The sequence below is a fragment of the Dryobates pubescens genome, chromosome 30, assembly GCF_014839835.1.
Source record: "Dryobates pubescens isolate bDryPub1 chromosome 30, bDryPub1.pri, whole genome shotgun sequence".
In the NCBI taxonomy this organism is placed as follows: Eukaryota; Metazoa; Chordata; class Aves; order Piciformes; family Picidae; genus Dryobates; species Dryobates pubescens.
Window position 1 is genome coordinate 9,745,778 of NC_071641.1, and position 120,586 is coordinate 9,866,363.

Sequence of the window (120,586 nt, forward strand, 5' to 3'; positions counted from 1 at the left end):
GAGGACCTCTCTAGTCGTGAAAACTGTTAACTTTATCAATCCCACAAAGCCTGCACCTCAAGAAATTTGGCTGCAAAGTTTTTGTCTTTCTCTTTCTTCCCTTTCTCCTCCCTGGATGCAGTGAGCTACCTTATCTGGTGGGGGGCCAGGATGCCACTGGCATCCTGGCTGGGAGCAGCAATGCTGTGCCCAGCAGGAGCAGGCAGGGCACTGTCCCCCTGTGCTGGGCACTGCTGAGGCCACAGCTCCAGTGCTGTGCCCAGAGTTGGGCTCCTCAAGACAAGAGAGAGGTGGAGGTGCTGGAGCCAGGGCAGAGCAGGGCAAGGAAGCTGGGAAGGGCCTGCAGCAGAAATCTGCTGAGGAGAGGCTGAAGGAGCTGGGGATGGTTAGTGTGGAGAAGAGGAGGCTAAGGGGAGAGCTGCCTGCTCTCTGCAGCTCCCTGAGAGGAGGTGGTGGAGAGGTTGCTGCTGCTCTCTTCTCACAGGTGATGAACAAGAGGCAATGGCCTCAGGCTGCAGCAGGGCAGGCTCAGACTGGGCACCAGGCAAAGGCTTTTCCCAGCAAGAGTGGTCAGAGCCTGGCAGAGGCTGCCCAGGGAGGTGGTGGAGTCCCCAAGCCTGGAGGTGTTTCAGGGTGCTTTGGCTGTGGTGCTTGGGGCTGTGGGTTAGGGGTGACCCTTGCAGGGTAGGGTCAGTGGTTGGGGTTGGTGACCCTGAGGGGCTTTGCCTCCCTGGATGGCTCTGGGGTTCTGTGAATTATGTTCCAGTTCTATCTGTGGACATGAAGGCAAACATAATTTTTCCTGCACCCTCTTAGTCTGGTTCCAGCTCAGCATGAGGAGGAACTTCTTGCCTGGGAGGCTCCCAGAGGCCTGGAGCAGGCTGCCCAGAGAGGTTGTGGAGCCTCCTTCTGTGGAGCCTTTGCAGCCCTGTCTGGATGTGTTCCTGTGTGCCCTGTGCTGGATTCTCTGCTCCTGCTCTGGCAGGGGCTTGAGCTGGAAGCTCTCCAGAGGTGCCTCCCAACCCCTCCCATCCTGTGAGGATGTGACACAAGGACAGGAGCAGGGTAATGAAAGAGGGAAGGCAGTGCCCCCACGCCGCCTCCCGCGCTGCCAGCTGCCTGCAGTGCTGATAGGCAATTCCAGCCTGGAGGATGGAGCAACAGCTCCCTGCTTTGGGCTGTGTTTCACAACCCACATGCTGCTGGTAGGCTATGGCAGGCATGAATGTTAGACCCCAGCCTGATCCATCCCCAGGTGTCTTGGTTTAAAGAGCAGACAGAAAATCTTCCACTCCCAGAGGAAGCAAAATCAGGAGGCTCTGATTGACTTGGAGGGAAGGACAGAAATTGTACTCAGAAATAACACAGGAGAACAGAGGATAGGTGAACCCTCTGCACCTAACTTAGGAGGAGCAGAGGGCTGGAGCTGCTCTGCTCTGCAGACAGCCTGAGAGAGTTGGGCTTGTGCAGGCTGGAGAGGAGAAGGCTCCCAGGAGAGCTTCTGGTGGCCTGCCAGGAGCTGCAGGGGGCTGCAAGCAAGCTGGGGAGGGACTTGGGAGGGGGTGAGGGAGGGATAGGACTGGGGGGGCTGGAGCAAAAGGAGAAGTGGGGAGCTTGAGATTGGCTGTGAGGAAGAAGTTGTTGGCCAGGAGGGTGGTGAGAGCCTGGCCCAGGTTGCCCAGGGAGGTGGTGGAAGCCTCCTGCCTGGAGGTGTTTGCAGCCAGGCTGGAGGTGGCTGTGAGCAACCTGCTGCAGTGTGAGGTGTCCCTGCCCATGGCAGGGGGTTGGCACTGCCTGAGCCTTGGGGTCCCTTCCAGCCCTGCCAGCTCTGGGAGTCTGTGATTCTAAGTACCAAAACCACAGTCACAGGAAACATCCACTTGGAAGGGACCCAGGCTCCCCCAGCCCCAACCCTCCAGCCAGCACTGCAGGCTCAGCACCAAACCCTGTCCCTAAGCACCAGCTCCACACACTGCTGGAACACCCCCAGGGATGGGGACTGCAGCACTGCCCTGGGCAGCCTAATCCAAAGTTTGGGAACCCTCTCTGTGAAGAAATATTTCATAACATCCACCCTGGGGCAGCTTGGAGCCATTGCCTCTGCTCCTGTCTCTTGTCCCCAAGGAGCAGAGGCTGCCCCCTCCTCACTTGGCATCCTGAGCTGGGAAGGGACATTATCCTGATGGGAGCAGTAAGGGAGCATCAGCTCTTAATTCCTGCTGGAGGACCTTGGAGAACTCAAGTAAAGAGCTTGAGAGGGACAGCAGTGGTATCTGGTTGTACCTCTCCTAATCTAAAGCCCCTCAGCTAGGCTGGGATATCACCAGCATGGAATCAGATTTACAGAGCTGGCAGGGCTGGAAGGGAGCTCAAGGCTCAGCCAGTGCCAACCCCCTGCCATGGGCAGGGACACCTCACACTGCAGCAGGTTGCTCACAGCCACCTCCAGCCTGGCTGCAAACACCTCCAGGCAGGAGGCTTCCACCACCTCCCTGGGCAACCTGGGCCAGGCTCTCACCACCCTCCTGGCCAACAACTTCTTCCTCACAGCCAATCTCAAGCTCCCCACTTCTCCTTTTGCTCCATCCCCTCCAGTCCTGTCCCTCCCTCACCCCCTCCCAAGTCCCTCCCCAGCTTGCTTGCAGCCCCCTGCAGCTCCTGGCAGGCCACCAGAAGCTCTCCTGGGAGCCTTCTCCTCTCCAGCCTGCACAAGCCCAACTCTCTCAGGCTGTCTGCAGAGCAGAGCAGCTCCAGCCCTCTGCTCCTCCTCCTGGCCCTTCTCTGGACCCCTTCCAGCCCCTCCAGAGCCTTCCTGTGCTGGGGGCTCCAGACCTGGCCCCAGAGCTCCAGCTGTGGGGTCTTGTTCCCTGACACCCTAAAATATCCCACAGCCCCCCCCAGTGCCATGGACACCAGAGCCCAGGGCTCTCTTCCAAGCATTCATTGAGCAATCACTCAAGAAACTGTGGAAACAAGATGGGAAACAGCACAGGAATTGCTCCTTGCTCCTGGAGGAAGAAAGAGCTGGTGGGCCAAGTTCAGAGGAGCCTACAAAGATGCTCCAAGGGCTGGAGCAGCTCTGCTGTGAGCACAGGCTGAGGGGGCTGGGGCTGTGCAGCCTGCAGAGGAGAAGGCTCCAGGGGGACCTCAGAGCTGCCTGCCAGGACCTGAAGGGATCCTGCAGGGAGGCTGCAGAGAGACTTTGCCTGAGGGTGTCTGAGACAGGGCAAGGGAGAAGGCTTTGAAGCTAAGGCAGAGCAGGGTCAGAGTGGAGCTGGGGAAGAAGCTCTTCAGTACAAGGGTGCTGAGACTCTGGCACAGGCTGCCCAGGGAGGCTGTGGCTGCCTTCTTCTTGGAGGTGTTGAAGGCCAGGCTGGCTGAGGCCTTGAGTCACCAAGTGTAATTCAGAGGCATCCCTGCTCATGGCAGTGGGCTGGAGCAGATGATCCAGGGCTCTGAGCACCCTGATCTAGTTAAGGATGTCCCTGATTCCTGCAGGGAGTGGTGGACTAGATGACCTTTAGAGGTCTCTTCCACCCCAAACCATTCTGTGCTGATCTCTGAGGTCCCTTCCCCCCCCCAACCATTCTGTGATGATCTCTGAGGTCCCTTCCCCCCCCAACCATTCTGTGCTGATCTCTGAGGTCCCTTCCCCCCCAAACCATTCTGTGATGATCTCTGAGGTCCCTTCCCCCCCCAAACCATTCTGTGATGATCTCTGAGGTCCCTTCCCCCCCCAACCATTCTGTGCTGATCTCTGAGGTCCCTTCCCCCCCAAACCATTCTGTGATGATCTCTGAGGTCCCTTCCCCCCCCAACCATTCTGTGATGATCTCTGAGGTCCCTTCCACCCCCAACCATTCTGTGATGATCTCTGAGGTCCCTTCCCCCCCAAACCATTCTGTGATGATCTCTGAGGTCCCATCCACCCCAAACCATTCTGTGATGATCTCTGAGGTCCCATCCACCCCAAACCATTCTGTGATGATCTCTGAGGTCCCTTCCACCCCAAACCATTCTGTGATGATCTCTGAGGTCCCTTCCCCCCCAAACCATTCTGTGATGATCTCTGAGGTCCCTTCCCCCCGCAAACCATTCTGTGCTGATCTCTGAGGTCCCTTCCCCCCCCAAACCATTCTGTGATGATCTCTGAGGTCCCTTCCCCCCCCAACCATTCTGTGATGATCTCTGAGGTCCCTTCCACCCCAAACCATTCTGTGCTGATCTCTGAGGTCCCATCCACCCCAAACCATTCTGTGCTGATCTCTGAGGTCCCTTCCCCCCCAAACCATTCTGTGATGATCTCTGAGGTCCCATCCACCCCAAACCATTCTGTGCTGATCTCTGAGGTCCCTTCCCCCCCAAACCATTCTGTGCTGATCTCTGAGGTCCCTTCCCCCCCAAACCATTCTGTGATGATCTCTGAGGTCCCTTCCCCCCCAAACCATTCTGTGATGATCTCTGAGGTCCCTTCCCCCCCCAACCATTCTGTGATGATCTCTGAGGTCCCTTCCCCCCCAAACCATTCTGTGCTGATCTCTGAGGTCCCTTCCCCCCCCAACCATTCTGTGCTGATCTCTGAGGTCCCTTCCCCCCCCAACCATTCTGTGATGATCTCTGAGGTCCCTTCCCCCCCAAACCATTCTGTGATGATCTCTGAGGTCCCTTCCCCCCCAAACCATTCTGTGATGATCTCTGAGGTCCCCTTCCAACCTGAGGCATTCTATGATTCTAGGACATGTCCTCAGCAGAATAACCTCTGCATGTCCCCAGCTGTGCCAGTGACTGCTGGAAGCTGTGGTCAGGCTTGCTGTCACAGGCCAAACCCACCAGGAACTGGCAGAACCTCATCTGGCATAGCATGATGAAACCTAATCCTGGATTAGTCCTGGTGCAAAGCAGCTTGCAGAGCACAGGGCAGGCCAGCAGCATGGTGCTTAAAGCAGACAGCAAGGCAACATCAAGGCTTGCTTACAAAAGGCACAGCTCCACTTTAAGGAGGAAGGATGCCATAGTAGACCTGCTCACTGCTTCTCCAGTGTGAACACAGCTCCCTATGTGCTTCTTGTTCATCACTGACATGGATGAGAGGACTGACAGACAGAGTGTGCTCAGCAGGGTTGCTGATGGTACCAAACTGAGAGGCTTGGCTGAGACAGCTGAAGGCTGTGAGGCCATTCAGAGCCTTGGACAGGCTGAGAGCTGGGCAGGGAGGAACCTCCTGAGGCTCAGCAAGGATGAGAGCAGAGCCCTGCAGCTGGGCAGGAAGAATAACCTGCAGCAGCACAGGCTGGGAGGGGATCTGCTGGAGAGCAGCCCCAAGGAGAAGCACCTGGGAGTGCTGGGGGGCAGCAAGTTCTGCAGGGCACAGCAATGTGCCCTGGGGGCCAAGAAGGCCAAGGGGCTCCTGGGCTGCACTCAGCAGAGTGTGGCCAGCAGAGCCAGGGAGCTTCTCCTCCCCCTCTGCTCTGCCCTGCTGAGGCCCCAGCTGCAATCTTGCAGCCAGCTCTGGGCTCCCCAGCTCAGGAGGGACAGGGATCTGCTGGGGAGAGGCCAAGGGAGGGCTGCAAGGATGCTGAAGGGCCTGGAGCACTGCTGCTGAGCAGAGGCTGAGAGCCCTGGGGCTGCTGAGTGTGGAGAGGAGAAGGCTGAGAGGGATCTGAGCAATGTCTCTCAAGAGCTGAGGGCTGGGGGTCAGGCAGGAAGGGCCAGGGCCAGGCTCTGCTCACTGTGCCCTGCCATAGGCCAAGGGGCAAGGGATGGAAAGTGCAGGCCAGGAGGTTGCAGCTCAGCATGAGGAGGAACTTCTTGCCTGGGAGGCTCCCAGAGGCCTGGAGCAGGCTGCCCAGAGAGGTTGTGGAGTCTCCTTCTGTGGAGCCTTTGCAGCCCTGTCTGGCTGTGTTCCTGTGTGCCCTGTGCTGGGTTCTCTGCTCCTGCTCTGGCAGGGGCTTGGGCTGGAAGCTCTGCAGAGCTGCCTCCCAACCCCTCCCATGCTGGGAGCCTGTGGCATGCCTCAGGAGCTGGTGGAGCTGGCCACAGGCTCCAGGGTTCAGGCACACCTCCTTGCATTGCTGGGGGTGAGGACAGCAAGTTCTAGGTCAGCACCACATGGTGCAACTCCTGTGCCTTGCAGGGGGTGTGCCATGGCTGGAAACCCTCCTGTGCTGCTCCTAAGCAGGTCACAGGTGGCTCTCCATGACCACATCTGGGAGAAGGTGAAGCAAGTGGCTGGGAGCCACAGCCTCCCCACGTGCAGCTGGCTGGCTGAGGCTGCTGTGCTCACACACAGAGCAGGGAAAGGCAGCATGGCTGTGCCAGGAGCACAGTCACCAGGAGGCTGAAGGCCTCTGGCTGCGCTGCAGAGGCTGAGGGCAGGAGGTGGAGTTGACCTGGAGCCTGACAACAGGGGCTGAGCTCCCAGGGCTCACCTAGAATAGAATAGAATAGAATAGAGTAGAGTAGAATAGAATAGAATAGAATAGAGTAGAGTAGAATAGAGTAGAGTAGAATAGAGTAGAGTAGAGCAGAATAGAGCAGAATAGAGTAGAATAGAATAGAGTAGAGTAGAATAGAATAGAAGAGAAGAGAGTAGAATAGAATAGAATAGAGTAGAATAGAGTAGAATAGAATAGAATAGAATAGAGTAGAGTAGAATAGAATAGAGTAGAATAGAGCAGAATAGAGTAGAATAGAATAGAGTAGAATAGAATAGAATAGAATAGAATAGAATAGAATAGAATAGAATAGAATAGAATAGAATAGAATAGAATAGAATGAACCATGTTGGAAGAGACCTTCAAGCTCATGGTGTCCAACCTATCATCCAACACCACCCAAACAACTAACCCATGGCACCAAGCACCCCATCAAGTCTCCTCCTGAACACCTCCAGGGATGGTGACTCCACCACCTCCCTGGGCAGCACATCCCAATGGGCAATCACTCTCTCTGGGTAGAACTTCTTCCTAACCTCCAGCCTGAACCTCCACTGGCACAGCTTGAGACTGTGTCCTCTTGTTCTGGGGCTGGGTGCCTGGGAGAAGAGACCAACCCCCACCTGGCTACAGCCTCCCTTCAGGGAGTTGCAGAGAGCAAGAAGGTCTCCCCTGAGCCTCCTCTTCTGCAGGCTAAGCAACCCCAGCTCCCTCAGCCTCTCCTCACAGGGCTGTGCCCCAGACCCCTCCCCAGCTTTGTTGCCCTTCTCTGGACACCTTCCAGCAGCTCAACCTCTTTCCTAACCTGAGGGGCCCAGAACTGGACACAGGACTCAAGGTGTGGCCTAACCAGTGCAGTGTACAGGGGCAGAATGACCTCCCTGCTCCTGCTGGCCACACTCTTCCTGATGCAGGCCAGGATGCCCTTGGCCTTCTTGGCCCCCTGGGCACACTGCTGGCTCCTGTTCAGCTGCTGTCCACCACCACCCCCAGGTCCCTCTCTGCCTGGCTGCTCTCAGCCACTCTGTCCCCAGCCTGTAGCTCTGCCTGGGGTTGCTGTGGCCAAAGTGCAGCACCTGGCACTTGGATGTGTTCAATCTCCTGCCCTTGGCCTCTGCCCATCTGCCCAGCCTGTCCAGGTCCCTCTGCAGAGCCTCTCTGCCCTCCAGCAGCTCAGCTCCTGCCCCCAGCTTGGTGTCATCTGCAAACTTGCAGATGCCATTGGCCTTCTTGGCCCCCTGGGCACACTGCTGGCTCCTGTTCAGCTGCTGTCCACCACCACCCCCAGGTCCCTCTCTGTTTGGCAGCTCTCAGCCACTCTGCCCCCAGCCTGTAGCACTGCCTGGGGTTGCTGTGGCCAAAGTGCAGCCCCTGGCACTGGGACTTGTTCAGTGCCATCCTGTTGGCCTCTGCCCATCTGCCCAGCCTGGCAAGGTCCCTCTGCAGAGCTCTCCTACCCTCTGACAGCTCAGCTCCTGCCCCCAGCTGGGTGTCAGCTGCAAACTTGCTGCTGATGGCCTCCATCCCCTCCTGCAGATCATCAATAAAGAGATTGAGCAGGCTGGGGCCCAGCACTGATCCCTGGGGCACAGCACCTCATACTCCTGCAGAGGCTTAAGGCAGTACAGCCACACAGAGCCCAGGGAGCCTCTCTCAATTCATTTGCATAATGATTCTTGGTACATCTTTGTGGACAGGAGAGTCTTATCCTTTGCCCTGCTTGCTCCTAGGTGTGGTTGAGGAGCATAGGTACACAGCCAGGCAAATTCACAGTGCCTTCCCCAATCAATATGTGATCCAGGAGCTTGAAAACTGAACTGGGATCATGACTGCCTCCCAAAAGACTCCAGGAAATGGTTTGGCTTCTGGTGCTCTTCTCCATCAGGTCAGAGCTGGCCCTGAAGTCAAAGGGTAAACCAATGATGGCCAGAGATGGTTTGGCTCCAGATGCTCTTCTCTGTCAGATCAGAGCTGTCCCAGAAGTCAAAGGAGGAACCAATGATGGCCAGAGATGGTTTGGCTCCAGGTGCTCTTCTCTGTCAGATCAGAGCTGTCCCAGAAGTCAAAGGAGGAACCAATGATGGCCAGAGATGGTTTGGCTCCAGGTGCTCTTCTCTGTCAGATCAGAGCTGGCCCTGAAGTCAAAGGAGGAACCAATGATGGCCAGAGATGGTTTGGCTCCAGGTGCTCTCCTCCATCAGCTCCAGCATTTCTCTGTACCCCTCCTGGTAGCCTGCATTCCCCAAGGCAAGTCAAAGTGGGCAAAGTCTGGGATGTACTTCCTGTAGGCCAGGTTGGTGATGTGAGGCAGTCTGGTGTCTACATCCTCAGGAGTGGAGATCCAGTCCTGGCCCCCATACCCTGCAGCCACAGGGGCTCTCATCTTCCCCAGCTGCTAGAAGGGCAGTGTGGTCTGCAAGACAAACAGTGTGGGGGGAAGCCCAGGAGGACATGGGCAGCTTTCCTCACTGGGGGTTGGAATTTCTCCCTTATCCTGAGAGGCAGTGCAGAAACTCTTCAGCATTGATCCTCCCTGTGCCTTGGGCTCCTTTCCTTATCACCAGAGGGGCAAAAAGGTCCTCACTGAGTGACACAGAATCATAGAAACCCAGAATGGGCTGGGCTGGAGAGCTCAGCCAGGCCAACCCCCTGCACTCAGCAGGGACATCCTCCACTGGATCAGGTTGCCCAGAGCCCTGGCCAGCCTCCCCTGGAACAGCTCCAGGCATGGAGCCTCAACCACCTCCCTGGGCAGCCTGCTGCAGTGTTCCAGCAGCCTGCTGGGGCACAACTTGTTCCTCACATCCAATCTCAATCTGCTCTGCTCTGCTTTGAAGCCATTGCCCCTGCTCCTGTCCCTGCAGGCCTTTGGGAACAGTGTCTCTGCAGCCTTCTTGCAGCCTCTTCAGGTCCTGGAAGGTCTCTACTAGGTAGCTTCATCCCCAGCTTCTCTCCCTGGGGCTGGATCTCTTCTCTGCTTCCTAAGCAGCCCCCAGCAGTCACTGTAGGGTCTGGGACATTTCCTGCTTCCAGGCAGTGGGAAAAAAGAAACACCAGAAAGTGGAAGGCTGCTCTGAGGTCTGCCTGGAGCCTTCTCTTCTGCAGGCTGAACACCCCCAGCTCCCTCAGCCTCTCCTCACAGCAGAGCTGCTCCAACCCCCTGAGCATTTCCATGGCCTCCTCTGGAGCCTCTCCATCAGCTCCAGGCCCTTCCTGTGCTGAGGGCTCCAGAGCTGCACACAGCCCTGCAGGTGAGGTCTCCCCAGAGCAGAGCACAGTGTCACAATCACCTCTCTGCATCTCTGGCAGTGCTGCTTTGGCTGCAGCCCAGGCTGCCCTTGGCCTTCTGTGCTGCAGTCTCCCCCTGCCTGCTCCTGGCCAGCTTGTGATGCAGCTCCTGCTGGTGGCACCACCAGACCCCTTCCAGCCACGAATGCTTTGAGACCTGCTGATGCCTTCCAGCCAGTGATGCTCTGAGACCTCCTTTCTGGTCCCCCAGAGTGGAGCAGAGGGGCAGAATCCCCTCCCTGGCCCTGCTGGCATCTTCATGGCCTCCTCTGGAGCCTCTCCATCAGCTCCAGGTCCATCCTGTGCTGAGGGCTCCAGAGCTGCTCACAGCCCTGCAGGTGAGGTCTCAGCAGAGTGCAGTAGAAGGGCAGAACCATGAAGAGTGTGCAGTGTTCTGCTATCTTCCACCCAGCCTGACCAAGCTGTCCCCGCTCAGGAGGTGTCCCCTGGGTCTGCCAGCTGGCCCTGGGCGCTGCGGGCAGGCAGCCTGCAGGGATGGAGCCCTCTCTGCTGGGAGGATGGGAAAGTGCATCCCGGCTGGCTCCAGCCCTCTGCTCCACCCACCTGAACGACCTTTGTGATGGCTCTGCTCATTCCAGGCCCTCAAAGGCTTGCTGGGGCTGTGCTGTGCCCCAGGGATCAGTGCTGGGCCCCAGCCTGCTCAATCTCTTTATTGATGATCTGCAGGAGGGGATGGAGGCCATCAGCAGCAAGTTTGCAGCTGACACCCAGCTGGGGGCAGGAGCTGAGCTGTCAGAGGGTAGGAGAGCTCTGCAGAGGGACCTTGCCAGGCTGGGCAGATGGGCAGAGGCCAACAGGATGGCACTGAACAAGTCCCAGTGCCAGGGGCTGCACTTTGGCCACAGCAACCCCAGGCAGAGCTACAGGCTGGGGGCAGAGTGGCTGAGAGCAGCCAGGCAGAGAGGGACCTGGGGGTGGTGGTGGACAGCAGCTGAACAGGAGCCAGCAGTGTGCCCAGGGGGCCAGGAAGGCCAAGGGCATCCCGGCCTGCATCAGGAAGAGTGTGGCCAGCAGGAGCAGGGAAGTCCTTGTGCCCTGTGCTCAGCACTGCTTAGGCCACACCTTGAGTCCTGTGTCCAGCTCTGGGCCCCTCAGGTCAGGAAAGAGGTTGAGCTGCTGGAAGGTGTCCAGAGAAGGGCAACAAAGCTGGGGAGGGGTCTGGAGCACAGCCCTGTGAGGAGAGGCTGAGGGAGCTGGGGTTGCTTAGCCTGGAGAAGAGGAGGCTCAGGGGAGACCTCATTGCTCTCTACAGCTACCTGCAGGGAGGTTGTAGCCAGGTGGGGGTTGGTCTCTTCTCCCAGGCAGCCAGCACCAGAACAAGAGGACACAGTCTCAAGCTGTGCCAGGGGAGGTTTAGGCTGGAGGTGAGGAGAAAGTTCTTCCCAGAGAGAGTTGTTAGCCATTGGGATGTGCTGCCCAGGGAGGTGGTGGAGTCCCCATCCCTGGAGGTGTTCAGGAGGGGCTTGGATGTGGCACTTGGAGCCATGGCTGAGCTGTCAGGAGGTGCTGGGTGACAGCTTGGACCTGATGATCTCTGAGGCCTTTTCCAACCTTGCTGATCCTGTGCATCTATTCCATGGCTCCAGGCTGGCCCTGCTGCAGGCTGAAGTTGTCTCCCAGAGCCCAGAAGCTGCTGTCAGCCATCAGCACTGGGATGTGCTGCTGCATTCTGTGGTTCATCTCCTTTCCTCTGCCCTTGTGGAGGGGCAGGAGGGGTGGAAACCAAGCCTTCCCTCAGTCCTGCATGTGTCTCAGCTGCTCTTCCCTCTGATGGAGAGCAGCTGAGGGGTTTCTCCCTGCCTGGGCATCTCCCTGTCTGTGCTGCTGAGTTCAACTGAGGAGGCAGCTTCAGCTCAGGTGCTTCTGGCTTGTCAGGAGCAGAGTGTAAGGTCTGCTCAACCCAAAACTCCAGGGCACCTTGGGCTCTGCTTTTCTTACCTCCTTGGTCACCAGGAGCAGGTTTCATGCAGTCTGTGCTGAGCTCCATTGCTACCTCAGCATTTTACTTCCTACCCCAGCACTGAAACTGTTTTGCAAGGCAGCACAGGTCAGCAGCAGGGCCAGGGGAGGTCTCTCCCTTCCCATGGAGCAGTCTGGGAGGAGAGGGAAAAGGAGGGAAGGGTGGGCTGGAGAAATAAGGGAGGTGGGCAGAGGAATAGCTGAGGGCTTGAAGTTTGTGCAGAGAGGCACAGAAAGGAGCAGGTGACTGGCAGGGGAGCAGCCCTGGAGGAAAGGCCTTGGGGTGCTGGGGGAGGAGAAGCTCAGCAGGAGCCAGCAGGGAGCACTTGCAGCCCAGAGAGCCAAGCAGAGCCTGGGCTGCAGCAGGAGAAGTGTGGCCAGCAGGGCCAGGGAGGGGATTCTGCCCCTCTGCTCCACTCTGCTGAGACCACAGCTGCAGCTCTGGGGCCAGGTCTGGAGCCCCCAGCACAGGAAGGCTCTGGAGGGGCTGGAAGGGGTCCAGAGAAGGGCCAGGAGGAGGAGCAGAGGGCTGGAGCTGCTCTGCTCTGCAGACAGCCTGAGAGAGTTGGGCTTGTGCAGGCTGGAGAGGAGAAGGCTCCCAGGAGAGCTTCTGGTGGCCTGCCAGGAGCTGCAGGGGGCTGCAAGCAAGCTGGGGAGGGACTTGGGAGGGGGTGAGGGAGGGCTAGGACTGGGGGGGCTGGAGCCAAAGTAGAAGTGGGGAGCTTGAGATTGGCTGTGAGGAAGAAGTTGTTGCCCAGGAGGGTGGTGAGAGCCTGGCCCAGGTTGCCCAGGGAGGTGGTGGAAGCCTCCTGCCTGGAGGTGTTTGCAGCCAGGCTGGAGGTGGCTGTGAGCAACCTGCTGCAGTGTGAGGTGTCCCTGCCCATGGCAGGGGTTTGGCACTGCCTGAGCCTTGAGCTCCCTTCCAGCCCTGCCAGCTCTGGGAGTCTGTGCTGTGTCCCCCAAAGCAGCCACCACTGAGTGACACTTCCTAGAGGGTGGCCCCAGGGCCAGGAATGTCATTTCTCCTTTCAGATCACCTGCTCTGAGCTCCAGGAGGATGCTGGTGAAGGAGGAAGCATCTTCAGCTCTGGTAGATCCCTCCTCTGGCCTTGAGGGACTGTCCTCAAGCCCTCAGTGACCCCCTGTGGTCATTCAGCTGCCTCTTCATCAGAGAAGCAAAGATCTCCCAGGTGGCATTCCCCTTACAAAGCCCTGCCTGGAACAAACCACCCCCAGCTCCCCCCTCCCCCCCCAGCAGCCTCAGGGCTGCTGCTTCATCACCTCCACCATTTCTTGGTACAAGAGCCCAGGGGCATCCAGCCCCAGGACGAAATCCAGGTGGTTCCACTGGGGAATCACCTTGTGGTGGACCAAGCTGCTGAGCTGGGGGAGCAGGAGGGCAACGTCCTGGGGGTCAGCCAGGCAGTCCAGCCCCCCGTTCCAGACGGCTGTTGGCACTCTCATGGCTGTCACGTTGTAGTGTGGGGGCCCCACCTGCAGGGGATGGAGAGCAAGGAGGGCTGACAAAGGGCTGGGATGAAATACAGGTGCCTCAGGAGCAGCTCTGGAGGCAGCCCCTGGCATCCCTCCTGCCTCAGGAGCAGCTCTGGGTGCAGCCCCTGGCATCCCTCCTGCCTCAGGAGCAGCTCTGGAGGCAGCCCCTGGCATCCCTCCTGCCTCAGGAGCAGCTCTGGGTGCAGCCCCTGGCATCCCTCCTGCCTCAGGAGCAGCTCTGGAGGCAGCCCCTGGCATCCCTCCTGCCTCAGGAGCAGCTCTGGGTGCAGCCCCTGGCATCCCTCCTGCCTCAGGAGCAGCTCTGGAGGCAGCCCCTGGCATCCCTCCTGCCTCAGGAGCTGCTCTGGATGCAGCCCCTGGCATCCCTCCTGCCTCAGGAGCAGCTCTGGATGCAGCCCCTGGCATCCCTCCTGCCTCAGGAGCAGCTCTGGAGGCAGCCCCTGGCATCCCTCCTGCCTCAGGAGCAGCTCTGGAGGCAGCCCCTGGCATCCCTCCTGCCTCAGGAGCAGCTCTGGAGGCAGCCCCTGGCATCCCTCCTGCCTCAGGAGCAGCTCTGGAGGCAGCCCCTGGCATCCCTCCTGCCTCAGGAGCAGCTCTGGGTGCAGCCCCTTGCCCCAGCCCCAGCCTTGCCCGTGCTCCCCCAGCCATCAGAGCCAACTGCTCAGCGCTCAGCACGAGTGCCAGACGCTCTCTGCACCTTCTTTTCCATCCTGGTTGGAGAGTTTGCCAGCACTGGGTGCCAGAGAAGCCCTTGGGCTGGCTGGTGCCCGGGGGCCTTGCCCAGCCTGCTGGCCTGTGCCCCCCTGGAGCTGCTCACCTGGCTGTACCGCAGGCTGTTGTACCTGCTGCCCCCATCGTAAGCTCTCAGCGCCCCACTCTGGGCTCCCTGCAGAGAAAGGAAAGCATCCACCTGAAGGCTGAGCTCTGGGGAGGGGGTGGGAAGGGGGTTTCAAAGAGGGGACTCAGCTTTTTTTGTCCCTGAGCTGTGAAGATTCGATTTTTCCCCAGCTCCCCCCTCACGGCTCTGCCACAGGTCCACTACAGCTAAGGGCTGGGAATGCTGTAGGTAGAGGATGAGGTTTGGGTGGTTGGGGGTCAGAGAGCAGGCTGGGAGGAAGGAGAAATGCTCTAGGAAATGGCACTGGGATGCCAAAGGTACCCTGGAGGGTGAAGCATTGACCTGAGGTGGCAGAACCACAGGCTGCTGGGTGGGGGGGGGGGGTCAGAAAGGAGCTCTGGAGATCAGCCAGCCCAGCCCCCCCTTCCCAGAGCAGGGGCAGCCAGCCCAGCCCCCCCCTTCCCAGAGCAGGGGCAGCCAGCCCAACCCCCCCTTCCCAGAGCAGGGGCAGCCAGCCCAGCCCCCCCTTCCCAGAGCAGGGGCAGCCAGCCCAACCCCCCCTTCCCAGAGCAGGGCAGCAGTAGCACAGCCAGCTGGGTTGGAATAGGATAGGATAGGATAGGATAGGATAGGATAGGATAGGATAGGATAGGATAGGAGAGGATAGGATAGGGTAGGATAGGAAGAGAAGAGGAGAGGGAGAGGAGAGGGAGAGGAGAGGGAGAGGAGAGGGAGAGGAGAGGGAGAGGAGAGGGAGAGGAGAGGGAGAGGAGAGGGAGAGGAGAGGGAGAGGAGAGGGAGAGGAGAGAGAGAGGAGAGGGAGAGGAGAGGGAGAGGAGAGAGAGAGGAGAGGGAGAGGAGAGGGAGAGGAGAGGGAGAGGAGAGGGAGAAGAGAGGGAGAGGAGAATAAACCAGGTTGGAAAAGACCTCAGAGATCATCCAGCCCAACCTATCACCATCTGATCAACTCAACCATGGCTCCAAGGGCCTCATCCAGGCTCCTCCTAAACACCTCCAGGGGTGGGGACTCCACCACCTCCCTGGGCAGCACATCCCAAGGGCCAATCTCTCTGTCTGGGAAGAACTTTCTCCTCACCTCCAGCCTAAACCTCCCCTGGCACAGCTTGAGACTGTGTCCTCTTGTTCTGGTGCTGGGGGCCTGGGAGAAGAGACCAACCCCCACCTGGCTACAACCTCCCTGCAGGGAGTTGGAGAGAGCAAGAAGGTCTCCCCTGAGCCTCCTCTTCTCCAGGCTGAGCAACCCCAGCTCCCTCAGCCTCTCCTCACAGGGCTGTGCCCCAGACCCCTCCCCAGCTTGGAAAGTCTCCACTCACCAGATTTGGGATCTCTCCACCCCAGGAGACTCCACAACCTCTCTGGGCAGCCTGCTCCAGGCCTCCAGCAGCCTCACACCAAACAACTTTCTCCTCCTGCTCACATCCAACCTCCTGCCTGCCACTCTGTGCCCCTTGGCCTGGCCCTGGGCACCACTCAGCAGAGCCTGGCCCCAGCCTCTTGCCCCCCACAGCTCCTTTAGCTCTTGCTGAGCATTGCTCAGCTGCCCTCTGGGGCTGCTCTCCTGCAGGCTCTCAGCCCCAGGGCTCTCAGCCTTTGCTGCTCCCAGAGCTGCTCCAGGCCCCTCAGCAGCTTTGCAGCCTGCCCTGGACTCTCTCCAGCACTTCCCTGCCTCTGGAAGTGGGGAGCCCAGAACTGGAACCAGGGCTCCAGCTGTGGCCTCCTGCAGAGATCATCCAGACCAGCAATCCTGCAGTAAGTTGCTCAGAACTCTGACCTGGAATGGCTCCTGGGATGGGGTGGGGTTGGGTGGGGTGGAATGGAATGGGGTGGGGTGGGGTTGGGTGGGGTTGGGTGGGGTTGGGATGTGATGGGATGGGTGGAATGGGGTGGGGTGGAATGGGGTGGGGTGGGATGGGATGGGTGGGATGGGGTGGGGTGGGATGGGATGGGGTTGGGTGGGGTTGGGATGTGATGGGATGGGTGGGATGGGGTGGGATCAGGTGGGGTGGGGTGGAATGGGGTGGGATGGGGTGGGATGGGGTGGGATGAGTGGGATGGGGTTGGGTGGGGTGGGGTGGGGTGGGATGTGATGGGATGGGTGGGATGGGGTGGGATGGTGTTGGGATGTGATGGGATGGGTGGGATGGGGTGGGATGGCGTTGGGATGGGTGGGATGGGGTGGGATGGCGTTGGGATGTGATGGGATGGGTGGGATGGCGTTGGGATGTGATGGGATGGGTGGGGTGGGATGGGGTGGGATGAGGTAGGGTGGGATGGGGTGGGATGGGGTGGGGTGGGTTGTGATAGGGTTGGGATGTGATGTGATAGGGTGGGGTGGGATGGAATGGGGTGGGGTGGGATGAGATGGGGTGGGGTGGGATGGGATGGGATGGGGTGGGGTGGGATGGGATGGGATGGGGTGGGGTGGGATGGGGTGGGGTGGGATGGGATGGAGGTGGGATGGGGTGGGGTGGGATGGGGTGGGGTGGTGTGGGATGAGATGGGGTGGGGTGGGATGGGATGGGATGGGATGGGGTGGTGCTTCTCCCAGCTCTCTGGGCAAGCTGAGTCACCTTCAGTGTGAGAAGTGCCTTCCTCAGCTCCTAGTTTCAGTCTCCCTCTCGGAGTGCAAATCCAGCAGCCCTCGTGCTGGTGCTGCGTGGATCTGAATCCCTGATGGCCAAAGCAATGTGCCAGCAGCTGGGTGCCACCAGCCCAGGCAAGAGTGGCTGAGGGCAGCACAGCACAGCTGCAGTGACACAGGGCCTCTAGGAGTCCCTGCTCTCCATGCTGCCAGGGGTAAGAAGGAGAAAGCCTCTGCAGCTGGCAGCAGATGGCACTCAGGCTGCAGGGCAAGGCTGGAGCTAGGCTGAAGCTGAACTCTTCAAAGCTGCCTGCTGTGGATGCAGGCACCTCAGCTGCCAACCTTTCTCTGTGCACATCCACTCCTTTGGGGCCACTCTGCTGGGGGATGGAGCTCAAGAAGCTGCTGAGCATTTTATGGAGGGGTGGAACCCATCCCACCAAGGGCAGGGCTGATGTGTGGCAGCAGCCACTGGGAGGGTGCCAGAGGCCTGGAGCAGGCTGCCCCGGGGGGGTTGTGGAGTCTCCTTCTCTGGAGAGATTCCAACCCCCCTTTGGATGTGTTGCTGTGTGAGCTGCCCTGGGTGCCCCTGCCCTGGCAGGGGATTTGGACTGGATGATCTCTGGAGCTCCCTTCCAGCCCCTCACCCTCTGGTGATGCTGTGAGTTCCCTTCAGCCTCCTCTTCTCCTGGCTGAACAACCTCCCTTCCCTCAGCTGCTCCTCCCCAGCCCTGCTCTCCAGACCCTTCCCTCAGCTGCTCCTCCCCAGCCCTGCTCTCCAGACCCTTCCCTCAGCTGCTCCTCCCCAGCCCTGCTCTCCAGACCCTTCCCTCAGCTGCTCCTGCCCAGCCCTGCTCTCCAGACCCTTCCTCAGCTGCTCCTCCCCAGCCCTGCTCTCCAGACCCTTCCCTCAGCTGCTCCTGCCCAGCCCTGCTCTCCAGACCCTTCCCTCAGCTGCTCCTCCCCAGCCCTGCTCTCCAGACCCTTCCCAGGCTGCTCCTCCCCAGCCCTGCTCTCCAGACCCTTCCCAGGCTGCTCCTGCCCAGCCCTGCTCTCCAGACCCTTCCTCAGCTGCTCCTCCCCAGCCCTGCTCTCCAGACCCTTCCTCAGCTGCTCCTGCCCAGCCCTGCTCTCCAGACCCTTCCCAGGCTGCTCCTCCCCAGCCCTGCTCTCCAGACCCTTCCCAGGCTGCTCCTCCCCAGCCCTGCTCTCCAGACCCTTCCCAGGCTGCTCCTCCCCAGCCCTGCTCTCCAGACCCTTCCTCAGCTGCTCCTCCCCAGCCCTGCTCTCCAGACCCTTCCCTCAGCTGCTCCTCCCCAGCCCTGCTCTCCAGACCCTTCCCTCAGCTGTTCCTGCCCAGCCCTGCTTTCCAGACCCTTCCTCAGCTGCTCCTCCCCAGCCCTGCTCTCCAGACCCTTCCTCAGCTGCTCCTGCCCAGCCCTGCTCTCCAGACCCTTCCTCAGCTGCTCCTGCCCAGCCCTGCTCTCCAGACCCTTCCTCAGCTGCTCCTCTGCAGCCCTGCTTTCCAGACCCTTCCTCAGCTGCTCCTCCCCAGCCCTGCTCTCCAGACCCTTCCTCAGCTGCTCCTGCCCAGCCCTGCTCTCCAGACCCTTCCTCAGCTGCTCCTCCCCAGCCCTGCTCTCCAGACCCTTCCTCAGCTGCTCCTCCCCAGCCCTGCTCTCCAGACCCTTCCTCAGCTGCTCCTCCCCAGCCCTGCTCTCCAGACCCTTCCTCAGCTGCTCCTCCCCAGCCCTGCTCTCCAGACCCTTCCTCAGCTGCTCCTCCCCAGCCCTGCTCTCCAGACCCTTCCTCAGCTGCTCCTGCCCAGCCCTGCTCTCCAGACCCTTCCTCAGCTGCTCCTCCCCAGCCCTGCTCTCCAGACCCTTCCCTCAGCTGCTCCTGCCCAGCCCTGCTCTCCAGACCCTTCCTCAGCTGCTCCTCCCCAGCCCTGCTCTCCAGACCCTTCCTCAGCTGCTCCTGCCCAGCCCTGCTCTCCAGACCCTTCCTCAGCTGCTCCTCCCCAGCCCTGCTCTCCAGACCCTTCCCTCAGCTGCTCCTGCCCAGCCCTGCTCTCCAGACCCTTCCTCAGCTGCTCCTCCCCAGCCCTGCTCTCCAGACCCTTCCTCAGCTGCTCCTGCCCAGCCCTGCTCTCCAGACCCTTCCTCAGCTGCTCCTCCCCAGCCCTGCTCTCCAGACCCTTCCTCAGCTGCTCCTCCCCAGCCCTGCTCTCCAGACCCTTCCCAGGCTGCTCCTGCCCAGCCCTGCTCTCCAGACCCTTCCTCAGCTGCTCCTGCCCAGCCCTGCTCTCCAGACCCTTCCTCAGCTGCTCCTGCCCAGCCCTGCTCTCCAGACCCTTCCTCAGCTGCTTCACCCCAGCCCTGCTCTCCAGACCCTTCCTCAGCTGCTCCTCCCCAGCCCTGCTCTCCAGACCCTTCCTCAGCTGCTCCTGCCCAGCCCTGCTCTCCAGACCCTTCCTCAGCTGCTCCTCCCCAGCCCTGCTCTCCAGACCCTTCCTCAGCTGCTCCTGCCCTGCCCTGCTCTCCAGACCCTTCCTCAGCTGCTCCTCCCCAGCCCTGCTCTCCAGACCCTTCCTCAGCTGCTCCTGCCCAGCCCTGCTCTCCAGACCCTTCCCAGGCTGCTCCTCCCCAGCCCTGCTCTCCAGACCCTTCCTCAGCTGCTCCTCCCCAGCCCTGCTCTCCAGACCCTTCCTCAGCTGCTCCTGCCCAGCCCTGCTCTCCAGACCCTTCCTCAGCTGCTTCACCCCAGCCCTGCTCTCCAGACCCTTCCTCAGCTGCTCCTCCCCAGCCCTGCTCTCCAGACCCTTCCTCAGCTGCTCCTCCCCAGCCCTGCTCTCCAGACCCTTCCTCAGCTGCTCCTCCCCAGCCCTGCTCTCCAGACCCTTCCTCAGCTGCTCCTGCCCAGCCCTGCTCTCCAGACCCTTCCTCAGCTGCTTCACCCCAGCCCTGCTCTCCAGACCCTTCCTCAGCTGCTCCTCCCCAGCCCTGCTCTCCAGACCCTTCCTCAGCTGCTCCTGCCCAGCCCTGCTCTCCAGACCCTTCCTCAGCTGCTCCTCCCCAGCCCTGCTCTCCAGACCCTTCCTCAGCTGCTCCTCCCCAGCCCTGCTCTCCAGACCCTTCCCTCAGCTGCTCCTCCCCAGCCCTGCTCTCCAGACCCTTCCCTCAGCTGCTCCTGCCCAGCCCTGCTCTCCAGACCCTTTCTCAGCTGCTCCTCCCCAGCCCTGCTCTCCAGACCCTTTCTCAGCTGCTCCTCTCCAGCCCTGCTCTCCAGACCCTTCCTCAGCTGCTCCTCCCCAGCCCTGCTCTCCAGACCCTTCCCAGGCTGCTCCTCCCCAGCCCTGCTCTCCAGACCCTTCCCAGGCTGCTCCTCCCCAGCCCTGCTCTCCAGACCCTTCCCTCAGCTGCTCCTGCCCAGCCCTGCTCTCCAGACCCTTCCTCAGCTGCTCCTCCCCAGCCCTGCTCTCCAGACCCTTCCCAGGCTGTTCCTGCCCAGCCCTGCTCTCCAGACCCTTCCTCAGCTGCTCCTCCCCAGCCCTGCTCTCCAGACCCTTCCTCAGCTGCTCCTCCCCAGCCCTGCTCTCCAGACCCTTCCTCAGCTGCTCCTCCCCAGCCCTGCTCTCCAGACCCTTCCCTCAGCTGCTCCTCCCCAGCCCTGCTCTCCAGACCCTTCCCTCAGCTGCTCCTCCCCAGCCCTGCTCTCCAGACCCTTCCCAGGCTGCTCCTCCCCAGCCCTGCTCTCCAGACCCTTCCTCAGCTGCTCCTGCCCAGCCCTGCTCTCCAGACCCTTCCCTCAGCTGCTCCTCCCCAGCCCTGCTCTCCAGACCCTTCCTCAGCTGCTCCTGCCCAGCCCTGCTCTCCAGACCCTTCCTCAGCTGCTCCTCCCCAGCCCTGCTCTCCAGACCCTTCCCAGGCTGCTCCTGCCCAGCCCTGCTCTCCAGACCCTTCCTCAGCTGCTCCTCCCCAGCCCTGCTCTCCAGACCCTTCCTCAGCTGCTCCTCCCCAGCCCTGCTCTCCAGACCCTTCCCAGGCTGCTCCTCCCCAGCCCTGCTCTCCAGACCCTTCCTCAGCTGCTCCTCCCCAGCCCTGCTCTCCAGACCCTTCCCTCAGCTGCTCCTCCCCAGCCCTGCTCTCCAGACCCTTCCCTCAGCTGCTCCTGCCCAGCCCTGCTCTCCAGACCCTTTCTCAGCTGCTCCTCTCCAGCCCTGCTCTCCAGACCCTTCCTCAGCTGCTCCTCCCCAGCCCTGCTCTCCAGACCCTTCCCAGGCTGCTCCTCCCCAGCCCTGCTCTCCAGACCCTTCCCAGGCTGCTCCTCCCCAGCCCTGCTCTCCAGACCCTTCCCTCAGCTGCTCCTGCCCAGCCCTGCTCTCCAGACCCTTCCTCAGCTGCTCCTCCCCAGCCCTGCTCTCCAGACCCTTCCCAGGCTGTTCCTGCCCAGCCCTGCTCTCCAGACCCTTCCTCAGCTGCTCCTCCCCAGCCCTGCTCTCCAGACCCTTCCTCAGCTGCTCCTCCCCAGCCCTGCTCTCCAGACCCTTCCTCAGCTGCTCCTCCCCAGCCCTGCTCTCCAGACCCTTCCTCAGCTGCTCCTCCCCAGCCCTGCTCTCCAGACCCTTCCCTCAGCTGCTCCTCCCCAGCCCTGCTCTCCAGACCCTTCCCAGGCTGCTCCTCCCCAGCCCTGCTCTCCAGACCCTTCCTCAGCTGCTCCTGCCCAGCCCTGCTCTCCAGACCCTTCCCTCAGCTGCTCCTCCCCAGCCCTGCTCTCCAGACCCTTCCCTCAGCTGCTCCTGCCCAGCCCTGCTCTCCAGACCCTTCCTCAGCTGCTCCTCCCCAGCCCTGCTCTCCAGACCCTTCCTCAGCTGCTCCTGCCCTGCCCTGCTCTCCAGACCCTTCCCTCAGCTGCTCCTGCCCAGCCCTGCTCTCCAGACCCTTCCTCAGCTGCTCCTCCCCAGCCCTGCTCTCCAGACCCTTCCCAGGCTGCTCCTCCCCAGCCCTGCTCTCCAGACCCTTCCCTCAGCTGCTCCTGCCCAGCCCTGCTCTCCAGACCCTTCCTCAGCTGCTCCTCCCCAGCCCTGCTCTCCAGACCCTTCCTCAGCTGCTCCTCCCCAGCCCTGCTCTCCAGACCCTTCCTCAGCTGCTCCTGCCCAGCCCTGCTCTCCAGACCCTTCCTCAGCTGCTCCTCCCCAGCCCTGCTCTCCAGACCCTTCCTCAGCTGCTCCTCCCCAGCCCTGCTCTCCAGACCCTTCCTCAGCTGCTCCTCCCCAGCCCTGCTCTCCAGACCCTTCCTCAGCTGCTCCTCCCCAGCCCTGCTCTCCAGACCCTTCCTCAGCTGCTCCTGCCCAGCCCTGCTCTCCAGACCCTTCCTCAGCTGCTCCTCCCCAGCCCTGCTCTCCAGACCCTTCCCAGGCTGCTCCTGCCCTGCCCTGCTCTCCAGACCCTTCCTCAGCTGCTCCTCCCCAGCCCTGCTCTCCAGACCCTTCCCTCAGCTGCTCCTCCCCAGCCCTGCTCTCCAGACCCTTCCTCAGCTGCTCCTCCCCAGCCCTGCTCTCCAGAGCCTTCCCAGGCTGCTCCTGCCCAGCCCTGCTCCCCAGACCCTTCCCCAGCTTTGTTGCCCTTCTCTGGGCCTGCTCCAACCTCTCAGTGTCAGGAACTGGGATGGAAGCTGTGTCCACACTGCTCACCCTGGGCAGGAACTTGGCCAGCCTGGTACTGCTGTACTTCAGGAGGGGTGACTCAGGAGAGAGCCTCACATCCTGGGTATAGGCCCTTCCCTGGGCTAAATGTGGGAAATGAGAAGCCTAAAAGCAGTGGTGTAGGATGGGGGAACCATCCAGGATGGGACCTCCCTTGCCCATACTCTGGGCAAGGGCTCTGAGGGCAAGCAGAGAGCATTTAACCTGGGCAGAAAGGCTTTGAGCCTGTTTGGCCTGGCAGTGCTGGGTTAACTGTGGGGCTTGATGATCTCAGAGCTCTCTTCCAACCAACCAAAGACCAAAGAATGACTGCCCAGGGGCATCAAACCACCCAAGGCTCCCTTCCTGGAGCTGGGGATTTCTACCTGTATCCAGTGGATGATGTTCTGGACCGAGGTCCCTGCTGGGGCGTGTGCTGCATACACATCCACTCGGCTCTGAGAGGGGAAGGGGGGCAGAAAAAAGGGAGAGCATGGCACAGGGACTCTCACAGGGGACAGCCTAAGGCTTGGCCCCCCCCCTCTGAAGAACATCAGATTGACCCCCACCTACCATGTTTGTGTTCTTCCAGTTAAACCCAAACAGCTTAGTCAAGAAATTCTTGCAGGTCTTTGAGCAGGGGCAGAATCTGGCCAGGATCAGCTCCCCCAGGGCAGTGTGTGGCAGGACCTCCTTGGTGCCAAACATCTCCTGCAACGGTGCAGGGGTGCTCAGCAAGCACAAAGACACTGCTGCTCAAGCATCAACACCTCCACAGCTTCTACTTCACCCCCATGGTGAGCTATGAGGAGCTAGGTGGTGGCCTACAGGAGGAACCAACCCCCACCTGGCTACAGCCTCCCTGCAGGGAGTTGCAGAGAGCAAGAAGGTCTCCCCTGAGCCTCCTCTTCTGCAGGCTAAGCAACCCCAGCTCCCTCAGCCTCTCCTCACAGGGCTGTGCCCCAGACCCCTCCCCAGCCTTGTTGCCCTTCTCTGGACACCTTCAAGTCTCTCAATGTCCTTCTGAGGAGCCCAGAACTGGACACAGGACTCAAGGTGTGGCCTAAGCAGTGCTGAGCACAGGGCACAAGGACTTCCCTGCTCCTGCTGGCCACACTCTGCCTGATGCAGGCCAGGATGCCCTTGGCCTTCTTGGCCCCCTGGGCACACTGCTGGCTCCTGTTCAGCTGCTGTCCACCACCACCCCCAGGTCCCTCTCTGCCTGGCTGCTCTCAGCCACTCTGCCCCCAGCCTGTAGCACTGCCTAGGGTTGCTGTGGCCAAAGTGCAGCCCCTGGCACTGGGACTTGTTCAGTGCCATCCTGTTGGCCTCTGCCCATCTGCCCAGCCTGGCAAGATCCCTCTGCAGAGCTCTCCTACCCTCTGACAGATCAACTCCTGCCCCCAGCTGGGTGTCAGCTGCAAACTTCCTGCTGATGGCCTCCATCCCCTCCTGCAGATCATCAATAAAGAGATTGAGCAGGCTGGGGCCCAGCACTGATCCCTGGGGCACAGCACTGGTGCCTGGCTGCCAGCTGGCTGTGGCACCATTCACCACCACTCTCTGGGCTCAGCCTCCAGCCAGTTCCTAACCAGCTCAGAGAGCTGCTGCCCAAGCCAATCTACCCAACCTCCCCTTCAGTAAGCAGGGACATCCTCAACTGGGCTACAGATCACCTTGAATATCTCCCAACCACCTCCCTGGGCAACCTGTTGCAGTGTTCCACAACCCTCAAGGTGCAGAACTTGTTCCTCACATCCAATCTCAATCTGCTCTGCTCTGGTTTGAAGCCATTGCCCCTGCTCCTATCCCTGCAGGACCTTTGGGAACAGTCTCTCTGCAGCCTTCTTGTAGCCCTTTCAGGTACTGGAAGGTCATCATTGGGTAGTTTCATCCCCAGTACTGCTGCTGGGTCCATGAACACCTTGAGCATGAATCCTTCACTGAATCACAATGGGCTGGCTTGGAAGGGAACTCCAGAGCTCAGCCAGGCCAGCCCCCTGCACCCAGCAGGGACATCCTCCACTGGATCAGGTTGCCCAGAGCCCTGGCCAGCCTCCCCTGGAATAGCTCCAGGCATGGAGCCTCAACCACCTCCCTGGGCAGCCTGCTGCAGTGTTCCAGCAGCCTCCTGGGGCACAACTTGTTCCTCACATCCAATCTCAATCTGCTCTGCTCTGCTTTGAAGCCACTGCCCCCAGCCCTAGGAAGTTTCTCACTCTCTCTGTAGCTGCATGCAGAGCAGAGTCTGTAGCCACCTACCTTCAGCCCATAGTCAGAGAAGAAGGCAAACTTCCTAAGTGGGCTTGGAGCAAAGGCAATGGTGAACACTGGTGCCAGAGCTAAGTACATCTTGATCTTCTGAGCCAGGTGAGGCATGGTGGAAAAGGCTATGAAGGCTGGGAAGAAGGAAAACAAGAGGGCTTACCCTTGCAGGCTGCTGCTGCATGCAGCTCAGCTTTGGTGCAGACTTCTTGCAAGTCCCAAAGGTAATGTAGAGCTCCCCAGCAGTGCTGGCAGGGCTGGAAGCCCTCTGCTGGCAGGCCAGGTTTTGCCTGCTTGATTTCTGCTCCTCTCACAGCTCTGCCACTGACTCTATGACCAAAAGCTTCCCCACTCTGCTCCTCCCCACCAGTCACCCCCAAGAGCCACAGAAGATGTTTCTGATGGTCATGGCACCCAGCTAGGAGCAGTGGTGACAGCCCTCAGGCTGTGCTGCCAGCCAGAGCTGGGCAGGCTGAGAGCTGGGCAGGGAGCAAGGCAATGAAAGCCACCAAGGGCAAGGGCAGGGTCTGGCAGCTGGGGAAGAAGAAGCCCAGGCAGCAGGAGAGGTTGGGCACTGAGCTGCTGGAGAGCAGGGAAGGGGATAAGGAGGTGGGGGTGCTGGGGGATGGGAGGCTGAGCAGGAGCCAGCAATGAGCTGTGGTGGCCAAGAAGGCCAAGGGCCTCCTGGGCTGCATGAGAAGGGCTGTGGGGAGGAGGTGAGAGAGGTTCTGCTGCCCCTCTGCTCTGCCCTGCTGAGGCCACAGCTGGAATCTTGTGTCCAGCTCTGGGCCCCTCAGGTGAGGAAGGAGCTCAGGGAAGTGCTTGAGAGAGTCCATGGCAGAGGCACAGAGCTGCTGCAGGCAGGGGAAGCTCTTCCTCAGGAGCAGAGCCTGAGGGAGCTGAGGGCTCTGGAGCTTGCAGAGGAGGAGCCTGAGAGGTGAGCTCCTTGCTGGGGCTCAAGCTGTGCAGGGGCAGTGCCCAGAGGCTGGAGCCAGGCTCTGCTGGGTGCTGCCCAGTGCCAGCACAAGGGGCAGTGCTGGAAGCTGAGGCAGAGGAAGCTGCATGGAAAGAGGAGGAGAGGGACCTGGGGGTGCTGCTTATTTTCCAGCAGCAAGGCTGGGGCAGAAGCTGTCATCCCCTAGTCCTCAGCTCAGCCTTTGAGCAGGAAGGTTTCTTTCCACCTTCTTCATGTTTTGCCTGCTTTATTTCTCCTCCTCTCACAGCTCTGCCACTGATTCCATGCCCCAAAGCTTTTGCTGCTTCCTTGGGATGTTCTGGGGTAAGATTTGACCTGCAGCACCTCAGTGATGGGCTGGCAGCAGGCACAGCTGTGCCCCTGGCATGGGTAGGTGGCACAGCAGCTCTGCCTGTCTCAACAGTCAAAAAGGAAACTCTGTGGAGAAAGAGCAACTGAGATGGTTTGAGTCTGGGTTATCAAAAGCAGCAGGGGCAGGAGGGGATTCTGCCCCTCTGCTGGGCTCTGCTCAGACCCCCAAGCAGTGCTGGGGCAGCTCTGGAGCCCTCAGCACAGCCCAGCCAGGGAGCTGCTGGAGCAGGGCCAGAGGAGGCCACAGCAGTGCTGGCAGGGCTGGAAGCCCTCTGCTGGGAGGCCAGGCTGGGAGAGTTGGCCTTGGGCAGCCTGCAGGGGAGAAGGCTCCAGGCAGACCTCCTGGTGGCCTTGCAGGGCTCCAAGGGCCCAGCAGAAAGCTGGGGACAGACTTCTGAGCAGGGCCTCTTGGGCCAGGCCAAGGGGGGATGGTTTGGGCTGCAAGAGAGAGCTTGAGAGTGGAGAGAAGGAGAAATGGTTGGTGCTGAGGGTGGGGAGAGCCTGGCCCAGGCTGCCCAGAGAGCTGGGAGCTGCCCCATGGCTGGCAGCAGTGCAGCTCAGGTTGGTTGGGACTGGGAGCAGCCTGCTCTGCCTGGGGCTGTCCCTGCTGTCTGCAGGGGGTTGGAGTGGAGGAGCTTGAGAGCTCCATTCCAAGCCAAAGTGTTCTGTGACTGTATGATTGATGTCTAGGTTGAGCAGAACTGAAGCCAGAGAGCCTGGTGAATGTGCACCAGGTCTGTGCTGAAGGTGATAAGCTGTGCTCAAGAGAAATCCCTGTCATGATCACAGCTGATCTGCAGCTATGTGCTGAGCAACAGGGCAGGGAGTGGTGGACATCTATTGCCCTGCACCCTGCACAGCTCCTGAGAGGAGGCTGCAGCCAGGTGGGGGCTGGGCTCTGCCCCCCAGTCTCAGGTGAGAGAAGGAGAGGAACTGGCCTGAAATTGTGCCAGGGGAGGCTTAGGTTGGAGCTGAGGAACAATTTCTTTGCTGCCAGGGACTGGCAGAGGCTGCTCAGGGGGGTGGTGGAGTCCCCATGCCTGGAGGTGTTGCAGCAAGCTGTGGCCATGGCACTTAGGGCCAGGGTTTGGTGGCCATGGTGGGCTTGGGTTGGTGTTGGACTCAATGGTCCTGGAGGGCTGTCCCAAGCCCAACAACTCTCTGACCTGGTTAAGCATCCCAGAGCCCTCCTGCAGGCTCCTGTGTGCACAGCTGCAGTTCACAAGCAGGCAGCAGTGCAGAGCAGAACCTTGCATTTGCTGGGGGTTCCACAAGCAGCCACTGTGCAAAACTCAGCCAAGCCCTTCAAGGCACTCCAGACCTGGCTGAGGACCTGGAGTTCACCTCCTCCTTAGAGATCAGTGCTCTCCACACCACCACCCCCCACCTTCAAACCAAGCTGATCCAGGCCTCCAAGCATCCAGGGGAGGAAAAACTTCTTGGCTAGCAGAGTGGTGAGGGGTTGGCAGAGGCTGCCCAGGGAGGTGGTGGAGTCCCCGTGCCTGGAGGTGATCCAGAAAGGTGGTGGGGTTGGGTGGATGGTTGGACTGGATGAGCTTGGAGGTCTCTTCCAAGCCAACCCTTTGTGTGCAGGCTGTCAGCCAGGGCAGTCAAGAGGCCAGACTTACCTATGGTGGTGCCTTGAGAGTGACCAATGTAATACAACTGCTGCTGCCCTGTTTTCTGCTCAATGAAGTTGATGGTTGCTGGGAGGTCATACCTAGCCATTTCATCAAAGCTGCAGGAGGGAGAGCAGTCATCTTAACAGGAGATGCAGCATCTGGGCAGGTCAGACCCATGGGCCAAGGCTCCTTGGGTAGAGTTCAACAAGGCCGAGTGCCAGGGCCTCCACCTGGGTCACCACAACCCCATGGGGAGCTGCAGACCTGGGGAGATGTGGTTGGAAAGCTGCAGCCTGGAGAGGGACCTGGAGGTGCTGGTTTGCAGCCACTGACCAGGAGCCAGCAGTGCCCAGGTAGCCAAGAAGGCCAATGGCATCCTGGCTTGGATCAGGACTAGGGTGGGCAGCAGGGCCAGGAGGTGACCTTCCCCCTGTGCCACACCTTGAGTGCTGGCTTCAGCTCTGGGCCCTCCCTGCAGGAAGGACATTGAGGGCTGGAGCCTGTCCAGGGAAGGGCATCAGAGCTGCAGGAGGTCCTGGAGCCCCTGGGCTGTGAGGAGAGGCTGAGGGAGCTGGGGGTGTTCAGGCTGGAGAAGAGGAGGCTGAGGGAGACCTCCTTGCCCTCTGCAGCTCCCTGCAGGGAGGTTGGAGTCAGGAGGGGGCATCCTTGGTGTCCAGCAGCAGGAGCAGAGGCAATGGCTCCAAGCTGCCCCAGGGGAGGCTCAGGCTGGAGCTCAGCAAAGATTCCTGCCCTGGAAGGGCTCTCAGCCATTGGAGTGTTGTGCCCAGGGCAGTGCTGGAGTCCCCATCCCTGGGGGTGTTCCAGCAGTGTGTGGAGCTGGTGCTTAGGGACAGGGTTTGGTGCTGAGCCTGCAGGGCTGGCTGGAGGGTTGGGGCTGGGGGGAGGGCCTCTTCCAACCAGAAGTGTTCTGTGACTCTGTGACCTACATCTGAACAACCACTCCCCCAAGAAGCCACAAAAGCAGAGGGGAAGGCAGGACAGGACACCCCCACAAACCTCCCGCTCCCCCCCGGCCCCGAGGCAGCGCTTGGGACTTCGCCCTCCCCTCAGCCTCCTTCATCCCTCCCTGAGCTAGGGCAGCATCACCCTGTGGAAGGTGAAAGGCTTCAGTGTTTTCTGAGAGCCTTGAGCCTCCTCTTTACCTGAAAGCCCAGAATTCCTCCCATTTGGGAGAGAGCACCAGATGCCTCTTGGACCAGGTGTTGCCCCGGCTGTTGCCCAGCCAGACGTCGTAGCCGGCGTCGGCCAGGATGAAGCCCAGGCTGCTGTTGGGCAGGTTGGTCACCCAGATGCTGCCTTCTCCTAAGAGGCCATGCTGCAGGAGCACAACAGGCCTGGCACCTGCAAGACAGCCAGTGTGGTCACTGCAGAGGCCAGGGACTCTGTGTGCTCCCCTGGCTGGTGCAGGCTGCCAGCTGGGTGTGGGTGCCAGGCAGGGCTGCTGCCCTCCACGGCCAGCCCTGCAGCCCTCGGCACGGGAAGGATGTGGACAACCTGAGGCCATTGCTTCTCTTCCTATCACTTGTTCTTGGAAGGAGAGGGTCCTGGGCAGCCTGGGCCAGGGCTGGAGAACCCTTTCAGGGAAGAAGTTTCTTCTGAGGTCCAACCTAACCCTCCCCTGGCACAGCTCCAGGCCATTGCCTCTCATCCTATCTCTTTTCCCTAGGGAGCAGAGCCCAACCCCCAGCTGGCTGCAGCCTCCTCTCAGCAGCTGCAGAGAGCAAGGAGGTCTCCCTCAGCCTCCTCTGCTCCACACCCCCAGCTCCCTCAGCTGCTCCTCCCCAGCCCTCTGCTCCAGACCCTTCCCCAGCTCTCCTGCCCTTCTCTGGCCCTGCTCCAGCCCCTCATTGTCTTTCCGGTAGATAGAATCACAGAAGCATTTTGGTTGGAAAAGATCATTAAGAACAATGAAGGGCATGGGGAGACTTGGAGGCTTTTCTACACTATCCCTCAATTCTAGGTGTCCATTTTCTTAGTGGTAGATCATCTGCAGAGGAGCTGGGAAGGAACAGGGACATCATCATTGTAGATGACTCACTTGCAGCTACCATGTCTGCTGGTCATGCATCCAAGGCTGGAGCACTCAGCACAGGAAGGACATGGACCTGGTGGAGAGGGTCCAAAGGAGGGCCAGAAAAATGCTCAGGGGGTTGGAGCAGCTCTGCTGTGAGGAGAGGCTGAGGGAGCTGGGGGTGTTCAGCCTGCAGAAGAGAAGGCTCCAGGGAGACCTCAGAGCAGCCTGCTGGTACCTGAAGAGACTCCAAGAAGGCTGCAGAGAGACTGTTGCCAAAGGCCTGCAGGGACAGGAGCAGGGGCAATGGCTTCAAAGCAGAGCAGAGCAGATTGAGATTGGATGTGAGGAACAAGTTGTGCCCCAGGAGGCTGCTGGAACACTGCAGCAGGCTGCCCAGGGAGGTGGTTGAGGCTCCATGCCTGGAGCTGTTCCAGGGGAGGCTGGCCAGGGCTCTGGGCAACCTGAGCCAGTGGAGGATGTCCCTGCTGAGTGCAGGGGGTTGGCCTGGCTGAGCTCTGGAGCTTCCTTCCAGCCCAGAGCATTCCATGATTTCATGACAGAGTTAAGCCCCCTGGCACTCAGAGAAGCTCAACCCCCTCCCTTTCTACTCTCTGCTGCAGGATGGCTGAGGAGGAGCCAGGAGAGGGGAATGCCACAGGTGAAGCCAGGTGGGGGGTTGGCTCTTCTCCCAAGGAACAAGTGATGAAATAAGAGGAAATGGCCTCAGGTTGTGCCAGGGGAGGTTTAGTTTGGCCATCAGAAGGTCCTTCCCTGGAAGGGTTCTCAAAGAGTAGAACAGCTTCCACCATCCCTGGAGGTGCTCCCAAGAGGCAGAGAGAGGTGGTGCTCAGTGTCCCATCTTTGGCAGTCAAAGGATGGTTGGACTTGATGAGCTTAAAGTCTGCTCCAAACAAAAGGGTTCTATGATTTTTCCCCACCCCCTGACCAATGCTGGAAGGGTTTTCTCCCCTCCCAAGCTGTGCTGCTGGGTTCTTTGCTGGAGTGACAAATGTCACCAGGAGACAGAAGAAGTTTTATCATCTGGCCCTACCTCGACGTCAGCCACGCTCTTGGGGCTGGGGGGGAAAGGTTTGAACAGCCAGAGATGAGGATGAGAATGGAACCCTTGGCTCCCTCACCCTGTGGCAGGCCCCTCATAGACTAGGCTAGACTAGACTAGATTAGACTAGAATAAACCAGGTTGGAAAAGACCTTCAAGATCATGGTGTCCAACCCATCAACCAATCCAACCCACCCAAACAACTAACCCATGGCACCAAGCACTCCATCAAGTCTCCTCCTGAACACCTCCAGGGATGGCGACTCCACCACCTCCCTGGGCAGCACATTCCCATGGGCAATCACTCTCTCTGTGCAGAACTTCCTCCTGACCTCCAGCCTGAACCTCCCCTGGTGCAGCCTGAGACTGTGTCCTCTTGTTCTGGTGCTGGCTGCCTGGGAGAAGAGACCAACCCCCACCTGGCTACAACCTCCCTTCAGGGAGTTGCAGAGAGCAAGAAGGTCTCCCCTGAGCCTCCTCTTCTGCAGGCTAAGCAACCCCAGCTCCCTCAGCCTCTCCTCACAGGGCTGTGCCCCAGACCCCTCCCCAGCTCTGTTGCCCTTCTCTGGACACCTTCCAGCAGCTCAACCTCTTTCCTAACCTGAGGAGCCCAGAACTGGACACAGGACTCAAGGTGCAGCCTAACCAGTGCAGTGTACAGGGCAGAATGACCTCCCTGCTCCTGCTGGCCACACTGTTCCTGATGCAGGCCAGGATGCCCTTGGCCCTCTTGGCTGCCTGGGCACACTGCTGGCTCCTGTTCAGCCGACCATCAACCAGCACCCCCAGGTCCCTCTCTGCCTGGCTGCTCTCAGCCACTCTGACCCCAGCCTGTAGCACTGCCTGGGGTTGCTGTGGCCAATGTGCAGCACCTGGCACTTGTATGTGTTCAATCTCCTGCCCTTGGCCTCTGCCCATCTGCCCAGCCTGTCCAGGTCCCTCTGCAGAGCCTCTCTACCCTCCAGCAGCTCAACTCCTGCCCCCAGCTTGGTGTCGTAGTGCTGTGTCAGAGCTGCTCCCAGCAGCCTTGGGCTGTTTTGAGACCCAGGCAGAGCACTGCTTCAGCTCTGCATCTCTGCAGGCTTTTAGCTCCCAGAGGCTTTGCTGGGAGCAATTGGCAGAACCTGAGCTCCCCAGGAAGCTCTAAGAGCACCCTTGGAGGTGCCTGGAGACGTGACAGATTGAAAGCTTTGCATGGCTCTAACACTCCTAGCTGCCACAATTCAAAGGACAAGAGGGAAGCTCCCCAGGTAGTATTAAACAGGGTTGCTGATCTAAGAGGTGGCTCCACAAGCAAGCTCCCAGAGAAAGCCCAAGGTGAGTGTGTGGCACCAGTGGGGAGGAAGAATCAGCTGCTTCTCACTGCCTGGAGTGCAGCCTGCTTTGTGCCTGGGGCATCATCCACACTCAGGCTCTCTACACAGGGAGAGAAAACATCACTCCAAAGGATCAACCTTCCCAACCAAACTCTTGTTGGCCAAAACAGAGGCTACAGACACCAAGCCATGGACTTGGGGGTGCTGGGGGAGGAGAAGCTCAGCAGGAGCCAGCAGGGAGCACTTGCAGCCCAGAGAGCCAAGCAGAGCCTGGGCTGCAGCAAGAGAAGTGTGGCCAGCAGGGCCAGGGAGGGGATTCTGCCCCTCTGCTCCACTCTGCTGAGACCACAGCTGGAGCTCTGGGGCCAGGTCTGGAGCCCCCAGCACAGGAAGGCTCTGGAGGGGCTGGAAGGGGTCCAGAGAAGGGCCAGGAGGAGGAGCAGAGGGCTGGAGCTGCTCTGCTCTGCAGACAGCCTGAGAGAGTTGGGCTTGTGCAGGCTGGAGAGGAGAAGACTCCCAGGAGAGCTTCTGGTGGCCTGCCAGGAGCTGCAGGGGGCTGCAAGCAAGCTGGGGAGGGACTTGGGAGGGGGTGAGGGAGGGATAGGACTGGGGGGGATGGAGCCAAAGTAGAAGTGGGGAGCTTGAGATTGGCTGTGAGGAAGAAGTTGTTGGCCAGGAGGGTGGTGAGAGCCTGGCCCAGGTTGCCCAGGGAGGTGGTGGAAGCCTCCTGCCTGGAGGTGTTTGCAGCCAGGCTGGAGGTGGCTGTGAGCAAGCTGCTGCAGTGTGAGGTGTCCCTGCCCATGGCAGGGGGTTGGCACTGGAAGAGCCTTGGGGTCCCTGCCAGTTCTGTGAGTCTAAGAGTCTCTTGCACAAGCCCTGGAATCCCGGTCAGAAGCTGCTGGGTCAGAGGTTGGATTCAACGATCCTGAAGGCCTCTTCCAGCCAGAGGCATGACTGTGTGGGATGTTTTCTGTTTGACACAGATATCACACTCACCTTGGCTTGCATTGCCTCTCCCATAGGGGATTCTGTTCAGCTGGAGGATGTAGCCATCTTCTGTCAGCACAGTGTACTCCTCGCTGGGGTACCCCCAGTAGGAGACCATTTCACTCTGCCAAAAAGGAAGGGGGGAACAAAAAGGAAAAGCAAAGGATAATGTTCTCCAGGCTCCAAGGTAATCCCTGAAGGGCAGTGGTGAGCTCTCAGCATTTCACTCTGGCTCCTGCCCTGGCACTTAACTGCCTCTGCTCCCAGGCCCTCCTACTCACGATGTTCATCCGTGCTTCGGGGTTCTTAGCGCGTGGGAGCCTGAAGAGGCACTGCCCAGACACCGTCCCAGGGACCACGGACACCAGAGCTAGGGCCAGCCACAGCCTCCCTTTGCCTGCAACAACACAGCCACAGCCTCAGTGCCACTGGAAGCAGGGGAGACCCCAACCAGACCTGCACTTGTCACACAATCACAGATTACTCTGGAGGGAGCTCCAAAGCTCATCCAGTCCAACCCCCTGCACTTAGCAGGGGCATCCTCCACTGGATCAGAACTGTGTCCTCTCCTTCTGCCACTGCTTGCCTGGGAGAAGAAACCAACCCCCAGCTGGCTACAACCTCCCTGCAGGTAGCTGTAGAGAGCAATGAGGTCTCCCCTGAGCCTCCTCTTCTCCTAAACAACCCCAGCACATCTGCTGAGCCTTCCTGCAGCCTGGCAATGCAGCTGTGCCCTTCCATCCCCTCATGCCTCTCTGCAGCAGTCCCAGCCACTGCCTCACTGTTGTTAGTGCTGCAGCTCCAGGGATGCACTCAGCAGGGACATCCTCCACTGGATCAGGCTGCCCAGAGCCCTGGCCAGCCTCCCCTGGAATAGCTCCAGGCATGGAGCCTCAACCACCTCCCTGGGCAGCCTGCTGCAGTGTTCCAGCAGCCTCCTGGGGCACAACTTGTTCCTCACATCCAATCTCAATCTGCTCTGCTCTGCTTTGAAGCCATTGCCCCTGCTCCTGTCCCTGCAGGCCTTCATGAAGAGTTAAGGCACAATGCAAGCCACTTCTGCCCTGGCTCTTCCCAGACTGAGAGGGAGAGCTTTGTAACATTTGCCCTGCCATCTGCACCAGCCCTTAGCACAGCTGTCCAAGACTACTCAGGAGGCAGAGGGGAGGACAGCCAAGCAAGTAAAGAGCCAACACTGTGTTCCCTCCTCCCTACAAAAAAAAGAACATCACCAAAAGCAAAGCTCTACCCACTTGCCCTTCTCCTTGGTCATAGTGATGAAGACAAGAATTGGTTGCATTTCATTCAGAGAAGGAGCCTTGCAGGTGCAAAGGATCTCCCCTTGCTAGGGAGCAATGCATCTCAATCATAAAATCACAGAGCTGGCAGGGCTGGAAGCGACCTCAAGACTCAGCCAGTGCCAACCCCCTGCCATGGCAGGGACACCTCACACTGCAGCAGGTTGCTCACAGCCACCTCCAGCCTGGCTGCAAACACCTCCAGGCAGGAGGCTTCCACCACCTCCTTGGGCAACCTGGGCCAGGCTCTCACCACCCTCCTGGGGAACAACTTCCTCCAGCAGATCACAGAATCACAGAATCAATAAGGTTGGAAAAGACCTCAGAGATCATCAAGTCCAACCTGTCACCCAACACCATCTAATCAACTAAACCATAGCTCCAAGTGCCACATCCAAGCCTTTTTTGAACACCTCCAGGGATGGTGACTCCACCACCTCCCTGGGCAGCACATCCCAATGGGCAATTACTCTGTCTGGGAAGAACTTTCTCCTAACCTCCAGCCTAAACCTACCCTGGCACAGCTTGAGACTGTGTCCTCTTGTTCTGGTGCTGGGTGCCTGGGAGAAGAGACCAACCCCCTCCTGGCTACAGTCTCCCTGTAGGGAATTGGAGAGAGCAAGAAGGTCTCCCCTGAGCCTCCTCTTCTGCAGGCTAAGCAACCCCAGCTCCCTCAGCTTCTCCTCACAGCGCTGTGCCCCAGACCTCTCCCCAGCCTTGTGCTCCAGACCCCTCCCCAGCCTCATTGCCCTTCTCTGGACACGCTCAAGTGTGTCTATATCCTTCTTATATTGAGAGGCCCAGAGCTGGACACAGCAGCTCTGGCCATCACCTAGCAGTGCTGGGTTGAGCACAGCTCCAAAAGCACTTTGCACACTGGAGAGTGCACAGGAGGTGCTGAGGGCAGGAGGCAACAGCAGGAGGCTGGACACAAAGTTCTGGGGGAGAGGTGCACAGACACACACTGAAAGGGCTGAGCTCCAACAACAGCTTGAGATGTTGCTGACCACAAGGTGATGGAGCACCAGGCAGAGCCAACTGGGCTGGCCCAAGCTCTAGATGTGACCCAGCAAATCAGCCTTTTATCCTCTCTTGTTCAGACACAGCCAGGCAGGCGGCTTGGAGTCGCTCTCCTTCAGCCAGAGCCACGGGCTCCAGCCACACCAGAAGGAGCCCCAGCTCTGGCCGTGCTTTCCCCCACACTCACCTTCACAGCTAAAGCAGAGGCTCGCAGCCCAGGCCAGGGGTGGCATGGCTGCTGTGGAAGGAGGCAGGGAGCTGCCAGCCCCTGGGATGGATGTGGGAAGAGGAGCTGGAGGCAGGGCAGGCAGAGCGCTGGCCAGCAGCTCGGGCTGGCGGGCGGCGCAGCGCTCTCCACCTCGCTCGGGGCAACCCTATTTGAACCCTCTGGGAGGGTGGGGTGAGCAAGGAGAGAGGAGAAGGCCGAGTGTAAACACACAGGGAGATAGATATTCACCATAGAAATCGTTGGGCAACCCTGGCAGTTTAGAAAGCCCAGAATCTGTTTGTGCAGGGCTGCTTAAACACCACTTAGGCACTCCAGCAGCCGTGGCCCTTTCAAGGTGTTTTCCACCCGACGAGGTGATTTAATTGATGGCTCTGAAACTCGTTTCAGTGGCCAATTTGATAGCCCAATTTATCTATTTATTTGCCACGAGGGAAGCAATTAAGTCGTTAGGAGGGAGGAAGAAAAAGAAAGCTAAATGGGAGCCTGGCAATGGATTGGCTACGGCAGCCGCGGCGTGGCAAAGCCGGGGCTGACACATGGCTTTTGCCTCCCTTGGGCTGCTTCTCACGCTTCACTGAGCTTCCCCCTGGCCCAGTTTTCTCACCTCTGCTCTTCCCATCCCCCTCCACCAGCTGAGTGAGTGTGTAAGTCCTCAGCTGTTGGTGGGGGTCGATGCACCACAACCCCCTTGTCCTTCGCAGCCGTAGAGAAAGGTAGGAAGGGTTCCTAAGCACCCTGCCCTCCACCCTTGCTGAGGCCAGGGGCAGCTGTCCTCCTCCTAAGCACCCTGCCCTCCATCCTTGCTGAGGCCAGGGGCAGCTGTCCTCCTCCTAAGCACCCTGCCCTCCATCCTTGCTGAGGCCAGGGGCAGTTGTCCTCCTCCTAAGCACCCTGCCCTCCATCCTTGCTGAGGCCAGGGGCAGTTGTCCTCCTCCTAAGCACCCTGCCCTCCATCCTTGCTGAGGCCAGGGGCAGCTGTCCTCCTCCTAAGCACCCTGCCCTCCATCCTTGCTGAGGCCAGGGGCAGTTGTCCTCCTCCTAAGCACCCTGCCCTCCATCCTTGCTGAGGCCAGGGGCAGCTGTCCTCCTCCTGAGCACCCTGCCCTCCATCCTTGCTGAGGCCAGGGGCAGCTGTCCTCCTCCTAAGCACCCTGCCCTCCATCCTTGCTGAGGCCAGGGGCAGCTGTCCTCCTCCTAAGCACCCTGCCCTCCATCCTTGCTGAGGCCAGGGGCAGCTGTCCTCCTCCTAAGCACCCTGCCCTCCATCCTTGCTGAGGCCAGGGGCAGCTGTCCTCCTCCTAAGCACCCTGCCCTCCATCCTTGCTGAGGCTAGGGGCAGTTGTGCTCCTCCTAAGCACCCTGCCCTCCATCCTTGCTGAAGCCAGGAGTTTGCTGTGGGGGATGGTGTCAAAGGCCTTGCTGAGGTCCAGGCAGGCTACATCCACAGCCTGCCCCACATGCACCAGGCAGTCACCTGATCATAGAAGGAGATCAGGTTGGTCAGGCAGGACCTGCCCTTCCTAAATCCATGCTGGCTGGGCCTGATCCCTTGGCCATCCTCTAAGTGCTGTGTGATTGCACTCCAGATGACCTGTGCCATAATCTTGCCTGGCACTGAGGTCAGGCTGACAGGCCTGTAATTCCCTGGCTCATCCAACCGGCCCTTCTTGTGGATGGGCACCATGCTGGTCAGCTTCCAGTCCTCTGGGACCTCTCCAGTGAGCCAGGACTGCTGAAAAATGATGGAGAGTGGCTTGGCCAGCTCATCTGCCAGCTCTCTCAGCACCCTAGGTTGGACCCCATCTGGTCCCATGGACTTGTGGAGATCCAAGCGGCTGAGGAGAGCTCCAATCACCTGCTCATGGAACATAGGGAAACTATGCAGCTCCCTGGCTCCTTCTGCCAGCTCTGCAGGCCAGCTGTCTGGAAGACATTCTGTCCTGCTAGTAAAAATTGAGGCAAAGAAGGTGTTAAGTACCTCTGCCTTCTCCTCATCCTTTGATACAACATTCCCCTCCATGGCCACCAAGGAGTGGAGGCTGTCCCTGCCCTTCCTCTTGCTATTCATGTATTTATAGAAGGACTTTTTGTTGTCCTTCACAGCAGAGGCCAGGCTAAGCTCCAAATATGCTTTTGCCGCCCTAATTTTCTTCCTACAAGACCTAGCAATATCCTTAAACATTCCATGGGTTGCCTCCCCTTTCTTCCAAAGATGATACACCCTCTTTTTTTCCCCTTAGTTCTTTTAGAAGCTCATTGCCCATCCAGGCCGTCTGCCCTGGGGCTCATCTTCCGGCACATTGGCACAGGCTGCTCCTGTGCCTTCAAGAGTTCCTCCTTGAAGCAGTTCTCCTCCTAAGCACCCTGCCCTCCATCCACGCTGAGGCCAGGGGCAGTTGTCCTCCTCCTAAGCACCCTGCCCTCCATCCATGCTGAGGCCAGGGGCAGCTGTTCTCCTCCTAAGCACCCTGCCCTCCATCCACGCTGAGGCCAGGGGCAGTTGTCCTCCTCCTAAGCACCCTGCCCTCCATCCATGCTGAGGCCAGGGGCAGCTGTTCTCCTCCTAAGCACCCTGCCCTCCATCCATGCTGAGGCCAGGGGCAGTTCTCCTCCTCCTAAGCACCCTGCCCTCCATCCTTGCTGAGGCCAGGGGCAGTTGTCCTCCTCCTAAGCACCCTGCCCTCCATCCATGCTGAGGCCAGGGGCAGTTGTCCTCCTCCTAAGCACCCTGCCCTCCATCCTTGCTGAGGCCAGGGGCAGCTGTTCTCCTCCTAAGCACCCTGCCCTCCATCCTTGCTGAGGCCAGGGGCAGTTGTCCTCCTCCATCACCAGGCCTGTTGGCTGCCTCCTGCCCTGCCTTCCTGGCCTGTTTTGCTTTGGCAACCACAGTGCAGGTTCAAAAGGGCAAGATGTCTTCTGGCTGCCAACCGGGGGTGGACTTGAGACCTGTCCAACTGGGTGCAAGGTACTCTGCTTAGAATCCAGAAGAAAATTCTTCCCCATGAGAGCAGTTAAATGTTGGATTGACAGGGCTGTGCTCCATACCCCTCCCCAGCCTTGTGCCCCAGACCCCTCCCCAGCCTCATTGCCCTTCTCTGGACACCTTCAAGTGTCTCAATGTCCTTCTTAAACTGAGGAGCCCAGAGCTGGACACAGGACTCAAGGTGTGGCCTAAGCAGTGCTGAGCACAGGGCACAAGGACTTCCCTGCTCCTGCTGGCCACACTCTTCCTAATACAGGCCAGGATGCCCTTGGCCTTCTTAGCCCCCTGGGCACACTGCTGGCTCATGTTCAGCCTACTATCGACCACTACCCCCAGGGCCCTCTCTGCCTGGTCCCTTTCTGACTTGTGGTCCCTCCACTTCCAGCCAGATCCAAACTGGGCCTAGCCCCCCCAGGTGGCCTCCCTTGCTCCAAGCAGTGGGGCTGCCAGCTGGGAGCAGGCAGGTCCTGGAGCCCTCAGTGTTTTTGCAGGGAGAGCACATTGTTGGCTGGGGTTGAACTTGCCATCTCCCACCCTTCCCCCAGGGCCTTTCCAGGCAGGCTGCCACACCACAGCTCCTAATCAGAGCATCATGGTGCCCTGCCCTCAACCCAGGGCTGCCTGCCACCACCACCACATACTTCAGGTAGGTGTTGAGCCCCACAGCAGGAACATGTTCACCCATCTGGGAGTTCTCACCCAGGTAGCCCATAGCCTTTTCCATGGAAATCTTCTGCAATGCAGCTTCTTTAGATGCTTTCCCACCCCATCCTGCTCCACTTTAAGAAGCTTTGATTGTCTTCTTCTTCTTCTTCTTCTTCTTCTTCTGCTTCTGCTTCTGCTTCTTCTTCTGCTTCTGCTTCTTCTTCTGCTTCTTCTTCTTCATCATCTTCTGCTTCTTCTGCTTCTTCTTCTTCATCTTCTTCTTCTTCTGCTTCTTCTGCTTCTTCTTCTGCTTCTTCTGCTTCTTCTTCTGCTTCTTCTTCTTCTTCTTCTGCTTCTTCTTCTTCTGCTTCTGCTTCTGCTTCTTCTTCTGCTTCTTCTTCTTCTGCTTCTGCTTCTTCTTCTTCTTCTTCTTCATCTTCTTCTTCATCATCTTCTGCTTCTTCTGCTTCTTCTTCTTCTTCTGCTTCTTCTTCTTCTTCTTCATCTTCTTCTTCTGCTTCTTCTTCTGCTTCTTCTTCTTCTGCTTCTTCTTCTTCATCTTCTTCTGCTTCTTCTGCTTCTTCTTCTACTTCTTCTTCTTCTGCTTCTTCTTCTGCTTCTTCTTCTGCTTCTTCTGCTTCTTCTTCTGCTTCTGCTGCTTCTTCTGCTTCTTCTTCTGCTTCTGCTTCTTCTTCTTCTGCTTCTTCTTCTGCTTCTGCTGCTTCTTCTGCTTCTTCTTCTGCTGCTTCTGCTTCTTCTTCTTCTTCTTCTTCTTCTTCTGCTTCTTCTTCTTCTTCTTCTTCTTCTGCTTCTTTCTTTTAGTTTTTCTTTTGGGGTTGAATTTCTGCCAAAACTTCTGTCCTGATTCTTGATGTTTCTCTTTATTTTGGGTCTCAGTCCTTTGCCTCTGCCTCCAGTGCCTTTGCCTCTTCCTTTGCCATCAAAGGAAGTCTGCTGAACCTTTCCCAAGCTCATTTAACCTGATGGTCACAGGCCAAAGAGTTAGGCTCCTCATGTGAGGAGCCACAGACAGGCTGGGCAGGGACTGGCCCTGAAGAAAAGACCTTGGTGGCAGGGGTGGGACTGGGATGAGAAGCTCAGCAGGAGCCAGCAGGGAGCACCTGCAGCCCAGGGAGCCAGGCAGAGCCTGGGCTGCAGCAAGAGAAGTGTGGCCAGCAGGGCCAGGGAGGGGATTCTGCCCCTCTGCTCCACTCTGCTGAGCCCACAGCTGCAGCTCTGGGGCCAGGTCTGGAGCCCCCAGCACAGGAAGGCTCTGGAGGGGCTGGAAGGGGTCTAGAGAAGGGCCAGGAGGAGGAGCAGAGGGCTGGAGCTGCTCTGCTCTGCAGACAGCCTGAGAGAGTTGGGCTTGTGCAGGCTGGAGAGGAGAAGGCTCCCAGGAGAGCTTCTGGTGGCCTGCCAGGAGCTGCAGGGGGCTGCAAGCAAGCTGGGGAGGGACTTGGGAGGGGGTGAGGGAGGGATAGGACTGGGGGGGATGGAGCAAAAGGAGAAGTGGGGAGCTTGAGATTGGCTGTGAGGAAGAAGTTGTTGGCCAGGAGGGTGGTGAGAGCCTGGCCCAGGTTGCCCAGGGAGGTGGTGGAAGCCTCCTGCCTGGAGGTGTTTGCAGCCAGGCTGGAGGTGGCTGTGAGCAACCTGCTGGAGTGTGAGGTGTCCCTGCCCATGGCAGGGGGTTGGCACTGCCTGAGCCTTGAGGCCCCTTCCAGTTCTGTGAATTTGATGAAGAAACAGTTGCATGGTGGCAAATGCCTCCCCAGGCCACAGGCAGATGTGCAGCCATGCAGCTCAGCAGCTCTTTTAGAAGACAAAGCTACAAGCCAGTTCCATGAAGGCTCTCCCATGCCCCCAAGCAATGCTGGGTGCAAAGCCAGAGATGCCCCAAGCTCCAGGACCACAGTGGACTTCAGCTTTGAATCACAGAATGGTTGGAGTTGGGAGGGACCTCCAGAGACCCTCTGGTCCAACCTCCCTGCCAAAGAAGGACCACCTAGGGAAGGCAACACAGGAACACATCCAGGCTGGCTTTGAAAGTCTCCAGAGGAGGAGACTCAAGTCTGTGTGTGCACTGAAGTCCATGTCCCAAGCACCTGATGCCCAAAGAGAATAGCCAGCTCTGAAGGGCTGCCTGAGACATCAGCATGGTGTACGGAGAGGGGATGCCAGGGGGGATCCACAGCAGGCAGGATGCAGAGCACAGGAGGTGCTGAGCAGGAGGACACAACCTTCTTCCCACGGCAAGCATGCCAAGGAGACAAAACCTCCCAGCAGCTGTGGATTCACAGCTCTCAGCTCTTAGGTGTTAGAGGGTCAGTTCCATGCTTGAGGAAGACTCAGACAGTGGGGTGCTGGGCTGCATCCAGACGTGTGGCCAGCAGAGCCAGGGAGGGTCTCCTCCCCCTCTGCTCTGCCCTGCTGAGGAGTATTGCAGCCAGCTCTGGGCTCCCCAGCTCAGGAGGGACAGGGATCTGCTGGGGAGAGGCCAAGGGAGGGCTGCAAGGATGCTGAAGGGCCTGGAGCACTGCTGCTGAGGAGAGGCTGAGAGCCCTGGGGCTGCTGAGTGTGGAGAGGAGAAGGCTGAGAGGGATCTGAGCAATGTCTCTCAAGAGCTGAGGGCTGGGGGTCAGGCAGGAAGGGCCAGGGCCAGGCTCTGCTCACTGTGCCCTGCCATAGGCCAAGGGGCAAGGGATGGAAAGTGCAGGCCAGCAGGTTGCAGCTCAGCATGAGGAGGAACTTCTTGCCTGGGAGGCTCCCAGAGGCCTGGAGCAGGCTGCCCAGAGAGGTTGTGGAGCCTCCTTCTGTGGAGCCTTTGCAGCCCTGTCTGGATGTGTTCCTGTGTGCCCTGTGCTGGATTCTCTGCTCCTGCCCTGGCAGGGGCTTGGACTGGAAGCTCTCCAGAGCTCCCTTCCAACCCCTCACATCCTCTGAGCCTGTGACTCAACATACCTTGTCCCCCATGACTGCCCCACAGCTGGCATGGGCAGGGGAGGCAGGGGCTGCAAGCTCTCTCCAGGAATTTGCCTAAACATGAGCCAGCAGTGTGCCCAGGGGGCCAAGAAGGCCAAGGGCATCCTGGCCTGCAGCAGGAAGAGTGTGGCCAGCAGGAGCAGGGAAGTCCTTGTGCCCTGTGCTCAGCACTGCTTAGGCCACACCTTGAGTCCTGTGTCCAGTTCTGGGCTCCTCAGTTTAGGAAGGACTTTGAGAGACTTGAAGGTGTCCAGAGAAGGGCAACAAAGCTGGGGAGAGGCCTTGAGCACAGCCCTGTGAGGAGAGGCTGAGGGAGCTGGGGTTGCTTAGCCTGGGGAAGAGGAGGCTCAGGGGAGACCTCATTGCTCTCTACAACTCCCTGCAGGGAGGTTGGAGCCAGGAGGGGGTTGGTCTCTTCTCCCAGGCAAGCAGCACTAGAACAAGAGGACACAGTCTCAAGCTGTGCCAGGGGAAGTTTAGGCTGGAGGTGAGGAGAAAGTTCTTCCCAGAGAGAGTTGTTAGCCATTGGGATGTGCTGCCCAGGGAGGTGGTGGAGTCCCCATCCCTGGAGGTGTTCAAGAGGGGATTGGATGTGGCACTTGGTGCCATGGTCTAGTCATGAGGTCTGTGGGGACAGGTTGGACTCAATGATCTTTGAGGTCTCTTCCAAGCTTGGTGATTCTGTGACACTGTGAAGTGCCTCTTGAACAACACCTGCCTGGAGGCCAGTTCGGAGCTGCCATTGAAGATGAGCATCACCAACACCCTCAGCAGCTCAGCCCTGTCCCTTAGCTACTGTGAGCTCCATCTGATGTAACAGCAGCCTGTTGGTAAGCTCCTGTGCCAGAGGCTCAGGCCGTGGGTGTCCCTCATACCACGGTGATCCCATCAGCGGCTCCTGGATCTTCTCCTATCTCCTGTCACCTACGCAGCTCAGCCAGGGGCAGCAATCCAAATCCTTCCTTCCCTCGCCCACTCTGGGGCCTGGCAGGATGGGAACTTGTTTTCCTGAACGGTGGCTGCAGGGCAAAGTGCTGGCAGTGTGCTAAAGGTGACGGGGACAGCCCTGCCCCGGCGGCAGCCGCGCCGCTGGCAGCGAGCGAAGCCCCTCAGCCCCTGCCTGCGGCCCGCAGCGCTGTGGGGCCAGTGGAGATGCCCTTAGACGCTGCAGGGGGGGACCTCCCAGTGGCTGTCTTGGGGAAGCACTGCCCAGAAAGTGTGCCCTGTCCCCTGCAGGCATGCCACCACCCCTCAGCAGCGCCTCAGCAGCTCAGGAGAGCACTTGGCCCAGCAGCCAGCCGCAGCTCCGCACGCAGCCCCCCATGCATGTGTGTGGGTGGGTGTGCGTGCTGGAGCCCAGCAGCACTTACTGCAAGCTGTCACCACAGCCTGGAGCACTTCCTGTTGGCTGCCACCTCCAGGTGGGCAGGTTTTGCTTCTGCTGGAAGCTGCCTGGTAGGGTAGATCAGACCCAGGTGCTGCTGGGACCGAAGATGATTCTGCAGCAGTGCAGAACCACAGAGAGAGCTTGGGGTTGGAAGGGGCCTCTGGATGCCCTCCTGTCTGAGCTGGTTGGCCAAGACACCAAGCTGGGGGCAGGAGTTGAGCTGTTAGAGGGTAGAAGGGTTCTGCAGAGGGACCTTGTCAGGCTGGACAGATGGGCAGAGGCCAAGGGCATGAGATTGAACACATCCAAGTGCCAGGTTCTACACATTGGCCACAGCAACCCCAGGCAGTGCTACAGGCTGGGGGCAGAGTGGCTGAGAGCAGCCAGGCAGAGAGGGACCTGGGGGTGCTGGTGGACAGCTGCTGAACAGGAGCCAGCAGTGTGCCCAGGGGGCCAAGAGGGCCAAGGGCATCCTGGCCTGCATCAGGAAGAGTGTGGCCAGCAGGAGCAGGGAAGTCCTTGTGCCCTGTGCTCAGCACTGCTTAGGCCACACCTTGAGTCCTGTGTCCAGCTCTGGGCTCCTCAGGTTAGGAAAGAGGTTGAGCTGCTGGAAGGTGTCCAGAGAAGGGCAACAGAGCTGGGGAGGGGTCTGGGGCACAGCCCTGTGAGGAGAGGCTGAGGGAGCTGGGGTTGCTTAGCCTGCAGAAGAGGAGGCTCAGGGGAGACCTTCTTGCTCTCTCCAGCTCCCTGAAGGGAGGCTGTAGCCAGGTGGGGGTTGGTCTCTTCTCCCAGGCAGCCAGCACCAGAACAAGAGGACACAGTCTCAAGCTGTGCCAGGGGAGGTTTAGGCTGGAGGTGAGGAGAAAGTTCTTCCCAGCAAGATAGGTTTGCCCTTGGGATGTGCTGCCCAGGGAGGTGGTAGAGTCCCCATCCCTGGAGGTGTTTAGGAAGAGCCTGAGTGAGGCACTTGGTGCCATGACTAGATGGTGCTGGGGGATAGGTTGGACTCGGTGGCCTCAAAGGCCTTTCCCAACCTGGCTAATTCTGTATTCTGTAACTTTCTCTTGTACTGTGGAGCCCAGAACTGGACCCAGCACTGAAGGTCACCTCCCTTGACCTGCTGCCAAGTCTTCTCCTAAATACAGCCCAGGACCATTTGCCTTCTATGCAGAAGGACATTCCTGTTCACCTCGGTGTCCACCTAGGTCCCTCAGGTCTTGCTTCCCAGTTGGTTGACCACCTGGCATCAACTGATGCATGGCTCTAGCACTTTGTGCTTCCCCTGCTTGAACTCCAGGGTGTTTTCCAGCCTGTCCAGGTCTCTCTGGGCACAGCATACCAGCCCCTCAGAACCACAGAGACATTCAGGCTGGCAAAGCCCCTCAGGATCACCAAGTCCAACCACTGACCCTACCCTATGAGGGTCACACCTAACCCATACAGCCCCAAGCACCACAGCCAAAGCACCTTGAAACACCTCCAGGCTTGGGGACTCCACCACATGGGTGTGTGTGCATGGGTGTGCAGGTATGCAGGTGTATGTGCATGGGGGTGTGCATGCAGATGTGTGCATGTATGTGTGTGCATGGGTGTGTGCATGTATGGGTGTGTGTGCATGGGTGCATGTGCACAGGTATGTGCATGCACGGGTGTGTGCATGCATGGCTGTGCATGGGTGTGTGTGTATGGGTGTGTGTGCATGTAGGAGTGTGTGTGCATGGGTGTGTGTGCACAGGTATGTGCATGCACGGCTGTGCATGGGTGTGTGTGCACAGGTGTGTGCATGCACGGGTGTGTGCATGCATGGCTGTGCATGGGTGTGTGTGCATGGGTGTGTGCATGGGTGTGTGTGCATGTAGGAGTGTGTGTGCATGGGTGTGTGTGCACAGGTATGTGCATGCACGGCTGTGCATGGGTGTGTGTGCACAGGTGTGTGCATGCACGGGTGTGTGCATGCATGGCTGTGCATGGGTGTGCGTGCATGGGTGTGTGCATGGGTGTGTGTGCACAGGTATGTGCATGCACAGCTGTGCATGGGTGTGTGTGCACAGGTATGTGCATGCACGGCTGTGCATGGGTGTGTGTGCACAGGTGTGTGCATGCACGGGTGTGTGCATGCATGGCTGTGCATGGGTGTGTGTGCACGGGTGTGTGTGCATGTAGGAGTGTGTGTGCATGGGTGTGTGTGCACAGGTATGTGCATGCACGGCTGTGCATGGGTGTGTGCGCACAGGTGTGTGCATGCACGGGTGTGTGCATGCATGGCTGTGCATGGGTGTGCGTGCATGGGTGTGTGCATGGGTGTGTGTGCACAGGTATGTGCATGCACAGCTGTGCATGGGTGTGTGTGCACAGGTATGTGCATGCACAGCTGTGCATGGGTGTGTGTGCACAGGTATGTGCATGCACGGCTGTGCATGGGTGTGTGCGTGCATGGGTGTGCATGGGTGTGCAGGTGTGTGTGCATGGGGTTGGGTGTATGGGTGGGCATGTGGGAGTGCATGTGCACGGGTGTGTGCATGCATGGGTGTGCATGGGTGTGTGCACAGGTGTGTGTGCATGGGTGTTCATGGGTGTTCACGGGTGTGTGCGCACGGGTGTGTCCATGGGTGTTCACGGGTGTGTGCGCACGGGTGTGTGCATGGGTGTTCACGGGTGTATGTGCATGGGTGTGTGTGCGCGGGTGCTCACAGGTATGTGTGCATGGGTGTGTGCGTGCGGGTGTGTGCGCACGGGTGCATGTGCATGGGTGTTCACGGGTGTATGTGCATGGGTGCGTGTGCGCGGGTGCTCACAGGTATGTGTGCATGGGTGTGTGCGCACACGGGTGTGTGCATGGGTGTTCACGGGTGTATGTGCATGGGTGCGTGTGCGCGGGTGCTCACAGGTATGTGTGCATGGGTGTGTGCGCACGGGTGTGTGCATGGGTGTTCACGGGTGTATGTGCATGGGGGCGTGTGCGTGGGTGCTCACAGGTATGTGTGCATGGGTGTGTGCGTGCAGGTGTGTGTGCGCGGGTGCATGTGCATGGATGTTCACGGGTGTATGTGCATGGGTGTGTGTGCACGGGTGCTCACAGGTATGTGTGCATGGGTGTGTGCGTGTGGGTGTGTGCGCACGGGTGCATGTGCATGGGTGCTCACGGGTGTATGTGCATGGGTGTGTGTGCGCGGGTGCTCACAGGTATGTGTGCATGGGTGTGTGCGCGCGGGTGTGTGCATGGGTGTTCACGGGTGTATGTGCACGGGTGCGTGTGCGCGGGTGCTCACAGGTATGTGTGCAGGGGTGTGTGCGCGCGGGTGGGTGTGCACGCGTGGGTGCGCGTGCGGGGGGTGCGTGCACAGCGGTGTGGGTGCGCGTGTCCGGGTGTGTGAAGGTGCGTGCACGGGAGGGGCGCGAGTGGGGCGCGTGCGCAGGGCTGGGCGCGCGCAGCGATACGCACGGGGGGGCGGCCAGCCCGCGCCGGGGCCCGGGCCGGTGAGCGCAGGGCCGCGCGCACGCACAGGGGGGCGCGCGTGTGCAGGGCCCTGCGCGCGCAGGCGTCGCGGCGTCCCCGCCCCGTGGGCGTGGCGGAGCGTTCCCCCGCCTGGAAGGGGAGGCGGCGGCGCCGGGCGCGGGGCGTGGCGTCGTGGCGGGAGCTGCGGTGGCCATGGCGCGAGTGCTGGTGGTGGGCGCGGGGCTGACGGGCGGCGCCTGCGCGGCGCTGCTGCGGGGGGCGGCTGTGGGCCGGGTCTCGGTCTGGGATAAGGCGCGAGGCGCAGGTGCGTACGGGGCGCTGCCGGGGGCGGGGCGGGGGGGAGTGGTGCGTGGGGCGCGCGGCGGCGTCTGACTGGCTGTCGCGCAGGGGGCCGCATGAGCACGAGCCGCAGCGCGCGGGACGCCGCCTGTGCCGCCGACCTGGGCGCGCAGTACGTCACCCTCGAGCCGGAGCGCGCGGGGCCGCGCCTCAGGTGAGAGCCCCACCCCCCGCCCCGCCCCGCCCCGCCCGGGCGTGTGCGAGAGGGGAGCCCGGGGCGGGGTTCCCGCACCGCCGCCGCCCCCGCTCTGCATCCCACCGGCCCACGCTGCCCCCCAGCCCCCGGCACCGAGTCAGGAGGTGACGCTCCTGGGAGGCGCCTGAACGCTCCGCGGGTGGACGCGGCGCCGCCGCCCCTTAGAATGGAACAGAAGAAAATAGAGTAGAATTGAATCATAGAAGCAACCAGGTTGGAAAAGACCTCAAGGATCATCAGGTCCAACCTGTCCCCCAACACCACCTGACTGCTGCCACTACTGTGGCTCCAAGTGCCACATCCAATCCCCTCTTGAACACCTCCAGGGATGGGGACTCCACCACCTCCCTGGGCAGCACATCCCAATGGCCAATCTCTCTTGCTGGGAAGAACTTTCTCCTCTCCTCCAGCCTAAACCTCCCCTGGCACAGCTTGAGACTGTGTCCTCTTGTTCTGGTGCTGGCTGCCTGGGAGAAGAGACCAACCCCCACCTGGCTACAACCTCCCTGCAGGGAGTTGGAGAGAGCAAGAAGGTCTCCCCTGAGCCTCCTCTTCTGCAGGCTAAGCAACCCCAGCTCCCTCAGCCTCTCCTCACAGGGCTGTGCTCCAGACCCCTCCCCAGCTTTGTTGCCGTCCTCTGGACACCTTCAGGTGTCTCGATGTCTTTCTTACGCTGAGGAGCCCCGGGCTGGACGCAGGACTGCAGCTGGGTTGGAGCTCTGGGTTTGGAGCTCTCTGCCGGCCGTGGTCCTGCAATGCTGCGGTCAGGCTGCCGGCGGCTGGGTGCCAGGCGCGGTGGAGAGCCTCGGCCTGGTGTAGAAGGGCATCCCCTGGCGAAGCAGGGAGCTGTCTGTCCTTCCGTGGCGGGGGTTGCCGCTTGTGCACCGCCCGGCCCGCAGCACAGCTCCTCTGAGCCCGTTCAAAGCTGCTTGGAAGGGAGGGCGCTCGGAAGGTTAGTTGTGAACAGCAGCAGCAGCTGCCCTTGGTGTTCTCCTGCTGTGTTTTCACTTGCCTGGCCTTTGCTCCCTTTCAAGCTTCTATGAGGAACTTCTGGCTGAAGGCATCTTGCAACCTCTGACTGCACCCATCGAAGGAATGGTAGTGAAGGAAGGCTCCTGCAATTACATGGCACCCCAGGGCATGTCCTCCCTCGTCAAGTACTATTTAAAACAGTCAGGTAATGCTTTAGATGCCTTTGGGTGAAACAAAAAGGTGCTAATTGGTGTGGTTTGCATGACCTGGCTTTCAAATCCCAGTCTCCAGAGTGGTGGTGGAAGCCTCAACCCCTGGAGGTGTTGAAGGCCAGGCTGGATGTGGCTGTGAGCAAGCTGCTGTAGTGTGAGGTGTCCCTGCCCATGGCAGGGGGGTTGGGACTGGATGGTCCTTGAGCTCCCTTCCAGCCCTGCCAGCTCTGGGATTTTATGATTCTGAGTTTTCTTTGTTTGTTTCTGTGTGTCTTCAAGTTTGCTTAGATAGAGAAACATTTCCTCAAGCTCTGTTACCTTTCCAGGTATCACAGTTCCTGCAGTTGCATCGCTGAGGACACACAGAAAGCTCTATACAAACACAAATGCAGGCTGGGAGGTGATCTGCTGGAGAGCAGCCCCAAGGAGAAGCACCTGGGAGTGCTGGGGGGCAGCAAGTTCTGCAGGGCACAGCAATGTGCCCTGGGGGCCAAGAAAGCCAAGGGGGTCCTGGGCTGCACTCAGCAGAGTGTGGCCAGCAGAGCCAGGGAGCTTCTCCTCCCCCTCTGCTCTGCCCTGCTGAGGCCCCAGCTGCAATCTTGCAGCCAGCTCTGGGCTCCCCAGCTCAGGAGGGACAGGGATCTGCTGGGGAGAGGCCAAGGGAGGGCTGCAAGGATGCTGAAGGGCCTGGAGCACTGCTGCTGAGGAGAGGCTGAGAGCCCTGGGGCTGCTGAGTGTGGAGAGGAGAAGGCTGAGAGGGATCTGAGCAATGTCTCTCAAGAGCTGAGGGCTGGGGGTCAGGCAGGAAGGGCCAGGGCCAGGCTCTGCTCACTGTGCCCTGCCATAGGCCAAGGGGCAAGGGATGGAAAGTGCAGGCCAGGAGGTTGCAGCTCAGCATGAGGAGGAACTTCTTGCCTGGGAGGCTCCCAGAGGCCTGGAGCAGGCTGCCCAGAGAGGTTGTGGAGTCTCCTTCTGTGGAGCCTTTGCATCCCTGTCTGGCTGTGTTCCTGTGTGCCCTGTGCTGGATTCTCTGCTCCTGCCCTGGCAGGGGCTTGGACTGGAAGCTCTCCAGAGGTCCCTTCCAACCCCTCACATCCTCTGAGCCTGTGATGATGTCTGTAGAATCAGGGGCCAAGGTTATACTGACACCCTTGGCTTTAGAGGTGAACATCAGACGAGGCACAGTAAGGACTGTGGTGGTTCAGTGGGAGTGATGTGATCAGGGTTGGTAAGAGATGAGAGTTGCCAAGTTGGGTTAGGTTAGTGTTGGTGGGGGGTGGGTTTTTTCACAGGTGTGCAGAAGTTTGTTTTGCTGTTTAAGCAAGCAGCTGGGAATGGAGTGGTGAGCTGCAGCTGGGGGGTTGTAGAAGTGAGCCCTTGTGTGCTGTGGAGCCCATTGTCTTGGCAGTCCTTTGAAAAAGGCCTGGAGCAGATGAAGGGCAGCAGCAGCCTGGCCTGGGAGGCAGGGATTGTGCCCTGTGCTGGGCACTGGGGAGGCCACAGCTTGAGTGCTGCCTTCAGCTCTGGGCCCTCCCTGCCAGAAGGAGCTTGAGGGCTGGAGCAGGGCCAGAGAAGGGCAAGAGAGCTGGGGAAGGGTCTGGAGCAGAGGGCTGGGGAGGAGCAGCTGAGGGAGCTGGGGGTGTGCAGTGTGGAGCAGAGGAGGCTGAGGGAGACCTCCTTGCTCTCTGCAGCTGCTGAGAGGAGGTTGCAGCCAGGTGGGGTCAATCTGTTCTTCCAAGGAACAAGTGGCAGAAGAAGAGGAAATGGCCTCGAATTGCCCCAGGGAAGGTTCAGGTTGGATATTCAGAAATGTTCTTCCTTGTAAGGGTTCTCAAGCCCTGGAACAGTCTGCTGAGGGCAGTGGTGGAGTCCCCATGCCTGGAGGGAGCCAAGAGCTGTGTAGATGTGGTGCTGAGGAATAGAATAAACCAGGTTGGAAGAGACCTTCAAGATCATCGAGTCCAACCTATCATCCAACACCACCCAATCAACTAACCCATGGCACCAAGCACCCCATCAAGTCTCCTCCTGAACACCTCCAGGGATGGTGACTCCACCACCTCCCTGGGCAGCCCATTCCAGTGGGCAATCACTCTCTCTGTGTAAAACTTCCTCCTAACCTCCAGCCTAAACTTCCCCTGATGCAGCCTGAGACTGTGTCCTCTTGTTCTGGTGCTGGCTGCCTGGGAGAAGAGACCAACCTCTGCCTGGCTACAACCTCCCTGCAGGGAGTTGTAGAGAGCAATAAGGTCACCCCTGAGTCTCCTCCTCTCCAGGCTAAGCAACCCCAGCTCCCTCAGTCTCTCATAGGGCTTGTGCTATGAGGAGAGAGGGAGATGGTTTAGCAGTGGATTTGGCAGTGTTGGGTTAATGGTTGGACTGGACAAACTCAGAGGTCTGCAAGTGTAAACTGTGTAACTCCTGCCTTAGCTGTAAGGTGGCAAAACTCCTTGCACAGCTTACTAAGGGCAACTGTTCTGCCTTTTCTCTGTGGAGCTCACTGTTACAGTATCACCAAGGTTGGAAGAGACCTCGAGGATCATCAAGTCCAACCTGTCACCACAGACCTCATGGCTAGACCATGGCACCAAGTGCCACATCCAATCCCCTCTTGAACACCTCCAGGGACGGTGACTCCACCACCTCCCTGGGCAGCACATCCCAAGGGCCAATCTCTCAGTCTGGGAAGAACTTTCTCCTCACCTCCAGCCTAAACCTCCCCGGCACAGCTTGAGACTGTGTCCTCTTGTTCTGGGTCTGGGTGCCTGGGAGAAGAGACCAACCCCCACCTGGCTACAACCTCCCTTCAGGTAGTTGTAGAGGGCAATGAGGTCTCCCCTGAGCCTCCTCTTCTGCAGGCTAAGCAACCCCAGCTCCCTCAGCCTCTCCTCACAGGGCTGTGCTCAAGGCCTCTCCCCAGCCTTGTTGCCCTTCTCTGGACACCTTCAAGTCTCTCAATGTCCTTCTTAAACTGAGGAGCCCAGAACTGGACACAGGACTCAAGGTGTGGCCTAACCAATGCAGAGTCCAGGGGCACAATGACCTCCCTGCTCCTGCTGGCCACACTGTTCCTGCTGCAGGCCAGGATGCCCTTGGCCTTCTTGGCCCCCTGGGCACACTGCTGGCTCATGTTCAGGCAGCTGTCAATCAGCACCCCCAGGTCCCTCTCTGTTTGGCAGCTCTCAGCCACTCTGATCCCAGGCTGTAGCTCTGCCTGGGGTTGCTGTGGCCAAAGTGCAGCCCCTGGCACTGGGACTTGTTGAATGCCATCCTGTTGGCCCCTGCCCATCTGTCCAGTGGGTTGAGGTCCCTCTGCAGAGCCCTTCTGGCCTCTAACTGACCAACATCTGCTCCCAGCTTGGTGTCATCTGCAAACCTGCTGATGACTGACTCCATCCCCTCATCCAGATCATCAATGAAGATGTTAAAGAGCACAGGGCCCAGCACTGCTCCCTGGGGCACACCACTGGTGCCTGGCTGCCAGCTGGCTGTGGCACCATTCACCACCACTCTCTGGGCTCAGCCTCCAGCCAGTTCCTATCCCAGCTCAGAGAGCTGCTGCCCAGGCCAGGGGCTGACAGCTTGGCCAGCAGTTTGCTGTGGGGGACAGTGTCAAAGGCCTTGCTGAGGTCCAGGCAGACCACATCCACAGCCTGCCCCACATCCACCAGGCAGTGCCCTGGGCATAGAAGGAGCTCAGGTTGGTCAGGCAGGACCTGCCCTTCCTAAATCCATGTTGGCTGGGCCTGAGCCCTTGGCCATCCTTCAGGTGCAGTTATTGCCCCCAGGATAATCTGCTCCATCACTTTCCCTGGCACTGAGGTCAGGCTGCCAGGCCTGGAGTTTCCAGGTTCCTCCATCCAGCCCTTCTTGTGGATGGGGACCACCTTGGCCAGTTTCAGTCACCTGGGACCTCTCCAGTGAGCCAGAACTGGAGGAAAAGGATGGAGAGCGGTTTGGCAGCTCATCTGCCAGCTCTCTCAGCACCCTGGGATGGATCCCATCTGGCCCCATGGACTTGTGAGTGTCCAAGTGGCTCAGCATGTTGCATGTCTCTTAACTGCTTCTCTTCCCACGCAGGTGCAGAGGTCTTCTACGAGCGTCACGTCACTGCCATCTCGCTCCGGGGTGGGCAGTGGGAAGTCTCCAGGAAAATGGGACCTGCAGAACACTTTGATATAGTCATCCTTACAATGCCTGTGCCACAGATCCTTCAGCTGCAGGGGGACATTGCAAACTGTGAGTTCAGACCTCAGGGTCCCAGGGGTCTGGCTTCAAATGGCGATTGAGTCTTGTGCAGCAACGAAACAGGGCTCTGGCTGCAGAATGCCAGGGGGCTGGCTGCACAATCCCAGGGGTCTAGGTTCAGAATCCCAGGGGTCTGGCTTCAAATGGTGATTGAGTCTTGTCCAGCAAGGAAACAGGGCTCTGGCTGCACAATCCCAGGGGTCTAGGTTCAGAATCCCAGGGGTCTGGCTTCAAATGGTAATTGAGTCTTGTCCAGCAAGGAAACAGGGCTCTGGCTGCACAATCCCAGGGGTCTAGGTTCAGAATCCCAGGGGTCTGGCTTCAAATGGTAATTGAGTCTTGTCCAGCAAGGAAACAGGGCTCTGGCTGCACAATCCCAGGGGTCTAGGTTCAGAATCCCAGGGGTCTGGCTTAAAATGGTAATTGAGTCTTGTCCAGCAAGGAAACAGGGCTCTGGCTGCACAATCCCAGGGGTCTAGGTTCAGAATCCCAGGGGTCTGGCTTCAAATGGTAATTGTGTCTTGTCCAGCAAGGAAACAGGGCTCTGGCTGCAGAATCCCAGGGATGTGGGTTCAGAATCCCAGGGGTCTGGCTGCAGAATCCCAGGGATGTGGGTTCAGAATCCCAGGGGTCTGCCTTCAAATGGTAATTGAGTCTTGTCCAGCAAGGAAACAGGGCTCTGGCTGCAGAATCCCAAGGGTCTGGCTGCAGAATCCCAGGGGTCTAGGTGCAGAATCCCAGGGGTCTGGCTTCAAATGGTAATTGTGTCTTGTCCAGCAAGGAAACAGGGCTCTGGCTGCAGAATCCCAGGGATGTGGGTTCAGAATCCCAGGGGTCTGGCTGCAGAATCCCAGGGATGTGGGTTCAGAATCCCAGGGGTCTGCCTTCAAATGGTAATTGAGTCTTGTCCAGCAAGGAAACAGGGCTCTGGCTGCAGAATCCCAAGGGTCTGGCTGCAGAATCCCAGGGGTCTGGCTTCAAGTGGCAACTGAGCATCTTGTGCAGCAAGGAAACAGGGGTCTGGCTGCAGAATCCCAGGGGTCTAGGTGCAGAATCCCAGGGGTCTGGCTGCAGAATCCCAGGGATGTGGGTTCAGGATCCCAGGGGTCTGGCTTAAAATGGTAATTGAGTCTTGTCCAGCAAGGAAACATGGGTCTGGCTGCAGAATGCCAGGGGTCTGGCTTTGGAATCCCAGGGGTCTAGGCTCAGAATCAGAGGGGCCTGGCTTCAAATGGCAGCTGTGAGTCTTGTCAAGCAAAGAAACAGGGGTCTGGATTCAAAATCACAGGGGTCTGGCTTGAAATGGGAACTGAAGCAATTAATGTGCACTGGAGTGGGGTGAACCTGCCCATGTGGGTAATTTTGTGTGGCACAGTGGGCAGTAAGACCTTGCTAGCAAAAATAGCTAAATACCTGAGTCACTAACCTCATCATTAATTACTTGCTGGCTTCTAAACCAAAACTTGCCTTTCTGTAGCTTGAAAGCAGCTGTTGAGTGGGACAGGAGCCTCAGCTGGTCCCCATGTGGCAGTTTCCTTGTTGCTGTCCCTTTGTCCATGTGTTGTGCTGATTCTCACTGCTGCCCTTGGTATGTGATTGCAGTAGGGATGGACCAGAGAGCGAGGCTTGAATTGCTGTGGACAGAATCCCTAGGGTGAGCCTGAAATTGTATGAGCTGTAAGGCAGCAAAAAGTGCAGATCAGCACTCTGAGACCTCTGGTTTGTATGGGGAGAAGCTCTCAGCCTCTTGTGTTGTGTTCCTCGGCTGTGAGGGGAGGACCTCTCAGCCTCTTGTGTTGTGTCCTCAGCTGTGAGGTGAGGACCTCTCAGCCTCTTGTGTTGTGTTCCTCAGCTGTGAGGTGAGGACCTCTCAGCCTCCTGTGTTGTGTCCCTTGGCTGCAAGGTATCACAGTATAACTAAGGTTGGAAGAGACCCCAAGGATCATCAAGTCCAACCTGTCTCCACAGACCTCATGACTAGACCATGGCTCCAAGTGCCACATCCAATCCCCTCTTGAACACCTCCAGGGATGGGGACTCCACCACCTCCCTGGGAAGCACATTCCAATGGCCAATTACTCTTTCTGGGAAGAACTTTCTCCTCACCTCCAGCCTAAACCTCCCCTGGCACAGCTTGAGACTGTGTCCTCTTGTTTTGGTGCTGGTTGCCTGGAAGAAGAGACCAAACCCCACCTGGCTCCAACCTCCCTTTGGGGAGTTGGAGAGAGCAAGAAGGTCTCCCCTGAGCCTCCTCTTCCCCAGGCTAAGCAACCCCAGCTCCCTCAGCCTCTCCTCACAGGGCTGTGCCCCAGACCCCTCCCCAGCTCTGTTGCCCTTCTCTGGACACCTTCCAGCAGCTCAACCTCTTTCCTAACCTGAGGAGCCCAGAGCTGGACACAGGACTCAAGGTGTGGCCTAAGCAGTGCTGAGCACAGGGCACAAGGACTTCCCTGCTCCTGCTGGCCACACTCTGCCTGATGCAGGCCAGGATGCCCTTGGCCTTCTTGGCCCCGTGGGCACACTGCTGGCTCCTGTTCAGCAGCTGTCCACCACCACCCCCAGGTCCCTCTCTGCCTGGCTGCTCTCAGCCACTCTGTCCCCAGCCTGTAGCTCTGCCTGGGGTTGCTGTGGCCAAAGTGCAGCCCCTGGCACTGGGACTTGTTGAATGCCATCCTGTTGGCCTCTGCCCATCTGTCCAGTGGGTCGAGGTCCCTCTGCAGGCCGAGAGGTGAGGACCTCTCAGCCTCTTGTGTTGTGTTGCTCCCCGAGGAGCAGCTCTCAGGCATCCTTTGGTGCTGTGCTGGGGTGGGTGTGTTAGCAGTGCTCAGTGCTGAGCCAGCAGGTGATCAGGCCCAGTCAGCACTGGGTTCCTGAAGGGCAGGTCCTGCTTGACAAACCTGCTCTCCTCTGACAGGGTGTCCCAGTGAGTGGCTGAGGGAGAGGCTGTGGATGGTGTGTACCTGGGCATCAGCAAAGCCTCTGACACTGTTTCCCACAGCACCCTCCTGGAGCAGCTGCCTGCTGATGGCTTGGGTGGGTGAACCCTTCAAGGGGTGAAAAAGCAGCTTGAGCAGCTGGCTGCTCACTGCTGTTAGCCTGTATAAAATCACAGAATCAAGCAGCTTGGAAAAGACCTCAGAGATCATCAGCTCCAACCTATGACCTAACACCCAGCACCTCCTAATCAACTAAACCATGGCTCCAAGTGCCACATCCAATCCCCCCTTGAACACCTCCAGGGATGGTGACTCCACCACCTCCCTGGGCAGCACATCCCAAGGGCCAATTACTCTTTCTGGGAAGAACTTTCTCCTCACCTCCAGCCTAAACCTCCCCTGGCACAGCTTGAGACTGTGTCCTCTTGTTCTGGTGCTGGCTGCGTGGAAGAAGAGACCAACCCCCACCTGGCTACAACCTCCCTTTGGGGAGTTGGAGAGAGCAAGAAGGTCTCCCCTGAGCCTCCTCTTCTGCAGGCTAAGCAACCCCAGCTCCCTCAGCCTCTCCTCCCAGGGCTGTGCCCCAGACCCCTCCCCAGCTTTGTTGCCCTTCTCTGGACACCTTCCAGCAGCTCAACCTCTTTCCTAACCTGAGGAGCCCAGAGCTGGACACAGGACTCAAGGTGTGGCCTAAGCAGTGCTGAGCACAGGGCACAAGGACTTCCCTACTCCTGCTGGCCACACTCTACCTGCTGCAGGCCAGGATGCCCTTGGCCTTCTTGGCCCCCTGGGCACACTGCTGGCTCCTGTTCAGCTGCTGTCCACCACCACCTGCAGGTCCCTCTCTGCCTGGCTGCTCTCAGCCACTCTGTCCCCAGCCTGTAGCTCTGCCTGGGGTTGCTGTGGCCAAAGTGCAGCCCCTGGCACTGGGACTTGTTCAGTGCCATCCTGTTGGCCTCTGCCCATCTGCCCAGCCTGGCAAGGTCCCTCTGCAGAGCTCTCCTACCCTCTGACAGCTCAGCTCCTGCCCCCAGCTGGGTGTCAGCTGCAAACTTCCTGCTGATGGCCTCCATCCCCTCCTGCAGATCATCAATAAAGAGATTGAGCAGGCTGGGGCCCAGCACTGATCCCTGGGGCACACCACTGGTGCCTGGCTGCCAGCTGGCTGTGGCACCATTCACCACCACTCTCTGGGCTCAGCCTCCAGCCAGTTCCTAGCCCAGCTCAGAGAGCTGCTGCCCAGGCCAGGGGCTGAGAGCCTGGCCAGGAGCTTGCTAAGAAGGCTGCTGGGCCATGGCCAAGGCTCACTCTATGGACACTGCTCATCACCAACCACACCAACCCCCAGGGGAAGGCTGCAAAGCACTGAGCCACAGCTTCTCTTTAGCTTCAGTTCTGCCTCCTGTGTTTGTTTCAGGCCCTCAAGAGCAGTGCTTCAGGTAGCTGCCCTCCTAAATGCAGCTCCTTCCCACTGAAGGCCCTTGCCTGCAGCCACAGAGGGCTCACCCCAGAGCTCTGAGCTGGCCAGAGAGACTGCTGCTGCCAGCAGGAGAAAATCATAGTCCCTGAGCCCTCCCCAGCCTTGGTGCCCTTCTTTGGACACCTTCCAGCATCTCAGCATCTTCCTCAAATGGAGGGGCCCAGAACTGGACACAGAGGTGGACACAGAGGTGGACACATCACCCTCAAACCAGGAATTAAAGAGGCAGAGAGGTGCCCTTGTGCCCACCCCACCTGGTGTGCATGGGGACTGTACAGGAAGGAGACAGCCAAGAGGCAAAGGGCAGGCTGGGAGCCTGCAGACAACGATGGGAGACAGCAAACTGAGTGTTGTGAGAGGTCAGAGCTGAGCCTCTCCTCCCCCTGGAGAACAACAGCAGCCTCCCACTTCACAGCAGGAGAACGTGCCAGGCCCACCACCATTTGCAGTGAGTATCTCCCCCTCCTTCTCTTGCTTCCCTTGTGTCTTCTCAGCTGCCAGCAGCTTCCTGCTCCTTCCTCAGGGCTTGTTCCAGTCCATGGGATTTAATTTGGGATGCTTCTTAACCTGGATTTTAATGTAGTGAGTTCCTGGCCATGGGCAGAACCTGCTGCACCTGAGGAGGCAGCTCCCTGTGTAGGTGTAGAGGTTGGTTTGTATTGGCTGCCTCCATGCCCCCCTGCCTCCATCTTTGCACACCTCTGTGTGTATTTACATGCACTTCATTGTTGGCTTGTGCACTTTCACCTCTCCTGTGAGGGCAGAATGAGAGTTGGGCTGTGCAGGCTGGAGAGGAGAAGGCTCCCAGGAGAGCTTCTGGTGGCCTGCCAGGAGCTGCAGGGGGCTGCAAGCAAGCTGGGGAGGGACTTGGGAGGGGGTGAGGGAGGGATAGGACTGGGGGGGATGGAGCAAAAGGAGAAGTGGGGAGCTTGAGATTGGCTGTGAGGAAGAAGTTGTTGGCCAGGAGGGTGGTGAGAGCCTGGCCCAGGTTGCCCAGGGAGGTGGTGGAAGCCTCCTGCCTGGAGGTGTTTGCAGCCAGGCTGGAGGTGGCTGTGAGCAACCTGCTGCAGTGTGAGGTGTCCCTGCCCATGGCAGGGGGCTGGCACTGCCTGAGCCTTGAGCTCCCTTCCAGCCCTGACAGTGCTTTGATTCTTTCTATTTGGACTTTCAGATCTTACCTGAACTGGTCCAGGGAAGGAAGTGGTTGGCCTAACACCCACAGATTTAGTCATTTTTATCACAAATCTCTTATTTATAGACTGACAGAATGCTTTAGCTTAGATGATCTTCAAGGTCCTCTCCAGCCCCAACCCCCTGCCATGGGCAGGGACACCTCCCACCAGCCCAGGCTGCTCAGGGCCTCATCCAGCCTGGCCTGCAACACCTCCAGGCAGGAGGCAGCCACAGCCTCCCTGGGCAGCCTCTGCCAGGCTCTCCCCACCCTCACTGCCAACAATTTCTTCCCCCTCTCCACTCTCAATCTCTCCTCTCCCAGCTCAAAGCCATTGTCCCTGGGCCTGGCACTCCCAGCCCTTGTCCACAGTCCCTCCCCAGCTCTCCTGGAGCCCTTCAGGTCCTGCAAGGCTGCTCTGAGGTCTGCCTGGAGCCTTCTCCTCTGCAGGCTGCACAGCCCCAACTCTCCCTGCCTGGCCCCACAGGGGAGCTTCTGCAGCTTCTGAGCATCTTGGTGGCCTCTGGAGCCTCTCCAGCAGCTCCAGGTCCCTCTTGTGCTGGGACATTCATTCCTCCTGCAGCTATCAGACCTAAAGGGACTTAGTTGCAAAGTCTTCTCTTTGCTTTCTTGCTTCCCCCTTTGTTTTTCCTTTCCTCCTGCCTTCCTTTCCTTCCATTCCACGGAGTGTGCAAAGAGTTAGTAACTTCCTAAGCTTATGAAAGAGCTGAGGACAAGTACTGGCTTGTGGCAGGAGGGGCAGAGGGTTCCCTCCTTGCAGCACGGTTGGAACAACAATAGGTGGCAGCAATCAGATGATGTTTAGGAGGTTCAGCTGGAATCACTAAATTCGGTGCTCTTAGTTGTATTTAGGCTTTCCAGGGGCTTGGCAGCAGCTGTGGTGATGCACAGGGTGACAGGAAACCCAGGAAACGTTGGGGAGCCTTGGAGGGAAACTTTAGCCTCAGTAAAGGAAGAGATTTGCTTAAGAGCAGGGAAGGAGGAGGTTGTGCAAATGGACAACACCTGATAGTGTTTCATAGCACTGCCAGGGCTGGAAGGGACCTCAAGGCTCAGGCAGTGCCAACCCCCTGCCATGGGCAGGGACACCTCACACTGCAGCAGGTTGCTCACAGCCACCTCCAGCCTGGCTGCAAACACCTCCAGGCAGGAGGCTTCCACCACCTCCCTGGGCAACCTGGGCCAGGCTCTCACCACCCTCCTGGCCAACAACTTCTTCCTCACAGCCAATCTCAAGCTCCCCACTTCTCCTTTGGCTCCATCCCCCCCAGTTCTATCCCTCCCTCACCCCCTCCCAAGTCCCTCCCCAGCTTGCTTGCAGCCCCCTGCAGCTCCTGGCAGGCCACCAGAAGCTCTCCTGGGAGCCTTCTCCTCTCCAGCCTGCACAAGCCCAACTCTCTCAGGCTGTCTGCAGAGCAGAGCAGCTCCAGCCCTCTGCTCCTCCTCCTGGCCCTTCTCTGGACCCCTTCCAGCCCCTCCAGAGCCTTCCTGTGCTGGGGGCTCCAGACCTGGCCCCAGAGCTCCAGCTGTGGTCTCAGCAGAGTGGAGCAGAGGGGCAGAATCCCCTCCCTGGCCCTGCTGGCCACACTTCTCTTGCTGCAGCCCAGGCTCTGCTTGGCTCTCTGGGCTGCAGGTGCTCACAGCTGATGTTAGAAAAAGCCTAGGTTTGTGCACCAGATTCCCTGTGAGCCTTTCCAGTGGCATTGGCAAACTGGATGGGTTCTGGTTTGAGTCAAGCCCACTGGCAGCAGGGGAATTGGAGATGACAGTAATTTACAGTAGCTTTTTATCTCTTATGTTCAAAATGCTTTCATTAAATTGCTTTTCACAGAACCTTAGGGGCTGGAAGGGAGCTCCAGAGCTCCTCCAGTCCAAGCCCCTGCCAGAGCAGGGGCACCCAGGGCAGCTCACACAGCAACACATCCAGGGGGGGTTGGAATCTCTCCACAGAGGGAGACTCCACAACCCCCCTGGGCAGCCTGCTCCAGGCCTCTGGCATCCTCCCAGGGGAAAACTTCTCCCTCCTCTGTCCATGCAACTTCCTCTGCCTCAGCTTCCAGCACTGCCCCTTGTGCTGGCACTGGGCAGCACCCAGCAGAGCCTGGCTCCAGCCTCTGGGCACTGCCCCTGCACAGCTTGAGCCCCAGCAAGGAGCTCACCTCTCAGGCTCCTCCTCTGCAAGCTCCAGAGCCCTCAGCTCCCTCAGGCTCTCCTTTTCCTTGCAGTTGCCAGTGCCAGTCCTGCATGTTTAATCTGCTAATAAAAAGGAAAGCCTTGGCTTTGCTTTCAGGCCTGACCCATTTACTTGCTTTTTTTCCCCTTTCCCATCTGTGTATGCCCCACATGTTTTAAATAAGGCAAGCTGACCAGATGCTACCAGCAGAACACTGCTCTGCTGCAGTAAGCTTTCTGATGTGAACTAGGAAGGGACAACTCTGAGAAGATTCAACAAGAGCAAGGGCAAGGTCCTGCAGCTGGCTCAGGCCAATCCCAGGCACCAATCCAGGCTGGGCAGGGACTGGCTGGAGAGCAGCCCTGGAGGAAAGGCCTTGGGGGTGCTGGGGGAGGAGAAGCTCAGCAGGAGCCAGCAGGGAGCACTTGCAGCCCAGAGAGCCAAGCAGAGCCTGGGCTGCAGCAAGAGAAGTGTGGCCAGCAGGGCCAGGGAGGGGATTCTGCCCCTCTGCTCCACTCTGCTGAGACCACAGCTGGAGCACTGTGTCCAGGTCTGGAGCCCCCAGCACAGGAAGGCTCTGGAGGGGCTGGAAGGGGTCCAGAGAAGGGCCAGGAGGAGGAGCAGAGGGCTGGAGCTGCTCTGCTCTGCAGACAGCCTGAGAGAGTTGGGCTTGTGCAGGCTGGAGAGGAGAAGGCTCCCAGGAGAGCTTCTGGTGGCCTGCCAGGAGCTGCAGGGGGCTGCAAGCAAGCTGGGGAGGGACTTGGGAGGGGGTGAGGGAGGGATAGGACTGGGGGGGGATGGAGCCAAAGTAGAAGTGGGGAGCTTGAGATTGGCTGTGAGGAAGAAGTTGTTGGCCAGGAGGGTGGTGAGAGCCTGGCCCAGGTTGCCCAGGGAGGTGGTGGAAGCCTCCTGCCTGGAGGTGTTTGCAGCCAGGCTGGAGGTGGCTGTGAGCAACCTGCTGCAGTGTGAGGTGTCCCTGCCCATGGCAGGGGGTTGGAGCTGGCTGAGCCTTGAGCTCCCTGCCAGCTCTAGGAGTCTGTGGTAACTCCTCCTGAGCCCCCCCTGTTCTTGCTGGTTTATTTTGGGATATCAGGAGGATAAATTCCTAGTTCCAGTTCCAAGCAATCTCCACAGGGCTTGGCCAGGCCTTGGCTGTGCTCTCATTACCTAAGCCATCTGCAATGTCCAGTGTAAACATGCACACTGGTTTGTTAGTTGCTTATCAGCCCTCAGGGGCTGGGGGTCAGGCTGTGCAAATATTTGTGCTTCCTGGAGATGCAGTAGTTATTCATTTGATGTTGATATTAAAGTGGTCCTTAAAGAAGAGTGTGATGGGCAGAACCTGGCCACTGATTGTCCCCTGGACTCAGCCCTGGGGAGCTCACACTTTGAGGGCTGGGTTCAGCTCTGGGCCCCTCACTCCAAGAAGGACATTGAGGGGCTGGAGCCCCTGGGCTGTGAGGAGAGGCTGAGGGAGCTGGGGGTGTTCAGGCTGGAGAAGAGGAGGCTGAGGGAGACCTCCTTGCCCTCTGCAGCTCCCTGCAGGGAGGTTGGAGTCAGGAGGGGGCATCCTTGGTGTCCAGCAGCAGGCCCAGAGGCAATGGCTCCAAGCTGCCCCAGGGGAGGCTCAGGCTGGAGCTCAGCAAAGATTCCTGCCCTGGAAGGGCTCTCAGCCATTGGAGTGTTGTGCCCAGGGCAGTGCTGGAGTCCCCATCCCTGGGGGTGTTCCAGCAGTGTGTGGAGCTGGTGCTTAGGGACAGGGTTTGGTGCTGAGCCTGCAGTGCTGGCTGGAGGGCTGGGGCTGGGGGAGCCTGGAGGGCTCTGCCCTCCAGCTGTGCTCTGTGACTCTGTGTGATTCCATAGCCTGCCTCAGAAGAAAAAGAGGACCCCAGAGACAGGACAGGAGGTGCTGGGCATAAACCTGACCACAGGAGGTCCATCTGAACATCATGAGGAACTTCCATACTGTGAGGGAGGCAGAGCACTGGAGCAGCCTGCCCAGAGAGGCCCTGGAGTCTCCTTCTCTGGAGGCATTCAAGGCTCACCTGGACATCACAGGTTCATAGAATATCAGGTTGGAAGGGACATCAAAGCTCCCCTGCTCCAACCTTCCAGGGTAAGAATAGAGGTCCAGCTGGGCCTCCAAACTGTCTGACCTAGGGGAGTCCACCTCCTGCCTGCTTGAGTACCCTGTACAGGGATGATTTTCAGAGCACTACCTCCTGATCACAGAGCTGTTGAGGTTAGGGGAGACCTTCTGCAGGGCACAGCAATGTGCCCTGGGGGCCAAGAAGGCCAAGGGGGTCCTGGGCTGCACTCAGCAGAGTGTGGCCAGCAGAGCCAGGGAGCTTCTCCTCCCCCTCTGCTCTGCCCTGCTGAGGCCCCAGCTGCAATCTTGCAGCCAGCTCTGGGCTCCCCAGCTCAGGAGGGACAGGGATCTGCTGGGGAGAGGCCAAGGGAGGGCTGCAAGGATGCTGAAGGGCCTGGAGCACTGCTGCTGAGGAGAGGCTGAGAGCCCTGGGGCTGCTGAGTGTGGAGAGGAGAAGGCTGAGAGGGATCTGAGCAATGTCTCTCAAGAGCTGAGGGCTGGGGGTCAGGCAGGAAGGGCCAGGGCCAGGCTCTGCTCACTGTGCCCTGCCATAGGCCAAGGGGCAAGGGATGGAAAGTGCAGGCCAGGAGGTTGCAGCTCAGCATGAGGAGGAACTTCTTGCCTGGGAGGCTGCCAGAGGCCTGGAGCAGGCTGCCCAGAGAGGTTGTGGAGTCTCCTTCTGTGGAGCCTTTGCAGCCCTGTCTGGATGTGTTCCTGTGTGCCCTGTGCTGGATTCTCTGCTCCTGCTCTGGCAGGGGCTGGGACTGGAAGCTCTCCAGAGCTCCCTCCCAGCCCCTCACATCCTGTGAAGTCCAACTGCCCCCCCTAGAACTCACAACCCCACCACTGCTGCTAAGCCCAGCACCCTCATCTAGTGTGGGGTGTCCCTGCCCATGGCAGGGGGGTTGGAGCTAGATGATCCTTGTGGTCCCTTCCAACCCTGACTGATACTGTGAGACTGTGACTTGTTCCTGTGTGATCTGCTTGTGGTGATCCTGCCCTGGCAGGGGCTGGGGGTTGGGCTGTGGCTGGCCTTGAGGGGTCTCTTGCCCCCCTCCCATCCACCTGGCTGTGTGTGACACCAGCTGAGCTCCACTCGAGCCCCCGGGCCTGCCCCTTGTGGCTGGCTTCCTCTCTGCATACTAAAGGTGATGGTATTTGAGCACAGGACATGCTTGCAAGAGGAGGAATAAATGCTCTCAGACTTGTTTATCTCCTCCATAAACACACAGACCTCTGAGGATTTCCCAGCAGCAGCCAGCCTTTGGTACTGCCCTGAGATTGTGTTTTGATAGAGGAAGAGTTTCCTTTTTCAGAGCTGTTCTTTGCCATCAGCCTCAAGGAGGAGAGGAGGAAGGGGGGGGGGGGGGGACCCCAAGAAGAGAGAAGTTCCCTGCCAAAAAAACACCCCCCCAAAAAAAGAATGTGGCCAAACTGGGCAACTCTGAACCTCCTTCTGCTGGGGCACAGGTTTGATCAGCTCAGGGCTTCTGTGGTGGAAGCAGCTTGGAGGTGCTCTGGAGAGATGATTCTGCACTCCATCTAGTTAAGGCCTTTCAATCATAGGATGGTTTGGGGTGGAAAGGGCCTTGAAGTTCATCTAGGGGCAGGGACAGCTCCTGCTAGACCAGGGAAAGGGAAGGCTCCATCCAAGCCCAGCCTTAAACAGCTCCAGGGTTGGAGCCTCCTCAGCTTCTGTGGCCAACCTGTTCCAGGGACTCACTGTTCACAGAAAGATAGGTTGGCCCTTGGGATGTGCTGCCCAGGCTGGTGGTGGGGTCCCCATCCCTGGAGGTGTTTAGGAAGAGCCTGGATGAGGCACTTGGTGCCATGGTTTGGTTGATTGGATGCTGCTGGGGGATAGGTTGGACTGGATGATCTGGGAGGTCTTTTCCAACCTGGTCTTGTCTGGTCCCATTCCATTCCATCCTATCCAGTACCTGGATCCTGACAATGAGTCAGGTGGTTGATGTGAAGGATCCACCCTGATGAGCATCTCACACATCCTTCCCTTTGTTGGTTGAAGTTTTGCTCCTGGTTTTCTTTGGAGGGGTTGAGACACCTCCCCTGGTGCAGCTTTGAAAACATTGCCTCTGGTCCTGGCACTTGCAGCCCAGAGAGCCAAGCAGAGCCTGGGCTGCAGCAAGAGAAGTGTGGCCAGCAGGGCCAGGGAGGGGATTCTGCCCCTCTGCTCCACTCTGCTGAGACCACAGCTGCAGCTCTGGGGCCAGGTCTGGAGCCCCCAGCACAGGAAGGCTCTGGAGGGGCTGGAAGGGGTCCAGAGAAGGGCCAGGAGGAGGAACAGAGGGCTGGAGCTGCTCTGCTCTGGAGACAGCCTGAGAGAGTTGGGCTTGTGCAGGCTGGAGAGGAGAAGGCTCCCAGGAGAGCTTCTGGTGGCCTGCCAGGAGCTGCAGGGGGCTGCAAGCAAGCTGGGGAGGGACTTGGGAGGGGGTGAGGGAGGGATAGGACTGGGGGGGCTGGAGCCAAAGTAGAAGTGGGGAGCTTGAGATTGGCTGTGAGGAAGAAGTTGTTGGCCAGGAGGGTGGTGAGAGCCTGGCCCAGGCTGCCCAGGGAGGTGGTGGAAGCCTCCTGCCTGGAGGTGTTTGCAGCCAGGCTGGAGGTGGCTGTGAGCAACCTGCTGCAGTGTGAGGTGTCCCTGCCCATGGCAGGGGGTTGGCACTGCCTGAGCCTTGAGCTCCCTTCCTCTCTCCCTCATTTTCTGTTGCCACACCTGCTCAGCATCATGGGGAGACAAAGGTGTGAAGGCTGAGCCCAGCTGGCTCTCATTTGCCTTCGTTTTGATGTGAAATCTGTGACCCAAATTCTTGCTTTTCCAGAGCTGAAGGCCTTTGCAAAGTCAGCTGCAGAGCAGTCTTAGTATCTAATCATTTGCTTTGGGATGTGATTGTCTCCCTTTACCCTGCACTTTGAGTGCAGTTTTGAGATTCTCACTGTGAGAAGGACACTGAGGGCTGCATGGGACAGCAGTGTGCCCTGGGGGCCAAGAGAGCCAAGGGGGTCCTGGGGGGCAGCAAGCAAAGCAGGCAGCCAGCAGGGCTGGGGAGGTTCTGCTCCCCCTCTGCTCTGCCCTGCTCAGACCACAGCTGCAATCCTGTGGCCAGTGCTGGGCTCCCCAGCTCCAGAGAGACAGAGACCTGCTGGGGAGAGCTCAAGGGAGAGCCAGGAGGAGGATTTGGGGACTTGAGCAGCTGCCCTGTGGAGAGAGGCTGAGAGCCCTGGGGCTGCTGAGTGTGGAGAGGAGAAGGCTGAGAGGGATCTGATCAATGTCTGTCAAGAGCTGAGGGCTGGGGGGCAAGGGGAGGGGGCCAAGCTCTTTTGGCTGGGGCACAGCCATGAGCCAAGGAGCAATGGATGCAAACTGGAACAGAGAAGCTTTCAGCTCAACAGGAGGAGGAGAAACTCCTTTGGTGTGAGGCTGCTGGAGGCCTGGAGCAGGCTGCCCAGAGAGGTTGTGGAGTCTCCTGCTCTGGGGACTTTCCAACCCCCCCTGGATGCTCTCCTGTGCAGACTGCCCTGGGTGCATCTGATAGTGTTTCATAGCACTGCCAGGGCTGGAAGGGAGCTCAAGGCTCAGCCAGTGCCAACCCCCTGCCATGGGCAGGGACACCTCACACTACAGCAGGTTGCTCACAGCCACCTCCAGCCTGGCTGCAAACACCTCCAGGCAGGAGGCTTCCACCACCTCCCTGGGCAACCTGGGCCAGGCTCTCACCACCCTCCTGGCCAACAACTTCTTCCTCACAGCCAATCTCAAGCTCCCCACTTCTCCTTTTGCTCCATCCCCCCCAGTCCTATCCCTCCCTCACCCCCTCCAAAGTCCCTCCCCAGCTTGCTTGCAGCCCCCTGCAGCTCCTGGCAGGCCACCAGAAGCTCTCCTGGGAGCCTTCTCCTCTCCAGCCTGCACAAGCCCAACTCCCTCAGGCTGTCTCCATAGGACAGCAGCCATGTGATGCAGAAGGTGGTGTTGGCCTTAAAGGTGCAGCAGGGTAAAACCCCTCCTCCATCACCTCACCTCATGGCACAGGGAAGGGACCACAACTGATGGCACAGAATCACAGAAGGGTCTGGCTTGGAAGGGACCTCCAAAGCTCATCCAGTCCAACCCCTCTGGAGTCACAGCACAGACAGACACCAGAGACTGAGGCTCCTCAACCTCACCTGCTCTGAGCAAGGCTGGAAGGGAATCATGGATTGCTCTGGGCTGGAAGGGAGCTCCAGAGCTCAGCCAGGCCAACCCCCTGCACTCAGCAGGGACATCCTCCACTGGATCAGGTTGCCCAGAGCCCTGGCCAGCCTCCCCTGGAATAGCTCCAGGCATGGAGCCTCAACCACCTCCCTGGGCAACCTGCTGCAGTGTTCCAGCAGCCTGCTGGGGCAGAGCTTGTTCCTCACATCCACCCTGTGGCTGTGGGGAAGAAATGCCACAGCTCCAGAGGATGTTTGTGTCTGGCTGGCCTGGTTTAGGCTGTGGCTGTGAGGGCTTCTGGAGGTGAGTGAAGCTGAGGGAGATGTGAACCCCTTTTCTGCTCAGCATTTTGCAGCTGGGTCAGTTGAAGCTGACTGTGGAGCTTGGGGTGCAGCCATCTCTCTCTCTCTCTGCCTCTTCTCTGCTCTTTACCAGATTAAATCCTGGGTCAGCTCCTTAATCCTCTTCCCTGTGTGGCCAGCAGGCAGCTGTGTCCACCCAGCTGGGCTTGGGCTGGGGGGGTGGGAGCAGAGGAGAGCAGACAGCACTGGCAGTGGCTTCTGTGGTCAGAAGGTGAGGACAGTGGCTGTGTTCTGCTGCAGCTTCCATCCAGAACATCACAGCCTGTTGGCCTTGGAGTTCTGCAGCTGGATTCAGCCTGCATTTGGTTGCATTTAGCCTTGCATTTCGTGCTGGCTGCCTTGCTCTTCCTCAGGATCTGAATCCCCTGCTAAAGCCACCTTGCCAGAGATACTCCAAGCACTGTGTGTGTCTCCTGTCTGTAAAGAAAGAGCCTTGACAAACTGTGTCCAGTGCCTGCTGTACTTCTCACCTCATTTCAGCAGAGAATCTGCCTTTGTTCTCCCCAGGAGCCAGCACTGGGCCCTGGCAGCCCAGAGCCAGCTGAGTGCTGAGCTGCAGCCAGAGCAGGGAGAGCAGCAGCACAGGGAGGGGATTCTGCCCCTCTGCTCTGCTCTGCTCAGAGCCCCAAGCAGTGCTGGGGCAGCTGTGGAACCCTCAGCACAGCCCAGCCAGGGACCTGTTGGAGGAAGGAATTCTTCCTCATGAGGTTGGTGAGGCACTGGAACAGGGTGCCCAGAGGAGCTGTGGAGGTCTCCCCTGAGCCTCCTCTTCTCCAGGCTAAGCAACCCCAGCTCCCTCAGCCTCTCCTCACAGGGCTGTGCCCCAGACCCCTCCCCAGCCTTGTGCCCCAGACCCCTCCCCAGCTTTGTTGCCCTTCTCTGGACAGCTTCCAGCATCTCAACCTCCTTCCTAACCTGAGGAGCCCAGAACTGGACACAGGACTCAAGGTGTGGCCTAAGCAGTGCTGAGCACAGGGCCAGGACAGGAGACCTTATTGCTGTCTACAACTACCTGAAGGGAGGTTGTAGCCAGGTGGGGGTTGGTCTCTTCTCCCAGGCAGCCAGCACCAGAACAAGAGGGCACAGTCTCAAGCTGTGCCAGGGGAGGTTTAGGCTGGAGGTGAGGAGAAAGTTCTTCCCAGAGAGAGTTGTTAGCCATTGGGATGTGCTGCCCAGGGAGGTGGTGGAGTCCCCATCCCTGGAGGTGTTCAAGAGGGGATTGGATGTGGCACTTGGTGCCATGGTCTAGTCATGAGGTCTGTGGTGACAGGTTGGACTTGATGATCCTTGAGGTCTTTTCCAACCTTTGTGGCACTGTGGTGCTGTGGCACTGTGATACTTTCTCTGCCCCCAGCAGCAGTGGAGGCAGAGTGGAGGCGGAAGAGCGCAGCGCGTACGGAATCCATGGTTCAGGGCAGCTGCATTGGTGCCGTGGCACAGCAGCCACACCTCCTCCTTGCTTCCATCAGGCCCTTGGATTTTTGCCTGGTCTAAAAATGCCTTCCCCTTGCCTTTGTCAGGCCCTGTGTGTGCCCTTTCTGTGGGAACAGTGGCTGCCAAGATGCTTCGTGGACAGGGCGGTGTGGATCCTGCTGACTGTGCCTTGAGCAGCTTGGTTTGAAGGTGGGGGGTGGTGGTGTGGAGAGCACTGATCTCTAAGGAGGAGGTGAACTCCAGGTCCTCAGCCAGGTCTGGAGTGCCTTGAAGGGCTTGGCTGAGTTTTGCACAGTGGCTGCTTGTGGAACCCCCAGCAAATGCAAGGTTCTGCTCTGCACTGCTGCCTGCTTGTGAACTGCAGCTGTGCACACAGGAGCCTGCAGGAGGGCTCTGGGATGCTTAACCAGGTCAGAGAGTTGTTGGGCTTGGGACAGCCCTCCATGACCATTGAGTCCAACACCAACCCAAGCCCACCATGGCCACCAAACCCTGGCCCCAAGTGCCATGGCCACAGCTTGCTGCAACACCTCCAGGCATGGGGACTCCACCACCCCCCTGAGCAGCCTCTGCCAGGCCCTGACCACTCTGGCACCAAAGGAATTGTTCCTCAGCTCCAATCTAACCCTCCCCTGGCACAATTTCAGGCCACTTCCTCTCATCCTATCTCTTTTCCCTAGGGAGCAGAGCCCAGCCCCCACCTGGCTGCAGCCTCCTCTCAGGTAGCTGCAGAGAGCAAGGAGGTCTCCCTCAGCCTCCTCTTCTCTTCTTCTTTTGCAAACTTCCTGCTGATGGCCTCCATCCCCTCCTCCAGATCATCACTAAAGATATTGACCAGGCTGGGGCCCAGCACTGATCCCTGGGGCACACCACTGGTGCCTGGCTGCCAGCTGGCTGTGGCACCATTCACCACCACTCCCTGGGCAATTTGCTTGTGCTTGTGTCCAGTCAGCCCCCTGGGGCTTCATGCCCAGACCAGATGGCTGTTCACATGCATCATAAGCATGGAGGAATGGGGGATAGGAAGGTGAACCTCCTGGAGGGCACCAAGGGCAAGGGTAGGGTCCTGCCTCTGGGGAGGAACAACCTCCTGCAGCAGGACAGGGGAGGGGAGACCTGCTGGGAAGCAGCTCCAGGGAGCAGCACCTGGGAGTGCTGGGGGCCAACAAGTTCCCCAGGAGCCAGCAAGGTGCCCTGGTGGGCAAGAAGGCCAATGGTGTGCTGGGGGCCACCAAGAGTGTGGGCAGCAGGGCAAGGGAGGTTCTCCTCCCCCTCTGCTCTGCCCTGCTCAGGCCTCATCTGGAGTCCTGGCTCCACCTCTGGGCTCCCCAGTTCCAGAGGCAGGGAAGTGCTGGAGAGAGTCCAGGGCAGGCTGCAGAGCTGCTGAGGGGCCTGGAGCAGCTCTGGGAGGAGTGCTTGAAGGGCCCAGCAGAAAGCTGGGGACAGGGCCTCTTGTGCCAGGCCAAGGGGGGATGGTTTGAACTGAAAGAGGGAGCTTGAGAGTGGAGAGAAGGAGAACTGTTTGGCACTGAGGCTGGGGAGAGGCTGGCCCAGGCTGGCCAGAGCAGTGCTAGAAGCCTCATCCCTGGGCCATTCCAGATCAGGCTTTTTGTGGCTCTGAGCAACCTGCTCTAGTTGCAGATGTCCCTGCTGACTGCAGGGGTTGGACTGGATGAGCTTGAAGGGTCCCCAACCCATTCTGTGTCATAATGTGACTGTTCTTGGCTGGGACCTGTAGGGCCAAGAGGAGGAGCCCCACGTCCCCCATGGTTGAAGTGAGGAGCAGGGTGGTGGCCTCCAGACAGAATTGACTTGACAGACAGCCTCTCTGTCTGACAGACATCCTGGAGCTGCTGCAGGCTGGGGCTTGCTCAGGCAGCCCTCCTGAGCTGAAATGGCCTTTTGCAGGAGACTGAGCAGCTGCACAGGAGGCTGGAGGGGGCAGGGACCTGTCACAATGAGCAGACACTGCTTTTGTGGTTGGCTCAAGGCTCATCCTGTGGGACCCCAGGGCTCAGCCAGTGCCAACCCCCTGCCATGGGCAGGGACACCTCACACTGCAGCAGGTTGCTCACAGCCACCTCCAGCCTGGCTGCAAACACCTCCAGGCAGGAGGCTTCCACCACCTCCCTGGGCAGCCTGTGCCAGGCTCTCACCACCCTCCTGGCCAACAACTTCTTCCTCACAGCCAATCTCAAGCTCCCCACTTCTACTTTTGCTCCATCCCCCCCAGTCCTACCCCTTCCTCACACCCTCAAAAGTCCAGGTCCCTCTCTGCCTGGCTGCTTTCAGCCACTCTGTCCCCAGCCTGTAGCACTGCCTGGGGTTGCTGTGGCCAAAGTGCAGCCCCTGGCACTGGGACTTGTTCAGTGCCATCCTGTTGGCCTCTGCCCATCTGCCCAGCCTGGCAAGGTCTCTCTGCAGAGCCCTTTGGGTTTCCAAATGACTTTTGTTACTTAGAATGATGGAGTTGCTTTAGTAGGAAAAGCCCTTTCAGAGCATCCACTCCAACCAGTCTCTTAACTCTGCCAGGTCTGGAGCTAAGCCTTGGCCCTCAGCACCACAGCTCTGCCTCTGTGAAACACCTCCAGGCATGGGGATTCAAACACCTCCCTGGGCAGCCTGGGCCAGTGGCTGAGAGCCCTTTCAGGGAAGAAGTTTCTTCTGACATCCAACCTAACCCTCCCCTGGCACAGCTTCAGGCCATTTCCTCTCATCCTATCTCTTTTCCCTAGGGAGCAGAGCCCAACCCCCACCTGGCTGCTGCCTCCTCTCAGAATGGTAGGGGCTGGAAGGGACCCCCAGAGATCCCCCCTGCCAGGGCAGGGTCACCCAGGGCAGGGCACACAGAGCACAGCCAGGGGGGGTTGGAAGCTCTCCACCCCAGGAGACTCCACAACCTCTCTGGGCAGCCTGCTCCAGGCCCCCAGCAGCCTCACAGGGACAAAGGTTTCCCTCCTCTTCCCCTGGCACCTCCTCTGCTCCAGCTTGCCCCCAGTGCCCCTTGTGCTGTGCTTGGCCAGCCCTGAGCAGAGCCTGGCTCCAGCCCTGCACATCTTTAGCCCCAGCCCTGAGGGCAGCCCTCAGGCTGCTCTGCTCCCAGCTCCCAGCCCCAGCTGCCTCAGCCTGGCCTCCCAGGAGCTGTTCCACTGCCTGCAGCAGCTCTGTGCCTCTGCCATGGACTCTCTCAAGCACTTCCCTGAGCTCCTTCCTGACCTGAGGGGCCCAGAGCTGGACACAAGATTCCAGCTGTGGCCTCAGCAGGGCAGAGCAGAGGGGCAGCAGAACCTCTCTCACCTCCTCCCCACAGCCCTTCTCATGCAGCCCAGGAGGCCCTGGGCCTCCTTGGCCACAGAAGGCTGAGCCCTCAGAGGCCACACACAGGATGCTGGGAGTCAGCTCTTGTCCATCCATTGAAGCCATCCCCAAACAGACTTTCCCCCCTGTGTTGCCCCAGCCTGCTTTAAACCCCAGTGCTGTGTGCTCCTGTTTACCACATCCTGCACCTCCTGACTCTTCCAAGGGTGGAACCAAGGGGAGGACACAGTGCTGACAATGAGCTCAGAGCCTGGGAAGCCTAGAGAGCCCTGTGTGGGCAGCTGAAGCAGCCCCTGGGCAGGCTGAGAGTGCTCTGAATTGAGGCCAGTCCAGAAGGAAACCTTCATCCTTGGCATGAGCCCTGCTGGCTGGCCCAAGGGAGGCTTGGTGTGTTTGAGTGGCTTTTAGCTCTGCCTTGTGGATTGGGAAGAGCAAGAGGTCTTCTAGGCCTTTTCCTCTGCCTGATTTCTTTCTCCCCTGGCTGTCCTGCCATGGAAGGAGGCTGCCTTTAGCCTGCTGTCAGCTCTTGCCTCTGCCAGAGGGAAGAGTCCTCTCTCAGAGGTTTGTTTCCCATACTTCAGCAGTCCCTGTGGGATGAAGCTATTCTTGACCTCCTCTTTGTGGGCTGGCTGAGGGCAGAGCCTGCTTTCCATTAGCAGATGTGGTTGCACAGAGTCATCCCAGAATGTGAGGGGCTGGAAGGGAGCTCCAGAGCTCACCCAGTCCAAGCCCCTGCCAGAGCAGGGGCACCCAGGGCAGCTCACACAGCAACACATCCAGGGGGGGTTGGAATCTCTCCACAGAGGGAGACTCCACAACCCCCCTGGGCAGCCTGCTCCAGGCCTCTGGCACCCTCACAGGGGAAAACTTCTCCCTCCTCTGTCCATGCAACTTCCTCTGCCTCAGCTTCCAGCACTGCCCCTTGTGCTGGCACTGGGCAGCACCCAGCAGAGCCTGGCTCCAGCCTCTGGGCACTGCCCCTGCACAGCTTGAGCCCCAGCAAGGAGCTCACCTCTCAGGCTCCTCCTCTGCAAGCTCCAGAGCCCTCAGCTCCCTCAGGCTCTGCTCCTGAGGAAGATCTTCCCCTGCCTGCAGCAGCTCTGTGCCTCTGCCATGGACTCTCTCAAGCACTTCCCTGAGCTCCTTCCTCACCTGAGGGGCCCAGAGCTGGACACAAGATTCCAGCTGTGGCCTCAGCAGGGCAGAGCAGAGGGGCAGCAGAACCTCTCTCACCTCCTCCCCACAGCCCTTCTCATGCAGCCCAGGAGGCCCTTGGCCTTTTTGGCCACCACAGCTCATTGCTGGCTCCTGCTCAGCCTCCCATCCCCCAGCACCCCCAGGCTGCCCAGGGAGGTGGTGGAAGCCTCCTGCCTGGAGGTGTTTGCAGCCAGGCTGGAGGTGGCTGTGAGCAACCTGCTGCAGTGTGAGATGTCCCTGCCCATGGCAGGGGGGTAGGGACTGCAGGAGCCTTGAGGTCCCTTCCAGCCCTGCCAGCTCTGGGAGTCTCTGATCATGCTCTCCACAGGTCCCTGAAGGGAGTTTGGGGCCAGGTGGGTGTTGGTCTCTTCTCCCACATTGCAATGGAATAGGTTGAGAGGAAATGGCCTCCAGTTGCAACCCAGAAGCGTTGTAAAGCCCTGGCAGAGGCTGCCCAGGGCAGTGGTGGAATCCTCATGCCTGGAGGTGCTCAGAAGCCCTGTGCTGGGGGGCCATGGTTTAGCAGTGGCCACAGCAGGGCTGGACTAATGGTTGGACTTGATGGTCTGAGAAGCACAGAATCAAGCAGGCTGGAAAAGACCTCAGAGATGATCAGGTCCAACCTAGGACCTAACACCCAGCACCTCCTGACAACTAAACCATGGCTCCAAGTGCCACATCCAATCCCCTCTTGAACACCTCCAGGGATGGGGACTCCACCACCTCCCTGGGCAGCACATCCCAAGGGCCAATCTCTCTGGGAAGAATTTCTTCCTCACCTCCAGCTTAAACCTCCCCTGGCACAGCTTGAGACTGTGTCCTCTTGTTCTGGTGCTGGCTGCCTGGGAGAAGAGACCAACCCCCACCTGCCTTCAGGGAGCTGTAGAGAGCACTGAGGTCTCCCCTGAGCCTCCTCTTCTTTGAAGGTCTCTCCCAGACTAAAAGACACTAGGTTGGCCCTGAGGCTATGTGCTGCTGGCCAGGTGGGATGTGCAGCATGGGGGAGGGAAACCTCCCCCAACCCCCTTCATAACTCTTCCATCCCCAAGGGCACCATCTCCCCAGACAGCCCACAAGCTCCCCCCCAAAGCAGCCTGCCCCTGCAGCTCAGCCTTTCTCTCCATGCTCCCCTGCAGCTCTGCACTGAGGATGTGGCCATGCAGCTCTCTTCCCACAGCCTCCCTAGGGACAGAGCAGTTCCTTGGCCATTAACATAATTGACTGGGAAAGAATCCTCTTTGCCTGGGGATAAGGAGCTGTGGGATTAAAGCAGGACACGTGGTGCACATGCAGGAGGGGAGGCCATGGGGAGCTGGGAGGCACAGAGCTCTGGGAACATTCCTCTGTGGGGCAGGCACACTGCACAGGAGCTTGGGATGGCTTTGGGAGAAGGATGCTGAGGTTGCTTTTGCTGTGTCAGGCTCTCTCCAGCTTGATCTGTGTCAACACAGCATAGGCTCACAGAGCTGTCAGGGCTGGAAGGGACTTCTGCTTTGGCTCCATCCCCCCCAGTCCTATCCCTCCCTCACCCCCTCCCAAGTCCCTCCCCAGCTTGCTTGCAGCCCCCTGCAGCTCCTGGCAGGCCACCAGAAGCTCTCCTGGGAGCCTTCTCCTCTCCAGCCTGCACAAGCCCAACTCTCTCAGGCTGTCTGCAGAGCAGAGCAGCTCCAGCCCTCTGCTCCTCCTCCTGGCCCTTCTCTGGACCCCTTCCAGCCCCTCCAGAGCCTTCCTGTGCTGGGGGCTCCAGACCTGGCCCCAGAGCTGCAGCTGTGGTCTCAGCAGAGTGGAGCAGAGGGGCAGAATCCCCTCCCTGGCCCTGCTGGCCACACTTCTCTTGCTGCAGCCCAGGCTCTGCTTGGCTCTCTGGGCTGCAAGTGCTCCCTGCTGGCTCCTGCTGAGCTTCTCCTCCCCCAGCACCCCCAAGGCCTTTCCTCCAGGGCTGCTCTCCAGCCAGTCCCTGCCCAGCCTGGATTGGTGCCTGGGATTGCCCTGAGCCAGCTGCAGGACCTTGCCCTTGCTCTTGTTGAGCCTCCTGAGGTTGTCCTGGGCCCAGCTCTGCAGCCTGCCCAGGTGCCTCTGGATGGATCCTTCCCTCCAGCTGTCAGCAGCACCACACAGCTTGGTGCTGAGGGAGCCTCAGTGCCACTGCCCCTGGCACCACCAGAGATGTGAACCAGCACTGGTCCCAGTGCTGAGCCCTGAGGGACTCCACTTGTTCCTGGCCTCCCCTTGGCCATGGACCATTGACAGCCACCCTTTGGGTGCAGCCCTCAAGCCAGTTCTGTACCCACTGAATGCTCCACCCATGGAACCCAGCCTGCACCAGGTTGGAGTCCTGGCTTCAGCTCTGGGCCCTCCCTGCCAGAAGGAGCTTGAGGGCTGGAGCAGGGCCAGAGAAGGGCAAGAGAGCTGGGGAAGGGTCTGGAGCAGAGGGCTGGGGAGGAGCAGCTGAGGGAGCTGGGGGTGTGGAGTGTGGAGCAGAGGAGGCTGAGGGAGACCTCCTTGCTCTCTGCAGCTGCTGAGAGGAGGCTGCAGCCAGCTGGGGGCTGGGCTCTGCTCCCTAGGGAAAAGAGATAGGATGAGAGGCAGTGGCCTGAAGCTGTGCCAGGGGAGGGTTAGGTTGGAGCTGAGGAACAATTCCTATGGTGCCAGAGTGGTCAGGGCCTGGCAGAGGCTGCGCAGGGAGGTGGTGGAGTCCCCATGCCTGGAGGTGCTGCAGCAAGCTGTGGCCATGGCAGCTGGGGCTGTGTGATTCTGTCCCTCCCGGGGGGTGTGGAAGCCAAGTGGCTGTTGGAAAGCTAAGCTGAAGAGAGAGCAGAGGAGGAGACATCAGGCTGCTGCTGGCTACATCCTCAGTGTGCCTGCAGCTTCAGGGCTGCCTGCAGTTGTGTCTGCACCACTCAGCAAGCCTCCAAGATGCCCACAGGGCTGGGTGCCCGAAGTGATGAGTAAGGAGCTGGGATGCTCTGGCCTGGGGCAGGCAGCTGCACTCTAGCAGCAGTCATCTGCTGGCAGAGAAGGGAAGTGGGAAGCCCAACACAGCTGCTTGGGCTGATGGTGGAAATGAAGACTGAGACTCACTGACAAGCCTGGGCTGGGCCTGAGGGGGAGGTCCCCTAGAAACTCCCCCCCAAGGGGCTTCTTGGCAAAGCTGGATGCAGTTCTTGCTGCTGTGTGAGCCTTTCCTTTTGCATCCTCTTGGCTGTGAGCTGGACAGGCACCCTGGGGACTGAGAGCAAAATAGGCTCCTGGGTTCTGGGGGAATCTCCAGTGGCCAGCTGAGCTCTTCCTCAGTAATCAGTGCCTGGAAGGGTTTGCTGGAACTGAAACCACTGGGCTGGGAGGGAGCCTCCAAGGGCATCCTGGCCACCCCCCCTGCAGGCAGCAGGGCCAGCTCCAGCCAGAGCAGGCTGCCCAGGGACACAGCCAGGCTGAGCTTCGATGGCTCCAGGCATGGAGCCTCCAGCACCTCCCTGGGCAGCCTGTGCCAGTGTCTCCCCAGCCTCCCTGTGCAGAGCTTCCTCCTGATGGCCAACCTGGCTCTGCCCTGCTCCACTTCCAAACCACTGCCCCTGGTCCCATCCCCACAGCCCCTCCTGAACAGTCCCTCCCCAGCCTGCCTGGGACTGCCCTGCAGATACTGAACTGCAGCTCTGAGGTCTGCCTGGAGCCTTCTCTTCTCCAGGCTGAACAGCCCCAACTCTCCCAGCCTGGGCCCACAGGGGAGCTTCTGCAGCCTCTGAGCATCTTTGTGGCCTCCTCTGGAGTCTCTCCATGGGGTCCAGGTCCTTCCTATGTTTGGGGCTCCATATCAGGACCCAGCCCTGCAGGTGAGGTCTCCCCAGAGCAGAGCAGAGGGGCAGGATCCCTCTCTCCAGCTCTGACCACACTGCTTTGGATGCAGCCCAGGCTGCCCTTGGCCTTCTGTGCTGCCAGTGCCCATTGCTGGCTCCTGACCAGCTTCTCCCCCCCAGCAACCCCCAAGTCTTTGCTGTCTGTTGTTATAGAGCTGCATTTTGGCTCTGCCTGAGATGGTGTTGGAGGTATTGGCAGCAGGGAAGCATTGCTGGAACCTATCTGGTTGATCTTTGCATGCCACCAGGGTCAGCTGGGAAGGTACAGGAGCCAGAAGCATCAGGCAGCCCTCACTCAGTTTGTATTCATGGTTCTCCTGCCCAAATCAGGAGGCAGCATCACTTTGGATGCTCTTTTGGCCACTGCTGTGCTAGTCCAGAACATAAATGCTGTCTGCTTTGTTCCTCAGCTCAGGGCTGTGGACAGGAGGTGAATGAAATGAGTTGCTAAATGGTTTCTGATGAAGACTCTCTCACCAACCTGAGGTTCCTGCCTGACCAACCTGAGCTCCTTCCATGCCCAGGGCACTGCCTGCTGGATGTGGGGCAGGCTGTGGATGAGGTCTGCCTGGACTGCAGCAAGGCCTTTGCCACCATCCCCCCCAGCAAGCTCCTGGCCAAGCTGTCAGCCCCTGGCCTGGGCAGCAGCTCTCTGAGCTGGGCTAGGAACTGGCTGGAGGCTGAGCCCAGAGAGTGGTGGTGAATGGTGCCACAGCCAGCTGGCAGCCAGGCACCAGTGGTGTGCCCCAGGGATCAGTGCTGGGCCCCAGCCTGCTCAATCTCTTTATTGATGATCTGCAGGAGGGGATGGAGGCCATCAGCAGGAAGTTTGCAGCTGACACCCAGCTGGGGGCAGGAGTTGAGCTGTCAGAGGGTAGGAGAGCTCTGCAGAGGGACCTTGCCAGGCTGGGCAGATGGGCAGAGGCCAACAGGATGGCATTCAACAAGTCCCAGTGCCAGGGGCTGCACTTTGGCCACAGCAACCCCAGGCAGTGCTACAGGCTGGGGGCAGAGTGGCTGAGAGCAGCCAGGCAGAGAGGGACCTGGGGGTGGTGGTGGACAGCAGCTGAACAGGAGCCAGCAGTGTGCCCAGGGGGCAGGAAGGCCAAGGGCATCCTGGCCTGCAGCAGGCAGAGTGTGGCCAGCAGGAGCAGGGAAGTCCTTGTGCCCTGTGCTCAGCACTGCTTAGGCCACACCTTGAGTCCTGTGTCCAGCTCTGGGCTCCTCAGGTTAGGAAAGAGGTTGAGCTGCTGGAAGGTGTCCAGAGAAGGGCAACAAAGCTGGGGAGGGGTCTGGGGCACAGCCCTGTGAGGAGAGGCTGAGGGAGCTGGGGTTGCTTAGCCTGGAGAAGAGGAGGCTCAGGGGAGACCTTCTTGCTCTCTGCAACTCCCTGCAGGGAGGTTGTAGCCAGGTGGGGGTTGGTCTCTTCTCCCAGGCACCCAGCACCAGAACAAGAGGACACAGTCTCAAGCTGTGCCAGGGGAGGTTCAGGCTGGAGGTGAGGAGAAAGTTCTTCCCAGCAAGAGAGATTGACCCTTGGGATGTGCTGCCCAGGGAGGTGGTGGAGTCCCCATCCCTGGAGGTGTTCAGGAGGGGATTGGATGTGGCACTTGGAGCCATGGCTTGGCTGTCAGGAGGTGCTGGGTGTTAGGTCATAGGTTGGACCTGATGAGCTCTGAGGTCTTTCCCAACCTGCTTGATTCTGTGACTCTGTGAATATTGAGCTTCCCTTTTGGCAGCAGAGAGTAGCAGAGCTGTGTGCAGCCCTTTGTAACCTGGTGGCAGGAAGGAAGCTCTCCTAAGTCCCCTGTAATGAGACAGCACAGCAAGAGGATGAATCTGGGTTAATTTGGGAATTAATCCAGATTTGGCTGAAGTTGTAAATGAATCCAAAGGAAATAGGACAGAGAGCTTTAGGTATGCATTGGTTTATTTTTCAGATGAATTTCTCCAAGGCTCTTAGCTTGGAGATGAGATCTTACATAGCTGCAGCAGGCTCTGGCTAAAGGCAGAGCTGAGGAGGGTTCATCCTGGAGAAGGGAAGGCTCCAGGCAGACCTCAGAGCAGCCTGCCAGGACCTGAAGGGGCTCCAAGAAAGCTGCAGAGAGACTGTTGCCAAAGGCCTGCAGGGACAGGAGCAGGGGCAATGGCTTCAAAGCAGAGCAGAGCAGATTGAGATTGGATGTGAGGAACAAGTTGTGCCCCAGGAGGCTGCTGGAACACTGCAGCAGGCTGCCCAGGGAGGTGGTTGAGGCTCCATGCCTGGAGATAGAATCACAGCACTGGCAGGGCTGGAAGGGACCCCAAAGCTCAGCCAGTGCCAACCCCCTGCCATGGGCAGGGACACCTCACACTGCAGCAGGTTGCTCACAGCCACCTCCAGCCTGGCTGCAAACACCTCCAGGCAGGAGGCTTCCACCACCTCCCTGGGCAACCTGGGCCAGGCTCTCACCACCCTCCTGGCCAACAACTTCTTCCTCACAGCCAATCTCAATCTTCTCTGCTTTGAAGCCATTGCCCCTGCTCCTGTCCCTGCAGGCCTTTGGGAACAGTCTCTCTGCAGCCTTCTTGGAGCCTCTTCAGGTCCTGGCAGGCTGCTCTGAGGTCTCCCTGGAGCCTTCTCTTCTCCAGGCTGAACACCCCCAGCTCCCTCAGCCTGTGCTCACAGCAGAGCTGCTCCAACCCCCTGAGCATTCCCCTGGCCTCCTCTGGAGCCTCTCCATCAGCTCCAGGCCCTTCCTGTGCTGAGGGCTCCAGAGCTGCACACAGCCCTGCAGGTGAGGTCTCCCCAGAGCTGAGCAAAGAGGCTGAGTAAAGGCAGGGAGATAGCAGAAGGAAGATTCACAGCTTCACAGCTTTCATTGTGTTGGAAGGGAGCCTCCAAGGGCATCTTGTCCAACCCCTGCAGGCAGCAGGGACAGCTCCAGCAAAGCAGGCTGCCCAGGGACACATCTCTAGTATGAAGCATTGCCTCTGATCCTGTCCCTGCAGGCCTTTGGGAGCAGCCTCTCTGTAGCCTTCTTGTAGCCCCCCTGGGTACTGGGGGGGTTGCCATTAGGTGAAGTGCAGCTGGCAGAAGGGTATCCAAACCTAATTCTCACCCTTAGGAGCTTCCTAAGAAGTCAGTTGTATTGCTGCCTTGGTTTTTCTCTCCCAGCAGCTCTCCTGTCCACCTCATCACCCACAGCCTCACCAGGCCTTGCCTAAAGCAGCTTTGCACCCACTCAGCCAGGCCCACAGCGCTTGGCAGGACTGAGTCCAGCTGTGGTGGCCACAGCCTGCATGCACCCAGCACTCAGCACTGCTTTGGGGTCCTGCCAGGCTCATTCAACCACAGGAGGAGCAGAGAAAGAACAGGAGAAGTCTGCCTGCAGGCAGGGGTGGGCTTGGGGAGCACCTCAGACGCTCTCAGCCGCAGCTAGACCGTGGCTGCCCGGAGCTGTTGTGCTGCCTTCGGAGAGGCAGCTGGGGCTGTGTGTGACAAGGCAGCTGAACCTCAAAGCCAAGCCTTTCTCATAACCTCTGCTCCCTCCCACACACAGGCAGGAGCAGCCTGCAGCTTGAAGTGGTCAGCAGAGTGGCAGAGGGCCAGCACTGTGGCACAGAGTCAGCTCTGGAGGCTGAGCAGAGGAGGACTGCCTGGAGCCAGCCCTCTGTCACAGACTGCCAGAGCTGGCAGGGCTGGAAGGGAGCTCAAGGCTCAGCCAGTGCCAACCCCCTGCCATGGGCAGGGACACCTCACACTGCAGCAGGTTGCTCACAGCCACCTCCAGCCTGGCTGCAAACACCTCCAGGCAGGAGGCTGCCACCACCTCCCTGGGCAACCTGGGCCAGGCTCTCACCACCCTCCTGGCCAACAACTTCTTCCTCACAGCCAATCTCAAGCTTCCCACTTCTCCTTTTGCTCCATGCCCCCCAGTCCTATCCCTCCCTCACCCCCTCCCAAGTCCCTCCCCAGCTTGCTTGCAGCCCCCTGCAGCTCCTGGCAGGCCACCAGAAGCTCTCCTGGGAGCCTTCTCCTCTCCAGCCTGCACAAGCCCAACTCTCTCAGGCTGTCTGCAGAGCAGAGCAGCTCCAGCCCTCTGCTCCTCCTCCTGGCCCTTCTCTGGACCCCTTCCAGCCCCTCCAGAGCCTTCCTGTGCTGGGGGCTCCAGAACTGGCCCCAGAGCTCCAGGTGGGAGTTAGCAGGGGTGGTTGGACTGGATGATCTGCAGAGGTCTCTTCCAACCCTCCCTGCTCCCCTCCATGCTGGGATTCTCTTTCTCCCTGCAACCTGCAGTGGCTTGGGACATTATAGGAAGCTAAAGGTGACTTAGATGCTCCAATTGCCAGCCTGAATCCTTCCCCAAGCCACCATGGCTCCTCCCCACCTCTGCTTGCTGCAGGCTGCAGCTGCAATCCTGCTCCTGGCTGGATCCTCTGCCCCCTGCCATGCGCCGGCAGGGAGCGGCCCAGGCTCTGCCTAGCCCCAGCAGTGTCCTGCTGCAGATGAGCTTGCTGTCCTCTCCCTCACTTGCTGGCCCATGGCTCGACCTGCAGCATGAAACCTTGCTTGTCCTGGTGGATCCTTGGCCATGGGTGCAGCTGGGTTGGATTCTGCTTGCCTGGCTCAGCTCTGGGCTCCGCCACGGCATGGTGCCCACGCTCCCAGCCCTCCCGCCGGAGCCTTGGCTCTCCTGAAAGGCATCTCTGGGTCTCCTCCTTCCCATAACATGAGGGAGGCAGGGAGGTGACACTAGAGTGCTGGGCCAGCAGATCAAAAGCCCTTGCTGGATTTATGGAGTGCTGGAGCTCAGCTGCCAGCAGCAGGCAAAGCAAGCAGCACGTGCCCCTGGGGCTGGTGGGATGGAGTCTGCAGGGGCCTGGCCTGCAGTGGCAGTCCCTGTGCAGCTGGCAGTCCCTGTGCAGCTGGCAGTCCCTGTGCAGCTGGCAGTCCCTGTGCAGCTGCCAGCTGTGTGCCTTCCAGTGCAACAGGGAAAAGGTCTTGGGGTCTTTCTGCAGGGCTTCAAAAATGAGCCTCCGGCTGCAGCTCAGCAGAGTCAGCAGGGCTGCACCAAGGGCAAATCCTGCCTGGCAAACCTGCTGGCCTCCTGTCACAACATCAAGAGATGAAGGCTGAGCAGCTGACATCACTGAGCTGGGGCTGAGCAAAGCCTTTGACACTGTCCCACACCACATCCTGGTCTCCAGGCTGGGGCAGGCTGGGTTCCATGGGTGGAGCATTCAGTGGGTACAGAACTGGCTTGAGGGCTGCACCCAAAGGGTGGCTGTCAATGGTCCATGGCCAAGGGGAGGCCAGGGACAAGTGGAGTCCCTCAGGGCTCAGCACTGGGCCCAGTGCTGGTTCACATCTCTGGTGGTGCCAGGGGCAGTGGCACTGAGGCTCCCTCAGCACCAAGCTGTGTGGTGCTGCTGACAGCTGGAGGGAAGGATCCATCCAGAGGCACCTGGGCAGGCTGCAGAGCTGGGCCCAGGACAACCTCAGGAGGCTCAACAAGAGCAAGGGCAAGGTCCTGCAGCTGGCTCAGGGCAATCCCAGGCACCAATCCAGGCTGGGCAGGGACTGGCTGGAGAGCAGCCCTGGAGGAAAGGCCTTGGGGGTGCTGGGGGAGGAGAAGCTCAGCAGCAGCCAGCAGGGAGCACTTGCAGCCCAGAGAGCCAAGCAGAGCCTGGGCTGCAGCAAGAGAAGTGTGGCCAGCAGGGCCAGGGAGGGGATTCTGCCCCTCTGCTCCACTCTGCTGAGACCACAGCTGGAGCTCTGGGGCCAGGTCTGGAGCCCCCAGCACAGGAAGGCTCTGGAGGGGCTGGAAGGGGTCCAGAGAAGGGCCAGGAGGAGGAGCAGAGGGCTGGAGCTGCTCTGCTCTGGAGACAGCCTGAGAGAGTTGGGCTTGTGCAGGCTGGAGAGGAGAAGGCTCCCAGGAGAGCTTCTGGTGGCCTGCCAGGAGCTGCAGGGGGCTGCAAGCAAGCTGGGGAGGGACTTGGGAGGGGGTGAGGGAGGGACAGGACTGGGGGGGATGGAGGAAAAGTAGGAGCTGCCCTGCTTCAGTCAGCCTTGGCACTCTTTCTTGCCTGAGGGAATTTCTGGCACCCTGCTCTGAGTGCCAGGGGCTGCACTGTGGCCACAGCAACCCCAGGCAGTGCTACAGGCTGGGGACAGAGTGGCTGAGAGCAGCCAGGCAGAGAGGGACCTGGGAGGTGAGAGGTGAGCTCCTTGCTGGGGCTCAAGCTGTGCAGGGGCAGTGCCCAGAGGCTGGAGCCAGGCTCTGCTGGGTGCTGCCCAGTGCCAGCACAAGGGGCAGTGCTGGAAGCTGAGGCAGAGGAAGTTGCATGGACAGAGGAGGGAGAAGTTTTCCCCTGGGAGGGTGCCAGAGGCCTGGAGCAGGCTGCCCAGGGGGGTTGTGGAGTCTCCCTCTGTGGAGAGATTCCAACCCCCCCTGGATGTGTTGCTGTGTGCCCTGCCCTGGGTGCCCCTGCTCTGGCAGGGGGTTGGACTGGAGGAGCTTTGGAGGTCCCTTCCAGCCCCTCACCCTCTGTGATGCTGTGATGATTCTGGGATGACTCTGGGATGACTCTGGGATGACTCTGGGATTTCAGACCACTGCCCTCTCTCCCATCCCTGCAGACCTTTGGAGTCAGTCTGACACTTCCCAAGGGGTGATGCTCACAAAGTCCTTTCTGCCACTGCCCACTCAGATCCCGGGAGAGGAGAGAGTTTGTCAGACTTCCTCTCTTTCCACTGTTGTGTTTTTTTCCCCCCACTGTGTCCACAGTAATCCAGGAGAGCCAAAGGCAGCAGCTGGAAGCTGTGAGCTACTCCTCCCGCTACGCTCTGGCTCTGTTCTACGAGGCTGGAAGAGAGCTGCAAGTGCCCTGGGCCGGCCGGTACCTGAGCAGCGACCCCTGGCTGCGCTTCATCTGCATCGACAGCAGGAAGCGAGGGGCAGGTCAGTGCTGCCTGCCTCCCCCAGCACCCACACAGCCTGGGGTCAGTGCTGCCTCCCCCAGCACCCAGCACACAGCCTGGGGTCAGTGCTGCCTGCCTCCCCCAGCACCCACACAGCCTGGGGTCAGTGCTGCCTGCCTCCCCCAGCACCCACACAGCCTGGGGTCAGTGCTGCCTGCCTCCCCCAGCACCCACACAGCCTGGGGTCAGTGCTGCCTGCCTCCCCCAGCACCCACACAGCCTGGGGTCAGTGCTGCCTGCCTCCCCCAGCACCCACACAGCCTGGGGTCAGTGCTGCCTCCCCCAGCACCCACACAGCCTGGGGTCAGTGCTGCCTGCCTCCCCCAGCACCCACACAGCCTGGGGTCAGTGCTGCCTGCCTCCCCCAGCACCCAGCACACAGCCTGGGGTCAGTGCTGCCTGCCTCCCCCAGCACCCACACAGCCTGGGGTCAGTGCTGCCTGCCTCCCCCAGCACCCACACAGCAGCCTGGGGTCAGTGCTGCCTGCCTCCCCCAGCACCCACACAGCATGGGGTCAGTGCTGCCTCCCCCAGCACCCACACAGCCTGGGGTCAGTGCTGCCTGCCTCCCCCAGCACCCACACAGCCTGGGGTCAGTGCTGCCTGCCTCCCCCAGCACCCACACAGCATGGGGTCAGTGCTGCCTGCCTCCCCCAGCACTCACACAGCCTGGGGTCAGTGCTGCCTGCCTCCCCCAGCACCCACACAGCATGGGGTCAGTGCTGCCTGCCCCCCCCAGCACCCACACAGCCTGGGGTCAGTGCTGCCTGCCTCCCCCAGCACCCAGCACACAGCCTGGGGTCAGTGCTGCCTGCCTCCCCCAGCACCCAGCACACAGCCTGGGGTCAGTGCTGCCTGCCTCCCCCAGCACCCACACAGCCTGGGGTCAGTGCTGCCTGCCTCCCCCAGCACCCACACAGCATGGGGTCAGTGCTGCCTGCCTCCCCCAGCACCCACACAGCCTGGGGTCAGTGCTGCCTCCCCCAGCACCCAGCACACAGCCTGGGGTCAGTGCTGCCTGCCTCCCCCAGCACCCAGCACCCACACAGCAGCCTGGGGTCAGTGCTGCCTCCCCCAGCACTCAGCACCCAGCACAGCAGCCTAGGGCCTCAGCAGTGCCCAGCACAGGGGGACAGTGCCCTGCCTGCTCCTGCTGGGCACAGCATTGCTGCTCCCAGCCAGGATGCCAGTGGCTTTCTTGGCCAGCTGGGCACACTGCTGGCTCCTGTTGATCAGCACCCTCAGGTCCCTTTCTGCCAGCAGCTTCCCAGCCTCACTTCCCTTGTTGCCTTCTGGGCTGGGGTCACAGCACATGGGGAAGGTGAGTAGCCAGCAGCAGCCTTTCCAAAGCCTCTCTCCTCTTTTATTTCAGAGTCTCCTGAGGTTGGGCCCTCAGTTGTGGTTCACACAACTGTGACATTTGGCAGCCAGCACCTGGAGTCAGACCCTGCAGAGGTGCAGCAGTTGATCCTCAGCCACCTGGAGAAGCTTGTGCCAGCCCTGGCCAACCCAGCCAGCATCAAGTGCCACAAGTGGAGATACTCTCAGGTACTCTCTGGTGGGATCAGGCACAGAGCCAGAAAACACCAGGGGCTGGAAGGGAGCTCCAGAGCTCACCCAGTCCAAGCCCCTGCCAGAGCAGGGGCACCCAGGGCAGCTCACACAGCAACACATCCAGGGGGGGTTGGAATCTCTCCACAGAGGGAGACTCCACAACCCCCCTGGGCAGCCTGCTCCAGGCCTCTGGCACCCTCACAGGGGAAAACTTCTCCCTCCTCTTTCCATGCAACTTCCTCTGCCTCAGCTTCCAGCACTGCCCCTTGTGCTGGCACTGGGCAGCACCCAGCAGAGCCTGGCTCCAGCCTCTGGGCACTGCCCCTGCACAGCTTGAGCCCCAGCAAGGAGCTCACCTCTCATGCTCCTCCTCTGCAAGCTCCAGAGCCCTCAGCTCCCTCAGGCTCTGCTCCTGAGGAAGAGCTTCCCCTGCCTGCAGCAGCTCTGTGCCTCTGCCATGGACTCTCTCAAGCACTTCCCTGAGCTCCTTCCTGACCTGAGGGGCCCAGAGCTGGACACAAGATTCCAGCTGTGGCCTCAGCAAGGCAGAGCAGAGGGGGAGGAGAAGAGCAGATTCAGATTGGATGTGGAGGCTGCTGGAACACTGCAGCAGGCTGCCCAGGGAGGTGGTTGAGGCTCCATACCTGGAGGTCTTTCAGGGGAGGCTGGCCAGGGCTCTGGGCCACCTGATCCAGTGGAGGATGTCCCTGCTGAGTGCAGGGGGTTGGCCTGGCTGAGCTCTGGAGCTCCCTTCCAGCCCAGAGCATTCTGTGAGCCTACAGAGCAGGAAAATGTCTTTACAATGACTCCAGGGCTGGCATTGAGGATGGCATAAAAGCATTCCCCAGAGCAAGCTGGTGCAGAGCCTGGCCCTGCTGAGACAGGGGCAGGGGTGGCAGTTTCTCTGGCACTGCCACTCCTGCCAAGGGGAGTCCTGCAGCAGAGCTGGAGGGAGCAAGGCTTGCCCCAGGGCTCTGGGGGTGCTGGGCAGGGCCTCTTGGCAGCTGCTACTCTGAAGTCCACCTCACTTCCCACCCAGAGAGGTCATCTGGTCAGCCCCAGGCTGCCTTGAAAGTGGCCAACTGCTTTGCCTTTGCTGAAGAGTTCAATATCTGGGGTGGGGGCAGGGCTTGGAAGCCCTTTGCTGCTGTGAGCCCTGTGAGGAGAGGCTGAGGGAGCTGGGGTTGCTTAGCCTGCAGAAGAGGAGGCTCAGGGGAGACCTTCTTGCTCTCTGCAACTCCCTGCAGGGAGGTTGTAGCCAGGTGGGGGTTGGTCTCTTCTCCCAGGCAACCAGCACCAGAACAAGAGGCCACAGTCTCAAGCTGTGCCAGAGGAGGTTTGGGCTGGAGGTGAGGAGAAAGTTCTTCCCTGAGAGAGTTGTTAGCCATTGGGATGTGCTGCCCAGGGAGGTGGTGGAGTCCCCATCCCTGGAGGTGTTTAGGAAGAGCCTGGATGGGGTGCTGGGTGCCATGGTTTGGTTGATCAGATGGTGCTGGGGGATAGGTTGGGCTGGATGATCTCAAAGGTCTTTTCCAACCTGGTTAATTCTAATTCTCACAGTACCTTCATAACCTCTGCTTTAGAGATCTCCCCCTCTGCTCCACTCTGCTGAGACCACAGCTGGAGCTCTGGGGCCAGGTCTGGAGCCCCCAGCACAGGAAGGCTCTGGAGGGGCTGGAAGGGGTCCAGAGAAGGGCCAGGAGGAGGAGCAGAGGGCTGGAGCTGCTCTGCTCTGCAGACAGCCTGAGAGAGTTGGGCTTGTGCAGGCTGGAGAGGAGAAGGCTCCCAGGAGAGCTTCTGGTGGCCTGCCAGGAGCTGCAGGGGGCTGCAAGCAAGCTGGGGAGGGACTTGGGAGGGGGTGAGAGAGGGACAGGACTGGGGGGATGGAGCCAAAGTAGAAGTGGGGAGCTTGAGATTGGCTGTGAGGAAGAAGTTGTTGGCCAGGAGGGTGGTGAGAGCCTGGCCCAGGTTGCCCAGGGAGGTGGTGGAAGCCTCCTGCCTGGAGGTGTTTGCAGCCAGGCTGGAGGTGGCTGTGAGCAACCTGCTGCAGTGTGAGGTGTCCCTGCCCATGGCAGGGGGTTGGCACTGGATGGTCCTTGGGGTCCCTTCCAGCCCTGCCAGCTCTGGGAGTCTGTGGTTTACATTTTGCTCCTTTTCTGCTCCAGCTCTGTGGAAAATGTTGAAGGCATAGCCTGGAGCTCCCTCAGCAGCTCCCTCTGAGCTCTTCTTTGTTCCCTTTCCAGGTCACCAAGGCTGTGCCCAGCAGCCCAGGGGGGATGATCCTTCACACTGAGCCCCTGCTGCTCTGTGGGGGGGATGGATTCACTCACTCCACCGTGGATGGCTGCCTGCAGTCTGCTGTCAGCCTTGCAGAGGCTGTGAGGTCTCATCTGTAGCAGCTGCTAAGCCCAGGCCAGACTGCTGCTGGATTCCCTTTGCCATGGGTTGGATTCTGCTGCCAGCATCCCAGGCCTCTGTCTTGCACAAAGAAAATTACAGGCAGGAAGAGCTGCTGCTGTGCTCTCAGGAGTGCTGGGGGGAGGTTGGGCTGCACTTTGCCAGCTCTGTGCTCTCTGAGCTTTCTTTGCTCACAGTCAAGCTTCTGGGGGCTTCCAAGTCCCAGCCCCTGAGCTCCAGCAGCCTCCCAGGACTCCTGATCCCTGCTGAGGAGCCATGGAAACTGTGGGGAGGAGAGGAGCAGCCTGGCTGGAAGCAGCACTGAACCCCCTGGGGGTGCAGAGTCTGCTCCTGCCTGGAGCACCAGGAGCCATGGCAGGGGCAGGGCTGGCACAGAGCCTCACAGGGCACACTTCTGCTGGGGCACACCAGCCCTGCCCATGGGCATCAGTGCTGGGGCAGCTCCTGGCACTGCTCTCCAGCCCTGCCCATGGGCATCAGTGCTGGGGCAGCTCCTGGCACTGCTGCTCCAGCCCTGCCCATGGGCATCAGTGCTGGGGCAGCTCCTGGCACTGCTGCTCCAGCCCTGCCCATGGGCATCAGTGCTGGGGCAGCTCCTGGCACTGCTGCTCCAGCCCTGCCCATGGGCATCAGTGCTGGGGCAGCTCCTGGCACTGCTCTCCAGCCCTGCCCATGGGCATCAGTGCTGGGGCAGCTCCTGGCACTGCTCTCCAGCCCTGCCCATGGGCATCAGTGCTGGGGCAGCTCCTGGCACTGCTCTCCAGCCCTGCCCATGGGCATCAGTGCTGGGGCAGCTCCTGGCACTGCTGCTCCAGCCCTGCCCATGGGCATCAGTGCTGGGGCAGCTCCTGGCACTGCTCTCCAGCCCTGCCCATGGGCATCAGTGCTGGGGCAGCTCCTGGCACTGCTGCTCCAGCCCTGCCCATGGGCATCAGTGCTGGGGCAGCTCCTGGCACTGCTGCTCCAGCCCTGCCAATGGGCATCAGTGCTGGGGCAGCTCCTGGCACTGCTCTCCAGCCCTGCCAATGGGCATCAGTGCTGGGGCAGCTCCTGGCACTGCTGCTCCAGCCCTGCCCATGGGCATCAGTGCTGGGGCAGCTCCTGGCACTGCTCTCCAGCCCTGCCCATGGGCATCAGTGCTGGGGCAGCTCCTGGCACTGATGCTCCAGCCCTGCCCATGGGCATCAGTGCTGGGGCAGCTCCTGGCACTGCTGCTCCAGCCCTGCCCATGGGCATCAGTGCTGGGGCAGCTCCTGGCACTGCTGCTCCAGCCCTGCCCATGGGCATCAGTGCTGGGGCAGCTCCTGGCACTGCTGCTCCAGCCCTGCCCATGGGCATCAGTGCTGGGGCAGCTCCTGGCACTGCTCTCCAGCCCTGCCCATGGGCATCAGTGCTGGGGCAGCTCCTGGCACTGCTGCTCCAGCCCTGCCCATGGGCATCAGTGCTGGGGCAGCTCCTGGCACTGCTGCTCCAGCCCTGCCCATGGGCATCAGTGCTGGGGCAGCTCCTGGCACTGCTGCTCCAGCCCTGCCCATGGGCATCAGTGCTGGGGCAGCTCCTGGCACTGCTCTCCAGCTGGGCTGCCAGGAAAGGTGTAAACAACTCAAGCTCTGACCCTCTCCCCTCAGGCTGTCACCATCTCCCCTCAGGCTGTCACCATCTCCCCTCAGGCTCTAACCATCTCCCCTCAGGCTGTCACCATCTCCCCTCAGGCTGTGACCATCTCCCCTCAGGCACAGACACATCTCCATGCACAGACAGGTTTGAAGTGAGGCACAGGAGTTGGCTGCCCAGCAGATGTCTCAGCCCAGTGTGGTTCCAGATGCCTGCCAGAGCCCCTTCAGGAGCCTGATGATGTCCCTGGCAGCGTTGTGCCACTGGAGGATGCTGCCTGTCCTGGGTGCAGTGCAGCAGCAGCCCAGTTGTGCTCATGAAAGCAAGCATGGGGAGAGCTCCTGGCCTGCTGAGAGCCAGGGCAGAGCTGCCTCTGCTCAGGGCTGGGACTCCCAGCCCAGGCTCTGCTCCCTCAGGCACTCTCTGCAGCTCAGGGCAGCTTGGCACAGCCAGGGGCTGCTGCTGGCAGGCACAAGCTGCTGGCACAGTCACTGCCAGGGGCTGGGCTGCACACCAAGGGCTCTGCCACAGCTTGGGCCCCAGCCTGGGGGGCAGGAGGGCAGAGGTGGCAGCTGTGGGGAGGAGCAGACGGCACAGGGGACCCTCAAGTGCCCCCCAAGGGCTTGCAGCCCACGGAGAGCCTCTTCAGGAGCCAGCTGAGGGCTGCCCAGGGCCAAGCACCAGCAGCACTCTGTCCCTGCTGCCTTCCATCCCCATCCCTGAATCCAGCTCCAGAGCCCAGCTCCTGAACCTGGTTCCCTTCTGCTGCTGAGCCCAGGCTGGGCCTTGCCCAGTGCCTGCCCCCAGCAGCAGTGGTGCCAGTGGTGCCCTCAGTGCCATCAGGGCTTGGTTCCATGCTGCTTTGTGTCTCTGTGTCTCTGTCCCCTGGCACTGCTCTTCTCTCCAGCCCAGCTGGGGTAGTTTCTCTCCCCCCCATCAGTCTCTCTCCCTTCTGCCCTTTCTCTTCCCCGTGGGCAGCAGAGGGCTCCATGGGGAGCTCTGGCACTCAGCTGGTGGCCTGCCCAGCCCTGCCCCTTGAGGTGGGTATGTGGCTGCCCCTCTGCCAGCCACAGGGCAGATGTCCCAAGCTCATCCTGGGCACAGACACTGCCCCCTGGGCTGTGACCTGGGCTCACCACAGGAGAGCAGAGCAGCCAGGGGGGGCAGGACAGGCATGGGGGGCAGCGTGGCTGTGTGCTGCTGCAAGGAGCAGCCCTCCCCTCCTGCCAGGGGGGCAGGAACTGGGCTGGGAGCAGCCAGTGCAGAAGGAGGTTTAAGCTGCAGTGCCAACAGGAAGGAAGCAAAGCAGAGAATTTCCCTCAGCCTGCTCTGTGGCCAGGGGGTGATGAGGAAGCCCTGGTGACACTGCAGCCTTAGGCTGGCAGCAGCAGCACCATAAAAACCTCCTTGGGAGGAGGCAGCCAGGCTCAGAAGGGAGCTCCAGACAGCTCTGGACTTGGTTTTGGTGGAGCTGGTGCAGAAATAGAGGGACAAGGGGCAGGGAGGAGGAGAAGTGCCCCTGGGAGGGAGGGAGGGAGCAAGGGGTTGGCTTGGCTTGGAGAGAGGGCAAAATGGAACAGCAGGTGTGGGAAATGCTGCCAGGCCTGCCCTGAAGGGCTCCTGAGCTGCTCTGAGCTCACTCTGGACCTCTCAGAGCAAGAGGAGGGGGTGGTGCAAGGAGATTTGGGGGAAAGAGGGCTGGGTGGAGGAGGGTTGGGTGCAAGGGGGTTGGAGGGGGGTTGGGTGCAAGGGGGTTGGGTGCAAGGGGGTTGGGTGGAGGAGGGCTGGGTGCAAGGGAGGCTGATGGGGGAGGGCTGGGTGCAAGGGGGTTGGGTGGAGGAGGGCTGGGTGCAAGGGGGTTGGAGGGGGGTTGGGTGCAAGGGGGTTGGGTGCAAGGGAGGCTGATGGGGGAGGGCTGGGTGCAAGGGGGCTGGGTGGAGGAGGGTTGGGTGCAAGGGGGTTGGGTGGAGGAGGGTTGGGTGCAAGGGGGCTGGGTGGAGGAGGGTTGGGTGCAAGGGGGTTGGGTGGAGGAGGGTTGGGTGCAAGGGGGTTGGTGGGGGGTTGGGTGCAAGGGGGTTGGGTGGAGGAGGGTTGGGTGCAAGGGGGTTGGGTGCAAGGGGGTTGGGTGGAGGAGGGCTGGGTGCAAGGGGGCTGGGTGGAGGAGGGTTGGGTGCAAGGGGGTTGGGTGCAAGGGGGTTGGAGGAGGGCTGGGTGCAAAGGGGTTGGGTGCAAGGGGGTTGGAGGAGGGTTGGGTGCAAGGGGGTTGGGTGCAAGGGGGTTTGGTGGAGGAGGATTTGGTGCAAGGGGGTTGGAGAAGGGTTTTGGTTGCAAGGGGGTTTTGGTGCAAGGGGGTTGGCTGCAAGAGGGTTGGGTGGAGGAGGGCTGGGTGCAAGGGAGGTTGATGGAAGAGGGTTGGGTGCAAAGGGGTTTGATTGAAGGGGGTTTGGTGCAAGGGGATTGGAGAAGGGTTGGGTGCAAGGGGGTTGGAGAAGGGTTGGGTGCAAGGGGGTTTGGTGCAAGGGGGTTGGCTGCAAGAGGGTTGGGTGGAGGAGAGCTGGGTGCAAGGGGGTTGGGTGCAAAGGGGTTTCACTGAGGGGGGGTTTGGTGCAAGGGGGTTGGAGGAGGGTTTGGTGCAAGGGGGTTGGGTGGAGGAGGGTTTGGTCCAAGGCAGGGCCCCAGGGCTGGGCAGAAAGCCTCTCTCCACCCCAGCCTGGCCCTGAGCTGCTTTCTTGGGTCCCACTGTGGGGATTTGTCTTTGCTCCCCGCCAGCCCTTCTGCCCCAGCACCCAGCCAGGCACCACAGCTCCTCTGGAAATGATCTGCCCAGGCCAGGGCAGCTGCTGAGGCGAGTGGCAGCTCCTGCCTCACTGTGCTGCTGCCCAAACATCCTTCCCTTCTCAGCCTGCAGCTGCCCCCCAGGGTGGCTGCACATACCAGGGGCTCTAAAGGCACTGCAGCAAGCACCAGGGGCTGGCTCCCCTCTGCTTGGACTGGGGCATGGAATCAGAATGCTCTGGGCTGGAAGGGAGCTCCAGAGCTCACCCACCCCAACCCCCTGCACTCAGCAGGGACATCCTCCACTGGATCAGGTTGCCCAGAGCCCTGGCCAGCCTCCCCTGGAATAGCTCCAGGCATGGAGCCTCAACCACCTCCCTGGGCAGCCTGCTGCAGTGTTCCACAGCAGCCTGCTGGGGCACAACTTGTTCCTCACATCCAATCTCAATCTGCTCTGCTCTGCTTTGAAGCCATTGCCCCTGCTCCTGTCCCTGCAGGCCTTTGGCAACAGTCTCTCTGCAGCCTTCTTGGAGCCTCTTCAGGTCCTGGCAGGCTGCTCTGAGGTCTGCCTGGAGCCTTCTCTTCTGCAGGCTGAACACCCCCAGCTCCCTCAGCCTCTCCTCACAGCAGAGCTGCTCCAACCCCCTGAGCATTTCCATGGCCTCCTCTGGAGCCTCTCCATCAGCTCCAGGTCCTTCCTGTGCTGAGGGCTCCAGAGCTGCACACAGCCCTGCAGGTGAGGTCTCCCCAGAGCAGAGCACAGTGTCACAATCACCTCTCTGCATCTCTGGCAGTGCTGCTTTGGATGCAGCCCAGGCTGTGCTTTGCTTTCTGAGCTGCAGGCTCCCCCTGCCATGCTGGCAGCATGCTCACATGTGCCCAGCCTGTGCCTTTTTGCTTTGCTTTGTGTTGTGTTGGTTTTTTCAGCCCAGATCAGGGAGTGCTCAGCTGGGGAATATAGGTCAGGCTGGGTGCCAGCAGCTGCTTCCCTCACCCAGAGCAGGGGGAAAGGGGCTGGGCTGGCAGGGGGCCAGGGGCTCAGCCCCTCTCCATCCCCAGCTTCTCCCAGTGCACAGAAAATCCCAGCTCAGCACCTCCCAGCTCAGGGAGCTGCAGCTGGCAGTGGGCTGGCAGCTGCTGAGCAGAGAGCCTGCACTTGGCCATTCCCCACCAGGGCAGAATGGGAGGCTCAGGAAGCACAGAATCAAGCAGGTTGGAAAAGCCCTCAGAGCTCATCAGGTCCAACCTATGACCTAACACCCAGCACCTCCTGACAGCTAACCCATGGCTCCAAGTGCCACATCCAGTCCCCTCTTGAACACCTGCAGGGATGGGGACTCCACCACCTCCCTGGGCAGCACATCCCAAGGGCCAATCTCTCCTGCTGGGAAGAACTTTCTCCTCACCTCCAGCCTAAACCTCCCCTGGCACAGCTTGAGACTGTGTCCTCTTGTTCTGGTGCTGCTTGCCTGGGAGAAGAGACCAACCCCCACCTGGCTACAGCCTCCCTGCAGGGGGTTGAAGAGAGCAAGAAGGTCTCCCCTGAGCCTCCTCTAGGCTGAACAGCCCTGAACCTGCCAGCACAAAGAGGCTGTGGTGCTGCAGGGCTCAGTCTCATCCAGCAGTGCCCCTGGGCTGTGCAGGGCTGAGGCTCTTCAGAGACAGAGGCTGGAACAATTCTGGGCCAAAAGCTGAACTCTCACTGCCCTACACCCTGCTGGGATTAGCAACCCTGCAAAGTGTGGCCAGCAGGGCCAGGGAGGGGATTCTGCCCCTCTGCTCCACTCTGCTGAGACCACAGCTGGAGCTCTGGGGCCAGGTCTGGAGCCCCCAGCACAGGAAGGCTCTGGAGGGGCTGGAAGGGGTCCAGAGAAGGGCCAGGAGGAGGAGCAGAGGGCTGGAGCTGCTCTGCTCTGCAGACAGCCTGAGAGAGTTGGGCTTGTGCAGGCTGGAGAGGAGAAGGCTCCCAGGAGAGCTTCTGGTGGCCTGCCAGGAGCTGCAGGGGGCTGCAAGCAAGCTGGGGAGAGACTTGGGAGGGGGTGAGGGAGGGATAGGAGTGGGGGGGATGGAGCCAAAGGAGAAGTGGGGAGCTTGAGATTGGCTGTGAGGAAGAAGTTGTTGGCCAGGAGGGTGGTGAGAGCCTGGCACAGGTTGCCCAGGGAGGTGGTGGAAGCCTCCTGCCTGGAGGTGTTTGCAGCCAGGCTGGAGGTGGCTGTGAGCAACCTGCTGCAGTGTGAGGTGTCCCTGCCCATGGCAGGGGGTTGGCACTGCCTGAGCCTTGGGGTCCCTTCCAGCCCTGGCAGTGCTGTGATGCTAATGAAGATCCCAGTTCCTGTGGTGGAAAAGGCAGCCTGGAAGAGCACCCTGGGGAAGTGAGCCCCAGAGCCAGCAGGATGGAAGCAAGGATCAGTCACATGCTAAGCATACCCCAGGCTGGGCTTTAAAGTGGCCTCTGCCACAGCACTGCTGAGCTCTACACAGCAGCTCTGGGGTAGGGAGCAAACTGGGGTGGTCCCACCCCAAGAGCTCATCCTGTCTGCGCCCCCAGGACCATGTGCTGGCAGCAGGAAGTGAAACAGCAAACGGAAGAGAGACTTCTGCTCCTTTGCTGCTCTGCAGAGGCTCCTGAGGATTCAAAGAGGATGGGCAGAGGTCAGCTGCCAGTCCCCCAGCCTCTGCTTCCCCTGGGCCCCCACCCCAGGGCAGTGCACACAGTTCACTGACTCCCCACTTGAGTTTCCAGCTGCACAATTTGAGGCAGGCCAAGCTGGCACCATCCTGGCAGAGCCACCCCTCTGGGACCACTGTCCTAGGGGTGACAGCATCTCAAAGGGTCTCTCCTGCCTTGACACCACACAGAGCCACACCAGCCCCAGGGGTGCTCCCCTCCAGGGATGCTTCCCTCCAGGGATGCTCCTCCAGGGGTGCTCCCCTCCAGGGGTGCTCCCCTCCAGGGATGCTCCTCCAGGGTTGCTCCCCTCCAGGGATGCTCCTCCAGGGGTGCTCCCCTCCAGGGATGCTCCCCTCCAGGGATGCTCCACTCCAGGGATGCTCCACTCCAGGGATGCTCCACTCTAGGGATGCTCCCCTCCAGGGATGCTCCCCTCCAGGGATGCTCCTCCAGGGATAGAATACATAGAATACATAGAATAAACCAGGTTGGAAGAGACCTTCAAGATCACCGCGTCCAACCCATCACCAATCCAACACCGCCCAAGCAACTAACCCACAGCACCAAGCACCCTGTCAAGTCTTCTCCTAAAAACCTCCAGTGATGGCGACTCCACCACCTCCCCAGGCAGCCCATTCCAATGTGCAATCACTCTTTCTGTATAGAACTTTTTTCTAACATCCAGCCTGAACCTCCCCTGGCGCAGCCTGAGACTGTGTCCTCTTGTTCTGGTACTGCTTGCCTGGGAGAAGAGACCAACATCTGTCTGTCTACAACCTCCCTTCAGATAGTTGTAGAGAGTAATAAGGTCACCCCTGAGTCTCCTCTTCTCCAGGCTAAGCAACCCCAGCTCCCTCAGCCTCTCCTCGTAGGGCTTATGTTCCAAACCCCTCACCAACTTTGTTGCTCTTCTCTGGACTCGTTCCAGCAAGTCAACCTCCTTCCTAAACTGAGGGGCCCAGAACTGGACACAGTACTCAAGGTGCGGCCTAACCAGTGCAGTGTACAGGGGCAGAATGACCTCCCTGCTCCTGCTGGCCACACTGTTCCTGATGCAGGCCAGGATGCCATTGGCCCTCTTAGCTGCCTGGGCACACTGCAGGCTCATGTTCAGTCTACCGTCGACCAGCACCCCCAGGTCCCTCTCTGCCTGGCTGCTCTCAGCCACTCTGACCCCAGCCTGTAGCTCTGCATGGGGTTGCTGTGGCCAATGTGCAGAACCCGGCACTTGGATGTGTTCAATCTCATGCCGTTGGACTCTGCCCATCTGCCCAGCCTGTCCAGGTCCCTCTGCAGAGCCTCTCTACCCTCCAGCAGATCAACTCCTGCGCCCAGCTTGGTGTCGTCAGCAAATTTACTGATGATGGACTCGATGCCCTCGTCCAGATCATCAATAAAGATGTTAAAGAGCATGGGGCCCAGCACTGATCCCTGGGGCACACCACTGGTGACTGGCTGCCAGCTGGATGTGGCACCATTCACTACCACTCTCTGGGCTCGGCCCTCCAGCCAGTTCCTAACCCATCGCAGTGTGGTCCCATCCAAGCCATGGGCTGACAGCTTGGCCAGGAGTTTGCTGTGGGGGACAGTGTCAAAGGCCTTGCTGAGGTCCAGGTAGACTACATCCACAGGCCTCCCCACATCCACCAGGCGGGTCACCTGATCATAGAAGGAGATCAGGTTGGTCAGGCAGGACCTGCCCTTCCTAAACCCATGCTGGCTGGGCCTGATCCCTTGGCCATCCTCTAAGTGTTGTGTGATTGCACTCAGGATGACCTGCTCCATAATCTTTCCTGGTACTGAGGTCAGGCTGACAGGCCTGTAATTCCCTGGCTCATCCAACCGGCCCTTCTTGTGGATGGGTACCACGTTGGCCAGCTTCCAGTCAGCTGGGATCTCTCCAGTGAGCCAGGACTGATGAAAAATAATGGAGAGTGGTTTGGCCAGCTCATCTGCCAGCTCTCTCAGCACCCTAGGATGGATCCCATCTGGTCCCATGGACTTGTGGGGGATGCTCCCCTCCAGGGATGCTCCCCTCCAGGGATGCTCCTCCAGGGATGCTCCCCTCCAGGGATGCTCCCCTCCAGGGATGCTCCTCCAGGGATGCTCCCCTCCAGGGATGCTCCACTCCAGGGATGCTCCCCTCCAGGGATGCTCCCCTCCAGGGATGCTCCACTCCAGGGATGCTCCCCTCCAGGGATGCTCCCCTCCAGGGATGCTCCTCCAGGGATGCTCCCCTCCAGGGATGCTCCCCTCCAGGGATGCTCCTCCAGGGGTGCTCCCCTCCAGGGATGCTCCCCTCCAGGGATGCTCCTCCAGGGATGCTCCCCTCCAGGGATGCTCCCCTCCAGGGATGCTCTCCTCCAGGGATGCTCCCCTCCAGGGATGCTCTCCTCCAGGGATGCTCTCCTCCAGGGATGCTCTCCTCCAGCGATGCTGCCCTCCAGGGATGCTCTCCTCCTGGAATCCTTCCTTCAAGGGATGCTCCCCTCCAGGGATGCTCCTCCAGGGATGCTCCACTCCAGGGATGCTCTCCTCCAGGGATGCTCCACTCCAGGGATGCTTCCCTCCAGGGATGCTCCCCTCCAGGGATGCTCTCCTCCAGGGATGCTCCCCTCCAGGGATGCTGCCCTCCAGGGATGCTCTCCTCCTGGAATCCTTCCTTCAAGGGATGCTCCCCTCCAGGGATGCTCCCCCCAGGGCCTGGGGACCAAGGCAGCTCCCCACAGAGAAGGAGTGGTGGCCATAAGAGGACACAGTTGTGCATTTTCAGAGGTGTGGGGATCATTTTCCCCCTGCTGGTCACACCTGAGCCACCCAGCGTGCCCTGCTGGGAAGGGCAGGCTCAGAGGCAAGGGGCTGAGCTCCCTGCATGGAGAGGCTCTTGTTGGAAGAAGGGCTTGAGAAGGGGAAGCACCCAGTGAAGGGAGAAGGGACAGAGCATCTTTGCAGGCACTGGAGCAGGCTTGGAGTGTCAGTGTGGGCAGTGGAGAGTGAGTGGAGCCAGCCTGGAGAGGTGGTCTCAGGCCACAGTGGTGCAAGAGGAGGAAGCCACAGAGAGGACCCTGACACTTCAGCTTCTCCTCTTGTGAGTGGCAAGGAGGAGATGGGACCAGGGGCAATGGCTTCAAAGCAGAGCAGAGCAGATTGAGATTGGATGTGAGGAACAAGTTGTGCCCCAGGAGGCTGCTGGAACACTGCAGCAGGCTGCCCAGGGAGGTGGTGGAGGCTCCATGCCTGGAGCTGTTCTAGGGGAGGCTGGCCAGGGCTCTGGGCAACCTGATCCAGTGGAGGATGTCCCTGCTGAGTGCAGGGGGTTGGCCTGGCTGAGCTCTGGAGCTCCCTTCCAGCCCAGAGCATTCTGTGGTTCATGTGAAGGGTCATGCCTGAGGTGCTCATGCAGCCAGCAGCAGCACTCAGCTTGCAGCCCTGCACCCTGAGAGCATCCCAGAGCTCAGCCAGGGGCTGTGCACAAGGCTCCCTGCTCCACAGAGGGGTTGCAGAGCCACAGAATGGGTTGGGTTGGAAGGGACCATCCAGTGCCACCCCCCTGCCATGGGCAGGGTCACCTCCCACCAGCCCAGGCTGCTCAGGGCCTCATCCAGCCTGGTTGGAGCCCCCACAGCTCCTCTGGGCAACCTGTGCCAGGGTCTCCCCACTTCCTCCTAATAGCTCATCCCTGTCCAGCTTCCAGTTTGAAGCCATCACCCCTTCTCCTGGCACTCCCAGCCTTGGACCTATGTCCCTCCCCAGCTCTCCTGGAGCCCTTCAGGTCCTGCAAGGCTGCTCTGAGGTCTGCCTGCAGCTTTCTCTTCTCCAGGCTGCACAGCCCCAACTCTCCCAGCTGGGCCTTTCAGCAGAGAGCTTCCAGCCCTTGAACCAACATTGAAGAGGCAAAGGAAAGGAAATGGAAGGGGAATGGAAAGGAAATGGAAGGGAGCAGAGGAAAGGGGGAAAGGAAAGGGGCAAAGGAAGGGTACAAAGGAAAGGGACAAAGGAAAGGAAATGGAAGGGACAAAGGAAAGAGGGACAGGAAAGGGGGTAGGAAAGGGACAAAGGAAAGGAAATGGAAGGGACAAAGGAAAGGGACAAAAGGAAAGGCACAAAGGAAAGGAAAAGGAAAGGGAGCAAAGGAAGGGGAAAATGAAAGGGACAAAGGAAGGAGGAAATGAAAGGGGGAGAGGAAGGAGGAAATGAAAGGGGGAACGGAAAGGGACAATGGAAGGGGAAAATGAAAGGGGGAAAGGAAAGGGACAAAGGGAGGGGGAAAGGAAAGGGACAAAGGAAGGGGGTAAAGGAAGGGGAAAATGAAAGGGGGAAAGGAAAGGGAGCAAAGGAAGGGGAAAATGAAAGGAGGAAAGGAAAGGGACAATGGAAGGGGAAAATGAAAGGGGGAAAGGAAAGTGACAATGGAAGGGGAAAATGAAAGGGGGAAAGGAAAGTGACAAAGGAAGGGGGAAAGGAAAGGGACAAAGGAAGGGGGAAAGGAAAGGGACAAAAGAAGAGGGAAAATGAAAGGGGGAAAGGAAAGGGACAAAGGGAGGGGGAAAGGAAAGGGACAAAGGAAGGGAGTAAAGGAAGGGGAAAATGAAAGGGGGAAAGGAAAGGGAGCAAAGGAAGGGGAAAATGAAAGGAGGAAAGGAAAGGGACAAAGGAAGGGACAGAGGAAGGGGGAAAGGAAAGGGACAAAGGAAGGGGGAAAGGAAAGGGAAAATGAAGGGGGGAAAGGGAAGGGGGAAAGGGAAGGGCCAAAGGAAGGCAGCAAGGTAATCCCAAGCAGGAGCCACTGCACCAAGAGCCTCCCCCGGGGTGCTCCCCCTGGCCTGGGTGGAAGTGGCTGCTGTGGAAGGAATATTCAGCTCCTACAGCAGCGAGCAAAGCAGGGCCAGGCTGCTGCCTGGAGGGTTTCTGCAGGCCTCTGCCATCCCAGGCACGCAGCTCAAGGGCTTTGAGGAGCCCTCCTGCTGCCAGGGAGCCTGCAGAGGCTCCGTGTGGCTCCCCCTGCCTCGCTCCCTTTATTCTTTGAAGGATGAAATCTGTTGCCCGGCCTTCTGAAGGGCTGAGCTTCACCTCCTGGCACAGCAGCACAGCCTGTGCTCTTCATCCATCTGAGTGCACTCCTGGTGCATTCTGAGCTGGGAAGAAGCAGCTCCCCTTGCCCCTCGGCCACGGCCAGCCAGGCTCCGTGCTGTGTGTGCGCTGCACGGCAGCCCGGGGCCCGGAGCGGATGGGGACAGCCTCTCAGCACACCTTGGGAGTGCACTTCCCACAGCTGGCTGGATGAGAACTGCAGCCGAGCCCTGCACAAGGGGCCAGGGCCACTACTCTGCAGCCCCTCACCAGCCAAGCCCCTTCAATCCACCCATCGAGCTCCCAGCGGTGCCAGACGCCTGCAGGAGCAATTCCTGGGGATGCTTTGGGTGGGTGCTTGGCACTGGGGGCTGGTGGTGGGTGAGGGGTGTCCAAGCTGGTCAGACAGGCTGCCCTTGGGGCATCAGACCTGCACCTTTGACAGAATCACAGAATCAGAGTGTTAAGGGGCTGGAAGGGAGCTCCAGAGCTCACCCAGTCCAAGCCCCTGCCAGGGCAGGGGCACCCAGGGCAGCTCACACAGCAACACATCCAGGGGGGGTTGGAATCTCTCCACAGAGGGAGACTCCACAACCCCCCTGGGCAGCCTGCTCCAGGCCTCTGGCACCCTCACAGGGACAAAGTTTTTCCTTCTGTTCACATGAAACCTCCTTTGCTCCAGCTTGCTCCCAGGGCCCTGTGCCAGGAGCTGCAGCATGTGCCCCCAGGGGACAGTTTGAAGTTCAGGAGCTGAAAGGGGTCCAGCAACTGAAAGGGAGCCAGGAGCTGAAAGGGAGCCAGGAGCTGAAGGTAGTCCAGGAGCTGAAAGGGTTCAGGAGTTGAAAGGGGTACAGGAGGTGCAAGGGGTTCCGGAGGTGAAGGTGGTGCAGGATCTGAGAGGGGCTCAGGATGTGAGAGGGCTCCAGGAGGTGAAGGTGGTGCAGGATCTGAGAGGGGCTCAGGATCTGAGAGGGGCTCAGGATCTGAGAGGGGCTCAGGATGTGAAAGGGGCTCAGGATGTGAGAGGGGCTCAGGATGTGAAAGGGCTCCAGGAGGTGAGGGTGGTGCAGGGTCTGAGAGGGGCTTAGGATGTGAAAGGGCTCCAGGAGGTGAGGGTGGTGCAGGGACTCAGGATGTGAAAGGGCTCCAGGAGGTGAAGGTGGTGCAGGATGTGAGAGGGGCTCAGGATGTGAGAGGGCTCCAGGAGGTGAGGGTGGTGCAGGGGCTCAGGATGTGAAAGGGCTCCAGGAGGTGAGGGTGGTGCAGGGGCTCAGGATGTGAAAGGGCTCCAGGAGGTGAGGGTGGTGCAGGGGCTCAGGATGTGAGAGGGCTCCAGGAGCTGAGGGTGGTGCAGGATCTGAGAGGGGCTCAGGATCTGAGAGGGGCTCAGGATGTGAAAGGGCTCCAGGAGGTGAGGGTGGTGCAGGATGTGAGAGGGGCTCAGGATCTGAGAGGGGCTCAGGATGTGAGAGGGCTCCAGGAGGTGAGGGTGGTGCAGGGTCTGAGAGGGGCTCAGGATCTGAGAGGGGCTCAGGATGTGAAAGGGCTCCAGGAGGTGAGGGTGGTGCAGGGGCTCAGGATGTGAGAGGGCTCCAGGAGGTGAGGGTGGTGCAGGGGCTCAGGATGTGAAAGGGCTCCAGGAGGTGAGGGTGGTGCAGGATGTGAGAGGGGCTCAGGATGTGAGAGGGGCTCAGGATGTGAGAGGGCTCCAGGAGGTGAGGGTGGTGCAGGGGCTCAGGATGTGAGAGGGCTCCAGGAGGTGAGGGTGGTGCAGGGGCTCAGGATGTGAGAGGGGCTCAGGATGTGAGAGGGGCTCAGGATGTGAGAGGGCTCCAGGAGGTGAGGGTGGTGCAGGATGTGAGAGGGGCTCAGGATGTGAGAGGGGCTCAGGATGTGAAAGGGCTCCAGGAGGTGAGGGTGGTGCAGGGGCTCAGGATGTGAGAGGGCTCCAGGAGGTGAGGGTGGTGCAGGGGCTCAGGATGTGAAAGGGCTCCAGGAGCTGAGGGTGCAGGGTCTGAGCTCCTGCAGCTTCAGCCAAGTCCCTGCCTGGGTTTTGCTGCTGCTGGGCTCACCCCTGGGGCTTGCTGCCCCGGAGCAGCAGAGCTGCAGCCAAGCAGGGAAATGTTTCCCCAGCTGTTTGCTAATGTTTGGTGCTCCTCCCTGGATGGTGTCCAAACTGAAACCCAACCACAGGCCTCAGCCACTTCCTCTCCTCCTCCTCCTCACTCTCTGCTCCTGCACCCAGGGGACAAATGAGGGCTGGGAAGAGCTGGTGGGAAGCAGCTGAGGGAGCAGGGTTGCTCTTTTCATCTTGCTGAGTGGGTCCTAGGAATCATCACAGAATCACAGCTCCACAGCATGGGAGGGGCTGCAAGGGACCTCCAACCCAGTCCAAGCCCCTGCCAGGGCAGGGTCCCCCAGGAGAGGGCACACAGCAACACATCCAGGGGGGGTTGGAATCTCTCCACAGAGGGACACTCCACAACCCCCCTGGGCAGCCTGCTCCAGGCCTCTGGCACCCTCCCAGGGAGATGCTGGGCTGGGCTCTGCCTGGAGGGGCATTGGGAGCAGCAGAGGCTGTGTGCAGCAGGCCCAGGGGCTCCCTCACACCCCAGGGCATGGCAGGGGGGCCACGGACAGGCTTTGCTTGCCCAGCCCCTTGGGCCACCTAAGCCTCTTCAGGCTGCTTCTGGATGGGGACTCATTAGAAATTCTTCCCAGAGAGAGAGATTGACCCTTGGGAGGTGCTGCCCAGGGAGGTGCTGGAGTCCCCATCCCTGGGGGGTTAGAACACAGCCTGGCTGAGGCCCTCGGTGCCGTGGCTTGGCTGATCAGATGGTGCTGGGGCATGGCTTGGGCTGGATGGTCTCCAAGCTGGCTGATGGTGTGCTGAGCCCTGTGAGAGGGAGCCTTTACAGCTGTCCCAGCCTGTGGGGAGGGAGAGCAGAGCCAGCCAGTCCCCAGCCACCCAGAGGCAGCACAGGCAGCAACCAGAGCCCTTCAGCTCTCTCAGGCTGTGGCAGAGAGTCACAGAGTGGGTTGGGTGGGAAGGGACCTTAAAGCTCACCCAGCTCCAAGCCCCTGCCATGGGCAGGGACACCTCCCACCAGCCCAGGCTGCTCAGGGCCTCATCCAGCCTGGCCTGCAACACCTCCAGGCAGGAGGCAGCCACAGCCTCCCTGGGCAGCCTCTGCCAGGCTCTCCCCATCCTCACTCTCAACAATTTCTTCCTCCTCTCCACTCTCAGTCTCTCCTCTCCCAGCTCAAAGCCATTGTCCCTGGGCCTGGCACTCCCAGCCCTTGTCCACAGTCCCTCCCCAGCTCTCCTGGAGCCCTTCAGGTCCTGCAAGGCTGCTCTGAGGTCTGCCTGGAGCCTTCTCCTCTCCAGGCTGCACAGCCCCAGCTCTCCCAGCCTGGCCCCACAGGGGACTCCAGGTGGTTTTTTTCCCTTAGGTGCAGGAAGGAATCCTGAAGGGCACAGGAAATCAGGAGTGATGAACAAGTGGCTCAGAGGCTGCTGCCACCAAGAGAATGTTGGGGGATTTGCTGCAGGGGAGCTGTATCTGGCAGCAGGCCTGGCAGCAACAGCTGGAGCACATCTGTCTCGGGGTGGCACCTGAGTTGGCAGGACGTGGTGAAAGGACTTTAAACCTGGCTCAGAGGGGGTTAAACATAGGTGCAAGAGAGAGCAGTCCAAGGAGAGCCTTCAGTCTGCCATTTCACTTGAGGTGGGTGATGGTGGCAATAGCCAACTGGTCTGTGGCAAGTGGCAGGGTGACACAGCAGGGTTGGAAGGAGGGGGGAAGAGTGAGAGCCTCCAACCTGTTGCCCTGAAGGATGCTGTGACCACTGCAGCAAAGGCAAGGATCCATGAGGCAGTGTTCAAGGCATGAGCTCCAACAGGGCCAAGGGCCAGGTCCTGCACTGGGCTCACAACAACCCCCTGGGGAGCTGCAGGCTTGGGGCAGTGTGGCTGGGAAGCTGCTGGCAGAAAGGGACCTGGGGGTGCTGATCAACAGGAGCCAGCAGTGTGCCCAGCTGGCCAAGAAAGCCACTGGCATCCTGGCTGGGAGCAGCAATGCTGTGCCCAGCAGGAGCAGGCAGGGCACTGTCCCCCTGTGCTGGGCACTGCTGAGGCCACAGCTCCAGTGCTGTGCCCAGAGTTGGGCTCCTCAAGAGAGAGGTGGAGGTGCTGGAGCCAGGGCAGAGCAGGGCAAGGAAGCTGGGAAGGGCCTGCAGCAGAAATCTGCTGAGGAGAGGCTGAAGGAGCTGGGGATGGTTAGTGTGGGGAAGAGGAGGCTGAGGGGAGAGCTCCCTGCTCTCTGCAGCTCCCTGAGAGGAGGTGGTGGAGAGGTTGCTGCTGCTCTCTTCTCACAGGTGATGAACAAGAGGCAATGGCCTCAGGCTGCAGCAGGGCAGGCTCAGACTGGGCACCAGGCAAAGGCTTTTCCCAGCAAGAGTGGTCAGAGCCTGGCAGAGGCTGCCCAGGGAGGTGGTGGAGTCCCCAAGCCTGGAGGTGTTTCAGGGTGCTTTGGCTGTGGTGCTTGGGGCTGTGGGTTAGGGGTGACCCTTGCAGGGTAGGGTCAGTGGTTGGTGTTGGTGACCCTGAGGGGCTTTGCCTCCCTGGGTGGTTCTGTGGCTCTATGAATGATGCTTTTCCACCAGGAGCAGCCCCAGGAGCTGTTCCCAAGAAGCACAGAGAGGAGCCCCAGGATTTTGCATCACTTGGGGATGGTTTTCCCCTTGCACTTCAGCCTAGCTCCACAATGATCTTCCTAGAGGAATCTCAAGGCTTTCCCACATGCTGTAAGCAGCAGCTGGAAGGAGCAGTGGAAGCAAACTCTTCCCTCTGCCCTGCCAGGCTCTGCCACCTGGCCATGGGAGATTCCAGAGTGGAACAAGGATCACCCTTGTCCACAAGCAGAGCCTCAGCCAAGGCAGCCATAGGATCAGAGTGCTCTGGGCTGGAAGGGAGCTCCAGAGCTCAGCCAGCCCAGCCCCCTGCACTCAGCAGGGACATCCTCCACTGGCTCAGGTTGCCCAGAGCCCTGGCCAGCCTCCCCTGGAACAGCTCCAGGCATGGAGCCTCAACCACCTCCCTGGGCAGCCTGCTGCAGTGTTCCAGCAGCCTCCTGGGGCACAACTTGTTCCTCACATCCAATCTCAATCTGCTCTGCTCTGCTTTGAAGCCATTGCCCCTGCTCCTGTCCCTGCAGGCCTTTGGCAACAGTCTCTCTGCAGCCTTCTTGGAGCCCCTTCAGGTACCAGCAGGCTGCTCTGAGGTCTCCCTGGAGCCTTCTCTTCCCCAGGCTGAACAGCAGCAGCAGCAGCCCTCACAGCTCTGGGAATCTATCAGCACTGACCCAGTGCAGCAGCAGCATCTCTCAGAGCTCTGGGAGTCTTTGGGATCAGTCTCCTGCTCCAGGATTCCAGCTGGAGCTGTGCCTCACAGCTGATGCCTGAGGGCTGCAGGAGCTGTTTGCCCTCTCCCCCTGGGCATGGCTCCTGTGTGCCTCCCCCACCCCTTCCTCCCCAGCCATGCTGTCTGCATGGTTGTCTCCACCACATCCTCCTCCTCTCCACCCCCCAGGACTCCCAGCACAAGAGGAAGTTGCCCAAGAGGTTTAAAGCTCCCCCTTTCTATATGCTGTTGCAGAGGTGCTGACTGGCTGCACCTTGGCTGGAGGCAAGGCAGCTGTGGAGGCAGGGGACCTTTATGGCAGCAGCCTCCTTCCCCACTCCCAGAGCTCAGCTCCAGCACAGCCCCCTCCATGGCCCTGCAATGGCATCACAGGCACCAAAGCCCAGAGGGAGATCCTACAGCAGGAGGCTGTTTGGCAGGCAGTGGCAGTGAGGCCCTCTGCTCAGCAGCTGGGCTGTGGCCTGGGGGCATCCCCCTGCCTCAAGAGCCTCTAGGCAGCAGCCTGCCAGGAGCACAAAGAGCTGCTGGGGCTGGGGCAAGGCTTCAGTTTAAGATCCCCAGCCCTGGAAGTGTCTCCAAGATACCTTCACAGGCTTCCCAGAAACTCCACTGCCCATTTCTGCTCCTGGAAGGCTCTGCTGGCCCCAGGGCTCCTCTGAAAACCTCCCCAGAGTGATGGTCAGACCTGTGAGGGCTACCTCACAGCCCCACAGCATGTGAGGGGCTGGAAGGGAGCTCCAGAGCTCACCCAGTCCAAGCCCCTGCCAGAGCAGGGGCACCCAGGGCAGCTCACACAGCAACACATCCAGGGGGGGTTGGAATCTCTCCACAGAGGGAGACTCCACAACCCCCCTGGGCAGCCTGCTCCAGGCCTCTGGCACCCTCCCAGGGGAAAACTTCTCCCTCCTCTGTCCATGCAACTTCCTCTGCCTCAGCTTCCAGCACTGCCCCTTGTGCTGGCACTGGGCAGCACCCAGCAGAGCCTGGCTCCAGCCTCTGGGCACTGCCCCTGCACAGCTTGAGCCCCAGCAAGGAGCTCACCTCTCAGGCTCCTCCTCTGCAAGCTCCAGAGCCCTCAGCTCCCTCAGGCTCTGCTCCTGAGGAAGATCTTCCCCTGCCTGCAGCAGCTCTGTGCCTCTGCCATGGACTCTCTCAAGCACTTCCCTGAGCTCCTTCCTCACCTGAGGGGCCCAGAGCTGGACACAAGATTCCAGCTGTGGCCTCAGCAGGGCAGAGCAGAGGGGCAGCAGAACCTCTCTCACCTCCTCCCCACAGCCCTTCTCATGCAGCCCAGGAGGCCCTTGGCCTTCTTGGCCACCACAGCTCATTGCTGGCTCCTGCTCAGCCTCCCATCCCCCAGCACCCCCAGCTCCTTGTCCCCTTCCCTGCTCTCCAGCAGCTCAGTGCCCAACCTCTCCTGCTGCCTGGGCTTCTTCTTCCCCAGCTGCCAGACCCTGCCCTTGCCCTTGGTGGCTTTCATTGCCTTGCTCCCTGCCCAGCTCTCAGCCTGCCCAGGTCTCCCCAGACCCTCTCTCCACCACAGCTAAAAGCCATTGGCTGTGCTTTTCCCTCTGCCAGGGAGAGGGTCTGGGGTCTTTCTGTTTTGTTTTCCTTGTGGGTTGGTTGGCTGCTGAGGCTTTTTTGGCTTTGGCTTGGGCTGACCCTTGGGTGTTTGGGTTGGCTTTTGGTTCTGCTTTGGTGCTTGCCCCTGTAGCTGTTGCCTAATCAAAATTAGACCTGGGAGTGTATCAGCTGCTTTGATTCTGTGCAAGTAGTTCCCTTGCTCTGTCTCACAGGTTGGACTTGGTGATGCTGAGGGCCTTTTCCACCCTGAGTGTTTGTGTGTCTCACAGCTCACCCTCACCCTGCCCTGGGACTCACATGCTTTGCTTTGCCAGGCCAGCAGGCTCTAATGCCACAGCTCACACAGAAATAAACCACAGCCCAGGTTTAATCCCACAGCAAGGATTTGCTGGGGATCAAATCCATCATTTCCCAATAAATCCCTTTCCTAGCTTTTCTATTTTAGTGGCTTTTTAAGCTCTAAAAGGCTGCTTCTCTCCTGCAGCAGAGGTCAGAGAATCACAGAGCGTTGGCAGGGCTGGAAGGGACCTCAAGGACCATCCACTCCCAGGGCTGAAGCAGCTCTGCTGTGAGGAGAGGCTGAGGGAGCTGGGGGTGTTCAGCCTGGAGAGGACAAAGATCTGGAGAGACCTTAGAGCTGCCTGCCAGGACCTGAAGGAGCTACAAGGAGGCTGCAGAGAGACTGTTCCCAAAGGCCTGCAGGGACAGAAGAATCAACCAGGCTGGAAAAGATCTCAGAGATCATCAGGTCCAAGCTGTCACCCAGCACCTCCTGACAACTACACCATGGCTCCAAGGGCCACATCCAATCCCCTCCTGAACACCTCCAGGCATGGGGACTCCATCACCTCCCTGGGCAGCTGAGGCACAGCAGGAAGCTTTGAATGATAGAATCACAGCACTGGCAAGGCTGGAAGGGACCCCAAGGCTCAGGCAGTGCCAACCCCCTGCCATGGGCAGGGACACCTCACACTGCAGCAGGTTGCTCACAGCCACCTCCAGCCTGGCTGCAAACACCTCCAGGCAAGAGGCTTCCACCACCTCCCTGGGCAGCCTGTGCCAGGCTCTCACCACCCTCCTGGGGAACAACTTCTTCCTCACAGCCAATCTCAAGCTCCCCACTTCTACTTTGGCTCCATCCCCCCCAGTCCTAGCCCTCCCTCACCCCCTCCCAAGTCCCTCCCCAGCTTGCTTGCAGCCCCCTGCAGCTCCTGGCAGGCCACCAGAAGCTCTCCTGGGAGCCTTCTCCTCTGCAGCCTGCACAAGCCCAACTCTCTCAGGCTGCCAGGGTCTCTCCACCCTCCTGGGGCAGGGCCTGGGGAAGATCCAGGCTCAAGGCAAAGGCTTCAACATTTACTTTCCTTTTTACTTTATTTTTGTTCTCCCTCTTGCCAAAAATGAAGTCTGGTCCAGAAGCTGCAGCTTAGTGTTTCAGCTTCCTCAGCTTGTAGGACAGTTTCTAAGGTTCTCAGTGATCTGCAGCTTGTCAGCAGCTCTTCTTCCTTTCAGATTGAGCCAGAGAGCCAAGCTTCAGCTTCAGCTCTCAAGCTGGCCCCTGCCCAGCCTTAAGCTGGAGCTGTGCTGGAGCAACCCTGCTCTGAGGACAGGCTGAGGGAGTTGGGGTGGTTCAGCCTGGAGAGGAGAAGACTCCAGGGGTAACTGATGGAGGCCTTCCAGTATTTGAGAGGGGCTGCTCACAAAGAGGGCTGATGGCTTCAGCCTTGGAAGAAGCTTGATTTAGATTAGACAGCAGAAAAAGTCTTCCCCAGGAAGGTGCTGAGGCACTGGGACAGGTTGCCCAAGCCTGGAAGTGTTCAAAGCAGCTTGGCTGAGCCTTGAGCAATCTGTTCTAGTAGGAGAGTGTCCTCATCTGGGTGGTCTTTAAGGTCACTTCAACCTCAGCCCAGGCTGATTGCTGGAGAGTTGTCTGCACTGTGTGTGATACAGAGCTGAATATGAGGCTCAGCAAGGATGAGAGCAGAGCCCTGCAGCTGGGCAGGAAGAATAACCTGCAGCAGCACAGGCTGGGAGGGGATCTGCTGGAGAGCAGCCCCAAGGAGAAGCACCTGGGAGTGCTGGGGGGCAGCAAGTTCTGCAGGGCACAGCAATGTGCCCTGGGGGCCAAGAAGGCCAAGGGGCTCCTGGGCTGCACTTAGCAGAGTGTGGCCAGCAGAGCCAGGGAGCTTCTCCTCCCCCTCTGCTCTGCCCTGCTGAGGCCCCAGCTGCAATCTTGCAGCCAGCTCTGGGCTCCCCAGCTCAGGAGGGACAGGGATCTGCTGGGGAGAGGCCAAGGGAGGGCTGCAAGGATGCTGAAGGGCCTGGAGCACTGCTGCTGAGCAGAGGCTGAGAGCCCTGGGGCTGCTGAGTGTGGAGAGGAGAAGGCTGAGAGGGATCTGAGCAATGTCTCTCAAGAGCTGAGGGCTGGGGGTCAGGCAGGAAGGGCCAGGGCCAGGCTCTGCTCACTGTGCCCTGCCATAGGCCAAGGGGCAAGGGGTGGAAAGTGCAGGCCAGGAGGTTGCAGCTCAGCATGAGGAGGAACTTCTTGCCTGGGAGGCTCCCAGAGGCCTGGAGCAGGCTGCCCAGAGAGGTTGTGGAGCCTCCTTCTGTGGAGCCTTTGCAGCCCTGTCTGGATGTGTTCCTGTGTGCCCTGTGCTGGGTTCTCTGCTCCTGCTCTGGCAGGGGCTGGGACTGGAAGCTCTCCAGAGCTCCCTTCCAACCCCTCACATCCTCTGAGCCTGTGACTTGGAGACCACCAAAGGTTTGGGGATTTTATTTCCCCTCTATTCTCAGCTCCTCAGTTGACAGAATCACAGGATGTGAGGGGTTGGAAGGGATCTCCAGGGATCACAGAGTCCAACCTCCCTGCCAAAGCAGGATCACCATGGGCAGGCCACAGGAGAAGGCATCCAGGTGGGGGTTGAAAGTCTGCAGAGAAGGAGTTTGGAGCTGTTTGCTTCACTGCTGTCTCTGTAGTTTGCTGCATGAAGCTGAGCAGATGACACAAGGAAGCCTTCAGCCTTGCAGTCAGAGGCACCCAGAGGGAAGCCAGGCAGCCCTTTCCTTGGGCAGCCCTTTCCTTGGGCAGCTCTTTCCTTGGGCAGCCCTTTCCTTGGGCAGCTCTTTCCTTGGGCAGCTCTTTCCTTGGGCAGCCCTTTCCTTGGGCAGCTCTTTCCTTGGGCAGCTCTTTCCTTGGGCAGCCCTTTCCTTGGGCAGCTCTTTCCTTGGGCAGCCCTTTCCTTGGGCAGCCCTTTCCTTGGGCAGCCCTTTCCTTGGGCAGCCCTTTCCTTGGGCAGCTCTGATTGTTTGGGGGCTTGGTGGCAGTTTTCACAACACAAGGAAGATCAACTCCACCTCCTCCACCTCTTGAAAGAAACTCAGTGGTCCGTGCAGCCTCTGTCAGGGGTGAGATGGCATCCAGAGGGACCTGGATAAGCTGCAGACATGAGCCCAGGTGAAGCTCCTGAGGCTCAACAAGAGCAAGGGCAGGGTGCTGCAGCTGGGCTGGAACAATCCTCACTGGCAGTACAGGCTGGGGGAGGAGGGGAGAGAAAGCAGCCCTGAGGAGAAGGCCTTGGGGGTGCTGGTGGGGGAGAAGCTGGCCAGGAGCAGGCAGGGGGAGACTGCAGCACAGAAGGCCAAGGGCAGCCTGGGCTGCAGCCAAAGCAGCACTGCCAGAGATGCAGAGAGGTGATTGTGACACTGTGCTCTGCTCTGGGGAGACCTCACCTGCAGGGCTGTGTGCAGCTCTGGAGCCCTCAGCACAGGAAGGGCCTGGAGCTGATGGAGAGGCTCCAGAGGAGGCCATGGAAATGCTCAGGGGGTTGGAGCAGCTCTGCTGTGAGGAGAGGCTGAGGGAGCTGGGGGTGTTCAGCCTGGGGAAGAGAAGGCTCCAGGGAGACCTCAGAGCAGCCTGCCAGGACCTGAAGAGGCTCCAAGAAGGCTGCAGAGAGACTGTTCCCAGGGACAATGGCTGCAAAGCAGAGCAGAGCAGACTGAGTTTGGGTGCTGGTGGATGAGAAGCTGGCCAGGAGCCAGCAATGGGCACTCCAGCAGAGGTCACAATCAGCCTTCCCTCTCCAGGGCTGGGCCATTAGAGCTCTAATCCCTTGCAAGCTCCTTTTCCATGCACCCTGCCCATCAACCATCCCCCTGCTGCTCTTCCTTCTGGGGGGGACAAGGATGGAGAGGGACAGCCACCTGCTCTCCTCCCATCTCAAGGGAGACACAAATGGAAACAAAACTGGTTTGAACCTTTCCTCCTTGGGAGATATAAATAGCACCAAACTGGACTGGGCTGGACAGATTGTGTTCCATCAGGGCTCTGAACTCAGCGGGGTTTATGGCCTCTCAACCAGCTGAGCCATATTTTTGGTCCTAATCTCAATCTGCTGGGCTTAGCTCTGCTGAAGTGTACAGAAGGATCCAGGTCAGATCAATTAATATGAAAAAACCAAATCAAATCAATGAGGGCAGTGCCTTATGCAGCACTGGAAAGAGCAGGCAGCTGGCCATATGGCTGAGCAAAGCAGCAGCAGGGAATGGCACAAATGTGCCCTGCACTCTGATGTCCCTTTGCCCCTTCAGTGCCCCTTCAGTGCCCCTTCAGTGCCCCTTCAGTGCATTGCACATGGGCCACACTGAGAGCAGAAAAAGCTCCTACCCCTGGGCCTCCTGCACCACTGCTTCCAAACATCCCTCTCCACCACCCTCCAAAACACCAACCACAGAGTGCTCTGGGCTGGGAGGGAGCTCCAGAGCTCAGCCAGGCCAGCCCCCTGCACTCAGCAGGGACATCCTCCACTGGCTCAGGTTGCCCAGAGCCCTGGCCAGCCTCCCCTGGAACAGCTCCAGGCATGGAGCCTCAACCACCTCCCTGGGCAGCCTGCTGCAGTGTTCCAGCAGCCTCCTGGGGCACAACTTGTTCCTCACATCCAATCTCAATCTGCTCTGCTCTGCTTTGAAGCCATTGCCCCTGCTCCTGTCCCTGCAGGCCTTTGGCAACAGTCTCTCTGCAGCCTTCTTGGAGCCTCTTCAGGTACCAGCAGGCTGCTCTGAGGTCTCCCTGGAGCCTTCTCTTCTCCAGGCTGAACACCCCCAGCTCCCTCAGCCTCTCCTCACAGCAGAGCTGCTCCAACCCCCTGAGCATTTCCATGGCCTCCTCTGGAGCCTCTCCATCAGCTCCAGGTCCTTCCTGTGCTGAGGGCTCCAGAGCTGCACACAGCCCTGCAGGTGAGGTCTCCCCAGAGCAGAGCACAGTGTCACAATCACCTCTCTGCATCTCTGGCAGTGCTGCTTTGGCTGCAGCCCAGGCTGCCCTTGGCCTTCTGTGCTGCAGTCTCCCCCTGCCTGCTCCTGGCCAGCTTCTCCCCCACCAGCACCCCCAAGGCCTTCTCCTCAGGGCTGCTTTCTCTCCCCTCCTCCCCCAGCCTGTACTGCCAGTGAGGATTGTTCCAGCCCAGCTGCAGCACCCTGCACTTGTTGAGCCTCAGGAGCTTCACCTGGGCTCATGTCTGCAGCTTATCCAGGTCCCTCTGGATGCCATCTCACCCCTGACAGAGGCTGCACGGACCACTGAGTTTCTTTCAAGAGGTGGAGGAGGTGGAGTTGATCTTCCTTGTGTTGTGAAAACTGCCACCAAGCCCCCAAACAATCAGAGCTGCCCAAGGAAAGGGCTGCCCAAGGAAAGGGCTGCCCAAGGAAAGGGCTGCCCAAGGAAAGGGCTGCCCAAGGAAAGGGCTGCCCAAGGAAAGGGCTGCCCAAGGAAAGGGCTGCCCAAGGAAAGGGCTGCCCAAGGAAAGGGCTGCCCAAGGAAAGGGCTGCCCAAGGAAAGGGCTGCCCAAGGAAAGAGCTGCCCAAGGAAAGAGCTGCCTGGCTTCCCTCTGGGTGCCTCTGACCCCAAGGCTCCAGATCCTTATCCTTGAGCAGTCCTTCAGTCATGAGCACCTTGCAGGGGTTAAGTGAAATGTGAAGGTTAAGTCAAAGATCCATCATCATCATCATCATCATCATCATCATCATCATCATCATCATCATCATCATCATCATCATCATCATGTGACTTACATGCCTGAGCACACCACCTAAGAGGAGGGCTGATGGATGTGCTGGAGACTCATCCCTTTTCCCAGGAGTCAGGGCAAAATCCTGCCCATTTCAAATGCCTGCTGAGTAATGGGGGGAGGGGGAGGTGGGGAGGGAGGAAAATGAAGCCCCAGCAGAATGGAAAACGTCCAGCTTCACACTTTAGTGTCCCAGGAACCAGGTCTCTCCCTCCCCCCCCAAAAAAAAAGAGAAGAAGAGGAAGAATTCTTCAGAGGGGAACCTCCTGGAGGTCCCCAAGGGCAAGGGTAGGGTCCTGCCCCTGGAGAGGAACAACCTCCTGCAGCAGGACAGGGGAGGGGAGACCTGCTGGGAAGCAGGACCTGGGAATTCCCCATGAGCCAGCAAGGTGCCCAAGAAGAAAGTGACAGGAAAAGAGACAAAGGGCACAAAGTGGAAGCCAGGAGGTTCCACCTGAACGGGCTGTGCAAGCTGTTTGGTGTGAGGCTGCTGGAAGCCTGGAGCAGGCTGCCCAGAGAGGTTGTGGAGTCTCCTCTGGAGACATTCCAACCCCCCCTGGATGTGTTCCTCTGTGCCCTGCCCAGAGAGGTGGTGGAGTCTCCTTCTCTGCAGAGCACCCAGCCCCCCCTGGCCATTGTGCTCCTGGGCAAGCTGCTGTGGTGGCCAGCAGCAGCAGACCTGGTGCCAGCAGGTTGCCCCTCAGCTGTCCTGCTGCAGGAGGTTGTTCCTGCCCAGGGGCAGGACCCTACCCTTGCCCTCCTCCTTGCACTCCTGGAACCAGTGACTCCAGCTAGGGGGGGAACCCAGCCAGGGAAACAACACCAACATGAAACTCCTGAGCCAGGAGAAAAGGAACTTTCTTCCCTTTCCTTTCTCTGTGAAGGTGGTTTTGGTGCTAGGCAAAGGAGGAGGAGGAGGAAAGCTGCTTCTAGAAAGAAATACCATGGCCAGGCTGACACTGGCAGAGGTTGCCCAGGGAGGTGGTGGAAGCCTCATCCCTGGAGGTGTTGAAGGCCAGGCTGGATGTGGCTGTGAGCAACCTGCTGGAGAGTGAGGTGTGCCCAGGGAGGCCCTGGGAGTGTTTAAAAACAGACAGGATGGGGCACTTGGTGCTGTGGTGTAGCTGATTAGATGGTGCTGGGTAGTAGGTTGGACTTGATGAGCTCAGAGGTCCTTTCCAACCTGGTTAATTCTGTGTGATTCTGTGTCCCTGCCCATGGCAGCAGGGTTAGAACTGGCTGATCCTTGAGGTCCCTTCCAACCCTGACATTTATTCTGTGATTCAGTCTTCAATGAAATGCAAGAAAGCTACCAGGACTAGGTCACAAAGCAAAAGCCTCTGAGAAGCTCACAGGCTCAGATAGGATGTGAAGGGCTGGGAGGGAGCTCTGGAGAGCTTCCAGTCCCAGCCCCTGCCAGAGCAGGAACAGAGAATCCAGCACAGGGCACACAGGAACACAGCCAGACAGGGCTGCAAAGGCTCCACAGAAGGAGACTCCACAACCTCTCTGGGCAGCCTGCTCCAGGCCTCTGGGAGCCTCCCAGGCAAGAAGTTCCTCCTCATGCTGAGCTGCAACCTCCTGGCCTGCACTTTCCATCCCTTGCCCCTTGGCCTATGGCAGGGCACAGTGAGCAGAGCCTGGCCCTGGCCCTTCCTGCCTGACCCCCAGCCCTCAGCTCTTGAGAGACATTGCTCAGATCCCTCTCAGCCTTCTCCTCTCCACACTCAGCAGCCCCAGGGCTCTCAGCCTCTGCTCAGCAGCAGTGCTCCAGGCCCTTCAGCATCCTTGCAGCCCTCCCTTGGCCTCTCCCCAGCACATCCCTGTCCCTCCTGAGCTGGGGAGCCCAGAGCTGGCTGCAAGATTGCAGCTGGGGCCTCAGCAGGGCAGAGCAGAGGGGGAGGAGAAGCTCCCTGGCTCTGCTGGCCACACTCTGCTGAGTGCAGCCCAGGAGCCCCTTGGCTGACAACAAAGAGCAGCAACCAAAAGCAGAGCCCTGAGTGGGTTGCCCAAAGCTCCATCCCCAGGGAGGCTCTTCCAGGTTAGCCTGCACTGGCAGCCTCCTGCTTCACAGCCTTGCAGATGCTTCATGCCTTGAGTTCAAAGCAGGCAGCCTGAGGCACAGCAGGGCCTGGGAGCTGAGTTTGGTTTAGAGCAGAGAAAATAAAAAGTCCTGGTAGGGAAAAAAAAACCCAAACCAAAACCAAACCACAGATTTATGATTATTTGGTTTTTTGCCTAATAAAAATGCCAATAAAGCAATCATGATGGTGATGCTAATGAGAGGGGATGAGGGCCTCCATGATAAACAGTGAGAGCAAACCCAATCATGAGTAAAAACAAGAAGAAGGATGAATGAGAATTAAAAAAATAAACAATAAGAAGACTGACAATGAAAATTAAGAACAATAAATAAGTTGAAAAATAGCAAATGATAAGACTAAAAATAAAACACAAATGGAATGGAATAGAATAGAACAGAATGGAATGGAATGGAATAGAATGGAATAGAATGGAATGGAATGGAATGGAATGGAATAGAATAGAATGGAATCGAATGGAATGGAATAGAATGGAATAGAATGGAATGGAATCAAATGGAATCGAATGGAACGGAATCGAATGGAACGGAATGGAATGGAACGGAATGGAATGGAATGGAATGGAATGGAATAGAATGGAATGGAATGGAATGGAATCGAATGGAACGGAATGGAATGGAATGGAATGGAATGGAATGGAATAGAATAGAATGGAATGGAATGGAATGGAATGGAATAGAATGGAATGGAATGGAATGGAATGGAATTAAATGGAATCGAATAGAATGGAATGGAATGGAATGGAATAGAATGGAATGGAATGGAATGGAATGGAATGGAATGGAATGGAATTAAATGGAATAGAATGGAATGGAACGGAATGGAATGGAATGGAATGGAATGGAATAGAATGGAATGGAATGGAATGGAATGGAATGGAATGGAATAGAATAGAATGGAATGGAATGGAACGGAATGGAATGGAACGGAATGGAATGGAATAGAATAGAATAGAATGGAATAGAATAGAATGGAATGGAATGGAATAGAATGGAACGGAACGGAATGGAATGGAATGGAATGGAATGGAATGGAATGGAATGGAATGGAATGGAATAGAATGGAATGGAATGGAATGGAATTGAATGGAATCGAATGGAACGGAATCGAATGGAACGGGATGGAATGGAACGGAATGGAATGGAACGGAATGGAATGGAATGGAATAGAATAGAATAGAATGGAACGGAATGGAATGGAACGGAATGGAATGGAATGGAATAGAATAGAATAGAATGGAATAGAATAGAATGGAATGGAATGGAATAGAATGGAACGGAATGGAATGGAACGGAATGGAATAGAATGGAATGGAATGGAATAGAATGGAATGGAATGGAATGGAATGGAATGGAATGGAATGGAATGGAATAGAATGGAATGGAATGGAATGGAATAGAATGGAATGGAATGGAATGGAATAGAATGGAATGGAATGGAATGGAATGGAATAGAATGGAATGGAATAGAATGGAATCGAATGGAACGGAATCGAATGGAACGGGATGGAATGGAACGGAATGGAATGGAACGGAATGGAATAGAATGGAATGGAATGGAATAGAATAGAATGGAATGGAATGGAATGGAATGGAATGGAATGGAATGGAATGGAATAGAATGGAATGGAATGGAATAGAATGGAATAGAATAGAATAGAATGGAATGGAATGGAATCGAATGGAACGGAATCGAATGGAATGGAATCGAATGGAACGGAATCGAATGGAATGGAATGGAATGGAATGGAATGGAATGGAATGGAATGGAATGGAATGGAATAGAATGGAATGGAATGGAATTAAATGGAATCGAATAGAATGGAATGGAATGGAATGGAATGGAATGGAATGGAATGGAATAGAATGGAATAGAATAGAATAGAATGGAATGGAATGGAATGGAATGGAATTAAATGGAATCGAATAGAATAGAATGGAATGGAATAGAATAGAATAGAATGGAATAGAATAGAATGGAATGGAATGGAATGGAATGGAATAGAATGGAATAGAATAGAATAGAATGGAATGGAATGGAATAGAATGGAATGGAATGGAATGGAATGGAATAGAATGGAATGGAATGGAATGGAATGGAATGGAATGGAATAGAATGGAATAGAATAGAATAGAATGGAATGGAATGGAATGGAATAGAATGGAATAGAATAGAATAGAATGGAATGGAATGGAATCGAATGGAACGGAATCGAATGGAACAGAATGGAATGGAATGGAATGGAATGGAATGGAATTAAATGGAATCGAATAGAATAGAATGGAATGGAATGGAATGGAATGGAATGGAATGGAATGGAATGGAATAGAATAGAATAGAATGGAATGGAATGGAATGGAATGGAATGGAATGGAATAGAATGGAATGGAATAGAATGGAATGGAATGGAATGGAATTAAATGGAATGGAATGGAATGGAATGGAATTAAATGGAATCGAATGGAATGGAATGGAATGGAATGGAATGGAATGGAATGGAATGGAATAGAATAGAATGGAATGGAATGGAATGGAATGGAATGGAATGGAATGGAATTAAATGGAATCGAATGGAATGGAATGGAATGGAATGGAATGGAATGGAATAGAATAGAATGGAATGGAATGGAATGGAATGGAATGGAATGGAATGGAATGGAATGGAATGGAATGGAATAGAATAGAATAGAATAGAATAGAATAGAATAGAATGGAATGGAATAGAATGGAATGGAATGGAATAGAATAGAATAGAAATAGAATAGACCAGGTTGGAAGAGACCTTCAAGATCATGGTGTCCAACCCATTAACCAATCCAACACCACCCAAACAACCAAACCATGGCACCAAGCACCCCATCAAGTGTCCTCCTGAACACCTCCAGGGATGGGGACTCCACCACCTCCCTGGGCAGCACATCCCAATGGGCAATCACTCTCTCTGTGTGGAACTTCTTCCTAACATCCAGCCTGAACCTCCCCTGGCGCAGCCTGAGACTGTGTCCTCTTGTTCTGGTGCTGGCTGCCTGGGAGAAGAGACCAACCTCTGCCTGGCTACAACCTCCCTGCAGGGAGTTGTAGAGAGCAATAAGGTCACCGCTGAGTCTCCTCCTCTCCAGGCTGGGGGGAAGAGCTGGAGGTAGTGTAATGAGGAGCCTGGAGAAGAAGAAGGAGAAGTCTCAGGTGAGAGAAGGAGAGGAACTGGCCTGAAACTGTGCCAGGGGAGGCTTAGGTTGGAGCTGAGGAACAATTTCTTTGGTGCCAGAGTGGTCAGGGATTGGCAGAGGCTGCCCAGGGAGGTGGTGGAGTCCCCATGCCTGGAGGTGTTCAGGAAACCTGTGGCCACGGCACCTGGAGCCATGGTTCAGTGGCCATGGTGGGGCTGGGTGGGTGTTTGGCCTGGATGATCCTGGGGGGGACTTTTCCCAACCCAGAGAATACTGTGATGCTCTCTGTGTGAATGGCACAGACCACAGATCAGATGAACCAGCTGGATCCAAGACCCCAAACCAGAGCAGATTTGGCTCTTCTCCACTCAGCTTCACATTTTCACACTTGAGTGCTTTGCTTGGCCACCTCCCCCCATCCCCTTCCAGACCCAGCCCATTCCCATGTTCTCCAGAGCCTTGGGCACCTTCACTCAGCCCAGGGCTGAGCAGCTCCAGCTCTGCAGGCACAGCATGACTGAAGGAGACCCAAAAAAAGAACCCCAAAGCACCCCAGTTGCAAGCCAGAGCTACCACCGAGCATGCAAGGCTGCAGAGGTTTCAGTTATGCAAGCAGACATTTCCTGGGTGTGAACATCTGCCAGGCAGTAAATCAGGTGGAGAAGGAAGTGAAGAAATGAACAGAGAGTTGGGAAGGAAGTGGAGATGAAACCTGCTAAATTGCAGAGCAAGGGCAAGGTCCTGCAGCTGGCTCAGGCCAACCCCAGGCACCAATCCAGGCTGGGCAGGGACTGGCTGGAGAGCAGCCCTGCAGGAAAGGCCTTGGGGGTGCTGGGGGAGGAGAAGCTCAGCAGGAGCCAGCAGGGAGCACTTGCAGCCCAGAGAGCCAAGCAGAGCCTGGGCTGCAGCAAGAGAAGTGTGGCCAGCAGGGCCAGGGAGGGGATTCTGCCCCTCTGCTCCACTCTGCTGAGACCACAGCTGGAGCTCTGGGGCCAGGTCTGGAGCCCCCAGCACAGGAAGGCTCTGGAGGGGCTGGAAGGGGTCCAGAGAAGGGCCAGGAGGAGGAGCAGAGGGCTGGAGCTGCTCTGCTCTGGAGACAGCCTGAGAGAGTTGGGCTTGTGCAGGCTGGAGAGGAGAAGGCTCCCAGGAGAGCTTCTGGTGGCCTGCCAGGAGCTGCAGGGGGCTGCAAGCAAGCTGGGGAGGGACTTGGGAGGGGGTGAGGGAGGGATAGGACTGGAGGGGATGGAGCCAAAGTAGAAGTGGGGAGCTTGAGATTGGCTGTGAGGAAGAAGTTGTTGGCCAGGAGGGTGGTGAGAGCCTGGCACAGGTTGCCCAGGGAGGTGGTGGAAGCCTCCTGCCTGGAGGTGTTTGCAGCCAGGCTGGAGGTGGCTGTGAGCAACCTGCTGCAGTGTGGTGTCCCTGCCCATGGCAGGGGGTTGGCACTGCCTGAGCCTTGAGCTCCCTGCCAGCTCTGTGATTCTATCATTCAAAGCTCCCTGCTTTGGCTCAGCTGCCCAGGGAGGTGGTGGAGTCCCCATGCCTGGAGGTGTTCAGGAGGGGATTGGATGTGGCCCTTGGAGCCATGGTGTAGTTGTCAGGAGGTGCTGGGTGACAGCTTGGACCTGATGATCTCTGAGATCTTTTCCAGCCTGGTTGATTCTATGATTCTATGCTTCTGTCCCTGCAGGCCTTTGGGAACAGTCTCTCTGCAGCCTCCTTGTAGCTCCTTCAGGTCCTGGCAGGCAGCTCTAAGGTCTCTCCAGATCTTTGTCCTCTCCAGGCTGAACACCCCCAGCTCCCTCAGCCTCTCCTCACAGCAGAGCTGCTCCAGCCCTCTGATGATTTTCATGCCCTCTTCTGGACCCTCTCCAGCAGCTCCAGGTCCTTCCTGTGCTGAGGGCTCTATATCAGGCCCCAGCCCTGCAGGTGAGGTCTCCCCAGAGCAGAGCAGAGGGGCAGGATCCCTCTCTCCAGCTCTGCCCACACTGCTTTTAAGCCAGACTCAGACCTGTTAGACCCTTGCAGAT

At 59.1% G+C, this 120,586-nt stretch overlaps 3 protein-coding genes across 3 annotated transcripts; 1 reads left to right on the forward strand and 2 right to left on the reverse strand.

Moving 5' to 3' along the window:
- Positions 1–12,962: 12,962 nt before the first annotated feature.
- Positions 12,963–39,194, reverse strand: LOC104310245 (gastric triacylglycerol lipase). Its single transcript, XM_009911658.2, has 10 exons — positions 39,104–39,194; positions 33,234–33,349; positions 32,962–33,076; positions 28,718–28,916; positions 27,561–27,670; positions 24,603–24,739; positions 22,914–23,051; positions 22,727–22,798; positions 14,035–14,103; positions 12,963–13,196 (listed from the first exon to the last, which is right to left on the reverse strand). The coding sequence occupies exons 1-10, from the start codon at positions 39,192–39,194 to the stop codon at positions 12,963–12,965; spliced, it is 1,281 nt and encodes a 426-aa protein (XP_009909960.2).
- Positions 39,195–39,263: 69 nt separating this feature from the next.
- On the reverse strand, positions 39,264–42,097 carry LOC128898688 (DNA ligase 1-like). The gene is given in 2 exon segments (XM_054174619.1): positions 39,264–39,971; positions 42,086–42,097. Coding segments are annotated over 2 exon segments (720 nt in total).
- Positions 42,098–47,129: 5,032 nt separating this feature from the next.
- On the forward strand, positions 47,130–88,154 carry RNLS (renalase, FAD dependent amine oxidase). The gene is made up of 6 exons (XM_054174696.1): positions 47,130–47,254; positions 47,338–47,443; positions 48,520–48,662; positions 83,930–84,103; positions 85,496–85,671; positions 87,921–88,154. The coding sequence occupies exons 1-6, from the start codon at positions 47,143–47,145 to the stop codon at positions 88,071–88,073; spliced, it is 864 nt and encodes a 287-aa protein (XP_054030671.1). The 5' UTR covers positions 47,130–47,142; the 3' UTR covers positions 88,074–88,154.
- The last annotated feature ends 32,432 nt before the right edge of the window (positions 88,155–120,586 follow it).

What these genes read in the sequence shown, in the direction of transcription:
- RNLS (XM_054174696.1), top strand. Translation starts at nt 47,143, where the DNA reads ATGGCGCGAGTGCTGGTGGTGGGCGCGGGGCTGACGGGCGGCGCCTGC. An exon ending in CGCGCGGGGCCGCGCCTCAG is followed by an intron (nt 47,444 to 48,519) that starts GTGAGAGCCCCA and finishes CTCCCTTTCAAG; the next exon opens with CTTCTATGAGGAACTTCTGG. An exon ending in ACAAGTGGAGATACTCTCAG is followed by an intron (nt 85,672 to 87,920) that starts GTACTCTCTGGT and finishes TTCCCTTTCCAG; the next exon opens with GTCACCAAGGCTGTGCCCAG.
- LOC104310245 (XM_009911658.2), bottom strand. Translation starts at nt 39,194, where the DNA reads ATGGGCTACCTGGGTGAGAACTCCCAGATGGGTGAACATGTTCCTGCT. An exon ending in GTATGTGGTGGTGGTGGCAG is followed by an intron (nt 33,350 to 39,103) that starts GCAGCCCTGGGT and finishes GTGTTGTTGCAG; the next exon opens with GCAAAGGGAGGCTGTGGCTG. An exon ending in CCGAAGCACGGATGAACATC is followed by an intron (nt 33,077 to 33,233) that starts GTGAGTAGGAGG and finishes CCTTTTTGGCAG; the next exon opens with AGTGAAATGGTCTCCTACTG.